At 51.7% G+C, this 107,867-nt stretch overlaps 4 protein-coding genes across 13 annotated transcripts; 3 read left to right on the top strand and 1 right to left on the bottom strand.

Annotated features, from left to right (window-relative positions):
- The first annotated feature begins 5,485 nt into the window (after positions 1–5,485).
- LOC119854903 (homeobox protein not2-like) lies at positions 5,486–14,528 on the top strand. Its single transcript, XM_038400122.2, has 3 exons — positions 5,486–5,916; positions 9,538–9,746; positions 12,868–14,528. Exons 1-3 carry the CDS (start codon positions 5,553–5,555, stop codon positions 13,024–13,026), a joined length of 732 nt encoding a protein of 243 aa, XP_038256050.1. The 5' UTR covers positions 5,486–5,552; the 3' UTR covers positions 13,027–14,528.
- Positions 14,529–30,528: 16,000 nt separating this feature from the next.
- On the top strand, positions 30,529–61,158 carry SMYD5 (SMYD family member 5). The gene is made up of 13 exons (XM_038400907.2): positions 30,529–30,706; positions 42,454–42,562; positions 43,735–43,874; positions 44,447–44,568; positions 45,824–45,893; positions 47,863–47,967; positions 48,562–48,624; positions 50,368–50,438; positions 51,015–51,121; positions 51,958–52,014; positions 53,046–53,140; positions 54,132–54,202; positions 56,440–61,158. Exons 1-13 carry the CDS (start codon positions 30,611–30,613, stop codon positions 56,582–56,584), a joined length of 1,251 nt encoding a protein of 416 aa, XP_038256835.1. The 5' UTR covers positions 30,529–30,610; the 3' UTR covers positions 56,585–61,158.
- Positions 61,159–63,870: 2,712 nt separating this feature from the next.
- PRADC1 (protease associated domain containing 1) lies at positions 63,871–79,100 on the bottom strand. 10 transcript variants are annotated; one of them, XM_038399213.2, is made up of 7 exons: positions 78,931–79,010; positions 76,160–76,249; positions 75,547–75,810; positions 72,196–72,296; positions 69,481–69,590; positions 66,904–67,071; positions 63,871–66,118 (listed from the first exon to the last, which is right to left on the bottom strand). In XM_038399213.2, exons 3-7 carry the CDS (start codon positions 75,617–75,619, stop codon positions 65,998–66,000), a joined length of 573 nt encoding a protein of 190 aa, XP_038255141.1. In that variant the 5' UTR covers positions 75,620–75,810; positions 76,160–76,249; positions 78,931–79,010; the 3' UTR covers positions 63,871–65,997. The 10 variants fall into 10 exon arrangements, with proteins under 10 accessions (XP_038255141.1, XP_038255140.1, XP_038255143.1 ...); XM_038399212.2 differs by lacking the exon at positions 76,160–76,249 and having other exon boundaries at positions 78,931–79,100; XM_038399215.2 differs by lacking the exon at positions 76,160–76,249 and having other exon boundaries at positions 78,957–79,067.
- On the top strand, positions 78,819–98,032 carry CCT7 (chaperonin containing TCP1 subunit 7). Its single transcript, XM_038399210.2, has 12 exons — positions 78,819–79,175; positions 81,746–81,899; positions 84,445–84,551; positions 85,691–85,816; positions 87,707–87,759; positions 88,789–88,960; positions 91,057–91,221; positions 92,402–92,590; positions 93,675–93,772; positions 94,747–94,879; positions 96,268–96,474; positions 97,401–98,032. Exons 1-12 carry the CDS (start codon positions 79,170–79,172, stop codon positions 97,623–97,625), a joined length of 1,635 nt encoding a protein of 544 aa, XP_038255138.1. The 5' UTR covers positions 78,819–79,169; the 3' UTR covers positions 97,626–98,032.
- Positions 98,033–107,867: the final 9,835 nt, after the last annotated feature.

Below are 107,867 nucleotides of genomic sequence, written 5' to 3'. Positions count from 1 at the left end.
AAAAATAATTGGATAAGTTCATAGCAGGTATGTCCATCACTGGCTATTAGCTGAGATGTTCAGGGATGCAACCCCATCCTTCGGGTGTCCCTAAACCTCTGACTACCAGCCGTTGGGAGTGGAGGACGGGGTGGATCACTTCATAATTACTCTCCCCCTGAAGCCATGGTACGGGCCACTGTAGGAGAAAGGATACTGGAATAGATGGACAATGGCCCAACCCAGTAGGGCAGCCCTTATGTCCTACAGTAGATTTTGTTCTGTGCTCGTACAGCGCCCAGCACAATGGGGTCCTGGTTCATGATGGGGCTTTGAGATGCTACACAAATACAAATGAACAACAACAATAGTAGTTTACTCATGGTAAAACTACAGAGCTCGTCTCTACTAGGATTTTACAGCCCAACAGAGAATGCACGTTAGTTATACCACAGTTAGAAACGTACTTCTTTTTGGCAGTGAGGACAAAGCCTTATTTTCACTCTCCACGTTGAATACAGTGGGATTTCTGCTTGAGCAAAGACTGCGAGATGGAACCCTCAGCTCCTGGAGTTACCTGATTATGTACAATCTCATCTTTCATTTAAAAAAAAGTCAGGAAGCTTCTAGCCCTTGTGGTTGTGGGAGTAAAGCTTGAAAATCTGACCCTAGCGTAACCTAGGCTAAAGGTTCGAATGGCAAAAGCCAAACACAAAGAACTCCAAAGTTCTTCTTCTTAGTAGTTTAATCTCATGATTTTTAAGCCAATCTCCTTAGTTTTGGTGGGGGAGGGGGCTGACTTGTTGTTTTTGAGCCTTGGAGGTTGGGGTTGCTGAAATTGTCAACGTGCTAAATTAGAACAAACATCTAACAAATCAATGCGGGAGCCCTACGATCTAGGCTGCCCGTGCACTCAGACCACTGCCTGGAATGCTGGCCTGTTTCACTGTTTCTCTTATTGGTCTGTCTGTATCCACCTGCCGTTTCTTTGTCGCCTAAATAGATTGTAAACTTTGTGGGACAGGGACCACCTTGTGTTTGTACAGCGCCTAGCACATTGCGGGTTCCTCAGCACTACTGCGATACAAATCATAAATAATAATCATCAGAGTTAATCCTTTACCCTGCACCAGAGGAGCTGAATGCAAAGATTTCTTCCATTGTGACACTTTTGTGCGTTAAAAGTGATTCAAGCCTCCGGTTTAAAGATTCCCCGATCCCATTTTTTGGTTTGTTTGTTTGTTTTGTTTTTAGGAAATTTCCACTGCATCTTTGTCTGCCGGGGAGGCTGGCTGGAAATGCAGCCAGGTCCTCCCCATTGAAAGAGGCTAGGTGTGAAATTTCTCATGGGCAAAGAAGTGAAAGCTGCAGGGTGTCTAGAGGAAGGTGGGCGAGAGAGAGAGAAAAAAAAATCAGAAGCCAGAAAGAGACAGAAATTCTGAAAGCCGCAGCTCCATTTTTGAGGTGGGGGGAAAGGAGCTTTCTATGAAGGGATTGTAAAATGCACTCCCCCTGGCCTGGGGAACAAGGCCCCCCACTCTATCTAATAATCATTAGCATCAATTAGAATCCTTTGAAGTGGGCAGCATCTTTGTCTCTTTGCAAAAAAAGAAAGAAAGAAAGAAAACCCTTTCAGGGAGCCCGTAACAACATCTGGAGCAAGAAGAGGCTGGACTCAAGTTCCCCACTTTCATCTCTTGTCAAGGTGCTTGGAATGTTAATACAGCTCCATTCTTTAATGGAGTTGTCAGGAAATGCTTTTCACCCGGGGTTCCTTTGGCTCAAGGGGGGATGTTTACAAAGGGCTTTTATTTAAAGTGTTCTAAGAAACTCCCCCTCCCCTTTTATTTTCTACCCCCTTTAAAAACAAAACAAAACAAAACCAAAAAAAAAGGAGGATCAGGGACATCCTTTTATCTCCCCTGCCTGCTCCCCTGCAAAAGCTTCCCCTCCACTGGGCAGATGGGTTGGAAACAGACCCCATGCAAACCCCAACCTGGCAGAGTCAGGGCCACTTGGAAAGGAGGGGGGGTTGTTAGCATGGCAAGTGCCTGGCTCCCCAGGGCAGGCCCCCCCCCCCGTTTTGCTGGCTGGTTGGTGCGACATTTCCCAAGCCATTTCCCAACTCGTTACCGCTGGGTGAAAATCCCCAGCTTTTTAACAGAAATACATTAGCAGAGCACACAGTGCTAATGGGAGACAAAATGTCTCATTAGCCAGCTAATTCTACCATTGGGGCAGAATACAAAACTCACCTTACTGTCACTGCTGCCTGTCCATCCAACTCCCCCTTTCTTTCTACCTCCCTAATTTCTCTCTCCCACATCTTTGCTGTGTCCCCACAGCTCTGCCCATCTCCTCTCAGATCCCCTTGACTCTGGATTCCCCCCCTCGGGCTTGATGGAACACAATGCACCAGGCAGCCCCATAAGGAGTTGGGTTTTTTTGCTTCCTTTTAACTGGCCAGCTTCTTGCTGCCTTTCATTTCACCCCAGTTGGGGTTCATAGATTTGAGAAAGGAATGCCCTTCTCTCATCGCCTTAGTGTGAGGTTTCAGAGTAGCAGCCGCGTTAGTCTGTATTCGCAAAAAGAAAAGGAGTACTTGTGGCACCTTAAAGACTAATAAATTTGTTAGTCTCTAAGGTGCCACAAGTACTCCTTTTCTTTTTAGTAGTTTCAGAGTAGCAGCCGTGTTAGTCTGTATTCGCAAAAAGAAAAGGAGTACCGGTGGCACCTTAGAGACTAACAAATTTATTAGAGCATAAGCTTTCGTGAGCTACAGCTCACTTCATCGGATGCATTTGGTGGAAATGCATCCGATGAAGTGAGCTGTAGCTCACGAAAGCTTATGCTCTAATAAATTTGTTAGTCTCTAAGGTGCCACCGGTACTCCTTTTCTTTTTAGTAGTGTGAGCTTCCCTTTGGTATCTGTGAATATCTTCCTCGTCCCTAATTTAAAAGCAAAATTCTGCTCTTGGTTGGATTTCTATCCCAGTCCACTTTGACAGTTGGAATTTTAGCATTGACTCCAATGGGAAGATCAAAACCATTGTTACTTTATTTTTGGTTTATGCTTTCCCCCCCTTTATTAATTTGTATGGGATGCCTCATGTGAAAGAAGTTAGTGTACATTTTTTTCCCATTCATCCATCCACCCATCAATAAATCCCTATTCACACCTCTCTATCTGTATTCTAATATTGGGCTATGAATTATTCCATCAATATCAAATCACTGGGAAGAGCTGCTTAAAAGCAGATGGGCTGAGGGCCATTATTATTAATGCATTGTCATTTTTATAATAGTAATTAATTATCACTACATTAAATGTATATACATACACACACACACACACACACACACACACACACACATATTAAAATAAATTATCAGATTCTCTTTGAAGTTTGCACAAGGCAAAATTCTATTTTCTCCATTTAAGTTTTGTATTTATTTGCAAATATTTCAGAGGATTTTATTCCACATAATAGTTATTATTGTCAGTAACTATATGCTTTCAAAATACTTATATAATGTGCAATAATTATAAGAATTATTAATCATTAGATAGAGAATATTAAAGATACTAACCAGAACAAGTTACATTATTTGGAATTTAAAACTTGGACAAGACTAACAGACTATTGACCCCTGCAAACATATTGCAAAACATCAAAGAGGAACTGGAGCTGGAAAACATCCATCTCTGGGGAGTTTGGAAGGCTATTTTTTTATTGCCAGAGTCTCCAGTTTTGCAAGCTGCTTAAGCATATGCCCTAACTTCAAGCACGTGACTTCAGTTAGGAAGGGTTTGCAGGACTGGGGCCTTACATTGTAACAAGGAGCAATAAAACCTCAGCTGTATTTTTTTATTTACGTATTTCCAAATTGTCACAGAAGACAGCTTGCTAAATGGGAGAAGTAAACACTTTACAGAAAAGGCTGATGGTTTCTTTTGTACCAGCACCTGATTATTATCTCTCTCTCTAGGTTCTTGCATGGGCACCCATTTCCAGGATATTTCCTTACTAACGAGATAGTCTAATAGAATTCCAATATAGTTTCTTGATTTACATTTGCCTCAGAGTGTAAAAACACTGAGTCTGATTCTCTTTTACAGTAAGGCGCATTTACACGGCTCTGGCAGCTTAACGGAACTTTAACACATACATTTACATTTGTGCCCACTTTAAGGCAGGTTTGTTAATACACACACACACACACACACACACACACACACATATACATATATCTACGTTTTATTTTCAAGTTAAAGCCAAGAGGTTCGTAGCCTCTGATGTCTGTGCCAAACAAATCTAGGGCTTGAAGGCACAGACTTTGCCAGGACTCAGCCATCAGCAATGGAAGATGCAGTTTCTTGAGGGTGACAGAATGAAGAGATAGATCAAAAAGGATAAAGTGCTGGAAAGGACCCTGAAAACCCCAGCTTCCGAGGGAACGCTGGGATCACACCGCAATGCTTCCTGACTTGTGTGACAATAGAAAGGCAGACAGAGAGGCAGGAATCAGCCCCAGGATGTGGATGGAACAGTACAGAGACATGCACACAATTACACACACCAGTGTACACACACACACACACACACACACACACACACTGAAATTTCTGCTCCATATCTCAGCACCCTCTTGCACAGAGACATGTGTGTGTTTAGGTGCATTAGCACGTATAGACGTGTGCATGTGTACACATTGTGTGTGCGTGCTTGCAGTTATTGGTATGTATATATTTGTGGTGATGTGTGTTCATGTGCGTATGTTCATGTGTCTGTGCATTTCTGTGTTTATACTGTGTGTATAACCACATTTTTACATTTAGCTTGTTGATGTTTGTGTCAGTCTCTGTACTTTTGTATCTAGGTGTTGTGCGTTGTGTATGCATCTACGCTTGTATTTATACATTATATTATTGTATTATATACATATGTATGTATATGTAGTTTTTTCCACCAAATGCATCCGATGAAGTGAGCTGTAGCTCACGAAAGCTTATGCTCAAATAAATTTGTTAGTCTCTAAGGTGCCACAAGTACTCCTTTTCTTTTTGTGAATACAGACTAACATGGCTGCTACTCTGAAACCTTGTATTTATACTGTGTATATTTGTGGGGGGGGACTTTTAGATGCATGTTGTGTGTGTGTGTGTGTATTTGTATGGGATGTGAGACCTCCCTTCCCATTTCAATTTGATCTTTCCAAGCAGACCTGGCCCTTGTCATAGGTCATGCTAGGCTGTCCCCTGCCTGTCCCAGCTCAAAGACACCCCCTGTCCGGCAGGCACCCAGCAGAGCATCAGGCCTTGGAACAGCCTCTCTTTTCTCCACCCAGCTGCAGCCTGCTTTGCATATTAATGTCTTATTTACACTTCACAGGGGAAGCCCTGATATAAAGCCACCTTGGGCCCTTCCTCAGTATAAAGAGCCAGCCAGCCAGCAGGCTGAGGCCGGGGCTAGGAGCCTGCAGCTTGCAAGGCATCTGGAAAGCAACAAGTCCAGGCAAAGGAACCTGCTCAGTCCCAGCCTCACCATCAGCCACAGATCAGCTGACTGAACATGCTCCAGAGCCTGGTCGCCCCAGGTCCACTCAGCAACATCCTGGCAGCAGCAACAGACTCATCTGGCCCCCCAGCTTCTCCAGATGTTCCCCAGCCCCCTCGGAAGACCCCCTTTAACATTGACGCCATCCTCTCCAAGCCAGAGCCCCAGAAGGAAGGTGCAGTCTCTGCCAGATGGTCCTCCAAGCTGCCTCTGGAGTGGCATAGCTGGATTTACCCAGCCACCTACTCCATTGGCCTCATGACTTACCCAGCCATGTACCTGGATAAGCTGGGCTATGGGGTTGTGCACCAGTACCAGCAGCTGCAGCACAGATTGCAGAGGGGCTGCCTGTTCTCTTATCCCAGCTGTAATCAAGACAGTAAGTGGTGTTTAAGCTGGAAGGGCTATGGGGTGGGTGTGTTCTGGGAGGGGTTGTGGGGTGTGAGTGGAGGGTGGCATATGTCTGTTCCTAGGGTGTTTCTGTCTAGTGTGTATGGGGGTGTGCACATGCAGGGGGTGTTTGTGCATGTGTCTGAGGTGTTTCTGTCAGTGTGTGAATGGGTGTGGTAGTCTGTCTCAGGGGTTCTCAAACTTGGGGTCATGAGGTTATTACATGGGGGTCGTGAGCTGTCAGCCTCCACCCGCAAGCCCAGCTTTGCCTCCAGCATTTATAAGACTGTTCATTATATAAAAAAATGTGTTTTTAATTTATCGGGGGGGTCACACTCAGAGGCTTGCTGTGTGAAAGAAGATTCCCAATACAAAAGTTTGAGAACCACTGGCACTATATCCGGATCTATGAATGGGGTGTTGCTGTCTGATATGTGTGTATACGTTTGGAGGCATGAGGGGTATACAGGTATGTGGCATGTCTGCATGTGTGAGGCATACCTGGATTGTGTATAGGGTGCACGTGTGTGTGTGTGTGTGTGTGTGTCTAAACTTTAGGGTGTTTCCATCCAGTATGTGTGCACACCTACTGTGGTGGGTGAGGGGTGTATGATTCTGACCCATTTCTGCCAGTGTATTTGTGTGTGTCTATCTGTGTGTGGGGTGGTGTTTCTGTCCTGGTGTAGTTTGTGTGGAGGTTGGTTTGTATGTCTATGGGGGTAGAGGATGTGTGGCAGATGTCCTGCATAGGAACTAGGTATTATTATATGCAGCGTGTCATAGAATTAAAGGACTGGAAGGGACCTCAAGAAGGGGCAGCTGTGTCTGTGGAGCTGTAAGAGGTTGTCTGGAGGATGGCAAGTGTTCTGCCTTATTCTTTAGGTAGCTTGGCAAGAGATACAGACTCATCTATGAATCAGGATTGAGCAGAAGCAAACTGTGACCCTCGGAGCTTTGACTTTTTCTGGACTAAACTAAACTAGTAGAAAACCCAAAAAGTTTATTTTCAAATTCTGTTAGGACCCCTGAAGTTTCTGGGGTGCATCTCACACCCCAGCCCTAGCTAGTTTGTTGTTGGCACTGATACATCCACAGACAGAAATTCAGTTTAATTTCCTGACGTTTCCAGACTCTGCTCAGTTTCTGTGTGCAGGGAAGGGGGGAGGGGGAAGAGAGAGAGCACAGTAATTTTCCAATATTTATTTCTGTTTCTGGGTTAAAGGGGCTGATGCTTATTAATCCTGAGAAGCTGATGGGTGAAGGGAGCCCAGGGATCGGGATTTATTTTCTTAGGGGCTGATCCTGCAGATTTGTGCTTTGCTGTAGTTGGAACTACTCATCCGAGTAAAATTACTCTCATATGCGTTTGCAGAATCTGACCCTAAAGTTTGTTAGGCTTTTTAATGTAAATGCAACTAGAGCAAAAAGAGATTTCTGTTTTTAAAGTAACAGATTAATTTGGGTTTCATGGGCAGAACCAGAGACCCATGGAGTTGAATTGCTGTAGCACAGGGCAGATTTTAGTTCAGTGTGTGTATATTCTTGTCTCATTAAACCATATGGTACAATTGATTTTTAAGCAAAATTAACCCTTTGTCTCAGTGAGTAACCTTGATTAAAACTAGATGGTGCACTATGGCCCATTGAAATTTATTATCATAGAGTGTGCAGGGGCCAATCCCATAACAGAGGCAAAACTACCCACCTAAATCAATGAAGATTTTTGCCCGCATAAGAAACCAAGATTTGAGCCCTAGAGTCTTTTAAGATTTAGATACTAAAAGTTTTGTTTATACTTAGAAACCTTTTAAAACTATTTAATGTAGTTATGTAATTCATATTATCTCTTTTTTTAGACCGTTTAATCTATGTACATGTATATATTACATTATAATTACATTGCTAGGTGGTGACAGTATGCTTGGGCAATTTGTAAAAATGATTTTATAAATTATTTAACTCCAAATCCTATTTACTGCTATAATAAATATATCATAACTTAGTTATTATATAACAGCCCTTCTGGTGTAAATAGGCTGAGTTCAATTCAAGTCAAACTAATGTTGATTTATACCAGCAGAGAATCGGGCCCTACATTATAAGTGTTTATATACTCAGATATTTTTAAATAGCTATCACACATTAGTTTTATTCTCCAAACATGTTTTTATAGTTATAACAGTTACAAATAGTATATCTTAATGACTAAAACTACGGCCCTGATCTTGCAAACACATAACGCACCTGGTTAGCTTTACACATTGGAGTAATCCATTTATCCAGTGAGATTTCTCTTGTTAAGCATGTGTAGAAGAATTTGTAGGATCAAGACCTATAATTCTAACAATTTATAATTGCATTCTACCTATATTTATTGCCAGAAACATTTTATTTTCGACATTTCAAGTTCCCAGTGGTTTACAAAGCTATATTTTGATACTTGGAAACCTTTTGAACTCCTACCATGATTATATTGGACCATGATCCCACAGGCTGATCCATGCAGGTGGATCCCTATGCATTTGCAGAGCCCCTCTAAAGTCAGTAGGGCTCAGTAGGGGAACAGGGACCCACACATGTGGATCCAACTGTGCTTTCTAGTGTAACTATGTATTAGCAAGGGGCCTAACTGCAAATCCTGTGCCTCCAGCCCTCCACACTCTGGGGTGGTCAAAATCGGAACCCAGATCCAAAGCATGGGCAGAACCAAACACCAACACTCCTAGACTTAGGAAAGATGGATTCAAAATTCAGAAAACTCCCACTTATTCATTATGCAAAAGCCCCCATCCTGCAACCCTCCTGGGTTATGGGGATCCCTGAAGTCAGGGGATGACTCACAAAAGTAAGGCTTACTCATGCGAGTAAGGCTGGCAGGCCCAAGCCCCGCATTTATTTTGTGTAACAATTTGAAGTGCGTGGGAAAGAGTCGGTGGATCAGGGCCTGAGAAGCAATGTTGCCTGTTCTTGAGTTTGTGCAGTTTGATGATTTTTTAATTAAGAATTCCATATTATTATACCAATCAGACACTTCTGCATAATATAGTAATTATTGTTATGCCAGCAATATACATGGGACTATGCAGGACACAAAAACCAGACACACCTTGCTATGGAGAACTCACAATCCAGCTCCCCAGTATGTAGGCACATTATCTTTACTTTGGAGCAATCCCACTGAATCGCAGTGTTTGCTGGATCTGGCCTTGAACAAGAACTTCCAGGATAAGCAATGCATGGAGCGGGTCAAATCCGGCTCACCTCAATCACTCACTGACTTCCTTGGGACCAGGCTCGGCCCTTTGTCAATACAGGGATCCCCAGTTATACTGCCTGGCAGAGGTTGTCTGTTTCTTTCCTCAGGGCATTACTGTTCCTTCTCTTCCATCCCTCCTTAGCCCCCTGTGGACTGGAGCAGCCGTGCTCCGAAACAAGCCACAGCTGTAGCTAGCAGGGTTCGGAGCAGGTAAAACACATTCACCCACAGTAACGAGAGTTAACAAGGGCTGTGACGGGTGCTGTCTTTATGTACATGTGTCAGGCATTTCCTGCAAGGCAAAGTGGGCTGTTTCTGTCTTTCACCTTGCTGACTCTTGCCCCTTGCTCGCAGGTCTGGAATTGTCTGGTTGTGTAGGAGCTGTCTCGCTGGGCCCTCCTGTTCCTTGGAGATCCAGGGGGCCCTGTAAGATGAAGAGGGTCCGCACAGTCTTCAAACCGGAGCAGCTGGAGCGGCTGGAGCAGGAATTCCTCAAACAGCAATACATGGTGGGCACGGAGCGGGTGGATCTGGCAGCCACCCTGCACCTCACAGAGACCCAGGTAGGAAATTTACTCCCTTCCCCTGAGGCCATGATCGATCTGGGATCTATACATGGTCCCTGGGGTCAGGCAGAGATCCCAGCATGGTCCCTTCCTGGGACTGTAGCCAGAAATGACAGCAGGAGATGAGCCACCTAGTAAGTTTCAGGGCTTCTGTCTCTGTTATAGCATGAGCAGCTTCAGTCAGAAGGAGCCGATTCTCCCCAGAAATGGGGAGGGTCCCTGGGGGTCTAGTCTCCCAAGGGAGAGCCCATAACTAGGGATATTTAAAACTAGATGAGACAACGCACGGGCGAATACATGATGCATAGGTAACCTGTGGCCCTACCCTACAAGGTATCACTGAGGCAGGAGGCAACATAGACTTAGAAATTTGTCTGACTAATAACAACCTCCACTGATACATCCATTAAGTAGGCTAAAAATGCATTTGGGGTATAGGTGCTCCTGGTTCAGGGCCCAAGCCAGCCAAAGTGTTGTAGGTTAGAAAGAATCTTCTTCTATGGGAAGGTTACTGTGCAATTGTCCAAATGGGGCCATCGTTTCTCTGCAGCAGCGGATACTGGCCACAACTGGAGACAGGAGACTGGAGTAGGTGGGCCCCTGGTTTGATGCAGCCTGGCTATTCCTATCGTACTGCAAGGACCAGTTCTGCATTTTCTAGAGGAGGTGGACTAGACAAGCTCATTTTCCATCTCTAGTTTCTATGATTCTTGATTTTGTCACTGTGCGTGCACCCGAATGCGACCATCATGGGGGCTGAGGGGCACAAAGATCCCTGGGAACTGGGACTCTTTCCATGATCGCTGATTTGCGTCACTTTAAAGAAGGCCTCGGAGTCGGCCCCCACCCTGCCAAGCCTGCGGCACTGTCCCCAGCTCTTCTCCTGCTTTCGCTGATCATTGCTGGTCCTGGTTGGATGACCCAGAGGGAGCTTTGCCATAGACCTCATCGGGAGCATGATCGGGCCTTTTCTTAACCTGTCTAATCACCCCCTTCATGCCAAGGTGGCTGGCACATGGCGCTGCTTAGGGAGAGCTGCGTTCAGACTGAGTCACATTTATTTTTTGTTTCAGAGTAGCAGCCGTGTTAGTCTGTATTCTCAAAAAGAAAAGGAGTACTTGTGGCACCTTAGAGACTAACAAATTTATTAGAGCATAAGCTTTCGTGAGCTACAGCTCACTTCATCGGATGCATTTGGTGGAAAAAACAGAGTAGAGATTTATATACACACACACAGAGAACATGAAACAATGGGTTTATCATACACACTGTAAGGAGAGTGATCACTTAAGATAAGCCATCACCAACAGCAGGGGGGGGAAGGAGGAAAACCTTTCATGGTGACAAGCAGGTAGGCTAATTCCAGCAGTTAACAAGAATATCAGAGGAACAGTGGGGGGTGGGGTGGGAGGGAGAAATACCATGGGGAAATAGTTTTACTTTGTGTAATGACTCATCCATTCCCAGTCTCTATTCAAGCCTAAGTTAATTGTATCCAGTTTGCAAATTAATTCCAATTCAGCAGTCTCTCGTTGGAGTCTGTTTTTGAAGCTTTTTTGTTGAAGTATAGCCACTCTTAGGTCTGTGATCGAGTGACCAGAGAGATTGAAGTGTTCTCCAACTGGTTTTTGAATGTTATAATTCTTGACGTCTGATTTGTGTCCATTCATTCTTTTACGTAGAGACTGTCCAGTTTGGCCAATGTACATGGCAGAGGGGCATTGCTGGCACATGATGGCATATATCACATTGGTAGATGCGCAGGTGAAGGAGCCTCTGATAGTGTGGCTGATGTGATTAGGCCCTATGATGGTATCCCCTGAATAGATATGTGGACAGAGTTGGCAACGGGCTTTGTTGCAAGGATAGGTTCCTGGGTTAGTGGTTCTGTTGTGTGGTGTGTGGTTGCTGGTGAGTATTTGCTTCAGATTGGGGGGCTGTCTGTAAGCAAGGACTGGTCTATCTCCCAAGATCTGAGAGAGCGATGGCTCGTCCTTCAGTTTATTTTTATACCCTTTTCATGCTCAGGCACACCCAGATTGCACATTCCCGTCCAGACTGAAACAGCTGCCTAGCTGGGGCCACCCACCTATGAAACCTGCCAGCTGGTGGGTCTATGGCATAAGTCAAAGCACCGTGGATGGGACTACACTGTGCTCCTGAATTGTGCTGCAAACCTTCTAAAGTCTCAGCGGTTCCCGCTACTCCCATCAAAGCCAATGGTCAAACTCTTATTGGCTTTCATGGGGACGCAGCTAAAGAAACCAGGTCAATCTGGTCTGTGCTGCATGACCCAGGTTTTAACCAGAATGGCTATTCTGCAACTGGGTTCCCCCAGTGTGACAGTTACTGCAGTGTAGCCAGGATCTATGACAGGAGGGCTCATGAGGTTATGGATCTTGTCTCACATTCCATGACAGACCCAGGAGAGTAGCTCAGGGAATGGCAGAAATCACTCAGTGCCGAGATTTGGCACTCAGAGCCTCTGCCTGCTGGGAATGACACAGCTGCTTAAACACATTTCAGATACACAGGGCGGGGCGGTGGGAATCCTGGCCCCACTGCGCTGAATGGGAGTCTTGCCGCTGACTCAGTGGGGCTAGGATTTCACTCCTCATTTTGGGAAGTTTATAATTTAAAGACAGCACAATCAGGGTGAAGGTTTTGGGGAAGGAGTTTGGGTCTAGTAGGTAAAGCCAGGGACAGGGAGTCAGGACTCTTGTGATCCGTTTCACTATTATCTGTGTGCAAATGGCATGACTGCCATGTGACTCAGTTTCCCCATCTGTAAACCAGGGATAATACCACTTACCAACCTCGCTGGGCAGTTGGCAGGCTTAGGTAAATGTCTGTAAAGTGCTTTGAGAGCCTCAAAAGAAAAGAGCCACCGCTTTATTTATAACTATTATTAATAATCCTCATGGCCCATGTTGGCAAGATCCTCTTAGCACCAACTCCAGGAGTCAAGGAGACTTGCCTGTGGAGGGATTACAGGATCAGGCCCTGCTGATAGTATTTTAGCACAGTTCAAAGACTTGCAGGGTCAGGGCTTTAATGTGCCCGAGTCTTGGCCCAGAGTGAGTGGTTTTCATTGCCCATTGTGCTGAACCTCTCCTAGGTGAAAGTCTGGTTCCAGAACCGGAGGATCAAATGGAGAAAGCAGAGCCTGGAGCAGAAGAAAGCGAAGCTGTCGCAGTTTGGAGGAATGCAGCCTGTTCCTACGGACTCGATGGACCTTGAGAACAACGAGGAAGACACGGTGGACGTGGAGGTCTAAATGGCTTGAGAATTCCCTGCTGCAGACGTTGCTCTTGCGATGGAACTAGCAGGGGTTTACAGCTATGCCCAAGGAGAAGACTGACCGATGAAGCTACCAGGGAGTTAAGCAGCTGCTCCATACATGTGCTTCTCCAGCCAGATAAATAGATCAAGCTCTTTATCTGAATGCTGATGATACCGGACTGACCTGGCACTGTCTAGGATGAGTCCGTGATATGCAACACCCACTGTCTGGCAACCTCATACTAGACACCCAGGCCTGCTGCTCATCAGGTCAGTTGCGCATGGGCAGCTTCCAGATAACCCACACGTCTTTCTTTTCTCTATTGAAATGCCAGAAAGCATGGTCCCTTTCCAGCAGAAAGACTGGGGCTAAAATTAGAGATTGGAGGGTGGGGGGGCAGTCATAGAGTTCAGATCCAGACATCAGTGCATGTAAATGCAGTGCTGTTGTGGTTTATCAGCCCCCTGGCGGTGCTGAGCTACCAGCTAGGGTAGCCCTGACAGGAAGGGTGATAAGAGAATCAGACTCATGATTTTTTTCCCCCCTAGTAGCCTCTCTAGTTAATTTTATTTCCACGTCAGGTTTGCAGTTCAGATCTGCCCAAAAATTGCTCCACTAAAATTTGCAATAAAGTAAACGAGATCTGACCAAACTAAGGAGAAAAAAGCCCAATGGGCCATAATTGAGGGCTTGATACTGCCACAAGCACAATTCTCATTGATTTCAATGGGAGCTCTGTGAAGAGCATGATGCTGCTGTCCCTATATACTGACCCCGATTCTGAACTTATTTACACCAATCCTCCACCGATGTAACTCCATTATCTGTAGTAGTTTTCTGAAAGCTGTAAGTGCCTAGGGCTTAGAATGAAAATGCCTCCAGGCAGCCCTCCTGCAGTGCTACAATAAGGATTTGTACATTTTTGCCTCTCTCCTGGCCTGCAAAGCCCAGATCAAAGACCTCAGTCCACCCCTACGCACATATTGCATTACGTTTACCATGCAGAGAGGCACTCAAGTGGCAAAATCTGGGCCTAGCTTTCAGTTACCTCTCTCCATCGGGCAGTGTTTGGATCTGGGATTTTGCTTTGGCCCATTATACAAATTTTGCTTTGGATTTCAAACACCAACTTTATACCAAGCATAGTATTACCCCCCACCCCAGCAATGCACACACACTCGTTAGGACTCCAGCTGTAGTTGCTATGTTGTGTTTTCTATCTCTGCATTGTGTACCGCGTGTCAGAGCAAACAGCATCTGGTGGTTTTGCCCAGTATCTCAGAATAGAGCCAATTTTAACAGGAGAGCAAACTGGGTTTGTGACTGTTGAGGACAGGTGAGGCTCAATCCCTCTTGTACCTCATTGTATCAGGTGTGCTTTGAGTTCACATTGCCAGCTGCTAAGGGCGCTTTTCGCACCCAAAAGCTCAGGATAATTTATTGTGCCGCTTTTTGAGCCAGAACATTGTAAATAACACGACTCTTGTATTATTTATAGATATAGCCCTGCTTTTTGAACACTGTAATTTATTTATTTGCTTCACGTTCGACCCTAATAAAATCTAGTCTATTTCAAAAGAGCTACAAAGGGATGGGAACTGGGAGGCTATATTTTCTTCCAAGCAAATATGTGTCTGGGTGGCTCGCAGGGGGATTGGACCCTGTGGGTGAAGGGGCTCAGACTGCACCACCTCGGCAGATGGTTCAAACATTCAGTCAGTTTCAGGCTGCAATTTCCCATCACTGGTGCGCTAGCCCTTTTCCCTCTCGTTTCATCTACAAACCAGGATAACCCGTAAGAGGGAAGCCAGCCGAAGTGGTGGCTAGGGGCCACGGTATCTCTGGTAATGAACAAAAGACTGTAATGTAGGCCAGCCAAACCACCAAAAAGGTGATCTGCCTGCTGATTTTCCACAGTGCCTTGCACAACAGGGCCCTGATCTCTGAACCAAGTAACTCATAAAAAGAGAGTTGGTTCCTCAGACCTCTCTGGATTTCCTGATGCTTCCTCAGCCTCTAGGACCAGACCGTTCAAACAGGCCCTTCAACCCTGTAGGAAAGGTCCCACCACAATTCACAGGAGGTGATGCTCTGCCCAGGCCATGTCCCCCTTTCTTCCAACCCCATCACAGATACTAGATTCAGCTCGGTGAGCTGAGTCAGAAACCACCCAGGACAGGCCCATAGTCACCACAACAACCATGAATTCCTGGGATGAGCCAGAAGTATCAATCTACTTGGACCTGGGCCTCATCGAACACCCTGAGACTTGGTTCCTCCAGGGAGGAACCTGACCTGCTCAGCAAGGTGCTCTTTGGTGTTTCACGACACCAGTTCTAGCCCAAACGCTCATTTACATCCACCACTGGCCTGGGAGACTTCCTATATTTGCAATTTGGTGCAAAAAGCACAGCCACACATCCTGCTCACCTCATGTTGTACCGTGCGCCTATAGACCTCCTGCTGCTGTCGCACAGAGTCCTACCCTTCAGGGTAAAGAAAAATCTCCATTAACTGCTAGCAGTGTAAGGCCTCTGATGCACTGTCAAGCAGTTCTGAGTCCATCCAGCAGAGGGCAGACTTTCACGTGTCAGAAGAAAAGGAGGACTTGTGGCACCTTAGAGACTAACAAATTTATTAGAGCATAAGCTTTCGTGAGCTACAGCTCACTTCATCGGATGCATCGGAAGTGAGCTGTAGCTCACGAAAGCTTATGCTCTAATAAATTTGTTAGTCTCTAAGGTGCCACAAGTCCTCCTTTTCTTTTTGCGAATACAGACTAACACGGCTGCTACTCTGAAACCTGTCACATGTGTCAGAGTAGCAGCGTGTTAGTCTGTATCCGCAAAAAGAAAAGGAGGACTTGTGGCACCTTAGAGACTAACAAATTTATTAGTCTCTAAGGTGCCACAAGTCCTCCTTTTCTTTTTTCACGTGTGACATTTCTTTAAAACAAACTATATGTACATATCACCTGGAAAATATTCTGTCACGCGACATTCTAAAGGTGTCACTACAAATTAGATCTGGTTGGAAAATGGGATTATTTCCCCCCTGGAATGATTCATGGGGGGGAAAGAATAAAGGTATAATTTTTAATTTTCAGGGGTTCCTTCCATTTTCCGTTCCTTTTAAATCCCATACTCGTCTCCCCCATCCCCCAATGGAAAATAAAAAAAAAAGTGTTAGGAAAATGGGGGAAAATCCACGTTCTCTCCTTTTTATTGTTTCCCAACTGACAAAACATCACTTTTAAACAATAAATGGGCGTCTACACATTTAGCCCTTTCACTATGGGACATACCTGTGAAGGTGTGAAAAAATAGGTTGTCTTCCCCCCTCCACTAACTGTTTTCCCAACTTCGGCCATCTGGAAAAAAGTAGCACAGGGCTGGGAAGTAGGGGAAAAACCCACAATTTCAAAACCAAAATACTTTGGTGCTGGGAGCGGGGGAGTTAATTAAATTTCTCATTTTGAAAAATGTCCGGGTTTTTCCCCAACATTTTTTTTTAAAACGTTAACAAATTTCATTTAATGAAACTATTTTCTGATGAAAAAGGTTTTTATTGGAAATTTTTTTTTGACCAGGCACTCCCACTAAAGGAGCCAGTCAAGATTGGAGCCCCATTGTGCAAGGTGATATACAAACTCAAATGGAGAGACAGTCCCCGCCTTGAAGAGTTTACAGTCAAGAGCAAAGCAGAGTGGCAAATTCCTTTCACTCCCTCATTCAACTGGGCATCTGGTTCCCTTCGTTTGACCCTTTGACTACACTCCTGTCCCTGTTACTTCATTAGTTGTCCCCCGGAATTATTTGGAATCTAGGTCCTGTGGATCCCCCTTCTAGGCTGGGGGGGATCGTTTAGCAGTGGATGGGCTCCGCCCACCCACTTCCCGGATCCCAAAAGGACTACTCTTCCATAGCCATCTGGCCTTGCCCCGTCACACTCTTGAATAAAATCATTCAACTGGGCAGGGTTCATCCTGGTGGCTGCAGGTGAAAGTCTCTGTAGCTCATTAGCCGTGCCTTGAGGCAGCCAATTCCCCGTAAGTGCTGATGTGACACCATTGAAAATAAAGTTACTTTCTGGAAAGGTGAGTTTATTAAATCAAGTTCTGACCTTTTTGGAACTCAGGCACACTCTCATGCTTTCTGTACAGGTTGGAAAAATCTCCCACACACTGCTCAAAATCTCAAACACACTCTGTCTGCCACACTCTGTTCTTAAAGGCACAGTTCCTATTACAACGATCCCTAGCTTATATAGCATTCTTTCATCCATAGCTCTCAAAGCACTTTATAAAGGAGGTCAGAAGCATTCTCCCCATTTTACACAAAGGGAAACTGAGGCACAGAGGTCAAGTGAGCTGCCCAAGTTCACCCAACCAATAAATGGCAGAGCCAGAAACACAGGGCTCCCGAGTCCCAGTCCAGTGCTCTGTTCACTAGGCAACACTGTCTCCCCATTAACCACCTGGTCCTGCTTTGAGCAGGGGGTTGGACTAGATGATCTCCTGAGGTCCCTTCCAACCCTGATATTCTATGATTCTATGATTCTATGAACCTACAAAGAAAGTCCAAGGCAGAAGAAACTACCAAAAATAAATATAACAATTACCTGTATCTGCCACACTTGTCTGTGCCACTTAGTGGATCGTACCAACATAGTGCTCATTGCATAGGCAAGCCCTGCACTGGCTGATTGGTACATGCCCCCCCCCCGAAGGTTAGCACAAGACTAAACCCTATTTTGAGGCTTTATGTAGGATGTAAGTGGGGTGTCGGCCTTGTGATGGCTCTCTGTATAGTGGGGAAATTCCCCCTAGATGATCAAATAGCTCTGTTCCCTCTCAAATTTTTCTGATTCCAAGGGAGGTAACCGGGCACCTTTAGACTAGCATCCACAAGCTGCAGCCTGAAGCAGGATGCTAGGTGTCAATATGACAGGTTTCAGAGTAGCAGCCGTGTTAAGTCTGTATTCGCAAAAAGAAAAGGAGTACTTGTGGCACCTTAGAGCCTATGAAATTTATTTGAGCATAAGCTTTCGTGAGCTACAGCTCACGTCAATATGTTAGGTTTCAGAGTAGCAGCCGTGTTAGTCTGTATTCTCAAAAAGAAAAGGAGTACATGTGGCACCTTAGAGACTAACAAATTTATTAGAGCATAAGCTTTCGTGAGCTACAGCTCACTTCATCGGATGCATTTGGTGGAAAAAAAACCCACCAAATGCATCCGATGAAGTGAGCTGTAGCTCACGAAAGCTTATGCTCTAATAAATTTGTTAGTCTCTAAGGTGCCACATGTACTCCTTTTCTTTTTGTCAATATGTTACTTACCTTGCTTCCTTCGAAGACAGAGAGCTTGGTCCTGCAAAACGTCCTGAGTGCACTCACCAATGCCACTGGGAATTAAGGGCAACGCAGCACTTTACACGAAGGTGCTAAGGCCCAGGTAGATTTGAGCCCTTATTTGACTGAACTTTTTCTGAAAGTCAGCGGCCAGCCAGAAAGCCTGCAGCGACACCTAATGCCCAAAGAGCAGCCATGCTACCGAGCGCTGGGTTTGACTGAGTCGGGGGGAAAAGGCAGCTATGCTTACAGCCTGTGCGGAGGGGATTTCAAGTTTCTTAAAGGAACATGCAAAGGCAACTCTGATAGCAGCCGGAGCTCAGCACAAGTGCAGCGTAGCAGATGATCCTTTGGTGTCAGCTGGCGGGGTGGCGGGGCGGGCGGGAAGGGAGAGCAAACAAAAGGCCAGTTCGCTTCAAGAGCGGATGAGGCCCAGTTAACTCCACGAAAATGGCTGCCATCACGGTGATTTTTTAAGATGCGGAGCTGCAATGGTTGCCCCAGGAACAGAGGCGGACTAAGATTTATTGGGGCCCCGGGCACAAAGAATATTTGGGCTCCCCACACCCGAGGGCCCAGGAACACCAGAACCGGGGGGATGGGGGGGGCATGCCCCCGCCCACTTTTTAACATGAGCATAGTACCCTCGGGTAGGCGGGAAGCAGCAGCAGCATGGGCATAGTTTTGGGAGAACGGGGGGACGTTCCCCCCCCCCAAACTGTATGCCTCGGGTCAGAGGTGACAGGAGGAGTGGAGCCGCACGGGGTCGCTACCTCAGGCACAAATCCCGGGGGGCAGCCTATCTCCGGCTGCAGGCGGGACCCGGTGGGGGGCAGCCTGGCGGCAGGAGCAGGGTGCAGGCACTGAGCAAGACTGGGTAGAGTGCAGCAGCCCCTGAAGCCGGGCAAGTAGTAGCAGGAGCCCTCCCTGCCCAGGTCCTTGCTGCCGGTGACAGCCTCTGCACTGCCTCCCCGGCCAGGGCAGAGCCTCCTCTCCCCGCAAAGCATGTCTGTAGGCCCCAGGGAGAGGGCGGGAGACTGGGCTGGAACCCCCACCCCTGGGTGCCACCGGTAGAGGCATGCCCCTGGGGGCAGGGACACAGGCTGGAGGCTGCTCTTGGGCCCCCTGGCCTGCACTCAGGGCAGGGGGAGGGTCCAAGGCTCCCCACAGTGGCCCGGGCTCCGTGGGTGGCTCTTACCACTGCCCGGCTCCAGCTTCCAGCCTGGCCAGGGGACAGGGCCTCAGGGGGAAGAGGAGGAGCAGGGCCACAGATCTGGCACCAGTGGCCCCCCAGCTTCTATCCAGGTTCTGGTGCTGCTGTGGGGGTCCCCAAATTGGCCAGGGCCTGTGCGTTAATCCGCCACTGCCCAGGAAGCTGCATCCTTGCTTGTCTCAGTGGTGAAATATGGAGTTCAGTGGCCAGTGCCACCCTTTGGCTTCTTTAGTGTACAGCAAAAACCTGAACTGATTGCGTTACCAACTCTTGTGACTTTATTGGGAGCGTTGAGATATTTGGGGTGGTTTTTTTTTTAAAGTCCCAGCTCCTGGAGTCATATGATTAGGGGAGAATCTCAGGTTTTCTCCCTGAGGTCCAACACGGCAAGTAGTTTCTGGCAGACCATTTCCCATAACTTCTGCCAAAGGGGTTGTAGATTCTTGGGGACCTTTTCCCCCAGCTTGGTATCCACGTGATGGTAGGCTAGGTGCGTTTGTTCTTGCAATGCTAAGACCTCCAAGGGAAGGTCTTCAATTAGCAGTCATATTTACTGTTTCTATTCAGGCCAGAATCATGGATTAAGGGCACTTGTGGGCCAAGCTCAGGTTCCAGTGGAAAAGGCGTTATGAGGAGGCCCTCTTGGTCCTTCCAAGCCTTGAACAGGTTCATGTGGTATACCTGGATCTATTTCCTCTTCCCTGGATGGTGGATTTCAAAATCAACTACCCTTGCTCTTTTACAACCTTGAAGGATCCTTGCCACTTAACCAGCTGATTTGACTTCAAGGTTGGCAGCAATGACAAATCCTATCATTGGGATTAAATTTTCACATCCTGGCCCCTTTACTGTAGGCCCATTCCTGGTTCTAGTGAGATTTCAGCAGGTTCTCTCTCAAGAAAACCCACAGCATCTCTAAGTTTTCCCTCAAAAAGAACATGTAGTGTTCCATGTTTGTTGTTCCTGGGTCTGGCTCCTCCCATGTCTTTTGGAGGAGATCCAGGATCCTGTGGGTCTGCTTCCCATATAGTAGCTCAAATGGGGATAATAGGAGAGGTGGGATCAACAAGGCCCAGTGATGGGTATCTGAGGCCTTGGCCCTCCAGCCGGTTCACCAGTTGAGTTCCAGGTTGACAGAGTCCAACCAAATGTTTACAGTCCAACATCCCCACAAAAGAAAAGGTCTTCACCCCACCTCTGGTAGCCTGTGAGTGGCACACCCTTGGCTCAAGGCTTATAATGTCTCTGTCCTCTCCAAGGGGGGGAAAAAGGTGTTTATGTCCCACATACAAAATGGGAAATGACTGCATAGGACGGAGTACTGTGGAAAAGGGTCTGGGGGTGATAGTGGACAACAAGCTATATATGAGTCAACAGTGTAACGCTGTTGCAAAAAAAGCAAACATAATTCTGGGATGTATTAGCAGCAGTGTTGTAAGCAAGACACGAGAAGTAATTCTTCCGCTCTACTCCGCACTCAACTGGAGGCCTCAACTGGAGTATTGTGTCCAGTTCTGGGCACCACATTTCAAGAAAGATGTGAACAAATTGGAGAAAGTCCAGAGAAGAGGAACAAAAATGATTAAAGGTCTAGAAAACATGTCCTATGAGGGAAGATGGAAAAAAATTGGGTTTGTTTAGTCTGGAAAAGAGAAGACTAAAAGGAGACATGATAACAGCTTTCAAGTACATAAAAGGTTGTTACAAGGAGGGAGAAAAACTGTTGTTCTTAACCTCCGAGGACAGGACACTAAGCAATGGGCTTAAATTGCAGCAAGGGCGGTTTAGGTTGGACATGTGGAAAAACTTCCTAACTGTCAGGGTGGTTAAGCACTGAACTAAATTGCCTAGGGAGATTGTGGAATCTCCACCATTGGAGATTTTCAAGAGCAGGTTAGACAAACACCGGTCAGGGAGGGTCTAGATAATACTTAGTCCTGCTGTAAGTGCAGGGGACTGGACTAGATGACCACTCGCGGTCCCTTCCAGTCCTATGATTCTATGTCCCCTCCAGAAAAAGGGTGGTTAGTACAGGTGCCCAGGCTCTTGCTCTTCACTGGGCATATGGTCAAATGCCTCATCTGTTATCCTCCAGATCCTCTCAGACCTGGGGTAGCTGCTGCTAGCAGAATCGCTGCTGAAGTCCGGACTCCTGCTGCACTCTTATTCTGGATCTCCTGAGGAAAGTCTCTGGTTCTCGGCTGTCCCTCCCCCTTCTGAGTTGTCTGGCTCTGTGCGGTGCCTCCCCTAGCCAAACCGGAGGGGGGGAAGGAGGGGGATGTGGCTCCGGCTCACTCAACTCAGCAGGGCTGTCAGTCCATTCCTGGTGTCCAGTAATCTGGACATCCTCTCTGTTCTCAGATCCATCCGGGGGGGGGGGGTATAGGGTGAGCAGATGTCCCCATTTTATAGGGACAGTCCCGATATTTGAGGCTTTTCTTATGTAGGTGCCTATTACCTCCCACCCTCTATCCTGATTTTTCACACTTTCTATCTGGTCACCCTAGGGAGGTGGGGAACCCACCTGCCCCCTCCACTGGGTTGCAGCTCAGGACCCTCAAGTTAGACAAGGAGACCCTGACAGCGCCCTAAGCTCCTTCCTACCTTCCCTTTGGCCTCTGCAGGCTCTTCAGTCTGTTGGCCTGTTTGTCCCATTTTGGGATGTTGTCCTTGGACGGCTCTCTAGCAGGAGTTCCTTTCCCCTGCCTGCTCACTCTTCTTTAGTCGCCCCTCCAGCTGCTTCCCGGCCCTTTTACCCTCCCAGCTGCTCTTAGCTTGCCAATCCGCAGTGGCTGGCAGGGCCTGTATTAACCCTTTGGCTGCTGGGCTAGTGTGGAGTACATATACCTCATGACAGGCCCCCTTTTAAACTCCTGCTCCGGCTTGAGCAAGTTCTGCAGGTGCAGTGGCGGTGGTGGGGAGGATCACAGCAGCCCAGCACTGCTCCCTAGCCCCTCCTGGCCCAGGGTGGGGCTATACACCCTATCGCAGGTGTCCTAAGAGACGCAGTCCCAGCGTAGCCATTGGCACGTGGTGAAAGGATCGGAGGCGCATCACCTTGGCCATGACGTCCTCCTGCCTCAAAGTAACAAGAGCCTGTCAGAGACGTGGTGCCCCCAGGAATCAGGGGAGATTAATGTCAACTGGAACCCTGAAACTGACTCGTCTTCCTCTCTAGTGACCTCCTGTGCCAAACGCCCCCACCCCATTGCAGGGGGAGCTCCTGCCTCCGTTTCCTCAGTTTTCCTGTGACAGCTCTTCCTTGGCAGCTTCTCTTTACAAGATTTCTCTTGTTGGTTTCCGGTGCCTGTATTCTTTCATTCCCATTGGTGGCTACGCAGCGGGGAACCCTCACTGCATCCCTGGCCCAACGGAATAGCAAGGCTCTCTCCAGTGGGTGGAGTATCCTGGGTGCATGGGGTTGATCCTAAACTGGGGCAGGGGATCATCCAGCTGGGGTCAACCTCAGAGGATTTGGTGGGTTTCGGCAGAGGTTCCAGGTGGGGTCAGTCTCAGATGGAAGAGGGCTCATTTCTTCAGGGGTCCTGTTGCTCAGCTTCCATCAGTGTCACTCTTCTATGGGGTCCCATTTCCCAGCTGGGCTTCATAGAATATTAAGGTCAGAAGGGACCATTATGATCATCTAGTCTGACCTCCTGCACAACACAGGCCACAGAATCTCACCCACCCGCTCCTGCGAAAAAACCTCTCACCTATGTCTGAGCTATTGAAGTCCTCAAATCGTGGTTTAAAGACTTCAAGGAGCAGAGAATCCTCCAGCAAGTGACCCGTGCCCCATGCTACAGAGGAAGGCGAAAAACCTCCAGGGCCTCTTCCAATCTGCCCTGGAGGAAAATTCCTTCTCGACCCCAAATATGGCAATCAGCTGAACCCTGAGTATATGGGCAAGATTCACCAGCCAGATACCCAGGAAAGAATTCTCTGTAGTAATTCAGATCCCACCCCATCTAACATCCCATCACAGGCCATTGGGCCTATTTACCATGAATATTTAAAGATCAATTAATTGCCAAAATCACGTTATCCCATCATACCATCTCCTCCATAAACTTGTCAAGTTTAATCTTAAAGCCAGATAGGTCTTTTGCCCCCACTGCTTCTTTTCGAAGACTATTCCAAAACTTTCCTTACCTCCCTGGTGTAGCAGCAGCCGATAAAGCCGGTAAATCCCCTCCCCGGCATGCCAGCTAGTGTCATAGAATCATCAAAGATTAGTGTTGGAAGGGACCTCAGGAGGTCATCTAGTCCAATCCCCTGCTCAAAGCAGGACCAGCACTAACTAAATCATCCCAGCCAAGGCTTTGTCAAGCCAGGCCTTAAAAACCTCTAAGGATGGAGATTCCACCACCTCCCTAAGTAACCCATTCCAGTGCTCCACCACCCTCCTAGGCCGTGTCCAGACCCAGTTGAGCCATGAGGTTCCCCATTTTGGGGAACTGTGCTGTGTTCTAATGGAAGGGAGAAGAGATGGGGATCATCAGCTCCCAGTTTTCCAAGGGCCAGGAGTCTCTCTGCCCTGGGTCCCTGTGCAGGAGATGCTGGGAGAGAGGAGCTAGGGCTAGACACCTTAGTTTTCTCTGCCCCCAAGGAAGCCTGGAGCAAAGAGAGGTGGGATGGGCCCTCACTGAGAACTTGCATCCCCAGCTGCTCCAGGATGACAAGGGACCAAGGCCAGGCATGAACCTGGCTGGAGCATGGTCCCCTTAAAGGCCCAGGGTCACCACTGAACCAGGAAAAGAAGAACTCGACTTAAGCTTATTTCATTCCCTGCTCTGACTCTACCCCCCCCCCCGCCTCCCCCCCAAGGAGAACACTTGCAATGCACAGACCCCACTGCAGCAGATCCTACAGCCTGTCAGAGCCAGCCCACCTATGCCTGCAGTCAGGAAGCTGGGGGTCAGAGGTCACTTATGTCAAATTCAGGGAGAATGATGGTGAATCAGAGCTGCGCTGCTCCTTATGGCCCTGGCTCTCTCCTGGGACACTGTGGACCTGTTCCAGAAGTCAATATGCTGTGGGGGAAGTAGGCAGTTCAGGATCAATGGGTAGGTGTAGCTGCTGTGCAAATAAGCCCCTCCCCATTCCCAGGGGGCTGAGACATTGTGCTCAGGGTGGAATATCTGATTCAGTAACCGTAGAGCTTCGGAAGGGGATTGTTGCAACCAGGATGATGCTTGTATCCTGCAGGCCACTTGTCTCTGTCTCTCTAGATTGGGACAATGTTCAGTGTTGGGGCTGGTCCCATCCTCTCTGAACCCGATTCAGGAACAGCTCATCAGGAAGGAGAGAGAGACACCTCCCCCGTGCCTGACTCCAAAAGTCCTTGATGGGACAATTTCTCCAGGAATCTCGGTACTCATAGGAGAGAGGGGCTGACTGCCTGGGGATCCTCCTGTTTCTCTAGGAAGGAGTTAAAAGAAAAGGAGTACTTGTGGCACCTTACAGACTAACAAATTTATTAGAGCATAAGCTTTCGTGAGCTACAGCTCACTTCATCGGACTGAGCTGTAGCTCACGAAAGCTTATGCTCTAATAAATTTGTTAGTCTCTAAGGTGCCACAAGTACTCCTTTTCTTTTTGCGAATACAGACTAACACGGCTGCTATTCTGAAACCTAGGAAGGAGTTAGTGACTCTTCTCCAAGGATCATCTTGTGGATCTCATGGAGTGGAGGGTTTGAAGCTCACTCCCCAAGCCAGCTGGTCCCTGTGATTACTGCTCAATAGAACCAGACAGAGAGAGCCCTGGCTTGAAGTCCCACCTTCTTCCCCTGTCCCTGCAGGAGGAAGGGCCCAACATTGCATTGAACTGACTACCCTTAGCAAGTATTTTAGAAGATCTAACATTAGAGGAAGTCATGAACTTCTCAGAGAAAACTAATAGGGAGACGCAGCAAAATTGATCAAATACATGATTAGTTGTGACTCATTCGCTTGGTCTTAAAAAGAACAAAAGGACCTGAATCTCCTCCCTGTCAATAGCCCCCTACTCAGCCAATTAGCATTGAGACTCTGAAAGGCAGGAGGCTGAAGGGTCTCACCAGATATCCCAAAGGATGGCCCAGGTTACCACCGAAGGGGATCACTCTCAGAGCGCTGTTCCAGCCCAATCTCGTTGTGAGGGCCTCCTACAATGAGAGCATCCCCCTGCACCTGCTTGGTGGAGGGAGGGAAGCAGGGAAAAGAAAAAGAAGGGAGGGACAGAGGAAAAGGGAAACCAAAAGGACAAATCCCAATGTCCCCCGTGATTCTACAGGACAAAGTCCGAGGTAGGAAATCAAATTCTGCCACCTTAACCTACCATTTTCAGTGCCTAGAATTCAGCCAGCAGCAGCTGGATCAGACTGAACAGGTTCCAAACCTCTCTGAGCCTCCTACCTTCTAAACAAGGACTTGGGTTTTCTAGCAAAATCAGTAGTAGGGAAGGAGAAAACTCCGAAGAGAGTCCTCCTCACGCTCACGTACGGGAATCCTAATTCTCTCTCAGTCTTCAAGGAGAGGCCTCGAGGAGGAGACTTGCTGCAGCAAAGCCACGGGGCTCATTTTGGTTGCCCCAGCCCTGCACCTCTGTCAGGCCTGGCTGTTGTCAGGGTCTCTCTGTGAGATCACCGCCTCCCCATCACCCTTGCCCAATAGCCTGAGGTCCTAAAAAAAGCCTTTGTGATGTCACTGCCATGCCCGCCCCTCCCCTGAAAGGCTGATGTCCTACCTCTGGCCAGTTTCTTTGGATGTTTGAGTTGCTTTCCCTGGATCACCTCACTCAATGACTGAGGAGTCTGAGGATCAAGCCGGCTACACAGTAAAACATCAGAGGCTGCTCCCCATGCCTTGCTCAGGTTTTCATAAATTGGTAGACTTTAAGGCCAGAAGGGACCATTAGATCATCTGGGGCACCTGGCATTGGTCACTGTCAGAAGACAAAAAGAAAAGGAGTACTTGTGGCACCTTAGAGACTAACAAATTTATTAGAGCATAAGCTTTCGTGAGCTACAGCTCACTTCATCGGATGCATTTGGTGGAAAAAACAGAGGAGAGATTTATATACACACACAGAGAGAACATGAAACAATGGGTTTATCATACACACTGTAAGGAGAGTGATCACTTAAGATAAGCCATCACCAGCAGCAGGGGGGGGGGAAGGAGGAAAACCTTTCATGGTGACAAGCAGGTAGGCTAATTCCAGCAGTTAACAAGAATATCAGAGGAACAGTGGGGGGTGGGGTGGGAGGGAGAAATACCATGGGGAAATAGTTTTACTTTGTGTAATGACTCATCCATTCCCAGTCTCTATTCAAGCCTAAGTTAATTGTATCCAGTTTGCAAATTAATTCCAATTCAGCAGTCTCTCGTTGGAGTCTGTTTTTGAAGCTTTTTTGTTGAAGGATAGCCACTCTTAGGTCTGTGATCGAGTGACCAGAGAGATTGAAGTGTTCTCCAACTGGTTTTTGAATGTTATAATTCTTGTTAACTGCTGGAATTAGCCTACCTGCTTGTCACCATGAAAGGTTTTCCTCCTTCCCCCCCCTGCTGTTGGTGATGGCTTATCTTAAGTGATCACTCTCCTTACAGTGTGTATGATAAACCCATTGTTTCATGTTCTCTGTGTGTGTGTGTATATAAATCTCTCCTCTGTTTTTTCCACCAAATGCATCCGATGAAGTGAGCTGTAGCTCACGAAAGCTTATGCTCTAATAAATTTGTTAGTCTGTAAGGTGCCACAAGTACTCCTTTTCTTTTTGCGAATACAGACTAACACGGCTGCTACTCTGAAACCTGTCAGAAGACAGGATACTGGGCTAGATGGACCATTGGTCTGACCCAGTATGGCCCGTTCTTATGTCTAGCAAAGATTACAGTTGAGTTTTGCCTTTGAGAAGGGTTTAATCCGAGATAATTCTCAAATACTCGATTAGGGCAGGATACTAAGTTCTACACACAAGCAATGATATGCAAAAAAGCACTAAGGACTGGCTTGAGAGACAAAATAATAGTTGCAAAAGGTAATCCCCATTGGTGGATCAAATGAAAATTATGTTTTTACACTAGGCCAGGAAATCAGTCAGACTGGAAGTATCATGATTCAACAGAATAAACTTGTGCTATAAAAATAAGAAGTTAGAATTAAAAAATCCAAATGAAAAATCACAGTAAAAAACATAGCAAGTGCTATACTAGAAACACAGATGTCATTGCTAAAACTACTTACTTATAAATATTTTCAGTGAGTATTTGCTATTAAACTATAAAATAAACAGCACTGTCAAGGTTCCTTCCCCACTCTGAACTCTCGGGTACAGATGTGGGGACCTGCATGAAAAACCCCATAAGCTTATTTTTACCAGCTTAGGTTAAAACTTCCCCAAGGTACAAAGTATTTTACCTTTTGTCCCTGGAATTTATTGCTGCCACCACCAAGTGTCTAACAAATATATAACAGGGAAAGAGCCCGCTTGGAAACATCTTTCCCCCCCCATATCCTCCCAAACCCTACACCCCCTTTCCTGGGGAAGACTTGATAAAAATCCTCACCAATTTGCATAGGTGAACACAGACCCAAACCCTTGGATCTTAAGAACAATGAAAAAGCAATCAGGTTCTTAAAAGAAGAATTTTAATTGAAGAAAAAGTAAAAGAATCACCTCTGTAAAATCAGGATGGTAAATACCTTACAGGGTAATCAGATTCAAAACATAGAGAATCCCACTCGGCAAAACCTTAAGTTACAAAAAGACACAAACACAGGAATATCCATTCCATTCAGCACAACTTATTTTATCAGGCATTTAAACAAAACAGAATCTAACGCATCTCTAGCCAGATTACTTACTAAGTTCTAAGGCTCCATTCCTGTTCTGTTCCCGGCAAAAGCATCACCCAGCCAGAGAGAGCCTTTGTTTCTGCCCCCTCCAGCTTTGAAAGCATCTTGTCTCCTCATTGGTCATTGCGGTCAGGTGCCAGCGAGGTTATCCTGGCTTCTTAACCCTTTACAGATGAAAGGATTTTTCCTCTGGCCAGGAGGGATTTTAAAGGTGTTTACCCTTCCCTTTATATTTATGACAAGCACAGTGACATGGATCTGCACAATGATACCAAAGGTAAACGACGAAGTGCTCAGAGTAATTAAAATCACATTTTAAAAAGTAAACAATTAAAAGGAGTAAAACTCTATTTAAAATGGATTACAAAGACGGGAGTCAGATTTCAGAGTAGCAGCCGTGTTAGTCTGTATTCGCAAAAAGAAAAGGAGGACTTGTGGCACCTTAGAGACTAACAAATTTATTAGAGCATAAGCTTTCGTGACCTACAGGAAAAAACGGGAGTGCACTTCAGGGAATCCCAGCTGCAGATAAGACAAGTTGTGAACTGCTGTGAGACTTTAGGCAGACACGGAAACTGATAAGGGATTCTTTTAAATACTCAAACTGTGACACACAGTTTTTGGGGGTGTAGGTAAAATATTTCAGGTTTCAGAGTAGCAGCCGTGTTAGTCTGTATTCGCAAAAAGAAAAGGAGGACTTGTGGCACCTTAGAGACTAACAAATTTATTTGAGCATTATGCTCAAATGTTAGTCTCTAAGGTGCCACAAGTACTCCTTAAAATATTTCACTGAATCAAGGCTTCTGTAGCACCTCGGCATCTTATATCACAGGGGTGGCCAAACTTACTGGACCTCCAAGACACATATAACAATCTGCAGAAGTTTGAGAGCTGGGGTGCACCTGTCGGGGCTCAGGGCTTCAGCCCCACTCCAACTGAAGCCCCGAGCCCCAGAAGGAGCGCCCTGCAGGGCTGAAGCCCAGAGACCCCTCCCCTCTCCCCGCTGGGCAGAAGCCCCTACCCCACCACCCCACTGCAAGGCAGAGGTCTTGAGCTCCCCCCCAGTCTGGTAGATGCAGAATGGGGGTGCAGGGGGCTGCACTTGAACGCTAAAAGAGCTGCACGTGGCTCGTGAGCCACAGTTTGGCCACCCCTGTAATAGATCAGCTAGGGAAGAGCTGCCGTGTCTAGGCATGGGGGGGCCCTGGGCCTTTAAGGGCCCAGCCCTGGGAAGCAGGGTGCTGGCCGGTGAGAGGGGACATAAAAAGCCCCCCGCCCCCACCCGCTGTTTGCAAACATGGCAGGTGGCTCATCCCATCGGGGCAAAATGTAACCCCCCCCTTCCCAGTGCCGGGGCTTTGTCCTCTGCCCCCGTTTAGCAGCGCCTCCCCCGGGCTGAACCCCAGCTCCTACCCCCCGCCCCCCCTCAGGTTGAACCCCGGCTCCTACCCCCCGTACCCCCCCGGGCTGAACCCCGGCTCCTACCTCCCGCCCCCCGGGCTGAACCCCGGCTCCTACCCCCCGCACCCCCCCAGGCTGAACCCCGGCTCCCACCCCCCGCACCCCCTCGGGTTGAACCCCGGCTCCTACCCCCCGTACCCCCCCGGGCTGAACCCCGGCTCCTACCTCCCGCCCCCCGGGCTGAACCCCGGCTCCCACCCCCCGCACCCCCTCGGGTTGAACCCCGGCTCCCACCCCCCGTACCCCCCCGGGCTGAACCCCGGCTCCTACCTCCCGCCCCCCGGGCTGAACCCCGGCTCCCACCCCCCGCACCCCCTCGGGTTGAACCCCGGCTCCTACCCCCCGTACCCCCCCGGGCTGAACCCCGGCTCCTACCTCCCGCCCCCCGGGCTGAACCCCGGCTCCTACCCCCCGCACCCCCCCGGGCTGAACCCCGGCTCCTACCCCCCGCACCCCCCCGGGCTGAACCCCGGCTCCTACCCTCCCAGCCCAGGCCCTGATGTTTGCCCCTCATCCGCCTCTCCTCAGCCTCCAGCTGCTCGACTCCCCCCGCCCGCCAACTCCCCCCCGGCTCAGACCCCGCGAACAGCAGGCAGCCGCCGCGGACTCCCGAGCCGGGCAGCGGGCGCGGCGCGAGCCCCGCGCAGGGCCCAGGCGAGGGAGCCGGAGACTTTCCCGCTCCCCGCCAGCTCAGAGTTGGGGGGGCGCCCAAGATGGCCGCCTCCATGGCTGACCTGTTCTGCTTCTGTGCGGATCCCTCGGGCCCGGCCCGGGCCACGGTGCAAGTGAGATTCATCAGCAGCCTCAAGGTGAGAGTCCGCCCCCCCCGCGGCCAGGGGATCGGACCCCCCCCACACCCCGGCCAGGGGATCGGACCCCCCCCCACACACAGCCCGGCCAGGGGATCGGACCCCCCCACACACACACCCCGGCCAGGGGATCGGACCCCCCCCACACACACAGCCCGGCAGGGGATCGGACCCCCCCCCACACCCCGGCCAGGGGATCGGACCCCCCCAAACACACACCCCGGCCAGGGGATCGGACCCCCCCCCCACACCCCGGCCAGGGGATCGGACCCCCCCACACACACACCCCGGCCAGGGGATCGGACCCCCCCCCACACACACACCCCGGCCAGGGGATCGGACCCCTCCACACACAGACCGGCCAGGGGATCGGACCCCCCCACACACACACCCCGGCCAGGGGATCGGACCCCCCCCCACACACACACCCCGGCCAGGGGATCGGACCCCTCCACACACACACCCCAGCCAGGGGATCGGACCCCCCCCCACACCCCGGCCAGGGAATCGGACCCCCCCACACACACCGGCCAGGGGATCGGACCCCCCCCACACACACACACCCCGGCAGGGGATCGGACCCCCCCACACACACACCCCGGCCAGGGGATCGGACCCCCCCCCCACACCCCGGCCAGGGGATCGGACCCCCCCACACACACACACACCGGCCAGGGGATCGGACCCCCCCCCCACACAGCCCGGCCAGGGGATCGGACCCCCCCCCAAACACACACCGGCCAGGGGATCGGACCCCCCACACACACCGGCCAGTGGATCGGACCCCCCCACACACACACCCCGGCCAGGGGATCGGACCCCCCCCACACACACAGCCCGGCAGGGGATCGGACCCCCCCCAAACACACACCCCGGCCAGGGGATCGGACCCCCCCCACACAGCCCGGCCAGGGGATCGGACCCCCCCCAAACACACACCGGCCAGGGGATCGGACCCCCCCCACACACACCGGCCAGGGGATCGGACCCCCCCCCACACACACCCCGGCCAGGGGATCGGACCCCCCCCCACACAGCCCGGCCAGGGGATCAGACCCCCCCACACACACCGGCCAGGGGATCGGACCCCCCACACACACACACCGGCCAGGGGATCGGACCCCCCCCCCCACACACCGGCCAGGGGATCGGACCCCCCCCACACACACACCCCGGCCAGGGGATCGGACCCCCCCACACACACAGCCCGGCAGGGGATCGGACCCCCCACACACACACCCCGGCCAGGGGATCGGACCCCCCCCAAACACACAGCCCGGCCAGGGGATCGGACCCCCCCCACACACACAGCCCGGCCAGGGGATCGGACCCCCCCCAAACACACACCCCGGCCAGGGGATCGGAACCCCCCCAAACACACACACCCCGGCCAGGGGATCAGATCCCCCCACACACACACCCCAGCCAGGGGATCAGATCCCCCCCACACACACCCCGGCCAGGGGATCGGACCCCCCCACACACACAGCCCGGCCAGGGGATCGGACCCCCCCCACACACACACCCCGGCCAGGGGATCGGACCCCCCCCAAACACACACCCCGGCCAGGGGATCGGACCCCCCCACACACACACAGCCCGGCCAGGGGATCGGACCCCCCCCCACACACACACCCCGGCCAGGGGATCGGACCCCTCCACACACACACCCCGGCCAGGGGATCGGACCCCCCCACACACACACCCCGGCCAGGGGATCGGACCCCCCCCACACACACACCCCGGCCAGGGGATCGGACCCCTCCACACACACACCCCAGCCAGGGGATCGGACCCCCCCCACACCCCGGCCAGGGAATCGGACCCCCCCACACACACCGGCCAGGGGATCGGACCCCCCCACACACACACACCCCGGCAGGGGATCGGACCCCCCCACACACACACCCCGGCCAGGGGATCGGACCCCCCCCCCACACCCCGGCCAGGGGATCGGACCCCCCCACACACACACCCCGGCCAGGGGATCGGACCCCCCCCCCACACAGCCCGGCCAGGGGATCGGACCCCCCCCAAACACACACCGGCCAGGGGATCGGACCCCCCACACACACCGGCCAGTGGATCGGACCCCGCCCAAACACACACCCCGGCCAGGGGATCGGACCCCCCCCACACACACAGCCCGGCAGGGGATCGGACCCCCCCCAAACACACACCCCGGCCAGGGGATCGGACCCCCCCCACACAGCCCGGCCAGGGGATCGGACCCCCCCCAAACACACACCGGCCAGGGGATCGGACCCCCCCCACACACACCGGCCAGGGGATCGGACCCCCCCCCACACACAGCCCGGCCAGGGGATCAGACCCCCCCACACACACCGGCCAGGGGATCGGACCCCCCACACACACACACCGGCCAGGGGATCGGACCCCCCCCCCACACACCGGCCAGGGGATCGGACCCCCCCCACACACACACCCCGGCCAGGGGATCGGACCCCCCCACACACACAGCCCGGCAGGGGATCGGACCCCCCACACACACACCCCGGCCAGGGGATCGGACCCCCCCCAAACACACAGCCCGGCCAGGGGATCGGACCCCCCCCACACACACAGCCCGGCCAGGGGATCGGACCCCCCCCAAACACACCCCGGCCAGGGGATCGGACCCCCCCCCAAACACACACACCCCGGCCAGGGGATCAGATCCCCCCCACACACACCCCAGCCAGGGGATCAGATCCCCCCCACACACACCCCGGCCAGGGGATCGGACCCCCCCACACACACAGCCCGGCAGGGGATCGGACCCCCCCACACACACACCCCGGCCAGGGGATCGGACCCCCCCCAAACACACACCCCGGCCAGGGGATCGGACCCCCCCCACACACACAGCCCGGCCAGGGGATCGGACCCCCCCCAAACACACACCCCGGCCAGGGGATCGGACCCCCCCCAAACACACACCCCGGCCAGGGGATCAGATCCCCCCCCAAACACACACCCTGGCCAGGGGATCGGACCCCCCCCCCACACAGCCCGGCCAGGGGATCACATCCCCCCCCACACACACCCCGGCCAGGGGATCGGACCCCCCCCAAACACACACCCCGGCCAGGGGATCGGACCCCCCCACACACACACACCCCGGGCAGGGGATCGGACCCCCCCACACACACAGCCCGGCAGGGGATCGGACCCCCCCACACACACACAGCCCGGCCAGGGGATCGGACCCCCCCCACACACACAGCCCGGCCAGGGGATCGGACCCCCCCCACACACACCCCGGTCAGGGGATCGGACCCCCCCCCACACACACCGGCCCAGGGGGATCGGACCCCCCCCCAAACACACACACCCCGGCCAGGGGATCAATCCCCCCCCCACACACCCCCCGGCCAGGGGATCGGACCCCCCCCAAACACACACACCCCGGCCAGGGGATCGGACCCCCCCCACACACACCCCGGCCAGGGGATCGGACCCCCCCAAACACACACACCCCAGCCAGGGGATCAGATCCCCCCACACACACCCCAGCCAGGGGATCAGATCCCCCCCACACACACACCCCCGGCCAGGGGGATCGGACCCCCCCCAAACACACACCCGCGCCAGGGGTCGGACCACCCCCCCCCCCACACCCCGGCCAGGGGATCGGACCCCCCCCACACACACCCGCCCGGCCAGGGATCGGACCCCCCCCAAAACACACAGCCCGGCCAGGGGATCGGACCCCCCCACACAACACCCCGCCAGGGATCGGACCCCCCCACACACACACACCCCGGCCAGGGGATCGGACCCCCCCAAACACACAGCCCGGCCAGGGGATCGGACCCCCCCCACACACACAGCCCGGCCAGGGGATCGGACCCCCCCCCCCCACACACCCCGGCCAGGGGATCGGACCCCCCCCAAACACACACACCCCGGCCAGGGGATCAGATCCCCCCACACACACACCCCAGCCAGGGGATCAGATCCCCCCCCACACACACCCCGGCCAGGGGATCGGACCCCCCCACACACACAGCCCGGCAGGGGATCGGACCCCCCCACACACACACCCCGCCAGGGGATCGGACCCCCCCAAACACACACCCCGGCCAGGGGATCGGACCCCCCCACACACACAGCCCGGCCAGGGGATCGGACCCCCCCCAAACACACACCCCGGCCAGGGGATCGGACCCCCCCCAAACACACACCCCGGCCAGGGGATCAGATCCCCCCCCAAACACACACCCTGGCCAGGGGATCGGACCCCCCCCCCACACAGCCCGGCCAGGGGATCACATCCCCCCCCACACACACCCCGGCCAGGGGATCGGACCCCCCCAAACACACACCCCGGGCAGGGGATCGGACCCCCCCACACACACACACCCCGGCAGGGGATCGGACCCCCCCACACACACAGCCCGGCAGGGGATCGGACCCCCCCACACACACACAGCCCGGCCAGGGGATCGGACCCCCCCCACACACACAGCCCGGCCAGGGGATCGGACCCCCCCCACACACACACCCCGGTCAGGGGATCGGACCCCCCCACACACACACCGGCCAGGGGATCGGACCCCCCCCAAACACACACACCCCGGCCAGGGGATCAGATCCCCCCCCCCACACACACCCCGGCCAGGGGATCGGACCCCCCCCAAACACACACACCCCGGCCAGGGGATCGGACCCCCCCCCACACACACCCCGCCAGGGGATCGGACCCCCCCCAAACACACACACCCCAGCCAGGGGATCAGATCCCCCCCCACACACACCCCGGCCAGGGGATCAGATCCCCCCCCCACACACACCCCGGCCAGGGGATCGGACCCCCCCAAACACACACCCCGGCCAGGGGATCGGACCCCCCCCCCCACACACACCCCGGCCAGGGGATCGGACCCCCCCCCCCACACACACCGCCCGGCCAGGGGATCGGACCCCCCCCAAACACACAGCCCGGCCAGGGGATCGGACCCCCCCACACACACCCCGGCCAGGGGATCGGACCCCCCCACACACACACACCCCGGCCAGGGGATCGGACCCCCCCCAAACACACACCCCGGCCAGGGGATCGGACCCCCCCCAAACACACACACCCCAGCCAGGGGATCAGATCCCCCCCACACACACCCCGGCCAGGGGATCAGATCCCCCCCCACACACACCCCGGCCAGGGGATCGGACCCCCCCACACACACACCCCGGCCAGGGGATCGGACCCCCCCACACACACAGCCCGGCCAGGGGATCGGACCCCCCCAAACACACACCCCGGCCAGGGGATCGGACCCCCCCCCACACACAGCCCGGCCAGGGGATCGGACCCCCCCCCAAACACACAGCCCGGCCAGGGGATCGGACCCCCCCCCACACACACCCCGGCCAGGGGATCGGACCCCCCCAAAACACACACACCCCGGCCAGGGGATCAGATCCCCCCCCCCCACACAGCCCGGCCAGGGGATCACATCCCCCCCCACACACAGCCCGGCCAGGGGATCGGACCCCCCCACACACACACAGCCCGGCCAGGGGATCGGACCCCCCCCACACACACAGCCCGGCCAGGGGATCGGACCCCCCCACACACACCCCGGTCAGGGGATCGGACCCCCCCCACACACACAACGGCCAGGGGATCGGACCCCCCCCCACACACACACCCCGGCCAGGGGATCGGACCCCCCCCCCACACAGCCCGGCCAGGGGATCGGACCCCCCCACACACACACACCCCGGCCAGGGATCGGACCCCCCCCAAACCACACACCCCGGCCAGGATCTCACCCCCCCAACACACACCCCCCGCCAGGGTATCAGATCCCCTCCACACACACCCCGCCAGGGATCGACCCCCCCCCACACACACCCCGTCCAGGATCGGACCCCCCCCAAACCACACACCCCAGCCAGGGATCATATCCCCCCACACACACACCCCGCCGGGATCGGACCCCCCCCAACACACACCCCGCCATGGATCGACCCCCCCACACACACAGCCCGGCAGGGATCGGACCCCCCCCACACACACCCCGGCCAGGGATCGACCCCCCCCCCCCCACACACACCCCGGCCAGGGATCTTACCCCCCCCACACGACACAGCCCGCCAGGTCGGACCCCCCCACACCACAGCCCGCCAGGGATCGACCCCCCCCAACACACACACACCCGTGCCAGGGGATCGTACCCCCCCCAAACACACACCCCGGCCAGGGGATCGGACCCCCCCCAAACACACACACCCCAGCCAGGGGATCAGATCCCCCCCACACACACCCCGGCCAGGGGATCAGATCCCCCCCCACACACACCCCGGCCAGGGGATCGGACCCCCCCCACACACACACCCCGGCCAGGGGATCTGACCCCCCCCAAACACACAGCCCGGCCAGGGGATCGGACCCCCCCCAAACACACAGCCCGGCCAGGGGATCGGACCCCCCCCCACACACACCCCCGCCAGGGGATCGGACCCCCCCCACACACACACCCCGGCCAGGGGATCGGACCCCCCCCAAACACACACACCCCGGCCAGGGGATCAGATCCCCCCCCAAACACACACCCTGGCCAGGGGATCGGACCCCCCCCCCACACAGCCCGGCCAGGGGATCACATCCCCCCCCACACACACCCCGGCCAGGGGATCGGACCCCCCCACACACACACACCCCGGGCAGGGGATCGGACCCCCCCACACACACAGCCCGGCAGGGGATCGGACCCCCCCCACACACACACAGCCCGGCCAGGGGATCGGACCCCCCCCCACACACACAGCCCGGCCAGGGGATCGGACCCCCCCCCACACACCCCGGTCAGGGGATCGGACCCCCCCACACACACACCGGCCAGGGGATCGGACCCCCCCCACACACACACACCCCGGCCAGGGGATCAGACCCCCCCCAAACACACACCCCGGCCAGGGGATCGGACCCCCCCCCAAACACACACACCCCGGCCAGGGGATCAGATCCCCCCCACACACACACCCCGGCCAGGGGATCGGACCCCCCCCACACACACCCCGGCCAGGGGATCAGACCCCCCCCCAAACACACACACCCCGGCCAGGGGATCGGACCCCCCCCCAACACACACCCCGGCCAGGGGATCGGACCCCCCCCCACACAGCCCGGCCAGGGGATCGGACCCCCCCCCACACACACACCCCGGCCAGGGGATCGGACCCCCCCCCCACACACACACCCCGGCCAGGGGATCGGACCCCCCCCAAACACACACCCCGGCCAGGGGATCGGACCCCCCCCAAACACACACACCCCAGCCAGGGGATCAGATCCCCCTCCACACACACCCCGGCCAGGGGATCAGATCCCCCCCCACACACACCCCGGCCAGGGGATCGGACCCCCCCCCACCACACACACCCCGGCCAGGGGATCGGACCCCCCCACACACACCCCGGCCAGGGGATCGGACCCCCCCCCCACACACACACCCCGGCCAGGGGATCGGACCCCCCCCCACACACACACCCCGGGCAGGGGATCAGACCCCCCCCCACACAGCCCAGCCAGGGGATCAGACCCCCCCCCACACACACCCCGGCCAGGGGATCAGATCCCTCCCCCCCACACACACACCCCGGCCAGGGGATCAGATCCCCCCCCCACACCCACACACCCCGGGCAGGGGATCAGATCCCCCCCACACACACACACACCCCGGGCAGGGGATCAGACCCCCCCCCACACACACCATGGGCAGGGGATCAGACCCCCCCACACACACACACCCCGGGCAGGGGATCAGACCCCCCCCCCCACACACACACCCCGGCCAGGGGATCAGACCCCCCCCCCACACACACACCCCGGCCAGGGGATCAGATCCCTCCCCCCCCACACACACACCCCGGCCAGGGGATCAGATCCCTCCCCCACACACACACACAACCCGGGCAGGGGATCAGATCCTCCCCCCCACACACACAGCCCGGCCAGGGTATCAGATCCCCCCCCCACACACACACACCCCGGCCAGGGGATCAGATCCCCCCCCCACACACACACCCTGGGCAGGGGATCAGATCCCCCCCACCCCATACACACACTCAGGTCCCTCCTCCCAGGCTGGCATGAGGGTGGCTCTGCTGCTGCTGGGAGAGACTCCACTTTGTGCAGCTTGGCACAGCCCTGGGCATTGCTCCACCTTGGGGGGGGGTCCCTGTGGGATCCGTCCGGGATCCCTCCCCTCCCAGCCCCGATGGGGTCCTGTCCAGCCTGCACTGCCCTTCCCTGGCTGGGAGACCCGCTTCTCTCACACACACTCCCCCCTTCTCCACTCTAGGGACTATTAAACCTCCATCTGTGGCTTCTGCCAGGGGGGAAGCATGATCTGTCCCTTTCCGTCAGCCCCCATCTCCCGCGTTGGTGCTCCTTGCAAAGCGAGGGAGGTCTCCGCTCTTCCTGCCCCTGAATGGGGAGCCTTTCCTGGCTGGATCAGCCCCCCCCCACCTGCCTGTGTGTCTGGTTCCTGCCCCACCCCAATTAAAAACAGTGATTTTTAAAAAAAACAACATGGTTGAGTCCCCCTTCCCCCAGCTTCCCCTTTCTGGGAATTCGGACAGCTGAATGGGCAGGAATAGCTGGGCGCATCGGAGGTGTGCTGGGGGGCCGGTGGGGGTGAAGTCCATGGCTGGAATTGCAGGGGAAAGAGGGTTGCAGGTCAGGACTGAGGTGCATCAGCAGAGTGGGGTGGGGCGATCCATGGACTGGATTATAAAAATCATACTTCAGATGATACATTGGCAGGGCTTGGGGGGTGATGCTGGGAGCGGGGCGAGGGGGCGCTGTTCTAAACCATGTTAGACAATTTTTGTTCTTGCTCGTGTGACTCCAAAGTGGCAGAATGAATTTGACTCAAAAGCTCCAGAAGAATTAATTCTCTTTCAAGGCTGATCTCAGCCCAAATGTGAACTTTCCCCAGAGACATGGGAGTGAAAACAGGGGAATGCTATAAAGCTTATAGCTGCCATTAGCTTTAGCTTTGGGGCGCAGAATATCTATAATGCCAGGTTTATTTCATTGTCCTCACTGTGTCCTGCTCCTGCAGATGCTTCTGTACTGGCCTAGCTTTGTGCATGAGTTGTCCCCTTGATTTCAATGGAGCTATTCATATGTGGAACATTAAAAAGAAAAGGAGTACTTGTGGCACCTTAGAGACTAACAAATTTATTAGAGCATAAGCTTTCGTGAGCTACAGCTCACTTATGCTCTAATAAATTTGTTAGTCTCTAAGGTACCACAAGTACTCCTTTTCTTTTTGCGAATACAGACTAACACGGCTGCTACTGTGTAACATTAAGTAAGCGTGGAACCATTTGCAGGATCGGTGTCTATATTTGTTCCTGAGTATTTGTGTGTTATGATGGGATGGGAAGTCTTTTATGTTGAATTATTTTTACTCATTGATGCTAAAATGATGAGCAACAGATCACATAATAAAGAAATAGTATCAAGCTAGGCCAGTAGGGCTACTCGGTCAAATCCTAGACCTTACCGATGATGACACATCACCTCTTGCTTTCACCTCTTAGGAGGCTAGGAGGGGTTTGAATTGCAATGTTTACCAAGGATCTCCCAATTTTATGCTCTAAATGAAAATGTTGTTGGGGCTGCTATGTTTGCCAGTTGACATGATACACCCCAGAGGTTGTTGCATTTCAGTGCTGCATGAAATGATCGTGTGTATTTAATAGGGGTCTCAAGCGATTAAAAAAATTAATCGCAATTAATTGTGTGATTAATCACCCTGTTGATAATAGAATACCATTTATTTAAAACTTTTGGATATTTTTCCACGTTTTCAAATATACTGATTTCAATTACAACACAGAATACAAAGGGTACAGTGTTCACTTTATATTATTTTTATTTCAAATATTTGCACTGTAAAAACAGAAGAAATTGTATTTTTCAATTCCCTTAATACAGGTACTGTAGTGCAGTCTCTTTATCATGCAAGTTGAACTTACAAATGTAGAATTATGTACAAAAAATAACTGCACTCAAAAATAAAACAATGTAAAACTTTAGAGTCTACAAGTCCACTCAGTCCTACTTCAGCCAATCGCTCAGACAAAACAAGTTTGTTTACAATTTGCAGGAAATGATGGTGCCCACTTCTTGTTTACAATGTCACCTGAAAGTGAGAACAGGCATTCTCATGGCACTGTTGTAGCCGGTGTCGCAAGATATTTACATGCCAGATGCACTAAAAATTCATATATCCCTTCATGCTTCAATCATCATTCCAGAGGACATGCGTCCATGCTGATGATGGGTTCTGCTCAATAATGATCCAAGAGAGCGAACTGATGCATGTTCATTTTCATCATCTGAGTCAGATGCCACCAGGAGAAGACTGATTTTCTTTTTTGGTGGTCCGGGTTCTGTAAGTTTCCACTTCGGAGTGTTGCTCTTTTAAGACTTCTGAAAGCATGCTCCACACCTCGTTCCTCTCAGATTTTGGACGGCACTTCAGACTCTTAAATCTTGGGTCGAGTGCTGTATCTATTTTTAGAAATCTCACTTTGGTACCTTCTTTGCCTTTTGTCAAATCTGCTGTGAAAGTGTTCGTAACATGAACATGTGCTGGGTCATCATCTGAGCCTGCTATAACATGAAATATATGGCAGAATGCGGGTAAAACAGAGCAGGAGACACACAATTCTCCCCCAAGGAGTTCAGTCACAAATTTAATTAATTTGTTATTTTTTTAACAAGCATCATCTGCATGGAAGCATGGCCTCTGGAATGGTGGCTGAAGCATGAAGGGGCATATGAATGTTTAGCACATCTGGCACGTAAATACCTTGCAACGCCAGCTCCAAAAGAGCCATTCAAATGCCTATATTCGCTTCCTGGTTACATTATAAATAAGAAGCGGGCAGCATTATCTCCCGTAAATGTAAACAAACTTGTTTGTCTTAGTGATTGGCTGAACAAGAAGTAGGACCAAGTGGACTTGTAGTCTCTAAAGTTTTACATTGTGTTATTTTTGAGAGCAGCTATGTAACCAAAAAAACCCTACATTTGTAAGTTACACTTTCATGATAAAGAGATTGTACTACAGTACTTGTATGAGGTGAATTGAAAAATACTATTTCTTTTGTTTATCATTTTTTAGAGTGCAAATATTTGTAATAAAAGTAATAATATAAAGTAAGCACTGCACACTTCGTATTCTCTTTTGTAATAGAAATCAATATATTTGAAAATGTAGAAAAACATCCAAAATATTTAATACATTTCAATTGGTAGTCTATTGTTTAACAGTGCGATTAATTGCAATTTAATTTTTTTGAGTTAATCACATGAGTTAACTGCGATTAATCGACAGCCCTGGTATTTAACTTTGAGATCCTTTCAGGTGAAAGATAAAGTTGAGGGGTGAAATCCTGGCCCTCCTGGAGTCAGTGGGAGTTTTGCCCTAGTTTGCCCCCTGGGACAGTCTGTGGGAGGGGGCACAAGCCATAAACATTTGGATCTGGATTCTACAGCTCTGGATCTGGATTCCACCCTACATTCTCAGAGCCAGGGTTTTGGCTTAGGACATGAACTTGGCGTCGGTCGATCGGAAGACATGGGCTCTATTCCTAACTCTTGGTCTACCCTAAGAGTGGAACTCACAGCTAGTTGGGGAGATGGAACAGTCCTAACTGAACTTGTAGTGCGGCAAATTGCTACAGATTGGGAGTCACTGTTGTTTCTCCATTCAAAGGGAAAAGGCTTATTTGCCACCAGGAATATCCACAAAGGGGAAACAATCTTCTTGGAGAAGCCTGTGGTGTCATCCCAGTTCCTCTGGAACGTGCTGTACAGATATAAAGGTGAGAGGAGAGTCATTGGTTTTAAGACCAGGAGGGAACCCTTAGTTCACCTACTCTGATGTCCTGCATAACAAAGCCCTGAGAAAGAAGCAGTGACCCTGATGTGTTCGTGCCCCAGAAAATTACACTGGCCCAAGATCTGAGACTTGCTGTATTCAGTCTGTGGCCTATGCGGAACAAAATGCTGATGGTCAAAAGACCAGTGACAGTTTAAAGACTGATGTCTTTCAAACCACCAATGCTAGGAATAAATGCTTGATAGCCTGGAAAAGCTGTACAAACCCAGCACGTCAGTGGTATAAACCACTGATCTCTAAATATGGTGCTCCATGAAATATCTTCTGCAAAAATCATGTTGTTATTGAAGTAAAGGGGGCGGGAAAGCAAGATGATAATCAGAAGAACGTGGTTTTAAGGTTGGATAACTCATGGCCTTCCAGGGTTAGAAACACTGTGCTGGATAAAGAATGTTTCCAAGCTCTCGTCCCAGACCTGTGATCTGAAGGGAGAAAAATGCTGATCCCAGGGAATATAATGTGATTTGCAAGTTGGATGTAATCAGTGCAAAAGGTGGGAGCTGCACAGAAGCAATAATATCTAGGGATCATTCCTTGAACCCTGTTGCAGTACACCTTGGCTTCACTGGGCACTGTGTCTTTTATACCATCATTCCTTAAACACGGAACAGGGTTAAATAATGATGACAGATCGGGGGATAGAAACCAAGAAAGAGCTTTAGGACAGGGAGAAAAGGTTTCCAGTTGAGATCTGAAGTGGCATGAAGAATCAGTGAGGTAGGGAGATACATGATGGTCGTTTCGGATGGCAGGAGCTGTGTAGCAGAAGGGTTTATCATCGCAGAACAGTTTGGGGACTCAAGATTCAGGTGAAGTTGGTGGCAAAGGGAGTTAAAGAATGCAGGAAGTAGTGCAGATAATGAGGACCGTGTTTCTACGGACGATGTTGGGCCTATGATGTTTTCAGAGTGGTGGTTTAGAGTGGGATAGTGAACCAGATTCTCAGCACCTGTAAACCAGTGTTGCGCCACTGAAGTTAATGGACCCACCCTGAAACACCAGCCGAGGATCTGGCCCACTGCATGCAAACGCATCTGTTCTTTTAGAAGGAGGTTCTCTCAATCTCTGTCATCTGGCTCGTTCCTTCTTCCCCAGCCTGCGACCACTGCCTGCGGGCCTTGGAGACGGCAGAGGAGAACGCACAGAGGCTTCTGGGGAAAAGCCGTCGGGTCCTGCCTCACCCAGAGCAGTGCAGCATCCGGAAGGATTTGCATCAGCACTGCCCCCATTGCCAGGTACCAGGTTGCTGGGGAGAGCTGGGAGTTGCCATTGCTGTGGCCTTGTGTTGAGCGATCGGGATGGGGCTTGATCTGCAAGGAGGCCACGTCCCTTTCAGATCTGCCATTGCTGCTGCTGCCACCCTGGTGTTGGGGCGTTCTCATCGGGAAGGATCAATTGCTTTCCTCGCTATTGATGGAGAGAGCATCTGACGGGGCAGGACCACTTGGGTCATCTAGGCCAGTTCTTCCCACTCTACAGCCTTGTCTTACACAATGGGGGTGCAGGGGAGAATTTTCATATCCTGGTGCTCACAGGGGCAGCCGTGTCCAAGGAGGGGTTCACCCAGGGGGAAGGTACGTGCCTTTGCTACCCCCTGCTCTTCCTTGCAATAGATAGGGCCAGGACTCTGTACTAAGGGGAGGTGGGCTGGGGTAGGACTGCTCCCAGGAGCCCCCTCCTCCCTACCACGGTGCTCTCCCTAGGTCACTAGGAAAATGGCTGGCCTTTAAGGGTTGCTCACTTTCCTGAGGGCTAAGTTCCTAGGTTACTCTTCTGCCGGCTGACGTGTGTCGCTGTTGCTCTGCAGGTTGAGTATTGCAGTGCTGAATGCAGGCAATCTGCCTCTGAGCAATACCACCAGACGCTGTGCCTGGGCCCCTCCCGAGAGGACCCCAAACATCCCCTCAACAAACTGCAGGAGGCCTGGAGGTAGGTGCACTGGATGTTTGTAGGACCAGAACCACCAACTGAATAGACGGGCTCTGGCTCGTTCGGGAGCAGAGACGGGGACTCACCCTGTGCCCAGCTGAAGATAATTTGGAGCAGGGTCAGTGACTGCTCTGTCTCTGCAGAGGCACCCACAGCTCCATTGTCCCAGCCTGTAACCATCCAGGGCCTCCTACCATATGCAGCTGTCACTGTGCTGCATCCCACTGCCGCTCAGAACTTCACGGCACCAGTGAGAACAGAGTGTGGAGCCTCCTGCTCCTGAAGTACAAGCCTCTGTCGCTTGAGCTAAGAGAGCATCTCCATTAGCCATATAGAGGCTGTGACACGCAGCTCAGCAATTCTGATTCCATCCAGTAGAGGGCAATAGAGTGTGTATACACCAGTCAGTTGATTATAATACTTTGCAGTTCTGTGGCACCATCTGTGGATCCCAAAGCATTTCACAGACATTATTGAATTAAGCCTCCCAACACCTCTGTGTGAGAGAGAGAGAGAGAGAGAGAGAGAGAGAAGGATTATTATCCCCACTTGCAGATGAGGAAACTGAGGCACAGAGAAGGGATGTGATCAAGGTAGTAACAGAGCCCAGTTCTCCTGACTCCAGCCCTCTGCTGAAACATGAGACAACAACTCACTAGGTTTAACACGTACATTTTTAGTTGGCTCTTCAGTTATTTATATTATAGTAGCACCCAGAGACCCCTGTCAGAGCTGTAATTGCATTGTGCTGGGGGCTGTACAGACATAGAGTAACTGTAGTCCCTGCCCCAAAGAATTTACAATCTAAATAGACAACGGGCGGGAAGGGAAGGTGGGGAACTGACTTACCGAAGGTCACATGACAGAGCTGGGACTAGAGCTGGAGTCTCTCGAGTGCTGGAGCCCCTAGGCCTTGCTACCTTTAGCTGTTTTACTGTCAACAAGCAGAGAAATGAGTGGTAGACCAGACTGGGAAGATCCCCCGCTAGAGTCCAAAGGCAGGGCAGGAAGTTGCCCCTTTGGCCAGACCTCCATAAGTACCCCAGCTGAGCCTTTTAGAACTTGTTTAATTTCCACTTCCCCTACGGAGCTCCTGGGCTGTTTGTGTCAGTCCGATGTCTGCGTCTGAACGAGGCTGAGTGTGGGATTCCAGTCCTTGTCTCCTTTCGAGTTGCAAACACCCTGCTTGCCTTTTCAGTGCCAGGACATCCCTGCTCCTCTCACTCTCTCTCTATTATTCCTCCCCTTTGTACAGAAACATCCATTACCCACCGGAGACTTCCAGCATCATGCTGCTGGCGAGGATGGTAGCCACTGTCAAACAGGTGCGTGCCTCTGTTTGCTGCTGGCAGCGCTAGGTACGTCTCGGCACCTCCTTTACGTTGCTCCCTGGTGTCTGCCCTCTCATCTCTAGGGCTACGTCTGCGTTGCAAAGTGAAGGGATGATTGTAGCACCAGCAGGCATGCCCGCCACTAGCTAGCAGGGTTCACAGCAGTAGCGACAACATGGTGGCACAGGTTATCAACCCAAGGACATATCCAGAGTCCTGTGCAGGCTTTTACTTGGTTGGTAGCCCATAAGAACGGCCAGACTGGGTCAGAGCAAAGGTCCAGCTAGCCCAGTCTCCTGTCTTCCGACAGTGGCCAGTGCCAGGTGCCCCAGAGGGAATGAAGAGAACTGGTAATCATCAAGTGATCCATCCCTTGTTGCCCATTCCCAGCTTCTGGCAAACAGAGGCTAGGGACACCATCCCTGCCCATCCTGGCTAATAGCCATTGATGGACCTATCCTCCATTAACTTATCTAGTTCTTTTTTGAACCCTGTTGCACTCTTGGCCTTCACAACATCCTCTAGCAAGGAGTTCCACAGGTTGACTGTGCATTGTGTGAAGTAACACTTCCCTTTGTTTATTTTAAACCCACTGCCTATTCATTTCATTTGGGGACCCCTGCTGGATCCTGTGCTTACATGTCTTCCCTACATCTTCACTGCAAAGGTTAAAGCTAGCCTGGGTAGGCTACAATCACACCTTCACTTTGCAGTGTAGACATGCTGTAAGTTAACCTCCCGGCACGTCAGCATGCGGGGCTGGGGATGTCTCACTGCGCTGCCTGCACTTACCAGCACTAGCGATCATTCATTGCTGAGACAGCATGCACCACAGAAGGACCTCATGACCTTCCACCCCAGAAGCAGACCCTCCTTCCACTGTCATTCGCTCTAGAGCATCTAAGCCCTTTGGACACAGATGTGTCAGGCAGGTCGGATTCCACCCGGCAGTGGGACACAGACACACCAGCCGGGATGTCCCACCACAGCCTGGGTCTCTGTGTCACTGTCCTGACCGTGTGACACTGCTCCAGCTCCTGTCTCTCTGGGCGCTAGGCTCTGAAGATGCCTGTTGCTGCGGGAAATCGGAGGCTGCTGTTAGCACAGATTCTGTAAGGGCCTTGGATACCATGGTGATAAGGGCGGAATAAATATGCACACCCACCTGTGTGGTGTAGCTGTGCCGTAGGAGGTGATCTTTATGGGCTAACATCTGGGTTAGTGTGTCTTGAGAAGGCATCTGTCATCTGCATGATGAGTGATCTCCTGCTCCTATTCCCTGGGTCTTCCCACTGGCCTGGGAGAGCTCTTTAAAAAGAGGGTTGTGGCTGTGTATGAAGCAGCCCCTTGACTATGCGTTTCCTGCTTTTCCTAACGGTGGAGTTTGGGGTTTTGACGTCCCTTATCCCATCAGGTTACCGGGAGTCAAAGCTGTTGTCGCACATCTGTGGCTTCCCCTCCACCTTAGCAAAGGGAGACCTGAGTTTGCCTAGAACAAAAACTATCACCATGGAACTGGGCTAACCCCATCGCATTAATACCCCCCCATGGCGTACTCTCCTTGGCTTCTCCTGCCCTCTCTGTCTAGCTCCCCACTGCTGTGTGTCTCACCTGTATATTCCCACCACTCCCATCTCAAGTAGAGAAGTATTATCCTTATGTCACAGATGGGGAAACTGAGGCACAGAGTGACTTACCCAAAGTCACAGAGGGTGTTTGTGGCAGAACAGGGAATTGAACTCCGCTTTCCTGAGTTCCCACCTTGTGCGTTAAACACAAAAGGCCTTCCTCCCCTTTCCTTTCTCTGGCTCACTCGTATTCCAAGAGTTAAACATCGCTTTAGCAGTGCTAACGTTCTGGCCTAAATAGCGTCCAGATCTGGGTGTCCTGCCATCTCGCGTAGCCCCCTCCCACTTCCCTCCTGCTGGAGTGCCAGTTTGAGCGGCTGTTTGATACGTTTCAGGCAAACGACAAGGACTGGTGGATAAAGCTTTTCTCTCAGTTCTGCAGTAAAACGGCCAACGAAGAAGAGGAGATCGTCCACAAGCTGTTGGGGGACAAATTTAAGGTCAGTGCATCGCATCACTGGAGTGCTTTAGCCTTTGGGGGGATCCCTGAGTTCCTCTCCTTTCCCTCTGAAGGCCCCACTTGTGTACAAACCCTTGGTCACAGAGAGAGACACCACGGTCCCCAGCAGTGACCAGAACCGGAACGGTCAGTGTCCAAACTACAGGCCTTCTCCACTTGAGCTAAAGGAGTTCTCCTCTCATGCTCAGTACATGGCAGGCTGTTGGAGGCCTACTAGAGGGAGCCATGGCGATTAAGCCAGTGTATTGCCCTGGCTCCGTGGTAGATAGACCAAGCTGTGGCCTGTCCACTGAGAAAGGAGCAGTTAGTGCCAGTGGTTTCCATGCTGAGGTTGCTTCTCCCATAGGGAGTGGCCAGATACCAATGCTTTGCTTGTGAGCACGCAGCCACAGGTGGTGGTGGCTTTTGATGGCTGCCAGCTTGGGGGCAATTCAGACGAGCAGCTTCTTGACGAGAAGTGGTGGCACAAAGAGCCTTCGGGCTGCTCCAGACTCTGCTCGTCAGCTCGATTTAAAGCTGCCACACCTGCCCTGGGGCTCCTCTCCTCGCTGACTTTGTGGCCATGTTTCTCCAGGGCCAGCTAGAGCTCCTCCGGCGGCTCTTCACGGATGCCCTTTACGAAGAACATCTCAGCAGGGTAAGTGATGAGTCCTTGTCACCCCCTTTCCCCCCCAGCAGAGTCCTGTGCACCCCAGAGAGAGTGTTGAGGAGCCCCCGTTTCTCCCTAGTCCCTCTGACACCCCAAAAGTGGGGTGTCCTGGTTGCCGTTCCTCCTGACAGCACTGAGGAGCTAAGATTTGCCCTGTAGCCCATTGGTGCCTCACCCTTACCCCAGTGGGGCTGAAGTAGGATATGAGGGACAACCACTTTCTCCAGCACCTGAGCATTTAACCCCCTCAGTGCTCTGAGCTTAGACGGGCTCAGGGGATAACAAGAATCATAGAAAGGTAGGGCTGGAAGGGACTTTGAGAGGCCCCCTCGCTGAGGCAGGACCAAGTGACCCTCTCCAGACCATCCCTGACAGGTGTTTGTCCAACCTGTTCTTCAAAACCTCCAGTGACAGGGATTCCACAACCTCCCTTGGAAGCCTGTTCCAAGTGCTCACCTCCCCTTAGAGTTCAAAAGTTTTTCCTCATAGCCAACCTCAATCTCCTTTGCTGCAGACTAAGCCCAATACGTCTTGTCCTCCCTTCAGTGGACTCGGAGAGTAATCGATTCCCGTCCTCTTTGTAACAGCCGTTACCGTATTTGCAGACTATCAGTCCCCCCCCCAGTCTTCTTTTCTCAGGACTAACCATATCCAAGGTTTTTAACGTTCCCCGTGGGTCAGGTTTTCTAAACCTTTTCTCATTTTTTTGCTCTCCTCTGGACTCCCTCCAATTTGTTCACATCTTTCCTAAGTGTGGCACCCAGGATGGGACCCAGCTGAGGTCTCACCGGTGCCGAGCAGAGTGGGATATTACCTCCTGTATCTTACATACGACACTGGAACACGTACAGGTGTTCAGCATTTCCCCTTGCTGCTGCCTTACAGGGGACGTGCCCGGGGGAAGGAAATACAATATAATAGGCTTGTGCCCTCTCCTGCGCTCTATGGCTCTGGAGTGACTGTACCTGGAATCCACCGTTGAGTAGCAGAAAGGAGAGACGAGGCCGACGGGGAGCTGGGAGGGATCCCTAAGAACTGGGTGGGGCCAGAACCATCTGAGAAGGTTGTAAATGCCTACTGGGGGAGGAATTGTTTGGGACAGGACACCACAACGAGTAATGGGGTGAAGCCGAGGGAGGGAGAACGTAGGCTGAGTCTGAGGGAAGCCCTGCTGACCCTGGATTCTGCTAGAGGATGGCGCCCCTTTGCTTGACGGGTCAGATTGTCAAAGGTGCTGATCTCCCACTGAAGACAGTGGATGCTAAGTGCTGATGAAAATCAGGCCACTAAGCTCTGTGCCTCACATTCTCCATCCAGATCTCTCTAACGGGGCATTTCTAGGGACCGTCGCCTTGTGTCCAGGCTTTGTTATTACAGGATGCTAAAACTGTGTCACAGCAGAGCTGAGGCTCGGTTCACTGTTGGTTGTAATAGCATTAGTGCCCGTTCTATGGCAGGTCCAGCCCCAGCCCCTCATCCCATCGCGTGATTCTGCAGTGGGTCCGACAAGTGAGGCTGCGAGCTAGAGCAGTGTTTCTCAGCGACTGGTCCGTGGACCGGGGCCGATCCCTGAGATCTCCCTGACACAGTGTAGAAAGGCAGCAGGCTGGTCCCTGGTATCAAACAGGTTGAGAAACACTGAGCTAGAGCAAATGGGAGCCACTGAGATGGTAGCTAGCCCTACAGTCCTGACAGGTAAACTGATCCTCTTGCTTCTTGGTCTCTCTGCAGTGGTTTACTCCAGAAGGGTTCCGATCGCTGTTTGCCCTGGTTGGGACCAATGGCCAAGGCATAGGAACAAGGTAACCAGTGGATTCGCCATTGCGCTGTGGCTGTGCATGGGGAACTGTTGAGAAATCGGCATGGAAGTCATGAGAGTCCCAAAAGCTCTCTAGGGCTCTGGGCTTCCCTCAGTGCTTGCATGGATCCTTTCTGCCGTCTGAAGGAGTCATCCATGCACATCCCTCAAACCCAGCCGATGGGAGCCACTTAAGTACCTAGAGCGAGAGCAGAGAAAAAACCTTGTATGTGTTGCTGAGGTTCTGTAAAAGCGTCTCTTTACCGCCTTTCTGTCAAGTAGAAGAGACCTTCCCAGTGCCCTCAATCCAAAGCCTCCCAAAGTTCAGGTCTGGTTTTGCATCAGAACTTTGCCTCTTGGGGCCTTTGGACAGTTGAACCCTGGGAGCCCCAAAGACTCTCTCCTCTCTCCTGAGTGTTCTGTGTTGAAGAACGAAAGCCGGTGCCGTGAGCACCCGTGCCGGCTCACGGGGTGTGATCACAGCTCTCCCTAGCACTGGGGTACGGGTGGCTCTCTCGCCCACCCGGCCAGATCCAGAGACCTTCGGAAACATAACCATGTTCTGTCTGGTCTCCGCTAGTTCCCTGAGCCAGTGGGTCCATGCCTGTGATGCGTTAGAGCTTCCCCCACACGAGCGAGAGCAGCTAGACGCCTTCATAGACCAGCTCTATAAGGATATCGAGAAAGGTAACCGCAGCAGGATGCGGGTGTGGTGTGGTCCCTGGGTAGCTGTCGGTGCGGTTCTCTGGGTCATTGTCTTCTCCAGGCCAGTCAGGGACCAGGGCTGGGCGTGGGACTCGGCAGCGATCGCAGTTGGCCGATTTTGTGGGCTGCACTGACCGGTGCTGTCTGAAGGCCCCGGTCAGGGTCCATGAGCTGCCACTGGCGCTCCCGGCTGCAGTGTAGCTGTACCCTGAGAGAACTCTGCTCGGGACAAGGCCCCTCCTTCCCATTCAACATCGGGGCCAGGACTGGTTTGCTGCCATTTTTCTGGATTCACCAAACCCTCAACTGTCTCAACAGCCAGGGGATCTGGCTCCCAGATACTGGGAAGTGTGGCTGAGGGGAGGCGAGCCGCAGGGAGCAGCTCCTGGGGCTGGCGGAGGGAGATGGGTGTGTCTCCAGGTGACGGCAACCAGTTTTTAAAACCCAGCTCCCTGTTTTGCTGATTGTGATGGGCACAGATGCAGACCAGTAGGTGTCTGCTTGATTTGTGGGTGCAGTTAAGTAATTAATTGGATGTTTCCGTGCCTTCAGTTCCTCCCACAGCTATCTGGGGGTCATATAGGGGGTCTGGCCCCTTTAAATACCGACCCCCATCCCCCCTGCTGTCCAGTCCCCAAGCTCTCTGGGAGGCTGAAGTGGATTGGTGTGACTGGCCCAGGTGAACCGGTACAAAACAGCTCTGCCCTGGTCGAATTTGCCCACCCTGCTGTTTCCCCACACGCTCACTCTCCTGGTTTGAGGAGCAGGGTTTGGCTGGGGAAGCTGCCCGGTGCTGTAACCCTCCCTTTCTGCTTCAGAGACCGGGGAGTTCTTGAACTGCGAGGGATCCGGCCTCTATGTGCTCCAGAGCTGCTGTAAGTAACGGGCTGACGCTGATTGGCCGGCCCGCCCCCTCCCTCTTTGGCTAAACCATTCTAACGGTCCAAAGGTCTCAAGTGATGCCGGCGTGGTCGGGCGGGTCACAGCCTGGCCTGCCTTCTCGTTTCCCTGTGTCCATTTGCAAAAGCCACGCGTTATTTATATGATGCTTCTCATATAAACGAACATGCCAGAGCTTTTCAAACAAGCAAATAAATGCCAGCAGCTCAGCACACGTGAGCAACCCTACAATAACAAACCAGGGCCTGCAATCTAGCGCCAAGGTAACCTCCAGTGCATTCGTATTCCTACAGAGCCCAAAGTGCACCAGGCATGTTAGAGACAAATACCATGTGACTCATACCCCAGAGCGCTTTTTGCATGCAATGGGGTAAAAATACCTTGATGAGGAAACCGTCTCCAGTCTCAGCTGCCTCCTGTTATTAAAGAAAGGGCAATCAGAGACTGGTTTATTAACGAGAAGGGAGGAGCCTAGAGATAACGCAGCCGTCTCGGTGCTGCAGGGAGTATCTCAGCCATGGTGGTAGGGAAATCTGTATAACAGGCAGGCTTACGGAGAAGGGAGCAGGATCTACAACAGGAATATTTTCCTCCATTGCTTCTCACCCCATTAAACGACCAGTGGGGAGACTAGTTGGTTCAGAGAAACGCTAACAGCACCCCAAGCCTTTCACGTCCAGCTCACCCCGTTGAGTCCGCAGCAGAACTGATCGAAGCCCTCCCCATCCGCTGGCTGTTCTGCAGTGCAGTGCAGTGAATGGGTGGGTCTCAGTCCAGCTCTAGGCAGATGGGTGTCCTCCCCGACTCAGCTGGCAGGATTTGGCACCATTACTGGCAGTCTCAGCAGGTGGCCGAGGGGTTTAAACTAACCCTCTCGTTCGTCCTCCAGGCCAGGCCTGAGGCCTGCTGGGGGTCTGCATGGGGAACTGGCACTGCTGCCTGTGCCGGGCCTCCTGCCTCTGTGTGTCACTCACTGGCTCCGGTGCCCGTCTCTTCCCTGCTGCAGGTAACCACAGCTGCATCCCCAACGCTGAGGCGTCCTTCCCGGATAACAACTTCCTCCTGCACCTCATCGCCCTGGAGGAGATCAAGCCGGGAGAGGTGAGCCTGCAGGGAAAGGAATGGCTGGTTTGTTTGGGGAGGGCCGAAGCCTGTAGCCCTCTCTCAGGCCAAACTGCTCCCGAAGGCAGTGGCTGTCCAGACTGAGTAAGACCAGTAGGGTTCTGTCTATGTGCTTACATGACCCCCCCCATTACCATAGTATCTAAGCACCTCCCAACCCCCATAGGAGGTAACATCCCTATTGTATGGGTGGGGAAACTGAGGCACGGAGACATGACGTGACTGGCCCAGGGTCAGACAGGGAGTCTGTGGCAGAGCTGTGAGTTGAACCCCAGTCTCCTGAGTCCCAGTCCAGGGTCTTTGCTAAAAGACCATTAACCCTCTGTGGCCCTTTGCTGAGGAAAGGACAAGGGTCATCATGAGCTGCGGTTCAGCCCAGCTGGGTTTTTGAGCCGTTCTGGACCCTGATTATTTTGTGAGCAATCGGGGAGTCCCAAGCAATTTCTGCTGTCCGGATTAGAGATGGGCCTGACCGCTGAGCCCCTGAACGTTGGGGCAGTTCGGATCTGACCTTCGCCGCCCCCCGGCCTGCAGCGTCACTCAAGTGGAGGAAGGCGTGGGACCGGGCTGTCAGGACAACAAAGGAGATTACTCACTGAGGCTGCAGGACACACATGGACCCTCTGTTTCTCTCTGGCTCTCCACGTCCCCTATGCTGCCTGGTGTCACCACGCAGCATGGCCCCTCCCAGCCATGGAAAGGTCCACTGATTGCTCTGCTGGGTCAATCTCTCCATAGGGCTGGATTCTGATTTCTACCTGCCCTGGAAGTTAGCCCTGCTGGATGCTGTATTCTGCTTTAGCCCTGCCAGTTTCCTCTGCTCTCTGGCAGTGCCTTGTCCCCAGTGACTTGCTGCACTTTCCCTTCTGTTCCTGGAAAGCATCCCTCCCCCCGGGGCGGGGGAGCCCGGCAGTGGTTCGGTGCAATGGGAACTGACTCTCAGCCGGGCCTGTTTCTCTTGTCTCGGCAGGAAATCTGCATTAGCTATTTAGACTGCTGCCAGCGGGAGCGGAGCAGACACAGCCGCCACAAGATACTCAGGTAGGGCTAGTCATCCACGTTTGGACTCTGCTGGCCAGGGGGCCCTGGGGACAGATCGGGGTAGAAGCAGCGATGCAGGGAAGGGTTGCCAAGGCATGGGCGGAGCGAGGTGGTTCTGCAGAATATTGTCAATTTATTTTCAGGGATCAGGGGACAACCCCTCCCCCTCACATCTTACTCTATTCTTAGATGTAATGGCATCGTCTGTCCTCAGTCTGCTGCACCCGTCCCTCTGGCTAAGCAGGGCAGGTCCCAGTGCACACTCGCTCCCTCTCTCTCTCTCACACACACACACACACACACACACACACACACACACAGAGAGAGAGAGAGAGAGAGAGCGCCCCAGCCTGCCTTCCCTGGCCCTCAGGCTGAGCAGGGCGGGTCCCGGTGCGTGCTCTAATACTGCCAGCCACAGAGGGATACTTGAGATCAACCCGAGTTGCTCCATTCAGCCTCTGCCCCAAGAAATGAGCCTGCTGCTCATCGCCCTGTGGCCTGCGTCTTTGCATACAGTCCCTCCTGGTCTCTGTTCAGCTGGCTTTGCAGCGTTCGTGTACATGCAGCCTGCTTGGATGGGCCACTGTGTCCTCCGCGGTCCGAAGGGTGTTGGGCCAAACAGGTGTACAGCCTGTGTGCAGAAGGCACCTGCAGTGCACTCTCGGCACACTCGCCCTTTGGGACGGACAGATGTGATAGGCACACCAGCAATGCACGATACACAGGCAGTAGGATCACACAGCAGGGATGCATGTATGTGATGAGCATGCGGAACCTGGGATTTGTCTGCACTGTGAGCTGGTGACTCCTTCTCTCCAGCTCCTGGCAAAGTCCTGAGCCCCTGGGCTTTTGTGTTTTGCAGGGAGCGTGTAGCTCCTCACCTGTCAAGCAGCATAAACCCTGGGAGTGGCAGAGCAGGCCAGCAGACGCAGCAGCGCCACAGGGTCCATCTACACGGCAGTGAGCGTGTGTGTGACCTGGGGGGGAAGGCCAAGGCTAGCTTTAATCTAGGCAACGAGAGCAGGGTCGATGTGGTGGCACATATGTCAGCGTGGGCGAGCAGCCCGAGTTTGCCCCCAGGGTCCCTGGTGGGCTTGTGCCAGGGCAGCTAACCTGCACAGAGGCCCATGTCACTGCATCTCCGCTGCTCCTGTCACCTGTGCAAGCTGGATCAAAGCGAGCCTGGTATTCCTGCCTGCACCACAGTCACACCTCCACCTGCAGTGGAGACCGACCCAAGGATGCCTCTTGCCCAAGGTTGCCTTATTCCTGAGCTATCAGAATGCTAGGACCCGATAGGGAAGGGATGGATAATAAAACAGAAAATGCCATAATGCCACTATATAACTCCCTCGTACGGCCACGCCTTCAGTGCTGCGGGCAGATCTGGTCGCCCCATCTCAAAAAAGATGTATTAGAATTGGAAAAGGTTCGGAGAAGGGCAACAAAAATGATGAGGGGGATGGAACAGCTTCGATATGAAGAGAGGTTAATAAGACAGGGACTTTTCATCTTAGAATAGAGACGACCAAGGGGGGATATGACAATGGTCTATAAAATCCTGAGTGGTGCAGCGAAAGTGACTAGGGAAGTGTTATTTACTCCTCACAACACAAGAACCAGGGTCACCCAGTGACATTAACAGGTTTAATACTACCCAGAGGAAGTATTTCTTCTCACAACACACAGTCAATCTGGGGAACTTGTTGCCAAGGGATGCTGTGAAGGCTTCTAAAAAAAGAATTAGAGAAGTTCCTGGAGGGTGGGTCAAGCAATGGCTCCTAGCCAAGATGGCCAGGGAATCAACCCCATGCTCTGAGTATCCCTAGCCTCTGACTGCCAGAAGCTGGGACTGGGCAATGGGGTGGATCACTTGCTGATTCCCTGTTCTGTTCATTCCCTCTGGGGCACCTGGCATTGGCCACTGTCGGAAGACAGGAGACTGGGCTAGATGGACCCTTGCTCTGACCCAGGGTGGCCGTTCTTACATAGCTATAGTGTGTGCTCAGGTTAGAACGATAGAGACCAGTGGCTTCTAGTCCAGCATAACTCACGGCTCAGGCTACAACCCTGCCCTCCAGCAGCTGCATGGGGAGCTCTCCCTGCTCAGAGGGAGGGATAAGTGGGGAGTTAACCCCCGAATGGCTGGCTCTACAGAAGGGTTCTGCCCTCCAGCCTGGCACCGCAGTACTGCAAACTCCCTTGACATGGTTCTCTCTCTCTCCTGCTCCCCTCAGGGAACACTACCTGTTCACCTGCTCGTGCCCCAAGTGCCTGGCTCAAGCCGACGACGCCAACCTGACTTCAGAGGAGGAGGAGGAGCTGGAGGCTGAAGGAGAGACGGATGACGCGGAGCTGGAGGATGAGATGACGGACGTTTGATCCTGGGCCCAGGGATGGGGTTCGGCTTTGTACCGAAGACGGGACTGTGGGGAGGGACTGTGCCTGTATCGGCCAGGGCTGGCGTTGCGGCAGGAGGAGCATGTTAAGGTTTGGCTAGGTTGGGCAGTGGAGGAAGCGGGGATCTTCCCTGCTCCTGACCATCCTTCTGGGAGAGTGTGTCTGTGATCCCCTCTCTCTAGGTAATGGCTCCACTTGTCCCAACCACTCCTCCATGGCTGAGGGAGATATCAGCCCACACAGACATCGTCTTGGTCTCCTTGTTTGTGTCTGATCCTGCACACAGAGCAATACGCCAGGGCGGGGGAGATGGTGCATGCAGGGAAAGTCCCCTCCTCTTCTGAGCACAACCCTTGTTCCTGACGCTGGGCGAACAACCAGCTACCCCGGGACTTCCTCCAGTGTCAATATCTAAGTGATCTGAGAACTTGGAGAGCGGAGTCCGGGGGGATTTGGGCACGTGACTTCCTCGGGGCTGTGGAGGGGGAAGAACAGAGGTTTAACCCTGTGGATACAGTGGCTGTGCAGAGAGGTTGTAGTCTCATGGATTCAGCACAAGGCTGGGAGCCAGGACTCCTGGGTTCTAGTCCCTGCTCTGTCGCTGACTTGCGGTGTGAGCAAGTCACTTATTCTCGCTCGCTCTCAGATTAAAATGGGGGGGAGATGATCAGACTTTCCTAGCTTGCGGGGGGGGGGTTGGGAGAATTAGCTGCTCCATGTCTGGACAGGGCTGAGTATTTTGAATCGTAGATATATATACTCTTAGTGCCAGCGGGTGAAAGGTTAAGTAGCTCTGGGGGTGGATAGAGTCAGCTGGTGGAGCCTCACACTCCTTACCTTGGTCTCCTGCTCCTGCTGCCCTCGCGGATGGGCCTAGTCTTTTGTTGTGGGGGTTTCACCATGGGGAGGTTTGTCTGCCCCACCGGGGCATCAGGCTCAGTGGTGCAGGCCTGTGAGGGGCTCCTGAACGGGCACCAAAGGGAAATCCTGACCCAGCTTGCCGCAGGGGGCTAGACACCTGGGTCCAGAGTTGTAACGGTCCATAGGCATTCCTCTGCTCAGCCCTGTAGCGCCGAAGCTCGTTGTCCGAAGGGAGTTAGGTGCTTAGGAGCCTATTGACTGTCAGTGCAGTTTTGGCTCTTAGGTGCCTAAATCCTTTTTAATGAGATGTAGGCTCCTGAATCAGCTAGGCATTGGAATGCTGAGTGCAGAAACGGCTAAATACCTCTAAAAACCTGGGCCCCGGTTTTCCTGCAAAGGACCAGGAAGGGGGGGCTGGTCCCACCCAAGGTGGATTTGCCAAGCCCAGCCCTGGAGCACGAAGGGAGAAACAGTCGACTCTATTGTGTCCGGGGGGTGGTTGGAGGGATCCATCCTCAGCCTTCCCTTGTGTGTATTATCCCACTGACCTCCCAGGGGTGCAAAGGCTGCAGGGCTGGGCCCTGGGGTATCACGTGACCTTCAGCCAGGCTCTGGAGGCTGAGTCTGCAAGGAGCTGGCAGCTCCTTCTAGACCCACTAGCGTAAGCTCCCCAAGGGACCGTCTGCCTGGTCTGAGCGGTGCCCAGCGCCCATAGCTCCTCTCCAGGCCAGTGGGTGTTGCGGGTGCTCAGCCCCTCTCAGATCAAACCCTATCAGAGCAGCGTGGAGCTCTCGGGCAGGGACGGCGAAGGATCCAGATGAGAGTTCAGGCCACCTAGTACCAGAGCCGGAGATGGGAAGATGCCAGTCGATGAGGGAGTCCATTCCCCTCTGAGGGCAGGACCTGCCCTGCAATAGAGACTGAGCCGCTTAGAAAAATCTCAGCCTTCTAGGTGGCAGGCAGCGTACCTGCAAAGGCTGCAAGGCCGTTGTGCTCTCACTGGCAGCCATCTCCAAGGTCTGTGACATTGTGGTTTGCCTTTCTGCTCTGTCACGGTGGCTGGATGAAGGGTTGGCTTCCAGCACAATGTAATTGCTTGGGGCCTGCAGGGTACACACCGCCTCTGGGCTGCCTGGGGACCAAGCTGAGAGGCCGCTCGCTGTCCACTTCTGATCTTCTCCCCATAAATAATGAGGCTGGAATGGGAGGAAGGTCACCCACCAGTTGTGATCACCTGGTCTTTAGAGCCACGTTTCGCACCCCACCCCATCTCCTCACTCCAGTAACGGGGCCAGGAGCAGGGGCACCCCAAATCCTGATCTACCCCACTCCCCCATCAGTGAGAGGGCAGTTAATGAAAACACTAATTAGGATGGTTAAAGCACTGAACTGAACAGCTAATTTTAACAAGAACAATTTGAATAATCAACTTTTGTAGTTAACCCTCTACAAACTCAGTGCCAAGCCAGAGTCTTTCCCCTTTCCAGAAGTGGGATACAATTCCTGGCCTCGTTTCTTCCACCGCCTCCCCCAGTCCTCCTGCAGCTGGTGGGGCTTAGCCGTTCTGATCAAGATGAAGCATGGCGTGCTGGGAGTGGTTGTCTCGTCAGTCCCCCCACCCATTAAAGGGGAAGAGAGATGCAGTCTTCTCTGTTGCTGATGAGGCAGGAGCTGTGAGGCTCTGGTATGTTGCCTAGCCCTGGGTGCTGCTATGTCCCTCTATGAAGATTCATTTTTCGCACTTTCCTTAGGACTTCTCTTGGAGGGGGGAGCCTGGGCTCTGTGATTGGAAAACAGTGGACCACCACGCTCCTTAAACCTGTCTGTGCTGACTGTCTTAGGGCCCACTTGACGTAAGCGGGGAGTTGAGTTTCACTGGGAATTTGACAGGGTCGTTAGCTTTGAAATACGACTGTTGAACCTATCTTAGCCTTGTGACAGCACATTTTGAGGGCTTTTACATTCTGTGGGCCTGGAGCTGGGAGACTGACCTAGAAACTTGGTGCCTGCAGATCACAGGCCAAATCCTACGTTGGTGTAAATCTGGAATAGCTTCACTGATTTCCTCTGAGTTACTCCAAGTTCACACTGATGTCGCTGAGATCAGAATTTGTTTTCACCTTCTTAAGCCCATGCTGCACAAGCAGTTGTGCTTTGATTTTTGGTCTTGCTTGAAACAATACAGCAATATTAGCAATGATGCTAATGCCCGTGATGATAGAATTGCAGTGAATTAAGGGAGTACGCAGGTATGGAGTAGACCGACTGTTAAACCACGGCCTACAGTGGCTCCAGAACATTGCTTGAGCAAAGCAGTCTTCCAAAAACCCAAATGGTGCAAGGATCTCAAACAAGGTCCCACCTGGATAAGAAAAATGTTACACTTGAGAGCAAGGAACTGTGGTTGAGCAAAGAACTGCTAAACAAAGTGATCAGGCTAGATGTGAATTAAAGTGACAACAATATCAAGATAAAAATGATATTGCAGAAAAGCCCTATCTGTGACTAATGAGGTGTTTAAAAAAACAAAACCTAAAACGGGAGATTTAAAAACAACAACCAAAGCCTTTTCTCCATTTACGCGGCTTCCTTTTTGCAGGCCAGCTTGAGCGGTGACGCTATATTGGTCAGTTTCACTTCTTGGTTCTCATGCCCTAGCACAATTCCCTTGCGTGTGGGTTTCCTGTGCATTGCTTCAGCTCTAAATAATCCCTCCTCTTTTAAATGTACACACCCTGCCTGAGTAGAGAGCCTAACTTACATGGCACTACTTTACAGGCCCGTGTCCTGAAGAACCAGAGCACTGCTGCTAACCCTGCCTTGGATATTTGTTGGCCAACCTTGAGTTTTAAAGTTGCCAACATCCATCTCGCTCCGATGGTAGCTTTCCGCCTAAGGCTTTAAGTTAACGCGTTTCAGTTCAGAGAGAGTTGGGAAGCAGGCCCACCTCCTCTTACTGTTATGCTTGTAACCAACAGCCCGACGTTCCTTTTGGGACGGGGCGAGAGGCAATCTTGTTTCAGGAGAGGTAGGCAAAGCCATTTGATCAGTATATTCTCACATAAGCAGAGATCAGTGTGTGCTACAAACTGTGGATCCAGATTCCCAAACAGCCTGAATGCCGATCCTTGGGTTTGGCTGGGACCACTTGCAAAATGGAGTATTTGGCGCGGGCGGTTTTGGTGCCCCGCTGGATGAGCCCCAGCAAACTGCCATAGTGTGGGGTGCAAAGTGGCCCTGTTTAACAGTAGTTGCCTTTTGATGAAAGCTGCCACTAATCTTTTTGAAACAGAAAAGCGGGTGGGCCAAGCTTGGCTGCCCTTGCCGAGGTCATCTGCAATCTGCGCCCAGCTCCGCAGCTCGGCCACCTGGCTTTTATTTTCTGCATTGTTCGATTCATGGCAAAGCAGAATTCTAGTGCCATTCCGGTCTCCTACACCTCACCCTACCCCGTCATATCCACGCTCTGCACAGCTTCCCCACAGTCACAAATGGCCTTGGGTAGCTGAGCCTCATCAGCCCCCTTCCTCCCAGGTTCCTGGTTCAGGGCTTGGGACGTCCTCCCCTGTGAAGTGTAGCCAGACATGTGTCCAGAGTAGGGTTGCCAACCATCTAATCACACAAACCCAAACAGCCTTGCCCTGAGGCCCTGCCCTAACTCCATCCCCGCTCCCTCCGTCGCTCACTCTCCCTCACTCTCATTCACTTTCACTGGGCTGAGGCAGGGGGTTGGGTTGCAGGAGAGGGTGAGGGCTCCGGCGGTGGTGGGGTTGTGGACTCTGGGGTAGGGCCAGAAATGAGGGGTTCAAGGTGTGGGAGGGGGCTCCACGCTGGGGCAGGAGGTTGGGCTGTGGGAATGGGTGAGGGGTGCAGGCTCTGGGAGGGAATTTGGATGCAGAAGGGGGCTCCGGGCAGGGTGTTGAGGTGCAGGAGGGGGTGCGGGCTCTGGGAGAGTTTGGATGCAGGAGCGGGCTCAGGGCTGAGTCAGGGAGTTTGGGTACAGGAGCGGGTTCAGGATTGGGGAAGGGAGTTGGGGTACAGGAGCGGGTGCAGCTCTGGGAGGGAGCTTGGATGCAGGAGGGGGCTCAGGGCTAGGGCAGGGGTTTGGGGTGCAGGAGGGGGTGAGGGCTCTGGCTAGGCAGCACTTACCTCGGGTGGCTTCCAGTTAGCAGCACAGTGGAGCTAAGGCAGGCTCCTTGCCTGCGCTGCTCCCGGAAGTGGCTGGTACGTCCCTGTGGCGGCCAGGAGGTGCTGCGCAGTGCCCCCGCCTGCAGGCACCACCCCCACAGCTCCCATTGGCTGCCATTCCCAGTCAATGGGAGCTTTGGGGGTGGGGGCAGCGCTTGGAGACTCCCTGCCCCTCCCGGCCCCCAGGAACATGCTGGCCACTTCCAGGAGTGACACAGGGCCAGGGCAGGCAAGGAGCCTGCCTTGGCCCTGCCATGCTGCCAGACTTTCAGCGGCCTGAAATCTCCTATTTTGGTTTTAGTAGCCTCCAGGAGATAGAGCCCAATTCTGGGAGACCCCCGGCGAAACCGGGAGAGTTGGCAACCCTACCCCATAGAGAGGGGCTACTGCACACCCCACCTCTAATCACTGTGTTCACACTGATGCAAGTGTGGTGAGATTGAAGGCAGTAGAGCTTTTCAATCGGTGTGGTGTCTGTCTGTACATAATGCATGATGAGAGAGAGCTGGTATCCACCGGAATGAAAATAAATCAACCCACTATAACCCCCCGCGGGTTTGGACTCTGCAAGCTTCCCACAGCTTTGAACTTTGTGGAACTGTTTCTTCTGTCCGTTTCGGTCTGTCCTTTTGATGGTAAGATCTAAGGGGGAACTTGCGAAGCCGAGATGGGCACATCCTCCCTCTCCAACGATATCAGCCAATAAAGCGCTGCACCTGGTCCGTGTCACCCGTCCCACTGCCATCCCTGTGGCATCGTGCCCTTCGGTGACCTCAATAAAATGAAAGTGGTAAGACCTGGGGCTGGGCCTGTTTCTTTGAATTACTCATGGATGGTGATCCCTTGTTCTCCACGTTTGGGGGTGGTTTGGGCCCTACCAAATTCATGGTCCATTTTGGTAAATATGGTCAGAGGCTTTAAAAACTCTTAAATGTCATGAAGAAAAGGAGTACTTGTGGCACCTTAGAGACTAACAAATTTATTAGAGCATAAGCTTTCGCGAAAGCTTATGCTCTAATAAATTTGTTAGTCTCTAAGGTGCCACAAGTACTCCTTTTCTTTTTGCGAATACAGACTAACACGGCTGCTACTCTGAAACCTGTGTTAAATGTCATGGTTTCAGATTTTAAAATCTGAAATGTCACAGTGTTGTAACCGTGGGGGTCCTGATCCAAAAGGGGAGGGTCACAAGGCTATTATGTAGGAGGGTCGTGGTATTGCCGTCCTTAGTTCTGTGCTGGTGCGAGTGGCAGCGCTGCCTGCAGAGCCGGCCACCCGGCCAGCAGCCGCCTAGCTCTAAAGGCAGTGCAGAAGTAAGGGTGGCAACACCACAACCCCCCTACCATAGCCAGATTTCATGGGGGAGACCAGATTTCACGGTCCATGATGCGTTTTTCACAGCCGTTAATTTGTTAGGGCCCTAGTGATGCTAGGACAGGAAGTAATCAGCTTTATCTGCAGCAGGGGTGATTTAGGTAAGAACAGGTTAGAGACACCTGTCAGGGATGGTCTAGTTTAAAGCAAGCCCAGGCTAGTAGTGACTGGAAGTTACCATCTGATGGCTGGTGGGCTTTGTGAAAGCAATTGATTCTTATTCCAGTTCCAAGTGGAACATCGCGGTTCGTATCCGCAGCTGTGGAACAGACACGTCCTTCCCTTATCCCAGAGTCGGCTCTTCCAGGAGAGGGGTGGGGCTGAGTGCTGGGTGAAGGACACGCTACAGCTGCTGTGACCCAGCCCTGCCTGGCCTTCGTTCCTGCCAATCCAGCCCTGACATCCCACCCTGTTGGTGGAAAGCGGCACACAACTCTGTGACTCTCATGGTGAAGGGTGGGCGAAAGCAAATCAATGTGCTAACAGCAAAGAGACAGTAAACTTAGACATACCTGTGGCTCCTTCAACTTCTCTGCCGGCACCTAAAGCCCAAGCGCTGGGCCGAGCAGGGCAGGGAGGACGGTTGTTCTCCTGACCATGTGGTCCTCTGGGCTCCAAGCAAAGCCGCCCCTGGAACAGGCACTGACCCTACAAATGCAGCACTCCCCCTAAGAAATACATCTCAGCAGCAGCCATTCCTTCCCCAGCCCTGTCGAGCAAATCTGGAACAACCTAAGCACGGAGCCTTGCATCATCACAGCTCCAAACGTGCCTCAATTGATGTTATTTTGCCCAGTTATAAATCTCTATACATTCACTCATGGGAGGTCAAGAAATCAGACGGCTGAGAGCTTCAGGCTTTATTAGAGAGATTAAAGAAGGGGTTCATGTTACAAATGAATATAGCCTTGACAGCATGAAGGCAAACGCCAGCTGGCACCTGTAGGGTCAGACAGGTCCTGGGAGCTGGAGGGGGCATGATCTAGTGGGATCTGCCAGCCCTGCGCCGGCAGCAGCATGGAAGGAACAAGCTAGCAGGGTGTGGGGCTGCAGTTCATACACTCCCTGCCTGGGTGACAGTGACGGAGGAACTGAAAGCTGCAGCCAGGCCGAACCGGGCCAAGACCCACGCAGCCCTAGTGCCATTCAGCCACCTTCAGCTAACAGGAGTGCAGGGCAAGCAGGATTTTGCAGGATTGGGCATGAGTGTGTCCTGGGTCAGTGGAACCTGCTGTCTGATGGGGACTTTCCCAATGCATCAACCCTGGAACATGCCAGTGACCTGGGCTCCCTCTGTTGCAACAGCCTCTGGGCTACACGATCTTGCAGAAGGCCAGGCTTCAAATCACATGGCCACAAATGAATCCTGACTGCAGCATTCAAGGGACGGTAACAAGGCTCCAATCCATGGGAGTGTCACATGTACACTGGGTTCTGGGGCCGGGGGCCAGGGGGAGTTAAGGCTGCCCCATCTCCCTCCTCCATTCCCAAGGGCCTCCACCATCCCTTCCGTTGCTAATTATAGCTCCTTCCTTCTCCTCATCCCCAGCAGCCGACATCCTCCCCAACCCACTCCAAACAGCCTCCATGCACTGAGCTCTCTGCTCATTCCTCTCTGCTCCCTTCCCCCCTTGCTGGCCTCACGTCTGAGGCAGAGCTAGCTGGGGGAAGGCGTAGGGGGTCCAGCCAGGGGCAAAGCCACACTGGTCTAGATTGATCCTACACCCAGCACTGCCTCCCATCAGCCAGGCAGCCTTTGGGCTCCCTGACCCTGCACCCTCTAGCGTACGGCCCCAAGCCCCTAGGACCTGGCCAAGCCTTAACTCAGAACCGCCGCGTGTTAAAGCTTCCCAAGGGTCAGAAGCAGAGCTGGGCCTGAGCTGAGACCCTGGCTCAGAACAACCTCAGCATTAGCAGCGTAAAAGGGGTCAAGTTCTGAACCTAGCTGGGAACTTTACGACCCTCCTGCCCTGGCCAGCCCCCCCTGCTCTGGCCCCTCACAAAGCCACAAAGCCCTGGCCAGCTTCGCCCACCTCCCATTAAACCGCTGCGCTCCTGCCTCCACTGGGAATCATGGTCCGAGGGGCAGATCCAAAGCCGCTCTGAGTCAATGGACTTGGGACCTGACTGAAGGGAACAGGATTAAGCCCTTGAACAGTATAAGGTATTAGAGGCTCCCATCACCTTGCAGTCGCCAGGGAACGTGTCAGGCTCATGCACTGGTGAAGCCAGGGGGGTTGTGCTGGCTTATGCTAGAGGTGAATCTGGCCCATGCAGTTGATTTGGCCCTTTATATTCCTGTATCCGCTTGTGGTTATGGGCTGTCTCCAGCCCAGCCTCAGGCTCCAGCAGCCCCGTTCCCTTAGACGTGATGGAGTCCGAGCCCAGATCCTCCAAGAGATTTAGGTGGCTAACTCCGATTGATTTCAACAGGAGGGATCTCTCTCTTCTGAGCCCCATCTCCGAAAGACAAACCCACACAGAGCTACTTCCTCTCTCCTCCAGGCACCCTCGTCTTGCCTGAGTTTATGCTTCTGGCCCACTCAGCCACAAAATATAAACTTCTGGCCAACCTGGCGGGTCCTATTAGCCCAGGATGATCCCCTGTGCATTGCTCTTTCCCCTCTTTACGCTTTATCCACTCCTTATCTTTTCACTTGAGACTGGCCGTGCGCACCTGACATTGTTTGCAATGCAATGCTATCTGACAGCACCTCAAAATGCTTCTCTAGCGCGCTCTGGCCTCTTGGACTTGGGGGTGTCTGCCTCCCTGCCTGGAAATAGTTACTGAGGAAGTCATCCGGTGGAGACGGCGAACGATAGGATGATGTCGGAGTTTAGCTGGCTACCAGCTGCAGCACTGGGTGGGAATCACCCAGTAAGTTTGGATTGTGGAGTTTTGGGGCAGGCAGGGGCCAATCCCTTCAACAAATCCATCCAGAAGGCTCCAAGACCTTCCCTTTCTCTCCCCACTACCAGAAGGTCCATGGAGGCTGCATCATTTCATAAGCTGGGATGCTGGTAACGTTGACGGGGATGGAGATGATGGCCCAGGGGAGTCCGTGCTGTTCCAAGGAGCGTCGGATCATGTACCTAGAGACACACACACACACACACACACACACACGCATCTTGATGGAGTGAGTCGGGAAAGAGGCGCTTAGTCCTTAGACGCGTGCTGGAGCCAACCAAGAGTGCAAGGTCAAGACCAACTCAACCCCACAGAACAAATTCAGCTGACTCCACTAAGGATCTCACTGACAGGGCCTGATTCCGGGAGGTGCTGAGCACCCTTAGCTCCCACTGACCTTGGAGGGAAGTGAAGTCACTTAGCCCTTCCCATGGGACACTCAGCACCTTGTAGAGTCTAGCCTTCAACAGGGGAAGCCGGAATTTTCTGACAGACGGCTGCCCTGGCAACTTGCCAGAAGACTGAGCGCTGCACATAAGCTGCCTAAACAATTTCCATGCTTAAGAATCAAGCCAGGCAGCCACGTATGATTGCCGATGCCTCTTGCTTGCTGGATGAACAGGGATGGCTGAGTGGAGGGCCGCAGTGGCTCATCAGCACTGGGCCAGCCCTGCAGAGACACAGGCTATGACCTGCAGCTTATGATCTCTGCTTTAAGTGCTAGCTTTATCATTTATTCTACATCAACATGCTGCCGATAAAGGGAGCACTTCACTCTCCATGGCTGGCCAGAGCCCACGGACATTAAAAATCTAGAGAACATCTGAGGTGGCAGAAACAAAGGTGCCAGTGCGATCTTCATTTCATCCACAAAACCAGACTGACTTCAATGGGGCTGCATGGGTACAACGGGGGGTACAATCTGTGAAGATACAGGTGTGTGTGCATGTTGGGGAAAGGCACCTACCCATCCCTGCCCAGAAGGAAGAGAGCAGGAATGTCCGCCGTCAGCCTTGTGCTGTCCTGGATCATTTCGACGTAGAAGCTGTCGTTGTCGTACGCATTATCGGCGATAATCACCGCCCTCCCGCCATGCTCCTGGACGACACGCGTCTTCGACAAGAAGGAACAACCCCTGTGGCAGGACATAACGCTGTGTCTCAGAGACCCGCTCAGCCAGCGGTCTGCACAGTGCAATGCCTATGTCTCCCCCTTCAAAGGCATCACCCCTTCCCAGCTGACGCGCTTCGTGCGCTTCATACAATCGCCGCCCGCAAGAGCAAAGGGTGAAAAGGGCCACACTTATGTCTGAGTGGGGGAATAGGAAGTGAATGGCCCATTTTAACCATAGGATTTTTATTGTTCATAATAATAATGGGCACGTCTCCATCTTTGCTTCACCAGCATTATCCCGACACCCTGGAGACATTGGTGAGGGAGCAGGCGAGAAAACTGAGGCAAAGCAGTGCGGTGATTTGCCCCAGGATGCAGAAGGAATCTGTGCCAGAGCTGGGGTTAGGATTCTGCAGCACCTGGCTCCCAGGCCTGTGCTCGGACCAGGCCTCATTAATGTTACTGTCTCAGCATATGTAGCAATTAACCATTGGAACAACTTACCAAGGGTCAGGGTGGATTCACTGTCACTGGCTGGTTTTAAATCGAACTCAGCTGTTTGTCTAAAAGCTCTGCCCTAGGAATTCATGTGGGGCAGGTCTCTGGCCTGTTTTTATGCAGAGGGACAGACCACGGTCCCTTCTGCACTTGGGATCTATGAAAGCATCTCCCCTAATTCTCTTCTTTTACTTTCTCGGTCTTCAGTGCACCTCAGCTACACTCTCCAGCGCTTGTAGGGTAACACTCCACCCCAAGAGCAAGTGAGCAACTGTTGGCTTGTATTGGCCCCCTTCATGCAGCGCCAGCTGTGATCGCCGGCCTGTCTGGGACGTTGTCCTAACATTGACACTTGCCCAGCAATCCTCCACTGGCACAGCCCTGCTGGCTTCTGCTTGGGAGCACAGACTCCTTTGCTAACAGTGCCTGGGAGATAGCTGCTTGCTGACTGGCGGGCAGGGAGCAGGTGGTCTCGCACCCACGGAGCAGGTGTTCTTGTCCCAAAAACTGCTGATCCAGCATAAGCAGCGCCCTTGCACGGTCCACCTACACACAATTGGAGGTGTGACTGCAGCACGTGTGGGCATGCCAAGCTGGCTTTGAGTGAGCTAACCAGCTAGAAACAGCAGACATGCCGCAGCAGCTGCTGCTAGCTGCCTGGCTGCAGTGTAGACAGTCCCCCAAAGTCTCAGCAACGAGGCCAAGACTGAATGGGTCCTTTCCTTCTCCACCTGGGAAAGCATCCCTGCAACTCGGAACTGGGGCGGTGGTGGGCAGGGTAGAGCTGGCTGGCCCTGGCAGTGCCCATGCTGTAGCTGTTCTGTGGTTATTAGCCAGGAGGCTTCAGCCTCCTCTAACCAAGCCCCAATCGCCAGGGGAAAGCTGGATGCTTTAGGAAAATGATCCCAGTGAGTAGGGCCTCTCCAGGCTCCTGGCTGCTAGACCACACAGCTGCTCTCAGAATGCCAGGGGTAAGATTCTGCATGAGCAGAGGGGCTGCTGTGGGGCTGAATTCCCCCAGTGTGATACCTCGCAGCACTGGGCCCATCACGAGGAGGCAGGACCTTGGCAGCAGGGCCCGGGAGGAGTGGAGTTGGGGGACAGCGTTGTTCCCTGCTCAGTTTCCTCAAGGAAATCCAGGAGGGCATTAACAATTCCTGAAGCTACATTAGTCCCCTCAGCGTCTGCTACTGAGTAAGTGACAGCAGTCCCATACCAGACGTCTCCAGCTCCGATTGAGCTGAGAGGTTTCCTTCTCAGCAGACCTGCCCCCTCGTCTGTGGGAGGCTCACCTGGGCCCATTCCACAGCCCCCTAAATGTCTCACGAGAAGGAGTGATGCCCCAAACACTGCCCAAGATGAACCTCAGAGCTGCCAGAGGATTCCCTGGGGAAGGGGTACATGACTGGCCTGTTTCCTTTATATTAAACAGTAGCCGCTGCCTTCCTTCCGGGACCTCTCTGTACAGACATACGACAGAGTGGAAAGGTGACGATGGAGTAAGTTTAGTCAGACTAGAAAGTAACAGGGGACGGGAGATGAATCACGTTTCAGGTTTTGTCTACAGGGAAAAAATGACCAACATACACAGCTCCCCAGGTGGACTCACCATCCCGGAAGAAGAGTGTCCACACGAGGAGCTTTACTGGCATAGCTACGCAGCTATAATGCCAGCAGTAGAGCTATCTCAGTAATATTCTCCAGGCAAAGGAGCCTCTGCTGTCAGAGGACTATGATAAAAATGAACAGGAGCTGAAATTTCCACGGGACCGTTCCCCAGGCAGGTGCTCTGCGACGTGCCAGATTTCATTCTGCCTGATCTCATTGGTGGAAAAAACCCAACCCGCCCACTCCCTGCATGCCGCTGTTCTAGAATCACACTATAAATAGCTCCCCTCTTCCATCAGTAAAACAGATCCATCATCAAACCTACCCACGCTCCACCAGGGCGATCTGATCTTGGATGAAGACTCCATTGTTTAGCTCCCCACATGCCTCCGGAGGGTCTGCCGGGACCAGGTGTATCTGCTCGTATCTTGTGTTCTCGGAAAGGAAAGCAGACTGGGAGTAAGGGCAGGGGGCAACACTTGGGGCAGGGGGAGCGGCCAGGTTTGCTAACATAGATCTATTCTGGGCTCTGCAGCAACAGGCTCTCTTTGTTCTGGTTAAGGCCAGCTTCATACAACAGTTCTCACCCTCCTGCCCCTAACTAAACCCGAAGAAAACTACAAAGACAGTCAGATCTAGCCTTGTTACTGCTAGACTCCTATATACTTTGCAGGTCTATAGCACCTAATGGTCTAATATTAAATCCTGCAAAACCTGATGGAGCTATCAGAGGAGTTTGAGTACAATGTATTGGCTAGTACTTCCTCTTTCCTCTTCCTTGCCATAGCACCTTTTTGCCAACTTTCAGAGTAGCAGCCGTGTTAGTCTGTATTCGCAAAAAGAAAAGGAGGACTTGTGGCACCTTACAGACTAACAAATTTATTTGAGCATAAGCTTTCATGAGCTACAGCTCACTTCATCACCACGAAAGCTTATGCTCAAATAAATTTGTTAGTCTCTAAGGTGCCACAAGTACTCCTTTTCTTTCTGCCAACTATTCCTCAACCCCCACAACAACCATGGCAGGTAGGCAATGCTTATCACCCTCATTTACAGATGGGGAAACTGAGGCACAGAGCAGTTCCATGACATGCTCAGAGACACACAGTGAGTCCGTGGCAGAGCAGGGAATAGTACTTAGGTCTCTTGACTTGCAGTTCTGGGCTCTAAGCCCTGGATGGCACTCCCTCTCCTTGCTGCGTGTGGTTCAGCTCCAGTGTGGGAGGCTCACAGTTCCATCAGTCCTGCAGGAGACCAGGCAGGGAATTACAGGGAGGTCCCATCTAAGGCAGCTCCTTCCTGCAGTTATTCTTAGGGATCCAGGATTGGACACGAGTGTTCCCGGTGTACGTGTCCATAACCAGATAATGTAGCTCCCTGTCTTTGATCTCCCTGGCCTGTGAGGGCTGTCCCAGATGCAGTGCATGGTAGAGAAATGCCTCTTGCTGGATTTGCCCAGTCTGCAGCTTCGGGCAGGTCTGTTCATGTATTTCTTACTGAACTCATCCCCCCCGCCTCCTTTTTTTATTACAGGGCCAAGGTCCCGTTTGTACAAGTCACTGAATCACAGTTTGCAGAGTGGACAGGCACTGCCGGCTTGTCAGTCCATCGGAGTCGTGTACAGTGCAGCCCCAATCGGCCGCTTGGGTCACTCTGCCAGCTGCCCATCCTTGCTCTGTGCTGGTTTACTTCCTTTTGGACCCGATTCTCCATGGCCCTGTGCAAAGCGCCGACAAGATGAGCACGGCAGCATCTCACACACTTGGCACCACACCAGGTGCAGGGCAATGGTGAATAAGGCCCTCGGCCTTATCTCAGCCGAATCCCGCAAGAGGCATTCTCTACCATGCCATGCTGGATGCCCTGCTGATGGTGGAGAAATGGCAACATATGGCAGTATCCCTTGTTCTAGTATAAAGAGAATCTAGGGTCCAGATCTTCAAAAGTAATCACGCTCCTAATGCTCATTGATTTCAGTGGAAGTTAGGAGCCTAAATAGCTTTCAGGATCTGTGCCTAGAAGCTCAGAGGTAGGGTCTAAACACAGGACTCGGAGCTAGAAACTTGTGATTTCATGGACTGAGCATTGGCCTAGGAGCCATGAACTTTTGAAATTTAATCCTGCCTCTAACACTGTCCTGCTGTGTGGTCTTGGGCAAATCATTTAAGTCATCTGCCTCAGTTTCCCCAATCTGTAAAATGGGGATTAAAAATATCTACTTACCTTGCAGTGGTGTTGTGATGGTTATATAGTTAACGTTTAAAAGACACTTTGAGGCTAAAAATGTGTTACTACTAACTAGTACATAGGTAGCACTGGTAGTTGCTTGTTGGAGATTTGTAATAGGTCATCTGCATCTATGGGGGATTTCAGACATGCAAGTTGCTTGCACAGATGTTTCTGCAGTTAGTATAATAACAATTTATAATTCTGGCACTTAGCCAATCAGTTACGGGCCAGGCATCTCACACAAGATTAGGCAGACAGGGAGAGCAGCTCACACAGCATAGCACTGATACCCTCTCAAATCTCTCCCAGGCAAAATCACAAAGAGACTGAATTGCACAAGGCTGGATAGATTTCTGGCCACCCACACGCCAATCTATCTCGCAGAAATAACTTCTTAAGCAGTTCCAGCATTTTTCTTACACTTGGTTCTGCTTTTCGGACCACGTTAACATAGGAACTCATTTGTTTTGCATGTCCCAGATTGAGCAGGAACTGCAGTGTTCCCAAGAGAAGGTAAGTGGATCACAGAGATTTTGGAGTAGCTTCGTCAGAATTCCTTGGCAAATTCCAAAGTTCAATCTACACACATCGGGCCAGGCTCGGAGCTCTCTTACAGGAGTGTAAATCAGAATAACACCACCAGTTTCAATAATTGACACTGATGTAACTGAACTCAGAATCTGGCCCGCTGTTTCTAAGGGGCAACAAATGTAAGAAACGACCACATGAAGATCAGGTTTCAAATCCACTAGTTGCCGTTGAGAAAATCTAGAAATGAAAGGCCTAATACATATCTGATCCTCATACTTACAAACACGCCTCCAAAATCTTTGGCCGGAGTAGCAGTGAAGATGTAGCGGATATCTCCGGGACTCAGCACTTGGAAATATAAATATTCATTGATGCGTAAATCTGCGTATTTAAAAAGACAAAAAATAGACTAGAGGGGAAAATGGAAAAGCTCTTGGGAAATTCCTTGGTGATATTTAAAACTAAATTCACAATCATGTTGCTGTGAAAATAGCTCTTTTCAATGGGGTGGGAGAAGCAACAGGTTATATAACATTTCATCTATACAGCACCTTTAATCTAATAGCGGCTGGATATACAAGGCACAATTCACCTGCCACTCTGATGCAGCCAGTTCTGGTGTGCGTGTGCGCAGAGGGAGCTGTTCAACAGCGCACAGCAATGCTGCATAACTGTTCAGAGCAGGAAGCCAAGAATATGGCATTCCACTGAAATCATAAGGGACGTTTCAGGGAGGCAGAATTGAAATGACTCTTGGTGTAATTTGGCCAGGGCACCTGCATGTACACCCCGGTGCTTGTGAAAATAATCATGGGCTCTTTTTCCAACCCCTTCTCCATAATTTTCTTAAGCCACCTCAATGCCATACCACAGCAAAGGCTGCCCCACAGAAGCTATGATTGCATTCAGGATCATGAAAAGATCTATTGATGCCACTCTCTGGAACAATGCTCGGTGCCAATTCTGCTCCTGCGAATATCCCATGTGTATTACATCACCTCCAAACAAACAGGCTTTGTAACAGTGCCCCTAGTGAGAGGGTGGGGGAATGGCTACCTGGCCAGCCAGGACAAAGTGCTCCCAATCCTGGCACAATGAGGTCCCTTTTTCAGTGCCCAACACACGCCACCTGACAAAATGGTCCGCAAAACTCCAGCAGGCTTAACACAGCTGCATTCCGGGCACAGTAGATGCACAATAATCGTTAGCTGAATCCCAAGGCACTGCCATAGAAGTGCTTTAATTAAGAGCTCCAAATGTCCTGCCTCCGCGACTGATTCCGGAGCCACTTATTTCCCACGGAAGCAATTAGGGACCCATTGACAAGCAGTGGGTGGAAAGCTTAATGCTGAATTTGCTATGGCACAGAAGCTGTCAGTTATGCCGGATCTTCTGAGAGCCTCTTACAGGAGTGTCCTTTTTCTCTCTGTTCCAACTGAGCCAGGGCAGGGGTGATGGTCTCCCACTGAGATGGCCCCTTAACCTGTAGTTTGAATCAGCACTTCCTGCAAGAGGCTTTGAAGACTCAGGATGGCTCTTTTACATCTTGGGAAGGGAGTGCTGACAAGCAGTTACAGCAGGAGCATGGTCAGCGAGAAACCTGGGTTCTGTTGCACCGATACCCTGTGTGACCCTGGAGACTTGCTTAGACCAGCATTTTCACCAATGTCCACTGATCTCTGGGTACCCCCAATTTTTGCAGTTTGAGGCACCTTGGGCCTGATTTCCCAAGTTCTTTGAGCACCCACAGCTCCAGATGAAGTCAATGGAGCTGCTGGTGCTTAGCACCTCTGGACATCAGGACCCTGGAGGTGTGTCAAGTTGGGTACCCAAAAATCACCAGTCACTTTTCAAACACATTGCCCTTACCCCTTCTCAGCCTCAGTTTCCCCTCCAATAGTAAATGGGCACAACACTTGACCATGGCACAAGGGAGTTGGGAGGCTCAGTTAATGCAGGTGAAGCATAGAATATGCTCTAGCAATCCAATTCACCCTCCAAATTAAAAGGAGAGGATAGCTTTAGCCCACCACACCTGGGGTTGGTTGTGATCTCTTTGTGAGAGGCTGAAGTGAATGAAAAAAGACATTGACAGAAGCCCCAAAGGGTCAAACTGCTCTAGCAGCCCAGAAGACTGATCCACATGGATGCACTGATGCTAGCACTATGGAAAAACCCCTTCCCTCGCAACCACAGACACCTCTTGATGGTTACAGTGTCAGTTGGGGGGAGGTGTCTAGAGGCTGGAGCAGGGGAGCCTGGGGATGTGGGTTCTATTCCTGGCTCTGCCACTAACTGGCTGCGAGTCCTCGGACACGTCGCTTCATTGTTCTGTGCCTCAGTTTCCCCATCTGTACAATCTGGGAAACGATCCTTATTAACCTGCCTCTCAAGGGCACCATGAGGCTTAAAGCTCTCCAAGATCCTTGGATATAAAGTGCCTTGTCAGTGGGAGTTAATAATTACTAAGTATTCAGAGGATGGGATGGGAGGGTACAAGGGTGAATGACAAATAAGGACCTTATCCTGAGAAGTGCTGAGCACCCAGAGCTCTTGCCTACATCAACAGAAGCGGTCAGTGTTCAGCACCTGTCCAGCTGAAGCCCTAACCCTCCGTACTGTTGAGAGCATTCTGACATCCTGCAGCAGCACTTCTGCTAACCTACCGTGAACCAAGCAACACTTAGCAAATCCCTCAGCCGTGGCCAGAAAATGAATTTGTGCAAGCAGCTTTGGACCCATCACAGGACTCCTCCAGAGTGTGACATAAAAACAGGCTGTCAGCCCTTTGGAAAGCGCCTCCAAACTGAACAAAGGTCATTTCTAGAATCCAGTGGACCAATCGCCCCTCTGGGATCTTCTCCTTTGCTTTCTTAATCTTTTAACTGCTGTATTCTCCCCTTATTTACCTGCTGGCTGCCACTCAATTCTGCATTCCCTCCATTTTCCTTTCCAAATCTCTTTGCATGAGTTTTGGGGCTGACTAACGGTGCTCTAATGGACAAAACTCTTCCCTCTAGCCCCCAAATAAAGACAGCGGCAATGCAAGATTCTCCCACCTCAGCTGTGACCTGGAGGGATCACATCCCAGGGCAAGAGGATGTTGCATTATATTTTATTTTGGCTCGCTCACTGCTTTCAAAGCCAAGACAAGCCAGGACACAGGGGGAAAAGATTAAAAAAAAAGCACAAGGCACTCAGAAACCCTGGGTCATATGCAGAGAGATCCTCCTGAGCTGGATTGCCACGGCTTTGCAGAATATAGAAGCGTAAATGGGAATTTATAAATAGACTAAAAACCTGACAGGTTTGGCAGGTCTCCACGACAGCAAATAAAGCAGAGCGAGGCGAATACAAAGATAAATAATAATCACAAATTCAACCCGAAGGGAAGGACTCAAGAAGATTTTTTTAACCCCCTCCCCATGCCTTTATTTAAGGCCAACAGAGTATCTGAGCACAAGGCCAGCTGCCGCATCAGAGCACAAGACTTTGAACAGGCAGCTCAATGTGCATTTTAAACGCTTTCTTGTCAGGTCAGCATAGTCCAGCTTTGCAAGCTTACCGGAAAAGGCACCTACCCAATGCAAGCACTGGGGCACTCTCCAGCCCCCGAGTGGCCAGTACTCACCATCAACAAAAGGCCAGGCGCAGAGAGAGAGCATCAAACGCAGCCATCTGCCAGTGCCGAGTAGTACAGCCATCTGCCAGTGCACCAGCCTCCCCACAGCTCCCAAATGCACCTCTAACTATAGGAGTCTCAAACTGGCAAGAGTGCAGAGCTCGGCCTCTAGTTTCCACTCACTGGTGAGCTCAAGCAGCTGCTGATCTCATTGGTGAAGGTTTCAGTCAATCCACTGCTGGCTACAAGAGGGTTGAAATTACCAACAGGTTCCTAGTAGAGAGGAAGCAAAAAAAAATTTAATCCCAGGCTCACAAATTCAGCCCCCACTGAAATTAGCAGGAGATTTTTCAGCAAGATCAGGCAGCAAAATAACTAGAAGCAAATTCCTCCTTTTCCACCCACTCCGCTTCCTGAAAAGGGAGTGTCTCATTGCATATTCCCAGGAGAGGGCTGTGGCTGCTTCACAGACCTGGGTGTCAGGTGGGGTTTTACTCCAGCCTCTGCTAGAGACATGCTGTGTGACCTTGACCAAGGCATTGCACTGTGGGCCTCAGTTTCCCCCGTGAGCCTGACCGTTCAAAGAGGGGACTACGAGTTTAATTCAGTAAGGTTTGCTTACACCAGGTTGCCTTTACTTAAAATGAGTAGCCGCATTCCCTACAATGGAGCTGCTCCCAACAGTCATAAAGCTGCACAGGTACCTGCAGGACTGGGGATAGACGCAATGTTTGTGACTTTCACTCAGTGAGGAGGGAAGGGAGGGCAAGGGTTGCAGTAATAAGACCCTGGATGCTGGTTTTGTTTTTTACAATTGTGATTTTAATGAGGCGATCACTACTGCTTCTCTTTCCGATTCTCCAGCCTGCTCTGCTCCCACTCGGCCCCTGACTACTACCTGTCATCTCTGCACAGTATTTCACTAGCTTCACAACTACACCAGCCGCCCCAGCCCGTCTCACTGCCTCAAACCCCACTCCCCCATTAGTTTTGCTGTATGCACATTTGACATTTTTAAGCCCTTCAAATCCCATCTAGGCTGAATTTGAGTCACTGTCATGGTAACTACATTGGTGTAAGCCCCTAATGAGGAAGGTCTGCGCTGATGTAAAGCAGGGCTCACACCAACACGGCTTAATCCAGAGCAAATTTCTCTAATGCAGACGGGGAATAGGTAGGTGCCCCTCTGCCCATGACCCTCCACCATCAGACCCTCTAGTCTGGCCCATTTCCCTCCCTCTCGCTGCACTCCACGTGCCCTGAGGAACCCATCTACCCGCTCCTTGTTCACCAGCACCATTTCCCCACCTTGGCCCACCCCACAGCAATGGGTGCTGTATATGGACTTGGATAGCAGATATTAGAAAAGTGAGCCCCACCAGTACTTTCCCCACCTCCCGCCAGACAGTGAGCCCCACCAGTCCTCTCCCCGTCCCCCGCCAGACAGTGAGCCCCACCAGTCCGCCCCCCACACCCGCCAGACTGTGAGCCCCACCCGTCCTCCCCCCACACCGCACCAATCCTCCAACCAAACCTGCCAGACTGTGAGCCCCACCCGTCCTCTCCCCGCCAGACAGTGAGCCCCACCAGTCCTCCCCCCGCCCTCCACCAGACTGTGAGCCCCCCCAGTCCTCCCCCCGCCCTCCACCAGACTGTGAGCCCCACCAGTCCTCCCCCCACACCCGCCAGACTGTGAGCCCCACCCGTCCTCTCCCCGCCCTCCACCAGACTGTGAGCCCCACCAGTCCTCCCCCCCACACCCGCCAGACTGTGAGCCCCACCAGTCCTCTCCCCGCCCTCCACCAGACTGTGAGCCCCACCCGTCCTCTCCCCGCCCTCCACCAGACTGTGAGCCCCACCCGTCCTCCCCCCACACCCGCCAGACTGTGAGCCCCACCCGTCCTCCCCCCCACACCCGCCAGACTGTGAGCCCCACCAGTCCTCCCCCTACACCCGCCAGACTGTGAGCCCCACCCGTCCTCTCCCCGCCCTCCACCAGACTGTGAGCCCCACCCGTCCTCTCCCCGCCCTCCACCAGACTGTGAGCCCCACCAGTCCTCCCCCCACACCCGCCAGATTGTGAGCCCCACCAGTCCTCCCCCTACACCCGCCAGACTGTGAGCCCCACCCGTCCTCTCCCCCCCACACCCGCCAGACTGTGAGCCCCACCAGTCCTCCCCCCCACACCCGCCAGACTGTGAGCCCCCCCAATGCTCCCCCCCACACCCGCCAGACTGTGAGCCCCCCCAGTCCTCCCCCCACACCCGCCAGACTGTGAGCCCCACCAGTCCTCCCCGCACACCCGCCAGACTGTGAGCCCCCCCAATGCTCCCCCCCACACCCGCCAGACTGTGAGCCCCCCCAATGCTCCCCCCACACCCGCCAGACTGTGAGCCCCACCAGTCCTCCCCGCACACCCGCCAGACTGTGAGCCCCACCAGTCCTCCCCGCACACCCGCCAGACTGTGAGCCCCACCAGTCCTCCCCCCCACACCCGCCAGACAGTGAGCCCCACCAGTCCGCCCCCCACACCCGCCAGACAGTGAGCCCCACCCGTCCTCCCCCCACACCGCACCAATCCTCCAACCAAACCTGCCAGACTGTGAGCCCCACCCGTCCTCTCCCCGCCAGACAGTGAGCCCCCCCAGTCCTCCCCCCGCCCTCCACCAGACTGTGAGCCCCACCAGTCCTCCCCCCGCCCTCCACCAGACTGTGAGCCCCACCAGTCCTCTCCCCGCCCTCCACCAGACTGTGAGCCCCACCCGTCCTCTCCCCGCCCTCCACCAGACTGTGAGCCCCACCAGTCCTCCCCCCCCACACCCGCCAGACTGTGAGCCCCACCAGTCCTCCCCCCGCCCTCCACCAGACTGTGAGCCCCACCAGTCCTCCCCCCCACACCCGCCAGTCTGTGAGCCCCACCCGTCCTCTCCCCGCCCTCCACCAGACTGTGAGCCCCACCCGTCCTCCCCCCACACCCGCCAGACTGTGAGCCCCCCAGTCCTCCCCCCACACCCGCCAGACTGTGAGCCCCCCCAATGCTCCCCCCCACACCCGCCAGACTGTGAGCCCCCCCAGTCCTCCCCCCACACCCGCCAGACTGTGAGCCACACCCGTCCTCCCCCCACACCCGCCAGACTGTGAGCCCCCCCAATGCTCCCCCCCACACCCGCCAGACTGTGAGCCCCCCCAGTCCTCCCCCCACACCCGCCAGACTGTGAGCCCCCCCAGTCCTCTCCCCGCCCTCCACCAGACTGTGAGCCCCCCCAGTCCTCCCCCCCACACCCGCCAGACTGTGAGCCCCCCCAGTCCTCCCCCCCACACCCGCCAGACTGTGAGCCCCACCAGTCCTCCCCCCCACACCCGCCAGACTGTGAGCCCCACCAGTCCTCCTACACGATAACGGGCTATTCAATGACAACCCAGCCTTGCATCTCTATGGTCAGCCGAGGGAAGGAAGGGACACCGGCCAGGGCGAGCCGCTAGCTCCCAACCATAGAGTTGTAGCGGGGAGGAACCGCCCGTTTCCGGTTAGAACTCCGCCCCAAGCCTCGGGAAGTTTCTGTGCGAACGCAGTGCATTGTGGGACCAGCAACCGCCGCTGTTGGAGGGGCCGTACGAGACGTTCCGTCAAAATGATGGTGAGTGGGAGCGGCGCGGCCTGCTCCATCCGCCGCCATCCGCCCCGGGGATAGGCCCTCCCGGCCCGACAGCGGCTTCCCCGCCGCCGGCGGGCTCTGGCCGGCCGGGATCAGCCGTTATTTGTGGGGGATGGCGGGCTTTTGCCGGAGCGGCGGGGATCCGGAGCCGCCGCCCCGTGTCTCAGCACAGCCCGGCGGCGGTAAGGGCGAGGGGCGCTGCGGCCTGGGCCTGGTCCTGGTCCTGGAGCAGCCCATTGAGCGGGGGGCCTTGGGGGTTCGGGACAGCCTAGTTACGGTGGGGGAATAGTGGTCTCGCTGAGACTACCAGTCCCATCAGGCAACGCGCGCGACCTTGCTTCTGAGCTGGGGGAGCAAGTGGTGCATTGCATGCTGGGGATTGTAGTGTATAGGTCGAAACGGCAGGGAAGGTGAAGGAAGCCTCTGGGTATTGCAGCTGTTTCTATTTCACAGCATATTCTTCAAACTTGAATTGAGGGCATATATTTAATTTTCATGCCCTACCTCTGTCCCCCTTGTCCCACAAATCTCGAAACGCAACGTTGTAATTGTTTTGAATCATAGTGGTCTTACTGTAAAATGATTTCTTGCCAATGGCTCAATCTCTCACATTACCATCACAGTGTAAAGAGAAAAAGAAAAGGAGGACTTGTGGCACCTTAGAGACTAACAAATTTATTAGCGCATAAGCTTTCCTGAGCTACAGCTCACATCCGATGAAGTGAGCTGTAGCTCATGAAAGCTTATGCTCTAATAAATTTGTTAGTCTCTAAGGTGCCACAAGTCCTCCTTTTCTTTTTGCGAATACAGACTAACACGGCTGCTACTCTGAAACCTGTCATAGTGTAAAGATAATCATCACGTTTGGTTAGGTGTTGGATTAGCTTCCTCTTTAAGCGATACCATCTTGTTCTGATTTTTCAAAGGTAGTGAGAGATGAAAACAGGTTGCTGGCCAGCAGGGTGTGTGGTATGGGACCATCCTAGAGCACAGTGAATATCCAGTGGCTGGATGTTACCATGGCCTTTTAGAATCCCCTAGTCATTCTCTTAAGAGCATAAGAATGGCCACACTGGTTCAGATCAATGGTCCATCTAGCTCAGTGTCTTGTCCCTGGCAGTTGCTAGTGCCAGATGCTTTAAAGAGAATCAACAGAATAGGGAAATTTTGAGTGATCCAGCTTCTGTCATCCATTCCCAGTTTTCTGGGAGTTGCAGGGTTAGGGACCTAGAGCATGGGGGTTGCAGCCCTGACCATCTTGACTAATAGCTATTTATGGACCTATCCTCCATGAACTTGCCTAATTTTGTTGTTGTTGCTTTCAGTTATGTTATCTGTAATTTTGACACTGTCCAGCTGTTTTCCTTGTCAGCCAGGTGTGGGAGACCCAAAATGTTCCCTCTCAGGCCTTGTCTACACTACAGAATTCGGGGCTTGTCTGCGACACAGCTGCAGTGCTTCAGTGTAGATGTTACCTATGCCAACATTAGGGGTTCTCCCATTGGCATAGGTAATCCAGAGCAGGTAGCTAGGTCCATGGAAGAATTCTGTTGACCTAGCGCTCTCCACACAAGGACTTAGTTGGCTTAACTAAGCCCCTCTAGTGTAGATTTTTCACATCTCTGAGTGATGTTGTTATGCCCTAATTTTCTTGTGTAGATCAGGCCTCATTATCTGCATTTCGGTTACCACCTGCAATGGATACAGCTGTGCTGGTGGCAGCACCAGTGCAAGAGTAGACGGGGCTCAGGTGTTCATACCATGCATCGTGAAAAATCTCTCAACAAGTTTACATGACAAAGTGGTAGAAATGCTTTTGCCCCATCCACGCTACCTGCCTAGCATTTCGGTGCTGTTGACAGCTGTTGCAGTAGTATGGATACTGCTTATCTAGTGCAAAGTTGAAGCTGGAGGGTATTCATTTCATTGTGCTTCATGCTGTTGAAGGGGGAAGGGCCAGGAATTCAGCCTCTGAGGAGGGTTACAGAACATATCCATGACAGGGTAACCAGATTTAATGTTAACAGGATCTGCTCATTAACTTGCATTTGTTGAATTATGGTTGTATTCTGGAAGGAAATGGATCTTCACTTTGGGTCTTGGTTATCCTTCATGTTAGTTGTATTTTTCAGACAAATCTAAATTAAGGTTGAATCCAGCTTAGTAATGTAAAGGTTAAAAAAACAAAAACCGCTTACAAGAGTAGTGAACTACATTAGAAACTCAATTAATTCAAGGTCAAGATTAAATTCAGAAGAAAATCCCCAAACAGCTGAAAAATATGGAAATCCTTAGTTCTAAGACATCCAATCTTCAGATTTATAGATCCTAAAGCGGGGGTAGACTTTGATTTCAGCTTTAGGTATGGAATTGCAAGCAGTGACACTCTAATACAGTGAACTGATTTCCTAAATTGTTCCCAACAGGGAACTTATTGAATAATACTAATTAGCTGAGCTAGAAAATTTTGATATGCACAGTTATTTTTAGGGGGACTAGTTGGCCTATTAAAATCGGAGCAAGGCATTGGCCAACGTATGTTGTCTTTTCAGCCCACACCAGTTATCTTGTTGAAGGAAGGCACAGATACCTCCCAAGGGATTCCTCAGCTTCTAAGTAACATCAGTGCTTGCCAGGTAATCGCAGAAGCTGTTCGCACCACCCTTGGCCCCCGGGGCATGGACAAACTTATTGTTGATGACAGAGGTAAGTCTAAAGTATCATGACTCTTAACACTTCAGTGTTACCACTTGTAAGGCAGTGGCTTTTGACTGACTAACAAATAACTTCCCTGCACGATACATACTATATGGTACTTCTGTGTTCAAGATGGGGGGGGACCCAAACTAAAGATTAGCTAATTTAGAGTGAAGGTTGATAGTTGTGTTCCCTCCCCCCCCCATCAACCATTGGTTAACCCAGCATTCATAGACCTCAGGTTGCTTACCTCACCCCCCCCTTCTCATTCCGATTCTCAATTACACAATAGCTTTCAGTTCTAACAGAGACCCTCCTTCTAGTGCACACGTCTGATTCCTTGTGATCACATTCAAACTTAAAACCTTTACTCCAGTCTCAGCTAGTTCAAGATATTTTAGTGACAGAAATACCAATAGCTTTAAAGGGATGTATTGTTTATCCAGGAGACTGAGGTAAGGTAGCTTTTTTTTTTTTTTTTTTTTTTTTTTTTTTTTTTTTTTTAAAAATACCCTAAACCTAGGTAGTTATGACAGGGAGGTGCCATGGTACTGGTTAGATCCTGTCATAATGTGGCCCAAGTGTTGTGAAAGTTTTTGTCTCTCCAGTTCTGCTAGTGCGCCTCAAACCTGATCTACAAACGTCTTTGCCTCATAGACTTTAAAGTCAGAAGGGACCATCATGATCATCCTGCACGTCGCAGGCCACTGAATCTCACCCAACCACTCCTGTAATAGACCCATAACCTCTGGCTGAGTTACTGAAGTCCTCAAATCATGATTTAAAGACTTCAAGCTACAGAGAATCCACCATTTACACTAGTTTAAACCTGCAAATGACCCTTGCCCCATGCTGCAGAGGAAGCATAAACCCTCCAGGCTGTCTCCCAGTCTAATCACGGGGGGAAATGCCTTCCCGGCCCCAAATATGGCGAGCAGTTAGACCCTGAGCATGTGGGCAAGACCCACCAGCCAGACACCTGGGAAAGAATTCTCTTTAGTAATTCGGAGCCCTCCCCATCTAGTGCCCCATCACTGGCTGTTGGAGATATTTGCCTCTCTAGTTATGAACCTGTCTTCAGCCAGAGATGGCCTGCAGCGCTGAGTTGTTTGGCTCTTTGTGGAAGTGCTGAGCATGGAGTGAATTGACATGGCTGAACTTATTTTCTCTTGTTTCACAACTAAGCCCAGGTGTCTGTGGTAGAGAGAGAGCCTGATGCGAGATCCGAGGCCTGAACCAGAGGCCATGAACCAAAGTCAGGCCATGTATTAAAGCAGATGCTTATAAGTTCACTGTCTAGTATATTAACTTGGCAAAGTTGCTGCTACTGTACTAGGCACTGGATATTTACGTAAATATATTCCAGCTAGTACAGCTATATCCCAATCTAGTACAAGATAAGATAATAATAATGTTTTGTCCAAAATACCAGGTAAAAAATAGACGTTACAAAATATGTACAGTTGTACGCAACTTGTTTATCCCAGTTGTTTGTCTCGGTCTACAAATTTTGGGGTACCTCGCCTTAACCCTTTCTCCAACCGAGAGGGCGGCAGAAAGTCCCACTGCTGATTGAGCTGAGTCCATTGTAACAAGCATGCATGTGTTTGTGTACCTGAGACATAGATCCAGGGAGCTAGTACTGTGCTTCGTTGATAATAAACTTGGCTGAGCACCTTCTCCATCGAACCAAGTCTGTGGTCTTTCTTTGAGTAACATCAAGGTCTATTGAATGAGTAGACTGCATTATCTGCTGTTAGTAGTGATAACATTGGAGCTCCAAGAACAGAAGCACTGGGCAGCCTGAAGAGCGTTACTGAGGCAAGGACATTCCAGCCTTCAACACTTAAGTTTCCTTATATGAAAAGTTATTGCGTTAACCCTCTGTGGCACCTAGCATGCTCCATTTGTAAAACCAGAAGGGGAAGGAAAGTGACGTGATGTTGTCAAGCAGGTTGTTAGAGGCATTCTTACATCAAAATTCATGTTTTTTTAAAAAATGCTTAGCTACATTAAGATTAAGACTGGCCATCTTTCAAACCCATTTTACTTTTCACCATTTATACTGTTTACTTTCTTACTTTTTTCTCAGCTTGGACTATTTCCTGTCCTTTTCAGCTGATTTGTAGTCAGTAGTCAATCATTTTCAACTTGTGGGAATGTGTTGAAATACAGCCATGATCATGTTCCATATGCTTTTGAGGGACAGTCATTTGTCTGAAGAAAAGTTGTCTTTAATGAGGATTTAGGGTTTGATCATCTGCTCATTGAAATCAATGGCAAAGCTCATGGTGCAGGAATCACGCATTTAGAGAATTTATGGAAACCTTTCTATCTCAGCAAAAGCCAGGGGCCCAATTTTTCCTGAAAAGGAAAATAGAGAGAGGTGTAGTGAGGTTTTTCTGATGTGTTAAACTAATCAAAATATTAATCTAACTGGCCTTGAATTCTAAATAACTCCCTCAAATGCTGGAGTTTACATCTATCTTTGGAGCGGGAAGGCAGGTGTCTTGAGTCAGGAACTTTGGACTTAACTCTTTTTCTAAAACCATAGGCAAAGCAACCATCTCAAATGATGGCGCCACAATCCTGAAACTTCTTGATGTCGTCCACCCTGCTGCTAAGACGTTAGTGGACATTGCCAAATCTCAGGATGCAGAGGTATGAATGTGAACAACTGTGCTTCTGGAGCATAAACATGTGAGAATAGAGGAAGCATACAGTAACTCCTCACTTAACATTGTAGTTATGGTCCTAAAAATGTGATTTTAAGTGAAACGATGTTAAGCAAATCCAATTTTCCCCATAAGAATGAATGTAAATGGGGGGGTTAGGTTCCAGGGAAACTTTTTTTTTTTGCCATACAATACAGTACAGCACTATAGTTGAGAGGTGCCCCCCCTTACCCCAGACAGGTACAGCCCACTGGCACTGGAGACAATGAGGCAGGCAAGGAGTCTGAAGGTGCTGTAGGCTAGGAGAAGCACATTGCACAGCGGCAGGTTCCCCTGCTCTGCAGGCACCAGGGGCGGGAAGCTCAACCCTCGGCTCGCCCACTCCACCCCTTCCCCCAAGCCCCCATTCTTAACCCACCTCTTCTTCCCCCCATCCTCCCCCTTTACTCCACACCCTGTGTCCTTGCACCTCCCTCCTGCCTGTGGCAATCAGCTGACTTGTGGCATTCGGGGGGGGAAGCAAGGACATGGCGGGCAGCCTCCTCCCTCCCTCCCCTGCCTTTTGTCTGCAGCAATCAGTTGGTTTGTGGTGTTGAGGAGGGAGGGGGAGCCTGCACGCCGAGTCCTTGCTCCTCTCCCCTCCCTCCTGAACACCACAAGCCCGCTGTTTGCCGCGGACAGGAAGGCACTGATCCACGGCGTCTGTTGGCGGGCGGCAGGCGCTGTGGGGAGGGATATAGGGAGGCTGCCAACTGTGGGCAAAGTAGGCAGCCAAACGATGTTATGACAAAGCATTGCACAACTTTAAATGGAGCACGTTCTGTAATTGAGCAGGGACGTAAGTTTGAAACAGCGTTAAGCGAGGGACGTTAAGTGGGGAGTTACTGTACTATGAAATGTTGGGATGCTAAGTGGGTCCTTGTGTGTTGCTCAGGTCTCTGGAAGGCACTGGCGGCATAAGTGTCTAAGTCAGATGTTCATGTTTGCATTCAAAGTATGTACACCTCCTGCTTAAGGGTGGGATGTCTTTCTGAAACTGTACTTTTTGGGTTTGATGATCTTGTGCTAATGTAGAACCTTTAGAATGTGATGGTGATACGAACAAACTTCCTTGTGGTGCTGCAGGTTGGGGATGGCACGACCTCTGTGACTATGCTGGCGGCAGAATTTCTGAAACAAGTGAAGCCCTACGTGGAGGAAGGTGTGCATCCTCAGATCATCATCCGAGCCTTCCGCACTGCAACCGAGCTGGTAGGGAAATGCATAGGCTCGTGGGGAGTCTGTCTTTTGCCACAAAATTGCATAGTTGTCTAGAACATCTTGGACAGTGATTCTCTACCAGAAGAGGGCAAAAACCATCTCTAAAATGGATTGGGGGCGGGGGAGAGTATCATGTGCAGTAACAATCCCTTCCACCCCACTGCAAAATATCAGCTGGCTTCTTTAAAACACAACAGCAGCCAGTAAGCCTTTATGACTTTAGCTCTCATCTCAGTTGTTACTACTAGGAACTTTATAATGGCTTCTTTTTTAGCCTAGCCGAATGTGGGAGGTCTGGCTTAAAATGCCCAAAGACTCACTTCAGGGTCCTGGTCCAACACGGTCAGAACAGTGTTTTGGAGGGAGAATCAGGAAGTGTAGTCATTTTAAAAAGGAAGTGAAAATAGTTTACTACCCCATCCTCTGCGTCTATAGGAATTTTGCTTGCACTTAAAAGTGTGCTTGAGTTACACACATGGCTTCAGCATATCTCATCTGCTTCTAGATCTGGTTTCCTATCACTGCTTGTGCTGACAGCCGTAGAGCAGTTCCAGCGATATTCGTAGAATCATAGAATATCAGGGTTGGAAGGGACCTCAGGAGGTCATCTAGTCCAACCCCCTGCTCAAAGCAGGACCAATCCCCAACTAAATCATCCCAGCCAGGGCTTTGTCAAGCCTGACTGTAAAAACTTCAAAGGAAGGAGATTCCACCACCTCCCTAGGTAACCCATTCCATTGCTTCACCACCCTCCTAGTGAAAAAGTTTTTCCTAATATCCAACCTAAACCTCCCCCACTGCAACTTGAGACCATTACTCCTTGTTCTGTCATCTGCTACCACTGAGAACAGTCTAGATCCATCCTCTTTGGAACCCCCTTTCAGGTAGTTGAAAGCAGCTGCCAAATCCCCCCTCATTCTTCTCTTCCACAGACTAAACAATCCCAGTTCCCTCAGCCTCTCCTCATAAGTCATGTGTTCCAGTCCCCTAATCGTTTTCGTTGCCCTCTGCTGGTCATTTTCCAATTTTTCCACATCCTTCTTGTAGTGTGGGGCCCCAAACTGGACACAGTACTCCATATGAGGCCTCACCAATGTCGAATAGAGGGGAACAATCATGTCCCTCGATCTGCTGGTATGCCCCTACTTATACAGCCCAAAATGCCATTGGCCTTCTTGGCAACAAGGGCACACTGTTGACTCATATCCAGCTTCTCGTCCACTGTAACCCCAGGTCCTTTTCTGCAGAACTGCTGCCTAGCCACTCGGTCCCTTATCTGTAGTGGTGCATGGGATTCTTCCGTCCTAAGTGCAGGACTCTGCACTTGTCCTTGTTGAACCTCATCAGATTTCTTTTGGCCCAATCCTCTAATTTGTCTAGATCCCTCTGTATCCTATCCCTACCCTCCAGCGTTTCCACCGCTCCTCACAGTTTTATAGATCCTGGGTTTCTTGCCGAGCAGCGATGTTTAAGGAGATGGTCCTTGATTACTGGACTGGAAGCAGTAGAATAGCTGAAATACTTGGATAGGTCCATCAATGGCTATTAGCCAAGATGGTCAGGGACACAACCCCACGCTCTGGGTGTCTCTAAATCTCCAACTGCCACAAGCTGGGACTGGATGACAGCATGGATCACTTAGAATTACCCTGTTGTGTTCATTTCCTCTGAAGCATCTGGTCTGGCCACTGACAGGGATGGGATACTGGACTAGATGGACCGTTGATCTGTTCCACTATGGCCGTTCTTGTGTGCTTAAAATTTCAACTGCATCAAAAGTAGCAATGAAGGTTGAAATACAAATACAAGAATATGCTGGAGGGCTGATCACATTCTTAAATGTGAGTCACTAATTCCAGCTACTGGCTTTTGTTTTGACAGGCTGTAAATAAGATCAAAGAGATTTCAGTGACAGTGAAGAAGGACGATAAAGAGTAAGTTCCCATTTGAGTTTGAGAAGCCTATATTGTGACTAGATGGTATATCTGCCCCAGTAAGTGCCTTGTTGGTTCTGAGGCATTTTAAAGTTGTTTTTTGCTGCACTTTATGTGGTCCTAGGTTGAAGATTCCAGGCCAAATTCAGATCTGGGATCAGCAGCTGCAGCCACAGCTAGATTTTTCTCTGAATTTGGAATCTGTAGGTCTGACTAAGAAGATGCAGTGCTATCTCTCCAAGGCTGTTACTCCAGAAGAGTATCTAGGCCATTGTTTGCCAGCTTGGGTGCATAATGCTAGGCGCCTAAATAAATGGCCTGATTTTTCACACTGGGAACTGAACCACCTGCAGCTCCCACTGAAATCGGCAAGCTTCTTAGATGCTCAGCATGTCTCTGAAAATCAGGCCACTTACTATATGCCTTGCTTTATGTACCCCTGTGGGCAGCTTTTGGCCTTAATGAACTGAGCTGCTCTAATGAGGAGAGAATGTTGCACACTGAATGGTTTTTATTATTCCGACTGACTGGGGGGGAAGCCCTTGCACATCCATCAGTGGATGCAAAATACAGTAGTTCTGGTAACCGTTAGTAAACATAGCAGTGAGCTCAGCTCCCTCCTGAGTTCTGGTTCCTGCCCTCTTACAACTTCTAACAAGTAGTGTAAGCCAAAGGTTTCAAAATGGCCTCTAGTTTGAGTGCCCAATTTGAGATCCTTGGGGTCTGTGTTTCAGAACAGCTGAACGCTTGTGGCTTCCGTGGACTTTGGTTGGAGTTGTGGGTGCTGAGCACTTCTGACGTGGACCCATGGTGTCTGAGGCGGAGCTCTGTAAATTAGAGAGGCCCTTTCTGAAAATTTGGGCCTCAAACACTGTGTGCCTTGGTTTCCCTCTCTGTAAAAGGGGGCTAATACTTCCTCATTTGGGCTGGAGGGGGGAGTGAGGCTTAAGAAATGCATATAAAATGCTTTGCGATCTGGCAAAGGGCACTAAGACATGCGCAAGATGTGACTTTTCTTTTCTCTTGCAGTGAGCAAAGAAGACTGCTGGAGAAATGTGCAGCCACAGCCCTCAACTCCAAGCTGATCTCACAGCAGAAGGACTTCTTCTCCCGAATGGTGGTAGATGCCGTCATGATGCTTGATGAGTTGTTGCAGCTCAAAATGATTGGAATAAAGAAGGTGCAGGGAGGTGCCTTGGAAGTAAGTTCTGTCTGTCTCCTGTTATCCTAAGAACTCCTCTGAGCTATGTCTGCACAGCAAAGAAAACCCCACGGCTGGCCTGTGCACATACCCTTAGAGCCCTAATCATTTGCTCCTACTCAGTGCCAGGGTTTTCATGCCCAAAACATCCCCCATACTGGCCAGTGGTTCCTTGTTTTGCCTTCTGTCTGTAATTCCCCACTTTAGTTTGCAAACAGGCAGGAGTGGGTAGGGTTGTGTTTCTATGCACAACGTACCGGCCAGATCCTCCACAGCACTGCCCTTTGTACAAATTGGGTCTGCAGTGCTATCACTGATGGTAGTGGTGACTTCTGTGTTTCTAGCTTACACTACTCATGCTTCATGTGGGGATGAAGGACTCCACAAGGCAGTAGAGAAGTCAGGTCTTCAGCCCTTATTCAGGTGGTAGTTCTTACATTTCTTTGGTTCTAGAAGTAACTAACATCCTTGCTTACATACCACAAGGAGACTCGTCCTGAATTGGCCAGGGGGAATAGAATGTATGAGCTGCGAAGGGTTGTCCATTTCCATTTGTTTGCCTTGGTTCTTTTGTGGTGCCCATCACCATAGTATCTGACCACCTGTGGTACATAGTGGTAAACATACATACCTCTATAGAAAAGAGTTCCTGGGGTAAAAGGTGGTTGGTGCTGTCTCAGTCTCTTCTATCTTAATCCCATGTAGATGGTGGGTTAGTTGGCATATCTCCACTGAAAACTGGAGCCTGTCCTAGTCTCTAGTGAGTGAAGTGTTATTCTGTGGTGGTTTCTGCCTGTAAATACTTCACACAAGCATTTCCATGGAGGAAAGAGGTGCTCACTACTCTATTTTCTTACCCAGACAGGTAATGTAGTAAATCAGAATTGGTTCTGCATGCACCCAGTCATAACTGAGGGTCTGCTAGCATTTCAGAGAGTCACAGAAAACTCCCTCCAGCTGATTGGAGATGGGAGAGACCATCCTATTTCCTTACTTTCTAAGGAAAATCAGTTCAGCTGTTCCTGGCAGGAGCTACAGAGAATGGAAGCTAGTTTTGTCAGATGCTGTTTGCCCTTGAATTTGATTTTGAACAGGTTTGAGGATAGTTTTTTCCCCCAATTGCCACTTTGAGGAGTTTCGCAGGGCAGGTCTGTGAGCCTGAGGATATTGCAGCATCCTGCTTTCCAGGGTGTCGGTTGAACTCTTGAGGTTACGCTGCGCCAGGCTGTATGAAGGTTTTGGGTCACCTTGAGGGCCATGCTCATGTGCCCTAGGGAAGGGTTTTGTGGCTTTGGCAGCTCCTCCTGGTCACAATGGACGTGCTGCATCTGGATTCTGCATGCTCAGGATAGCAGCTGCCAGCATGGTTGCTGAGTTTGGGGTGAGACAGGAGGTTGTTGTAACTCAAGGGCTGGAGCTGAGCCCTGACTCCTCCCAGAGGGCAGGAGAAGGGAGTGCTGTGAAAGGAAACTGACATTTTCTGAAGGCCTGGTGCAGAAGCCCCATTCTAATGACCGTGAGACTATATTTTCCTGGGGAATCCTGCAGGAAAGCCTGCTGCGGAGAAATCCATGTGGAAACTAGTGGGTTGTTAGAAAGATGTAGTATGGGGAGAGAAAGTGACATTGACTTTTTTCCAACATGGAGTGTTAAAAAGATTCCACCCTCGGGGGTAGCGCTGGGCAAGCCAGTCTCATGTGCTTAGCAGCTCCCATCCCGAGATTGCTGTAATCTAGAATAAGGCAAGAAAAGATCAAGTTTAGGGAGGTGGTTGAGCCGGGGTAGGCATCTTCATAGGGTACAAATGGGAAGGGCATCAGTGAGAGACTGGAGAGTTGAGCCTGAGTTTTTGAATAGTGCCTTTTGCGATGGTATCTTGTGTGCTGGGAAGGATCTGATGGGAGAAGGTGGTTTCCTGGGCAGAGGAGATAAATGTTTGCCACTTGTGTTCTGTAAGGGTAAGATAATCAAAAGAAACAGCTGTCGTAGGGTAAATGGCACTTTGCCCTATACATTGATTCTGAAGCAGAGAGTCCTCCTGCAGGATCTCGTTAACCCTGCCTGGCTAACCCCAACATCCAACCCCCTTCTTTCAGGAGTCCCAGCTGGTGGCTGGAGTTGCCTTTAAGAAAACGTTCTCTTATGCCGGGTTTGAGATGCAGCCGAAAAAGTACGAGTCCCCCAAGATCGCTCTGCTGAACGTCGAGCTAGAGCTCAAAGCAGAGAAAGACAATGCTGAAGTGAGAGTCAACAATGTGAAGGTAAGAGCTGAAAGGAAAGGTCAGGACCAAGTCTAACGTGCACTTCCAATGCAGAATGAGGCTTCTCTGACTATTTCCGAGTCTCTTCTAAACCTTCTGGTGTAGGAGAGTTGCTGTTCCTTCCTGGATGGGGTTGGGATGTTGCCCTTCCACATGCAACTATCGCTGCATTATGTACCCTTGTCTTACCAGCTCAGATTGATATGCATCATTGGCCTTATTTAAGGACCTGGGCAGGCTGTTCCAACTGAAACCCAGTATTCCAGGTCCGAAGGGAAGTTGACCATCCCGCAGCTGAGTTGTCCCTGGCCAATATGGAAAGGACAGTACCACTATGTTTTTCTCTAGCCTAGTAATTCCCAAACTGGTTCGTGCTACCCCCGATGCGCCTTTGGACTCACCTCTGTTAATGTGACCCCCCAGAGGTCTGAGGGAGAGCCCTATGACCCAAACCCAATGGGACCTGACAACAGCCTGTGCAAGGTCAGGTCAGAAAACAACCTAACTTCCTCGGGCTTGGCTCGACTCCACCCCACTGTGCATGGGATTAGTGCAGCAGCAGCTGTGAGCCCCATTCTGCTAGTCGCATGGCTTCCTTTACTGTCTGTCCTGAATGGTTCTGTAGTGTTGCTGTTCCTGGTTTAAATCCTTGCCACCCAGCAGTGGCTGCATTTTATTGATGGCTGGAATGACTCTTTTGTGTCTGGTTTGTAAAGTCTGAGCACTATGGAAAAACACAAGATCAATATCCGTCGCTATCTGCATTCTTCTCTGTTGTAGTGTATGCTATATGAGTTCCTTGTGCTAACTGCATTAGACAGTCTCCTCTCCTTCCTATAAATAACACTCAGATATTTGTACAACCCTTCCTTTCTCCTCCCCATTAATCACCTGTTATCAGGATACACTGACTGTCTTCCTGTTAGTTCCTCTAATCCCTTTATCTGTTAGTCATGCTGCTTTGAGCTTTGTAACTTTCTCTGTGTCTCCTTATAAAATGAGTGACCTAAAATTGCCTGTGAGTGTGTAAAGCGAACATCTTTCCAAGGCTGTATAAAGCAGCATTATCGCTGCCTTTTGTCTCACAAGGGATCTCCCTGTGCAGGTAACCTATGATGGCATTTGCAATTCTTTGTAATGAAATTGCATTGCAAGCTCGTCTCTGATTCTTTTCTGCTAGGATTACCAGGCCATTGTGGATGCAGAGTGGAGCATCTTGTATGACAAGTTAGACAAAATCCACAAGTCGGGAGCCAAAGTCGTCTTGTCCAAGCTTCCGATTGGTGACGTAGCTACTCAGTACTTCGCAGACAGAGATCTGTTTTGTGCTGGTCGAGTTCCAGAAGAAGATCTCAAAAGGACTATGATGGTAACTTCCATTTTTTTGTAATAAGGGTTTAGATTTTCTGTTAATCCTTCAAGGCTTTTTTCACTCCCTCCCTGCCCTGTACTGAACTGTAAGCCAGTGGTTCTCAACCTGGGATACGCGAGTACCCCCTGGGGGTACTTCCAGAGGGTACTCAACTCATTTAGACCAGTGTTTCTCAACCTGGGGTTGCAGCCCCCAGAGGGGTCATGGGGCATGTTTTGGGAGGTTGCAAGAGCAGGGCTGGCATTAGGAGGTGGCAAGCAGGGCAAATGCCAGGATTGCCTGTCTTCTGGCCAGAGCACTCGTAAAGCACTGTAGTAACAACGCAGATGGCGTGAGGAAAGGGACGTTACGAGTGAAGATTTTAAAAGATCTTTTAAACCATTTGATGCTTTGCTAACTCATGGAGGAGCATGTTAAAAGCTGTACTGTACGGGGGATTGTGCTGTAGTGGTTGGAGTAGGACTCCTGCATTCTTTTTGCTGACTTTACTACAGTAATTTGATGGCTTTGAGCAAGTCACTCAGGCTGGGATTTTCAGAGGAGCCGGAGGGAGTTAGGTGCCCATGTCCCAGTGGGAGATTGGGAGTTCAGTGCCCTTGCACTTTTTTTTACCTGTACCTCAGTTTATCCATCTGTAAATAGGTGGGATATTTAATCTACATCACTTGACTGGTGTCTGCAAAACATGAGGTCCTCTGCCAAAAGGATCTCTATAAGCGTAATGTGTTCTACTGCTTCGGCCTGCTCTGCACCCAGTGTCTGTACCAGTAGAACGCTGCTGTTTGTGAGGATGGGGGTTAACAGATATGGTTACACTGGTGCAACAGTCAGGTTTTCCGAACCCTTCATGTGCTGCCCCTGGCGTTTCTGGTCTCTCTTGCTGGTCGCTTCTTAAGCCTTCTCCTGGGGGTGGCTACAGCCAAGGCTGCTCCGTGTCTGGGAGTTAACCCACGGGAGTAACCGTGTCCAACCAGTTACAAGGGTTTGTAACTATGATGCCATTGCAGAACAGTAACTTGCTGTCTGGGCTTGTCCCTCTGCTGTTACACTAAAGCCATCTTGTCTCTTCTGTACGTTGCAGGCCTGTGGTGGGTCTATTCAGACTAGTGTTAATGCCCTCACAGATGATGTTCTGGGACAGTGTGCACTCTTCGAGGAGGCCCAGATTGGAGGGGAGAGGTAAATATACCGTAGCTTGAACTGTGGCATTTTATTTGGTGTTGGAATATTACTGCTGTAACAGTAACATTTCTGACAGGTAAAGTGCTAACCTGGTGAAATCTCAGCGTGTCTGAGTATCTCTCCATATTTTGGCTTGATGTCTGGCCAAGCGTATCACGCCTCGTCACACTTCTTGAGGTCCGGTGGACTTAATATAGTGTCTTGTATGTACATAGTGACTTTCATCCCAAAGGATCCTGCAGCAACACCCCACAGCAACATTGTACCTCAGCTAGCACAAATGAAGCTTAATACCCTACCTCTGGATTTTCAGCTTTTTCATCCTGTGGCCCATCTTGAGGGAGAGATCCTCTTGGGGACCAACTCCCAACATCCTAACCCCTCTTGCTGTTTGTTTCTCCCCACTTCGTCCTGTGGGGCCCCAGGAAAATCTGTCCAGTTAACTGCTTCAGCACAGACTCGGGCAGGGGCAAGTACCTGGGTATTTGCAGAAGAACTTGCATCCCATTCATAGACTAATCTCCTCCCCTGTTTCTCTGGAGATTCAACAGGGTCACAGTACAGGTTAGAAGGGCTGCAGATGTGTTTGGCTTTGGAAAGGAATATCTCTCTTGCCAGGTCACCCACGAAGCACCTTTCAAAGCTGTCTAAGGACTTGTCTAGATGAACACTTAGTTCGCAGCAAGTTGGGGGGTAAGTCTGCCGCGTGCTAGCCTGCTGCACGTTGTTTGGCCATGCATTAACAGTTCCCTGGTATGTTTTGATCGCTCCCATTTCCACGCACGCTGTGTAAGAACGCATTACTGAACTGTCAGAATGTGACAGCGGGGTCTGCAGCCAGTCTGTGCATGCAGGCTAGCACTGGGTAGACTTACACCCCAGCTTGCCGCAAACCACGTGTTTGTGTAGATGAGCCCCAGGTGCTGGTTATCCTTGCAATGCTAACCCTTGACATGCTCTGCTCTTGGCAGATACAACTTCTTCACAGGCTGTCCAAAGGCAAAGACGTGCACGCTCCTATTGCGAGGAGGTGCAGAGCAGTTTATGGAGGAGACTGAGAGGTCCCTACATGATGCCATCATGATAGTCAGGAGAGCAATCAAGGTATGGAGGAGCTGGAGACGTTGCCCAGCTGTTTACATTTGCCATAGGCCAGGGTTCTTGTTTGAAAGGCTCTCACAGCCTGTCTAAGACCCGAAACTTACCTTCCTTCCTTCCTTCCTTAGCAAGGAGGTAAATCCCATGCAGCACCTTGGGTGGAGGGATGTTTTGGGAAAGTGTGTGGGGCAAGGAAAGCGGGAATGTGTTTGTTTGGGGGCGTGAGGATCCTGCCTCTCAGGAGAAGCAATACGGTGGGTCTCCGCTCCCATAGTGCAGTGAACAGAAAGCTGGCCAGTGTTAAAGGGACAGTGACCAAAGTAACACAGGCCCCTTGAAGCCAGCCACCCTTGAATGCTGTCTGGCGTACTCCTCTAACACAGCCCTGGAGGCTAGAACTGCCCCCTAACCAAATGGAGCATGTATGCGCTAACCCCAGTCCGATGAGTGATGAGAAATCCCGGGGGGTGCAGAATGGCTCTTCCATTTGGTTTGGATGGTGCCTTAGCAGAGTACCCCTGACACAGTTGCCTGCTTCTCTCTCATCTTCCTTCGAGGCTTTTTTCACTCTCACTTTGCCCCACACTGAACGTAAGCTATCGGCCCTCTCCTTGAAACGCATCCTGATGACTCTACAAACAGCTAGCCAACTAATATGAGTCGGGGCTAGGGGCAGTGGGACAGTGATATTTATCTGTGTCTACATGTGTTATCCCTCTTCCTCCCCCCATCCCCCTATGTGCTTGTCATCTTTGATAGCTTGTAGGCATTTCTGCATAGTACGTCACGCGTACAGCTACCGATGTGTTAGCATACATTGAGGTAAGGCATTCTCAGAGCACGGGTGCTTTGGGGGACGTAAGAGGAAGCAGTTTAGGATTTTGAACCATTTTCTTCTAGCAAAGACTCCTCAATCTGTGATTTATCAAAGGAAATGCAGGAGAAATCGCTGGTAGTGGCACTCGGCAGCAAAGCAATTGCTTAGTGAAAATGGCACTTCAGGCTTGTGCCATCTTTTTGACCATTTGATGGAAGTGAAAGTAACTTAATTCACTACTATTCAGGTCTGTGTCTGGCCTGAGAGAATGTGGAGCTGGAGAAAAGGCACCCACGTATGTCAGTGGCAGGGTAAGATCCCCTTCCAGAGCATCTCCTCCCAAGCCTGGAGGAGCCACTGGCCCTCTGCAGAAACTACCTGCAAAGCAGGCAGGCTGTCCTGATGGTGGTGGTGGCTTGCGTAATGTGGATACTCCAGATCCAGAGATGCCATCAACCAGATCTGTAACAGGTTAATTTCATGTCCTGGGCTTTCTCCTCTATTCTGTAACTAGTTTCAGGGTAATCGTTGTGTTTGGAGAAAGGTAATGGAACGTTTTACTCTTGCTCCGTTTCAGAACGACTCCGTTGTTGCTGGCGGTGGTGCTATAGAGATGGAACTTTCGAAATACCTCCGGGACTACTCCAGGACTATTCCAGGCAAACAACAGTTGCTCATAGGAGCTTATGCTAAAGCCCTTGAGATCATTCCACGCCAGCTCTGTGACAATGCCGGGTTTGATGCCACCAACATTCTGAACAAACTGAGAGCCAAACATGCACAGGTGGGCTCGCCCCGTTGAACAAACATGTTTCCGGGAGAACCGATCACACTGAATTTCTGAAGCATGCAGACAGAGCAATAATACAACCGTAACTGTTTCAGTTGCTGTCTCTTTAAGTACTGTGAATGGTTTTCACGTGTGATGGGGAATCTGCTGCTGGTCATAAAGAGAAACTATTTTCCTTTTGATTGCAGCTGTGGGGTGACTTTTTTAGAGCTGCTACTGGGGTTTGATTTGCTTTTTGAAAAGGCATCACTTGTCAGGAGAGAGTCTTCTATTTTAAACCTTAAAGTGATGGATTATAAAAGTTGATAGTGCTTTTCCAATGAAATGCAAACCTGGCCAGATTCCAGTTCAGATAATTATATGTTGCCTCCTTAAGTGCCCCTGGAAATTTCACTTGACTCCAGTATTGGTCTTCCCTTCTTAGCAAGTGGTTGGGCAGTGTTTGTGATCTTTGCCACGTCCCACCCCAGAGCTGACTGCATCTAAGTAGTGTTAGCGATGAGGTTGATAGCGAGGGAGAGTTTGTAAAATGCTGTATACGAGATAAGTGATTGCCCTTTTTGGTTAGGAAAGATGCAGTCTGAGCCCAGGGCTGGGAGCTGGCAAATTCCTGAGATCTGGTTTGGGTGTGGGGGGCACTTGGATCTCTCTCCATTAGCTTCTCTGTACATTAAGTGGTGTGAATGCCAGAGACAGTGTGGGGCATAGTTAATCGTTTGTAATGCAATTGGCAGATGGAAAGTGCTAAGAGCTAATACTTTCCTCAAGCAAGACTCTTTCTGATTGCAAGTGAGGTTAATGAGGAGGAGAATTGCTGTCCCCTGCTTTATGTTAGCACATAGGAGCCTTCTCCCTGTCCTCTCGTGTGCACCCTCCTGTTTTGCTGCGTAACTGATCTTTCTTCCTGCTCTCTTCCTCAGGGAGGTACCTGGTATGGCGTGGACGTGAACAACGAAGATATCGCCGATAATTTTGAAGCCTACGTGTGGGAGCCGGCCATTGTGCGCATCAACGCGCTGACGGCAGCGTCTGAGGCCGCTTGCCTTATTGTGTCTGTAGATGAAACCATCAAGAATCCCCGTTCTACAGTAGATGCCCCTCCTGGTGGGCGGGGGAGGGGCAGGGGCAGGCCACACAACCACTGAACGTGTCTTGGTCAGTGTCGTATGACGTGGGGCACAGGATTGACACTGGTGGCTACTGTCTCCTAAAATATCCCACTTTAAAAAAAGAATTGATGCCTAGCTTCTCCTGATCTACAAACCATTTACCACCTGGCCACTTGATGGGTTTACAGCCTACTGAGAGAAACCAAACCTGAGTCAATAGCAGCAGCCTCTTGTGGAACCCAGGTCCCCATGTCTTCTAGACAGCCCAGAGTGGGACCTGTGCTCTCTTGTTGTCCTTCCAGTTGGAAGCCGCGCTGTATGGAACTCCTTGCAGTGTTGGCATAGGGCAGACCGTGCTCGTGGCAGTTCGTGATTGTATTTATTGGTTTTTCTATTGGAGTTTTGAACCGAGACACACACACACAATAAATAGTTACAAGCAACTTGTGGCTAGCTGTGGATTCTCTTGTTTTTCTCTGATTAGAATCTGCTTTGATGTGGAAACACCCAGGGTGGTTGTAGGATTCTTAAAACAGCCTCCGTTTCTGTGAAACGCTGTCAGCTATGTGCTTTAGTTAGCAGGATCTGGGGCAGACCTGCTCAGATGCTTTCTCTTTGCCTCAGAAGGCAAATCTCCTGTTTGTTTGTCTCTCGGATCGCTCCCAGACTGCTTAATGATCTTCATATGCCTGATTTTAGTAACCCATGAAATCCTCTGTTTAATGAAACCCCATTTAGGGTAAATGCTATTGCAGCACAGCTGATGCTGTCCTGGAAGCCTGTCTGATTGCCATTGGAAAGCTATAAAGCGCAGATGGCGCCTTCCCTCCCATCTCTTTGCTGCATCATAACTGTGGGTACTTGGGTTTCCATCAAGGAGAAATGGGGTTGGAGAGGCTAGGGACTATGGCAGTTATGTACTAGATCATGGTATATTATAAGCATGGCCCTTCTCATGCAGGCTAAAGGCTTTTCTTCATGTGCCCTGGCAAACGTGGATGACTTGCCAAACTGATAAGGTGGGGGGGGGGTTCCAGGCTGCTGTTTAGCGGCTACTGCTGAGGTCATCTGATGGTGGGGGCTATGATGATCAGCTGTGGGAAGAGAGCTGAAAGAATTGTATTGATCTGGTATCAATCCATTGAGCTCTCATTTCAACAGGCAAGTTTAGACTTGGTTGCACCACAAATCACATTATTACTTATTGCAGGCTATCTGCAAACAAGTAGCATGCCCATCCCAGCTTCAGCACTGTGAAATCCTTGCTTGGAAGGACCTAAGGAAGTGCTAATTATTACAAACAGAAAAGCAAATGCTTCCTGGGTGTAACCTTCATCTTACCAGGAACGTGTTAACCAGTCACAAGCCAGCAGTGTCCAAGAATGGGGAAAATCACAGTTTCGACGCTGCAAAACGAGTTTGAAGAGGGAGGAAAGGCCTGGAAACACTAATTAACTTGCATTGATTTCCTGCTAGAAAAGTGTTAAGTGACTTAAAAGTTTAGAAGACATGCAGAGAGGAAGGATGGACTGGTGGTTTAGGGCCCTGACATAAGAGACCTGGGTTTGATTCCCTGCTCTGCCACAGACTCTGACACACCATGGGCAAGTCACAGTCTCTGGGCCTCAGTTGCCCATCTGTACAATGGGCATAGCAGCACTGTCCCACCTCACAAGGGGTGTTGTGAGGATAAATCTGTTAGATTGTGAGGTGCTCATACTACAGGAATGTGGGGGCTTTACACATCTAAAGATAGCAAAATTCATCCTGGTCTGGATTTTCAAAGCACATCACATCTTCCATTAACATCCTTTCCTTGGGCCTGCTGACTTTTACTGCTGTTATCCTTTGTTAGCTCCAGATTAGGCTACTGCAATGAACTCTACATGTGGCTACATCTTAAAGCCATTTGTAGAGGAAAGCTGGTGCAGAACACAGCTGCTTATTGAGCAGGGCATCTTGCTGGGAGTATTATACACACTGCTCTGGAGCCTGGACTGGTTTCCCTTTGGTTGCCAAGTTGTTTAAGGTGCTGGCTATTCCCTATAAAGCCCTATATGGTCTGGGAGCGGCCTACCTGAGGGAATCGCCTCTCCCCTGGCTGTACTACAGCTGAGGCCAGCAGAGCTGCTGGAGTTTGCTCTCCCTCGTTATCAGGCAGCAGCTGGCAGGGCGTTCTCTATGAGGGGTCTGACTCTTGAACTTCGCCCCCCAGCTCCGAAACAGCCTGAACTTGGTGACCTGGATGCACAGGAGAAGACACCTGTTCTATAGGGACTTAGGACTGGCCTGGGGTCTGCTTCCCAGAGCCATGAAGGAATGAGTTTTTGTAGGTGTCTTTCTGGCAGAGCTCCACTTTGTGTGATGATTTGAACGCTGCTGGGATTATGTTGTCACACTGATGGGGTGTGAAGGTGCCTCAAGCCTTGCACTGGTGTCTTTGTCATTTACATCAAAATAGTTATTTATAACTTCCAGGGAAGATGTGTCCATCTCCTGGCTGCTCTGACTGTCTGCCCCAGTGTCCATGCACACGTATTGACCAGGGCCTACCATATCTTGACATAAATCCTGCTGCACATTGCGTGATTTGACAGCTCTGCTGAGCCTCTTTAGCCATTGAAAAGGGGTGACAAAGACCACGTGTGTGAAACCTTGGTCACACCTTTGTCACTTGGTGTGACAAGCACTGGCCCTTCCCTATGTGTTTTGGCTTCATCAGCAGAAAGCAGAAGGAACAAGAAGTCTCCGAGCCAATCTCACAAGCCTGGACCTACCTACTCCCGCTTTTCTGCTCATCATTATGATGTGACCCAAGAGTCCTAGTCATCCGCTGGGGCCCCAGCATGCAAGGCACTGTACAAACAGAACACAGAAGTGGTCCCTGCCCCGAAGAACTTTCACTTGACAGGGGCGCACAAGGAAACAAGGAGATGTTACTCCTCAGTGATGGAAGTGGTGTTTTGCACTAGCTGTCACAGCAAAGGAGAGTTTAGAGGAGGCATTCCCTCTCTTAGCATGCTTCTGCAAAGCGGCTTACGGAGTCAGGCATCCTTCCTTTGGACGTCAAGCTGGAGCTACAGGTATAAAGCCATCCAAAATGGAAGGTTAATCCACACCCACCAACTGATGTAAATGTACCCAAACAGATTTGAGGGGCTTCGGCATTACTGCTACAACCCAGAGCACTGGAACACCGCTGTTGGTGTAGCTAAGACTGGTCTGCCCCAGGGAAGGAAGAAGTGGGGCCGAGCATGGCCAGCTTGTGACTGGCTTCCTGCAGTGGGTTAGTGCAACTCAACACAAGAACAAGGAGACATTTGACAAAATGTAAAGGTGGCAAATCCTGAACAGATAAAGGGAAATACTGTTGCGTACATCACTTAATTAGACTGTGGAACTCTTTTTGCCACAGGATGTCACTGAGGCCAAGAACTTAAGATTCAAAAAGAGACTGGTCATGTCTATGGATAATAAAACTATCCATTTTATAATAACTACCGCTAACAAGCATTTTGGAAGGGTATTAAACCTCATGCTTCAGGGTTCAAGCCAATCTCTAGCTTTCAGAGATCAGGATGAGATTTAGTGTCAGGGTCAGATTATCCCCCTACTGCAGGGTTCTTACACCTTTCTCTGAAGCATCTGCTGTTGGTCCCTGGCAGAGATCTGTAGCTAGGCACGATGGGCATTGGGTCTGAGCCACAATGGCAATTCCTATGTTCTTCACACTGGCTCAGACAAGTCACTGGTCACGTGAGTTTAAAAAAACTAGAAGAGGAATCCTGAAACAGGGGAGAGACATAACAGGGCTAAATAGCCAAGTGGGGCATCCTGATTCCAAAGTCAAAACATCAAGTCAAGTGGGTGTGCAGCCCGGTCAGGTACATGAGATGTAGGGTTCTGCCCTTGACTGGTAAAGATTGGCTATATACCCATAGGCAGGTCCTTTAACTTCTCTCCCTCATGTTCTCCAGCTACAAAATGCTGGTTGCGGCCAGTGTTGCAACCACATGTTGTATCTTTGGGGACTATATTGTATGAAGTTTGAGTGGTTTTTTATGTGTCATTGTGGGCCAGGGATTTTATGCAACTTCATGGGGGACGGGATGTTACCCACAATCCCCCAAGAGCCAAAAACAAGGGGGCGTTGTGTGTGATTACTAGAATCCCTGAGATTATAAACACCTCCGGAGAAGTACCACCTCTAGGATGGTTTGCATACACTGTGTCAGGCTGGGTTTTGCGGAGGCCAGGAAACAAAGAAAGGGCTTGTGGTATATCGAGGCTGAGTTTTTGGGGAAGGTTGGGGAGGTCTTCTTTTTGACACAACAAACAGGATTTTGGATCCTAGGGGAACCCCCAACCCTTGCTGAAAATTTGGAAATAATTTGGCTTACATGAGCTCCACAAGATGGATGCGTGAGTCCTGGTGTAATTAGCAAGTGCATGCAGGTTCTTGGGTTTTCAGGTTTTCTCCATAATGCCTTTGCCCTAATAAAAATGTATTTTGCCTTGTGAAGGCTGGCTGGTAACTGCTCTCCAGTGGTGTAGCACCAGGGAAAGGAGAACAACAGGTGCTGGACGTCAGGCAGAGCTTCTGGGGACATGGCAGTGAGGAACAGAAGGACTGCAAGCTTAAACCCCGGTCTGGAGCGAGAGAGATGTGGGAGACCAGAAAGGAAGGAAGCCAGAAACCTTAAGTGGGTGCTCTTGAGGAAGACTGGGGTCTGTGTGTGTGACGATGCAGTTACCCCTGAAACGGTAGCACTGGTAATACTTGCCCACCTCGCAGGACTGTTGTGGATCCCTCAAGGTTGGTGAAGCAGCAGGTGCTATGCAAGGGCAGGTTGTTAATTTGCTGCTCTGGAAATCACTTGTGTGGAGGAGATGCCACCTGAAGGTTGTTTGGTGATTGGGCCGAATTCACACACCTGTCCCTTCAGCTGGTGATGTCTGCCTGACCTCTGGCAGGCTCATGGGGAGCGAGTGTTCACTTGGGCCTGGACTCTGAGTGTGCCCTTTTACACGCAATCTCTACAGCTCAGGGCTGAGGCTAGGGTTGCCAACTTCTTAATTGCACAAACCAGAACATCCTTGCCCCCATCCCTTCCCTGAGGCTGCACCCATGCCCCACCCCTTCTCCAAGGCCCCACCCCCGCTCACTCCATCCCCCTTCCCTCCGTTGCTCACTCTGCCCCACCCTTACTCATTTTCACCAGGTTGGGGCAGGGGGTTGGGGTGCGGGAGGGAGGGAGGCAGGATTCTGGGGTGGGGCTAAGGGGTTCGGAGTGTGGGACAGGGCTCTGGGCAGGGGCAGAGGGGTTTAGAGTGCAGGGGAGCCGAAGGATTTGGAGTGCAGAAGGGGGCTCGGGGTTGGGCTGCAGGAGGGGGGTCGGGGTGTGGGCTCTGGGTGGGAGTTTGGGTGCGGGGTGGGGGCTTAGGGTTGGGGCAGGGGGTTGGGGTGCGGGTTGGGTGAGGGGTTCCGGCTTACCTTGGGCAGCTCCTGGAAGCGACCGGTATGTCCGGCTCCTAGGTGCAGGGACGGCCAGGCAGTTCCTGGCCAATGGGAGCTGCGGAGTAGGTGCTTGGGATGGGGGCAGCATGTGGCCACCCCTACACCTAGGAGCCAGACATGCTGGCCACTTCCAGGAGTTGCGCGGAGCCAGGGCAGGGAGGGAGCCTACCTTAGCCCCGCTGCGCTGTCGACTGGACTTTTAGCAGCCTATTAAAATCTCCCGGATTGCTTTCAATAGCCAGCGGGAGCTCGATGCTGATTCTGGATGACTCCTGACCAATCTGGGCAGGTTGGGAACCCTAGCTGAGGCACGCAGTTTGGGGGGCAAGGGCCCAATCTGCCCCGTGTATGGGCTTTTAGCCCCCCTTGCTGCCAGGCTGGCACTTGAGCAGCACTAAAAGTTCCCTGGTTTTGAAATGATCGTGTTTTGCTGTAACTAGTCAAGTCCTCTCTATCCCTACGGCCCTTGAAGAAAGAGCAACCCCGAACAAGAAGCCGCACCATGCAATCAGTCTGCGTTCACTCAGGAAGCCGAATGAGAGTCTCACCAGGGTTAGCATAACCAAGGAAACTGCCCCTCAGCTAGTGAGATACAGCCGTGTGTGTCACTGAATTCTCACTGGGGGTTAGGGTGACCAGATGTCCTGATTTTTGGGTGTTTTTCTTATATAGGGTCTTATTACCCACCACTCCCTGTCCTGATTTTTCACACTTGCTGTCTGGTCACCCTACACGGGATGCCTGGCTGGAGTCCCGGCTGGGCTGGGCTGCATTACGTCGCTCAGGGCTGTGAAAAATCCATGCAGTTAAGCTGATCTAACTACACAATTGCCCCACCAATGGACCTCCATGCTGAGCTCTAGGAAAGGAAGGGAAATTCACCCTCCCTGGCTCATTCCGTCCTTGGCCTCTCCTCTGAGCAGGGGAGTGGCTTTGGTGGTGTGTGTGATAGATACCGTGGTCTGGGCTGTACTTATGAGGGGCCAGCACACCATCCCCACATGTTTCTATCCTGTACTGGGTGTCCCCCCACATGCTAGCCAGTGCAGTTGAGTCAGCAGGGGTGGGGTGGCGGCAGGATTAGTAACAGACCTGACAGAGGCCAACAATACATTTCTGCACCCAGGACCAAAGAGAAAATGGGATGAACTGAGTGAGACTTCTAGGTGCCAATGCCTCCGGGGGCATCATTCCTTGCTCAGGCTGTACCTACAGTCGCTAACTAGCCCATTATTTGCCAAGCAGCTTCAGGTCCGATGCAGCACCTGTTCTTTCACTGTGGTGGTGGCTCCTCGCTAGGAGCAGGCTGGCCCTGCTAGGCCTTTACTCAGTTTCTCAGGGAAGACCGGCCTGCCTAGCTGCAACTGGCATCTGAGCTCCTTCGGCGAAGCCAGGTGAATCGGCGTGTGGCTTGTAATTGGCAGGTTTTTATAGACCCATCACAGATCTGCAGACGCACACACAGACATTAGAGAGGCAGGCTGGCTGTTCATCACCACCTCTCCTTCTCCAACCCAAAGGGATCTGTGCAGTGAGACTGGGGGCTTTAACCAGGCCTCTGCTAATTGGAGAATGATTGCCAGTTATCCATCATTAGCCCCTATCAGCTGGTCTGGCTCTTGTAGCAGGAAGGAGTGAAGCATGGAACCCAAAAGGAATCAATCAGCGGTAACGATGGTTCACTGCTAGCTTCTGATTCTGAGGAGATTGACGGACTGAGCAGAGGTGGAGCATTTGCCTTTCAATCCTCCCCTGGCTGGCTTTGCTAGCAGCGTGGGCCTTGCATAGAGCCCCTGCTCTTGTTGCTGCATCTGCCTGCTCTCAGATGTAGCTGCAGTGTTTACACAGGGGGATTTTAGATGATGTGGTTCAAGCAAACTCTTGGAGAGACTTTCTAATCGGGCCTTCTATGGTGATCATTACCATTTAATTGCTTGCACCTTGTGTAGGATTCCCTGGGTGCTGGACACACCGAGATGTGACATCTATATAGCAATCCCTTTCTTCCCCCAAAATGCAGCCCCTTCTAGGGGGAGCATGACAGCAGTTTACCAGCACACAGGGACACTAAACAAGCACAAGGAGCAAAGAATAGTGATGCGGCTGGGAGATTTCAGGCAGACAGCACGTTGCTACTCAAGAAGGCATTTAGCTGCAACTGAAGGGTTAGTGCAGGTCTGGTCTGGTCTGTTCTGGTCTGGCAGGATGAGCCCTGGGATCATTAGTGAACACAAAGGGGCAGGGTGAGGTAAAGAGACCCCCTCCAAAGGCTCTCGGTGCAGCGCTGTTAAGCTGCACAGTTGGGCGCCATGATACATTATGCTGCTCACATGCTGTTCCCAAGACAGGGTGGGCTGAAGCTCCCTGGAGAAGAATGGAAAGGCTGTCAGGCTGGGAGCATGCAGTGCTGAGAGAAGAAGCCATGTCCCAAGCTCCCGGGGAGCGAAATGAGAAGCTGAGTGCCAAGCCTGGCCAGGCTCTTGGATCAAACAAAGGCTGGGAGTCTCGGCCAAGTCAATTTTGAGATATGGCATGAGCAAAAAGGTGCTTGTCAGCCCTTCGGGGCAGGGCCCATCTTTTTGCTCTGTGTTTGTACAGTGCATGGCACAACGGGGCCCTGGTCCATGACCGGGGCTCCTAGATCCTGCTACAATACAAATCTATACATAATAACACTCCTTTGTTAATCCCAGTTTCATACCTCCGAAATAGCCTGGCTGGTTCCCCTTGAAACTCCCACTGAAATTCTCCTCCAGACAAACACCCATTTTTGGATCACCTTTCTCTTGGTCATTTCAAGTAGTAACAGGCCGCCGGATCGATGCTGCAGTGTAATCATCTCCACTCAACGGCTGTTTCTCTGGCCAGCTGGCTCTTTGCCCTCTAGGTCCCCAGCAGAGAGTCTGTCTCCCACAGCTATTAGCCTGGGCTTTAGCTGGTAAAGACGAGAGCATATGCTAATTTCCTAGAAACATACCACAGGCTGCCATTGTCCCGTGGTGCTGCCACTTTTTGACCCACCGGGTGGAAATCCATCTCTCCTCCCTGCCACAAAGCCCTGCCTGGCCATGGACTGACTGAGCAGACACTGATGCTCAGAGTTCTCTTTGTTTAAAGCACTCACGGTCCTTTCTTAGAGGAAACCTGAGCCCTCCGCTGGCGGGGGCTGCCTCAGCCCCCCTTTCCTTTCCTTTCCTTTCCTTTCCTTAGTGTTTCCCTCCTTCAGGCCTCTTCCCTGGGTGTTGTTTTAAGTGAGTCTAGTTCTCATGCCTGGTGACAGATGGCACGTTCAGGATGGCTGAAGTCCTCTACAGAGCCACAGATCGGGTTCATCATGGGCCGCAGCAAAATAAGCTTCTTCATCCCACATGCCTCAGTGTTGAAGAGCAGCCCCTGGCAATCAGGAAACCAAGCGCAGCCCTCTGTTATATGCATGGAGCCTCAGCGGTGTTGGTGAGAACCTCCACGGGCTTCAATCAGGCCAGCTGCTCATACACGTTGTTGTGAATTTAACCCCTTCGCTAGCAAGGAGCTTGCTCATGACTCAGCCCCGCCTGTCTTCAGACGTTTGGTATTTGTACGGAGCTGCTGCATTGTTCTGATGAATCACTTTGGGACTATGGGGTGTTTGCCCATGCTTTGTTTTGACTCTTCATCCTTCATGGCACATGACTGGTCACTTAAAGCACGTGGCCTGACTTCTGCTCCCTGACCGGCCAGGAGATGAGCATACAGCATGCTATCAGGGTGTGGCTTTGTGAATGAATAATGCCGCGGGTTCAAATTCATGAAGCGTAGCGAGATTCATGTGCATTTTCCTGAGGTTACTCAAATACTCACCAATAACGAAAAGTATCACTCCACAAATCAGGGCTCCTCCCCGGGTGGTCCTCTGAGTCACTAAAATATAGCTGGCCAGTATGTTACGATCTCCGGTCTCTCTCTCTCTCTATGGCCCTGTTGCCATAGAGAACGGGCCTCTCCCTACACCAGCTCTCTCCAGCATGATGGTGGTGTTTTTTTCCACCTCTAGCATCTTGGCACTTGCTTGCTACTGGTCATTTCAAATGATTCGTATAACGCCCACTTCCCCCATTTGTCATGTTTCATTGTTTAACCAGGTTTCTTATTCTACGTTGTCCTTCTTGGGGTTGGATGATTCAAGGCAGCGTGGCTTCACGGCTTTGGAATTTTCTTGGTTTAGGGTCCTGGTTGCTCTTGGAAACCATGCTTTATGCTTATGCGACTGCTGACCTACATCCAATGCTCAAGTCTTTATCATAATTCTCAATGACACACAGCAGCGAAGGCAACTTGAGCTCAGCTCGGGTCTCTTGCCGCTGGCCAATACTCCATTGCCTACTCAGCTAGTTCTGCTTGCCTGACCCCCCACCTCAAATCCTGTGGCCTTGTTTCATGGCTCGTTTTCCGTCTGTGGCATAACAATTCTGTTCTCTTCTACAAGCGTCTTCCATCCGCGGGGCTGCAAGCTCTACTGAGTGATCCTGAGAGTGGGTCCCAACACCCCCCAATCTGCAGGTGCAGACGTGACACACGGAGGGGTGAAGGCCCAGATCCTCAAAGGTATTTAGGTGCTGAACTCCTCTTGATTTCAATAGGCAGTAGGTGCTTAAATACCTTTGAGGGTCCAGGCTGCAGTGACTGGCCAAGATCACCCAGTGAGACCCGGCTGTAGTGGTATTGAGACCAGCACACATCACATGGCATCCCAGTCCTGCAGCTGAACTGCAAGGCCAGCC

The sequence above is a fragment of the Dermochelys coriacea genome, chromosome 4 (genome assembly GCF_009764565.3).
Source record: "Dermochelys coriacea isolate rDerCor1 chromosome 4, rDerCor1.pri.v4, whole genome shotgun sequence".
Classification (NCBI taxonomy): Eukaryota; Metazoa; Chordata; order Testudines; family Dermochelyidae; genus Dermochelys; species Dermochelys coriacea.
Note: the sequence above shows the minus strand (reverse complement) of the source record. Positions and strands in the feature narration are given on the sequence as shown.

Coding starts and splice junctions, on each gene's coding strand:
- LOC119854903 (XM_038400122.2), top strand. CDS start 5,553: ATGCTCCAGAGCCTGGTCGCCCCAGGTCCACTCAGCAACATCCTGGCA. Junction 5,917..9,537: donor TCCCAGCTGTAATCAAGACA/GTAAGTGGTGTT, acceptor CCTTGCTCGCAG/GTCTGGAATTGTCTGGTTGT. Junction 9,747..12,867: donor TGCACCTCACAGAGACCCAG/GTAGGAAATTTA, acceptor AACCTCTCCTAG/GTGAAAGTCTGGTTCCAGAA.
- SMYD5 (XM_038400907.2), top strand. CDS start 30,611: ATGGCCGCCTCCATGGCTGACCTGTTCTGCTTCTGTGCGGATCCCTCG. Junction 44,569..45,823: donor AAACTGCAGGAGGCCTGGAG/GTAGGTGCACTG, acceptor CCCTTTGTACAG/AAACATCCATTACCCACCGG. Junction 47,968..48,561: donor TGTTGGGGGACAAATTTAAG/GTCAGTGCATCG, acceptor ATGTTTCTCCAG/GGCCAGCTAGAGCTCCTCCG.
- PRADC1 (XM_038399212.2), bottom strand. CDS start 75,619: ATGGCTGTACTACTCGGCACTGGCAGATGGCTGCGTTTGATGCTCTCT. Junction 69,591..72,195: donor AAGATTTTGGAGGCGTGTTT/GTAAGTATGAGG, acceptor TTCCTTTCCGAG/AACACAAGATACGAGCAGAT. Junction 67,072..69,480: donor ATCGCCCTGGTGGAGCGTGG/GTAGGTTTGATG, acceptor GTCCTGCCACAG/GGGTTGTTCCTTCTTGTCGA.
- CCT7 (XM_038399210.2), top strand. Junction 81,900..84,444: donor ACTTATTGTTGATGACAGAG/GTAAGTCTAAAG, acceptor CTAAAACCATAG/GCAAAGCAACCATCTCAAAT. Junction 85,817..87,706: donor TCCGCACTGCAACCGAGCTG/GTAGGGAAATGC, acceptor TTGTTTTGACAG/GCTGTAAATAAGATCAAAGA.